The 144,179-nt window shown below is 38.9% G+C and overlaps 1 protein-coding gene across 5 annotated transcripts; it reads left to right on the top strand.

Annotated features, from left to right (window-relative positions):
* Positions 1–35,524: 35,524 nt before the first annotated feature.
* On the top strand, positions 35,525–127,847 carry UBE2E3 (ubiquitin conjugating enzyme E2 E3). 5 transcript variants are annotated; one of them, XM_059875251.1, is made up of 7 exons: positions 36,096–36,140; positions 36,580–36,638; positions 37,180–37,398; positions 39,171–39,221; positions 120,860–120,992; positions 125,072–125,219; positions 127,062–127,700. In XM_059875251.1, exons 3-7 carry the CDS (start codon positions 37,205–37,207, stop codon positions 127,157–127,159), a joined length of 624 nt encoding a protein of 207 aa, XP_059731234.1. In that variant the 5' UTR covers positions 36,096–36,140; positions 36,580–36,638; positions 37,180–37,204; the 3' UTR covers positions 127,160–127,700.
* The last annotated feature ends 16,332 nt before the right edge of the window (positions 127,848–144,179 follow it).

Here is a 144,179-nt window from a genome sequence, read left to right as displayed (position 1 = left end):
TTTGGAGCCCCCCAAAAATAAAGTCTGACACTGTTTCCACTGTTTCCCCATCTATTTCCCATGAAGTGGTGGGACCGGATGCCATGATCTTCATTTTCTGAATGTTGAGCTTTAAGCCAACTTTTTCACTCTCCACTTTCACTTTTATCAAGAGGCTTTTGAGTTCCTCTTCACTTTCTGCCCTAAGGGTGGTGTCATCTGCATATCTGAGGTTATTGATATTTCTCCCGGTAATTTTAATCAGCTTTATTAAGTTATAATTTGACAAGTAGAAATTGTATGTATTTAAAGTGTACAATTTGACATTTTTATATACTAGTAAATTTTATATACTAATAAATGAAATCATCACCTCAATCAACCTCAGTTAACATATTCATCATATCATACACTTACTTCTTTCTTTCTTCCTCCCACCTTCCCTCCCTTCTTTCATTCTTTCTTTTGTCATGAGGATGCTTTAAGATCTACCCTTCTAGGAGATTTCAAGTACACAATACAATAATGTTAACATAGTCACCTTACTGTATATTAGATCTTCAGAACTTATTCATGTTATATAACTGATACTTTGCATACTTTAAGCAAGATCTCACCATATCCCCCATCTTCCAGCCCATGGTAACCACCATTCTATTCTCTCCTTGTATTAGTCTATTTTGGCTTTCATATATAACTGATACCATTCAATATTTGTCTTTCTGTGATTGATTTATTTCACTTAGCACAATGTCCCTCAAGTTCATCCATGTTGTCACAAATGGCAAGATTTTCTTCTTTTTAAGGTTGGATAATATTTCTAAGAAATCTGTATGCAGGTCAGAAAGCAACAGTTAGAACTGGACATGGAACAACAGACTGGTTCCAAATCAGGAAAGGAGTACATCAAGGCTATATATTGTCACCCTGCCTATTTAACTTATATGCAGAGTACATCATGAGAAACACTGGGCTGGATAAAGCATAAGCTGGAATCAAGGCTGCTGGGAGAAATATCAATAACCTCAGATATGCAGATGATATCACCTTTATGGCAGAAAGTGAAAAGAACTAAAAAGCCTCTTGATGAAAGTGAAAGAGGAGAGTGAAAAAGTTACTCAACATTCAGACAACAGAGATCATGGCATCCGGGATGGGGAGGCAATGGAAACAGTGAGAGACTTTATTTTGGGGGGCTCCAAAATCACTGTAGATGGTCACTGTAGCCATGAAATTAAAAGATGCTTGCTCCTTGAAGAAAAGTTATGACCAAGCTAGACAGCATATTAAAAACCAGAGACATTACTTTGCCAACAAAGGTCTGTTAGTCAAAGCTATGATTTTTTCCAATAGTCATGTATGGATGTGAGAGTTGGATTATAAAGAAGCTGAGTACCGAAGAATTGATGCTTTTGAACTGTGATGTTGGAGAAGACTCTTGAGTATCCCTTGGACTTCAAGGAGATGCAACCAGTCCATCCTAAGGGAAATCAGTCCTGAATATTCATTGGAAGGACTGATGCTGAAGCTGAAACTCTAATACTTTGGCCACCTGATGCGAAGAACTGACTCATTTGAAAAGACCCTGATGCTGGGAAAGGTTGAAGGTGAGAGAAGAAGGGGACGACAGAGGATGAGATGGTTGGATGGCACCACCGACTCAATGGACATGAGTTTGAGTAAACTCTGGGAGTTGGTGATGGACGGGGAGGCCTGGTGTGCTGCAGTACGTGGGGTCGCAAAGAGCTGGATGCGACTGAGCAAATGAACTGAATATTCCAGTGTATTCATGTGTGTGTGTTTGTGTGTGATTGACTTTTTTCACATTCTCTTTATTCATTCATCCATCAGTGGACATCCTGCAGTGAACACAGAAGTGCATAGATTTCAAGACCCAGGTTTCATTTTCTTTGGCTCTATTTCCAGAAGTAGGATTGCTGGATCATATAGTGACTTTATTTTTAATTTTTTTTAGTAATCTCCATATTAGTTTCCATAATGGCTGTACCAATTTACATTCCTACAGGCAATGTACGAGAATTTCCTTTTGTTCACAATCTCACCAACACTTTTATCTCTTTGATAATAGTTATCCTAACAAATGTTAGGTGATATCTCATTGTGATCTTGATTTCCATTTCCCTGATGATTAATGATGTTGAGCACCTTTTCATTTACCTTTGGTCATTTGTATTTCTTCTTTTAAGATGTATCTGCTCAGATCCTTGCCTGTTATTTTCACATATATTTTATAATTCATACATTGACATCCTGACCCCTAGTGTGATGGTATTAGAAGATAGGTTCTTTGGGAGGTAATTAGGTCATGAGGGTAGAGCCCCTGTGAATAGGATCAGTGCCCTTACATGAGAAACTCCAAGAGAGCACCCTTGTTCTTCACCATATGAGGACACAGCAAGAAGACAGCCATGTACGAACCAGGATGCTGGCTCTCACCAGACACTAAGCCTCCTGGTGCCTTGATCTTGGGTTTCCCAGCCTCCAGAACTATAAGAAATAGATTTCTGTTGTTTATAAGCCACAGGGTCTATATTATTTTTGTTATAGCAGCCAGAACAGGCTGAGACAGTGTTTCTTTAGCATCACATTTTACTTTTTAAAAAGTAGTTGAATTATTTTTAAACAGAACAGCTTACACAAAATCCCAGCAAGTAAAACAGAGAAAAGTGATAAGCCTAAAGTGGATAACCTGGAGCTGAGTCTGTTCTGTCTGCTCTGGGTACCCTGACAATCCTCTTGAAGGTTCCTGGGAAATCCTATAATACCAAAAATTGAATCTGAAACCATTGATTGAGAGCGTCTCTCCTTTTCCTGGCATAAAAGAAGATGCCTGTTTTATTTATTAGAAAGTGATACAGAGACAAATCCTCCCTATATCCAAGTTCTTTGGTGGTTAATTGAATGCTGGGGGGTGGGAGCCCCTCAGATACTGTTTACTGAACCTCAGCAGCAAGGCCCAGAAAAAGACAGCTGGTGTTATGTCCAGGCTTGTGTTTGCCAGCTTGTTTTGTTATTTATTTCTTTTTTTTTGACAGTACAACTGATCCTCCATTTGTCTAATAGCAATTGCTAGAAGGGGAGAAGAGGCCATCAGAGCTCTTTTAATTTACATTTTTATATGCCTTAGCACCAGCTGATTTTAGGAATGTGCTGCTAAAAAGTCAGGGTGGGGAGGGAGGTGCGGGTTGGGTGCTGAGCATCTGTTAAAAGACGCTCAGTGGGCTATCTACACCAGCAACCTGAATGTCGTTTGTGCACCAGGAGTTTCAGAGGATGCTCCAAAATTAATGTGGAGTCAAAATTCTCCAAGCCAGGCTTCAGCAATATGTGAACCATGAACTTCCTGATGTTCAAGCTGGTTTTAGAAAAGGCAGAGGAACCAGAGATCAAATTGCCAACATCCACTGGATCATAGAAAAAGCAAGAGAGTTCCTGAAAAACATCTATTTCTGCTTTCTTGACTATGCCAAAGCCTTTGACTGTGTGGATCACAATAAACTGTGGAAAATCCTGAAAGAGATGGGAATACCAGACCACCTGACCTGCCTCTTGAGAAACCTATATGCAGGTCAGGAAGCAACAGTTAGAACTGGACATGGAACAACAGACTGGTTCCAAATAGGAAAAGGAGTTTGTCAAGGCTGTATATTATCACCCTGTTTATTTAACTTATATGCAGAGTACATCATGAGAAACGCTGGGGTGGAAGAAGCATAAGCTGGAATCAAGATTGCTGGGAGAAATATCAATAACCTCAGATATGCAGATGACACCACCCTTATGGCAGAAAGTGAAGAGGAACTCAAAAGCCTCTTGATAAAAGTGAAAGTGGAGAGTGAAAAAGTTGGCTTAAAGCTCAACATTCAGAAAACGAAGATCATGGCATCCGGTCCCACCACTTCATGGGAAATAGATGGGGAAAAAGTGGAAACAGTGTCAGACTTTATTTTTCTGGGCTCCAAAATCACTGCAGATGGTGACTGCAGCCATGAAATTAAAAGATGCTTACTCCTTGGAAGGAAAGTTATGACCAACCTAGATAGCATATTCAAAAGCAGAGACATTACTTTGCCAACAAAGGTTCGTCTAGTGAAGGCTATGGTTTTTCCTGTGGTCATGTATGGATGTGAGAGTTGGACTGTGAAGAAGGCTGAGCGCCGAAGAATTGATGCTTTTGAACTGTGGTGTTGGAGAAGACTCTTGAGAGTCCCTTGGACTGCAAGAAGATCCAACCAGTCCATTCTGAAGGAGATCAGCCCTGGGATTTCTCTGGAAGGAATGATGCTAAAGCTGAAACTCCAGTACTCTGGCCACCTCATGAGAAGAGTTCATTCATTGGAAAAGACTCTGATGCTGGGAGGGATTAGGGGCAGGAGGAGAAGGGGATGACAGAGGATGAGATGGCTGGATGGCATCACTGACTTCATGGACGTGAGTCTGAGTGAACTCCGGGAGTTGGTGATGGACAGGTAGGCCTGGCATGCTGCGATTCATGGGGTCGCAAAGAGGGACGACTGAGCGACTGACCTGATCTGATCTGATTCAGTTTATACTTTTCTACCAAGGAGAGGGCTTTCTGTAGAAATAGGTTATATTCATCAGAATTGTTTAATTGTATTATGACCAGCTTTTCTTTGGCAATCATATAGGAATGGCTTTCTAGGACCTAGACGTCTTAGAATATGTCACAACTTCAATGGGTAACTTAATAAATTCTTACAATTATAAATTCTTACAATTTTCCTATTAAATTAAAATAAGCATAACAGCTATGCCATATGTACATAAGCTAAGCATATGTGGTGGGCTGAATGATGGCCCCCAAATATATCCAAGTTCTAATCCCTGGATCTGTGAATGTTACTTATGAGAATTTGAAAATGCGATTAAGGATCTTGAGAATGGAGGATTATCTGGGTGGGTCTAAATGTAATCACAAATGTCCTTATAAGAGGGAGGCAGAGGGAGACTTGACAGAGAAGAGAGAAAGCCATGTGACCTCAACAGAGAGAAAGATTTGGAAATGCAATAGGGCTGGCACTGAACAAGAAAGTAAGGTCTACAATATGAGGAGTGCAGCTCTAGAAACTGTAAGGAGAGGAAATAGGTTCCTCCCTGGCCTGGAGCCTCTGGAGGAAGCAAAGCTCTACCAACACCTTAAATTCAGCTCAGTGAAACTGACTTCATTCAGACTTCTGATCTCCAGAATCATAAGAGAATAAATGTTTGTTGTTTTAAGACACCAAGTTTATGGTAATTGGCCATAGCAGCCATAGGAAACTAACATAACATATTCTGGATATATGACAAGAAAAGATGGGGAGGGCAGTGGGGGGAAAAAAAAAATCACAGCAAAAAGTAATCAAGATGTCCTGACTCCAAAACTCTGAGAATTCTGAACGAAGAATTTGTAATCTAAGGATTTTTGTTGTTATGCCAGTCTCTTTCTTTTTAAGGGACTTTAAAATCTGTACACTAAAATCAACAAAAGAGCAGCTCATACAGAGGTTCCCAAATGATGGATCATAGAATAGCATTGGAATGGGATAATTTTACTGGTCTTTGGATGAAGTAAGGAAAATAAGGACCATGTAAGAAGTTTTTCCCCCCAATTAAATTTAAATATTTGCTCTTATATGTTACATTAATACTATTCCTTTGTAAAACTATGCTATAATATGCTATTGTTATAATTTTTAAAAGTTTAGAATAAGGTAGCAAAATTAAAAGCTGTCAGTTGGCCCTGACATTTTTTGGAACTTTAAGTGCCTATTAAATTCACCAGTCTAGTAATTATTCACTATATATTCACCATTTAATGCAAGCAATCAATCATAAACATTTTTTTCTGCTTGATCTGGATTACTTACTCCTGATGTAACAAATTACTGTAAACAGCGTCTTATAGCAACAAAATGTATTACATTGCTGTTCTTTAGGTTAGAAATTGGACCTGGGTCAAGGTGTCAGGTGGGCTACATTCTCCCCCAGAGGCTCTAGGGAAGAAAGTATCTCTTTGCCTTCTTCTTTGCTTTGCTCCCAGAGGCCTCCAGCACGCCTTGGCTTGTAGCTCTTTCCTCCATCTTCAAAGTTACCAACAGAAGAATAACTCCATTTTACACTGCTTATTAGTCCAACCTCCTGCCTCATTGCATCTCTTTCTCTTGCCTCGCTCTTTCACTTTCAATGATCCATGTCATTACACTGGGCCCACCTGGATAATCCAGGCTGATATCCCTATTTTAAGATTAGCTGATTAGCTACCTTAATTTATCTGCAACCTTAATTTCCCTTTGTCCTGTAACCTTACATACTCACAGGTTCCAGGGACAAAGAGATGCATATATCTTTTTTTTTTTTTTGGTGGGTGGGTGGGGAGATTATTCTGCCTACTACATCAATAAACTTAACCCAAACAGCAACTGAGATAGAGGCATTAATGTGGTTTAATTTTGGTTATTTCCTTAGGATGAGTTATGAGCCTTACAATCAGTGGATATATGCACACTGTAAAGGTTTTTTTAAATATACTGTCAAATTGCTTTACAAAAACCATGGCAAACTATTACACAAACTATTACATTAAAATAAAGATTAGATTCTACGATGTATTATCATTTCATGTACCATTAGGGAAGAAAAATGACGGCAAATTAAACTATGATGCTATTTTTATCACTTTGACTTCTTATTTTATAGTTCTATAAAGAATTTTCTTAAACTTACTTGGCCTTGGGTTTTTATCATGCATCACAACAATATGAAGAGCTATGGCCAAGTTCATACAGTCGCAGGCAGGGCAGCTACATCAGAAGTGCTGCCTGGCTGAGACTGATTTAAGACCTCATCGATTGGATGGTACAGTTTGATTTCAGAGATGTTAAAATGTGCATGTTAGAATCAATGAAATGTAATATATAGCAAGTCCCAGAATATGATGATTTAACATTCTTGATTCCCACTCTTTACTAGTACCTAAGATGGTCCCTGATGGGAGGTGATTTCAACTTTGCTGAGACACATATTGCTTGTTTCCCTTCGGGTCACAGAACAGGGTACCTCACTTGTGAATGAGTGTGGGGGTCTCTGCACTTGACCCACATGGGAATGCACCTATGCAGCAACTCACACTCGCCTTGCAACTCCATGCCTAAATTTAAGACTATGCAAAAATTTCTGTAACTCTCATGAATGCTGAGTCTGTGGAAGGCAGTTATTAAAACAGCACATATTACCTAGGAGGAAAAAGATGTTTTAAAAATGTGCTAGAACAATTTTAAAAAGAACTAAAGAACTACCATTTATTTAGAGTTTACTATGTGTCGGTCACTATACTAAGGGCTCTGTCAACATTTCTTAATCTCCCACAATTAACAACCTTGTACAGAAGACGTAAATATGCCCCTTTTGCAGACGAAAAAAAGTGAGTCTTGGTCTAGATAAATTATATATTCCAGGAAACATGGCTGGGAGGGGCAGAGCTAGGTTTTGAACCCTGGCTTGTTTGAGTCTAATCACTGTAAATACTTTCTATATTAATTATATCTAAGCAAATAAATCACTGCTTTCAATTTTATGGAAATTACATTAAAGTTAGGGGGAATTTTTCTGCCTCTACTGTAATTCATCTTTCTTAAACCTTTCTTTCTTAGCATCTGGATAATGCTAATAAGATACCTCAGGAAAGCATACTTTATGAAAATGAATAAATGGCAAGGGGTAACAGCACAAAATATGTATTTGTCATTTTCTCCCTCAACTGAGAATGGCTAAAATCTACTTCACTCCCAAGGACTTCTTTGCCACCTCCAAATACCATTTGAAAATTATTTATTCTGCCTAGTTTTTTATTAATATATTTTTGCTAAATATTCAAAGACATTTCTTTGAAAAAGAACTCCACAAATTAAAAATTATTATATATTGAAATAAGGGGCAACATATATCACTGGTGTGTTTCAATCTTAATAAATAGGTATAAATATTTGTATAATCTGGAAATTTACCCTCTCATATAACAGATGGATATAAAGTTATAATTTTCAGAAAAAAGATAGCCTAATAATCTTTCTACATTATCATCGGTCTACAGCAATGTGAACAATCCCTGACATTCAATTTTTAATTTAGTATATAGAAGTTCTTTTCTTATTGTTTCTCCATCTCACTGATTCTCAGCATCTCTACCACTATGTAGCTTTCCACCTTGACCATACATTGGCATCACCTGGTGGGGGGAGGGGTTAAAAAAGTATTGATACTAATGTCTGGATCTCACTCCCAGAGCTTAGGATTTAATTAGTTTGATTTAATTAGTTTGGAGTATGGCCTGTGTATGAGGAATTTTAGCAGCTCCCCAATCATTACCAGATGATTCTAATATGAAGCCCAAGTTGAAAACCATGAATACAAAGGGTTAGGTAATAGAAAACACATCTGTGAGTTTGAGAAAGAAAGCTGATTCTAACGGCTTAATAATGATACTTTTGAATTAGCTGCAGATTTCCATGTATATATCTGTTCCTAACTCCACAGAAAACGCAGACTTAGTTGTGTGGCTAAATACTCTAGGCATTTCATGGACCAAGAAATATAACCAGATCATTATCTCATTTGTTAACTCTGCTCCTAAAATTCTTATTTGAATCTGGAATTCTGTAACAAATTTGTGTTTGGATCATAGTACCAGAAAATTCAGTAGTACTACTGTCTTGGGGGAAGGAAGTGGGAGTGTGTAGCAATAAGGTTTAAAATTTATAACTTACCATCTTGGATAGTAATCCTGGCCAAGTTTCTTAAAAGACAATTTGACACACTAATAAAACCTCTGCCAAAATAATCTTTTGCAGAGCCAAAGTACCTTTGCTGCTGCTAAGTCACTTCAGTCATGTCTGACTCTGTGCGACCCCATAGATGGCAGCCCACCAGGCTCCTCCATCCCTGGGATTCTCAAGACAAGAACACTGGAGTGGGTTGCCATTTCCTTCTCCAATGCATGAAAGTGAAAAGTGAAAGTAAAGTCGCTCAGTCGTGTCCGACTCTTAGCGACCCCATGGACTGTAGCCTACCAGGCTCCTTCATCCATGGGATTTTCCTGGCAAGAGTACTGGACTGGGGTGCCATTGCCTTCTCTGAAAGTACCTTTAGGTAAGATAAACTGACCCCAATGCATGAATTTATGAAACAAAACAATTGTAACAGGTTATCTGTACTTCTGATGTTGCTGTTTTCTGTAAAACTACACATAGAAAAAAGCAAGATTTTGTATAGCAAGTAGTAGAGATGCTGCCAGGCCCAAAATAATAATAATTTCTATTTATGCAGAATTTTATATTTTTTTTAAAGAATTTTATAATTCTTTTAGCTTCTTCACAATGAAGTTCTTTATTTGATTTCTATGACAATTTAAAGTCACCTCACTTCTTGGGTAATGTTCTTTCTTAAATAAATGTTTTTACAGCTCAAGCAGTGTACTAATAAGATAACTTAAAAGAAAATTCATGACTGGTTGATGAGAAGTTATCATGATGCTGTCAAGAAGGATAAGGCAAGTCACTATGATGTCTATACGAGCATTATTCCTTTTTCTAATTAGCATATTTACCTCTGGTTCAGACTACATCATTATACTTCAATACGTCACGTTATGTAGCTCCTTAGTGTTATATCTTCTAAATAGACATTTGGCAACCACAGTAGCAAACATCCAGTAAGAGAAAACTATGACATGTTAAGAGGAAAGTGTCATCTACCAGGACTTCATGTCAGTGAATGAATATTCATTCGAATAAACATCTGTTACTTCTACAAGCTACTGCAGTAAATCAGTTTTAAGAAGCTATACAGAAATGAATATCATATCACCTTTGCTCACCCCAAATCAATCTCTTTAAAATGTTTTGTTAGAATTTCACATTCCACACCCCACACTCAACCAGACTGTAGCCACTTAGCTTAGGCAATGTAGAACCTACGTCTATGCTCCTGATGCCAGCCTCTGACACTAGTTCTATTCCCTATTTGCAGCACCTGAATCACGTGGTTTCTCCAGTTATGTGGTTGTGAATGCTGCTGCAATGTTGATTCTTATTTTTACTGTTAAACAAGTGCTTGTTCTTGCAGCCAATGGTCTGTGCAGACTCATTCACACATAGATTCATATATGTATGCATATTTGCACTCTTGTACTAATTAGACTACATTTACTCAGATTAAGTCACTAATCCATATTTTGTACCAGGCTCAGCACAAACTGCTGAAAGTTTTTTCTACTTATGCTGAAAGTTTTCTCTAGACAACTCTTGTCAGAGAAGGCAATGGCACCCCACTCCAGTACTCTTGTCTGGAAAATCCCATGGATGAAGGAGCCTGATGGACTACAGTCCATGGGGTCGCTAAGAGTCGGACACGACTGAGTGACTTCACTTTCACTTTTCACTTTCATGCATTGGAAAAGAAATGGCAACCCACTCCAGTGTTCTTGTCTTGAGAATCCCAGGGATGGGGGAACCTGGTGGGCTGCCATCTATGGGGTCACACAGAGTCGGACATGACTGAAGTGACTTAGCAGCAGCAGCAGACAACTCTTGTAAATGATTCACTATTATTTTTATACATTCACATAACTAAATGGACAAATACAATTTTAGTCTTTTAGTGTTCTTTCCAGGAAGTTCAGCATTCTATAAACTATCCCTTAGCTGACATTAGATATGGATGAACTCTTGATCCTATCATGAAGGAGTCAAATCAATGTTAAAATGTTCTTTAATCTAAACTTGGAGATACTTTTAAAATTTGAAAGAAATGTGAAATTTCAGTAAGCAGTGCTTTGTATTTAAGAGTGGCCTTCTCTTCTAATATTGAAGTGGTGGATTACCAAGGTATATTTTCATAATCTCTCACCATTTAACAATTAGTCCACTTTGGAAGACCTTTTTTTTTTTCTATTAAGAATCACTGACCTGCATGTACAACACTAATAAGGAATAATTTTGAAATAAATTGTTTTTTAATAGAAGTGCAGATGAAAGTGGGATGATATATTGTTATTGTTCAGTTGCTAAGTCTAGTCTGACTCCTTGTGACCCCATGGACTAAAGTACACCAGGCTTCCCTGTCCTTCACTATCTCCCAGAGTTTGCTCAAATTCATGCCCTTTGAGTCAGTGATGCTATCTAACCATCTTATCCTCTGCTGCCCACTTCTTTTGCCTTCCATCTTTCTCAGTGTCAGTGTCTTTTTCAATGAGTCAGCTCTTCGAATCAGGTGGCCAAAGTATTAGAACTTCAGCATCAGTTCTTCCAATGAAAATTCAGGGTTGATATCCTTTAGGAGTGAGCAGTGGAATGACATATATATTTGATTTAATAAATATAATAATTTAAAATTTAGGTCAATATTACAACAGGCTAAAAGGAATGGTAAAGGGACAAAGAAAGAGAATGGCACAAAAAAGAATGAACTAGATCCAACTTATTTTGAAAAAATTAAAAAAGAATGAACTTGCGAGAGATTAGCAGAAGAAAAATTGCCCAAACATATCACAAATCATTTCTGGTTTTTATAAGAGCTTTCTTGCAAATGTCTTTCTCATTGGACAGTTTCTGTCAACCCCAGTATTCAAAGACTGTCCAAAAGCAACCTCTTTGGGATACCTAAAACTTGCCTATTCTTCACCAGCCTATCCCAAAGAGCTCAATCCTTTGAGCTCCCATTGACTATAGGGTCAGTGATGATGGTTCCTTCTCCTCCCTCCCATTCCCTCACTCGAAATGTCCCTAATTATTAATATTTAGAAGTGGCATAGCATAGCAGTCATTTACTTGTCTGTGCTTCAGATTCCTCATCTGTGACATTAATGTATAATAACAGTACTTGCCTCGTGAGGGCTATTGAGAGAATTAAATGAGTCAGTATATATAAAATACAGCATAAAAAACAGTAAGTGTTATAGAATTGTTTGCTCTCATTCCACAAATATTTCTTGAGCTCCAATAATATGCTAAGCATGGATGGGATACAGTTGTGATTGCAGGAAAAGAGCCCAATATCTGAAATATCCTAGCTGGATGGTTAAACTCTGAACTCTGTTTTCCTTAAAAAAAAAAAAAAAAAAAACTTGTTATGATGCGAAAAATAATAATAATTCAACTGCTGCTTTTTAAATCATATAATTATCCATCTACTCTACTAGTGCCTACTTCTTCAGAGCCTGCTCTGTGTGTGCGTGTGCTTAGAAAACATGCCATCTGTATTCAAAAACAGTTTTCTCAGTTGTTCAGTAGGTACTCAATGTTAGTTGAATAAGAATATAAATCCCTCTTTTACACCCTCTGGTTTCTCCTCTAATGTATTTGAAGGTTGTAAAAGTGCAATTCTAAGACACTTTTGGTTAATTCTGCTTATTACAAGGGCTTCCCAGAAGGCTCAGCGGTAAAGAATCTCTCTGTTAATGCAGGAGCCGAGGGTTCAATTCCTGAGTCAGGAAGAGCCCCTGGAGAAGGCAATGGCAACCCACTCCAGTACTCTTGCCTGGAAAATCCCATGGACGGAGGAGCCTGGTGCACTGCAGTCCATGGGGGTCGCGAAGAGCCGGACAGGACTGAGCGACTTCACTTTCACTTTTCACTTGGGAAGGTTCCATGCAGTCCAGTGATTAAGATTCTGCACTTCTAACGCTTCCACTGCAGGGGGCGCAGGTTCAATCCCTGGTCAAGAAACTAAGATACCACGAGGGGCAGAGTGAAGTCAAAAATAGCAAATAAAATAAAGATACTGATAGAACCATTTAAAAAAACATGATTAGACAGTCAAACATTAAATTAAAAGAAATGGAATTAATCTGACCAAGAAGTGGAAATTTCACCTGATGTAAACAACCTTATTATTAATAGAAATTACACTGTTTTCTTCATAAAATTTCAAACAAGAACTACTGGTATATATATATATTTTCCACTTAAGTTGATAGCTGATTTGCAGGCATGTAGATTCATACATCCAAAATAACTGGGGTAGAGGTGGAGTGGAGACAAAGTGGGATAGCTGATACTCTTGCCTGGAAAATCCCATGGACGGAGGAGCCTGGTAGGCTGAAGTCCATGGGGTCACGAAGAGTCGGACACGACTGAGAGACTTCACTTTCACTTTTCACCTTCATGTGTTGGAGAAGGAAATGGCAACCCACTCCAGTGGTCTTGCCTGGAGAATCCCAGGGACAGGGGAGCCTGGTGGGCTGCCGTCTATGGGGTCGCATAGAGTCGGACACGACTGAAGTGACTTAGCAGCAGCAAAGCCAAATTGAATTTTAATGGTTAATCAACTTGCGTGATTATCAGATCAGATCAGATCAGATCAGTCGCTCAGTTCTGTCCGACTCTTTTCGACCCTATGAATCGAAGCAGGCCAGGCCTCCCTGTCCATCACCAACTCCCTGAGTTCACTGAGACTCACGTCCATCGAGTCAGTGATGCCATCCAGCCATCTCATCCTCTGTCGTCCCGTTCTCCTCCTGCCCCCAAACCCCCCCAGCATCAGAGTCTTTTCCAATGAGTCAACTCTTCGCATGAGGGGGCCAAAGTACTGGAGTTTCAGCTTTAGCATCATTCCTTCCAAAGAAATCCCAGGGCTGATCTACTTCAGAATGGACTGGTTGGACCTCCTTGCAGTCCATGGGACTCTCAAGAGTCTTCTCCAACACCACAGTTCAAAAGCATCAATTTTTCAGCACTCAGCCTTCTTCACAGTCCAACTCTCATATCCATACATGACCACAGGAAAAACCATAGCCTTGACTAGACGAACCTTTGTTGGCAAAGTAATGTCTCTGCTTTTCAATATGCTATCTAGGTTGGTCATAACTTTCCTTCCAAGAAGTAAGCGTCTTTTAATTTCATGGCTGCAGTCACCATCTGCAGTGATCTTGGAGCCCAGAAAAATAAAGTCTGACACTGTTTCCCCATCCATTTCCCATGAAGTGGTGGGACCAGATGCCATGAACTTCGTTTTCTGAATGCTGAGCTTTAAGCTCACTTTTTCACTCTCCACTTTCACTTTTATCAAGAGGCTTTTGAATTCCTCTTCACTTTCTGCCATAAGGGTGGTGTCATCTGCATATCTGAGGTAATTAATATTTCTCCCAGCAATCTTGATTCCAGCTTGTGTTTCTTCCAGTCCAGGGTTTCTCATGATGTACTCTACATGTAAGTTAAATAAACAGGGTGATAATATACAGCCTTGACGAACTCCTTTTCTTATTTGGAACCAGTCTGTTGTTCCATGTCCAGTTCTAACTGTTGCTTCCTGACCTGCATACAAATTTCTCAAGAGGCAGGTCAGGTGGTCTGGTATTCCCATCTCTTTCAGAATTTTCCACAGTTTATTGTGATCCACACAGTCAAAGGCTTTGGCAGTCAAGAAAGCAGAAATAGATGTTTTTCTGGAACTCTCTTGCTTTTTATATGATCCAGTGGATGTTGGCAATTTGATCTCTGGTTCCTCTGCCTTTTCTAAAACCAGCTTGAACATCAGGAAGTTCATGGTTCACATATTGCTGAAGCCTGGCTTGGAGAATATTGAGCATTACTTTACTAGCGTGTGAGATGAGTGCAACTGTGCGGTAGTTTGAGCATTCTTTGGCATTGCCTTTCTTTGGGACTGGAATGAAAACTGACCTTTTCCAATCCTGTGGCCACTGCTGAGTTTTCCAAATTTGCTGGCATATTGAGTGCAGCACTTTCACAGCATCATCTTTCAGGATTTGAAATAGCTCAACTGGAATTCCATCACCTCCACTAGCTTTGTTCATAGTGATGCTTTCTAAGGCCCACTTAACTTCACATTCCAGGATGTCTGGCTATAGGTCAGTGATCACACCATTGTGATTAACTGGGTCATGAAGATCTTTTTTGTACAGTTCTTCTGTGTATTCTTGCCATCTCTTCTTAATATCTTCCACTTCTGTTAGGTCCATACCATTTCTGTGTGGTTATATATGGCCTTAAATCATTGCTGGCATAATCTTGCCATTAAGCAATGCTAGAGTTGAAAAAATCACTACCAGCCATACTAGTTAGTTTGGTATGTTCAACAGCACTTCCTTATACACTAGCATAAACCATAGATTCCAGAATTGGGAAGAACCTTCAGACTCATTTTGCTGATGAAGAAACTGGCATCTAGAAGGCTGACACAATGAAATGGGAACCATAACCCAAGATGCCATGTTTCAGGGTCATTGACTACAAAGCTTTTGATTAAGAGCTAAAGAAAGGTGGACCAAATATATCACAGTTTTAGTTTTCCATGCATCCTTTTAAATACCCTGCCAATGAGTCTGAGATTGATTGAAGTTGATTGATTTTAGTCTTAGTTGCTAGCACTTAGCTTTACAGAACACATAATTTTGCCTCTTCTATGTAGAAATTGTATAAAGCAGATTAGAAACAGTTTTGCTGCCCTGTTGTATTTTTAGAAAAGAACATAAGCCAATATTCATTTTTGCAGCATAATTCTATAAGAAGTTTAGTAAGAAAATTTGGTCATTGTTCTCCTGACGTGTATTTCATAGATTAGGGTCACATATCAAACACCTTTAATTTATTTGAATGTATGAACCTATTGTCCTTTAATTTCTCTAAAAAATTTTAGACATCTAAATGTTTGGTCTATGCTACTTTTCATGAAAATTCAGTTCAGTTCAGTTCAGTTCAGTTCAGTCGCTCAGTTGTGTCCGACTCTTTGTTACCCCATGGACTGCAGCACGCCAGTCTTCCCTGTTGATCACCAATTCCCAGAGTTTATTCAAAGTCATGTCCATCGAGTTGGTGATGCCATCCAACAATTGCATCCTCTGTCATCCCCTTCTCCTCCCACCTTCAACCTTTCCCAGCATCAGGGGCTTTTCAAATGAGTCAGTTCTTTGCATCAGGTGGCCAAAATATTGGAGTTTCAGCTTCAGCATCAGTCCTTCCAAAGAATATTCAGGACTGATTTCCTTTAGGATGGATTGGTTGCATCTCCTTGCAGTCCAAGGGACTCTCAAGAGTCTTCTCAAACACCACAGTTCAAAAGCATCAGTTCTTCAGTGCATAGCTTTCTTTATGGCCAAACTCTCACATCTATACATGACTAATGGAAAAACCATAGCTTTAACTAGACAGACCTTTTATGGCAAAGTAATGTCTCTGTTTTTTAATATGCTGTCCAGGTTGTTCATAACTTTTCTTCCAAAGAGCAAGCATCTTTTAATTTCATGGCTGCAGTCACCATCTGCAGTGATTTTGGAGCCCCCCAAAATAAAGTCTCTCACTATTTCATTGTTTCCCCATCTATTTGTCATGAAGTGATGGGACCCGTCAGGAAGCAACAGTTAGAACTGGACATGGAACAACAGACTGGTTCCAAATAGGAAAAGCAGTACATCAAGGGTGTATATTGTCACCCTGCTTATTTAACTTATATGCAGAGTACATCATGAGAAACACTGGGCTGGAAGAAGCACAAGCTGGAATCAAGATTTCCAGAAGAAATATCAATAACCTCAGATATGCAGATGACACCACCCTTATGGCAGAAAGTGAAGAGGAACTCAAAAGCCTCTTGATGAAAGTGAAAGAGGAGAGTAAAAAAGTTGGCCTAAAGCTCAACATTCAGAAAACGAAGATCATGGCATCTGGTCCCATCACTTCATGGGAAATAGATGGGGAAACAGTGGAAACAGTGGCAGACTATTTTTCTGGGCTCCAAAATCACTGCAGATGGTGATTGCAGCCATGAAATTAAAAGATGCTTCCTTTTTGCAAGGAAAGTTATGACCAACCTAGATAGCATATTGAAAAGCAGAGACACTCCTTTGCCAACAAAGGTCCGTCTAGTCAAGGCTATGATTTTTCCAGTAGTCATGTGTGGATGTGAGAGTTGGACTGTGAAGAAAGCTGAGCGCTGAAGAATTGCTGCTTTTGACCTGTGGTGTTGGAGAAGACTCTTGAGAGTCCCATAGACTGCAAGGAGATTCAACCAGTCCATTCTGAAGGAGATCAGTCCTGGTGTTCTTTGGAAGGAATGATGCTAAAACTGAAAGTCCAATAGTTTGGCCACCTCATGCGAAGAGTTGACTCACTGGAAAAGACTCTGATGCTGGGAGGGATTGGGGGCAGGAGGAGAAGGGGATGACAGAGGATGAGATAGTTGGATGGCATCACCGACTCAATGGACGTGAGTTTGAGCGCACTCCAGGAGTTGGTGATGACAGGGAGGCCTGGCGTGCGGCAATTCATGGGGTCATAAAGAGTTGGACACGACTGAGTGAGTGAACCGAACTGAACTGAACTGATGGGACTGAATGCCATGATCTTTGTTTTCTAAATGTTGGGTTTTAAGCCAACTTTTTCACTCTCCTCTTAGGTCCATAAATATATCAGACAGTAGAGAAAGGTGGTTTCTTCCTGTTATTCTATAACAGTTTCTTCAGTTGACTTTGAGTGTGATGGTATTTGGGTATCCACTCGTTCATTCAGGAATTATTTACCAAATATTACATGCCAGGCACTTTGTTAGGCACAAAATGCCAGTGTGGTCAATGCCCTTATTCTTTTAAGAAGATAAATGTATTAAAGAAATAAGCTTACAATTAGATATTTGCTTACAAACAGTGGTAAGTATTATATAATACATATAGGGTATTATGAGAGATTATTGTAAGATTAAAAAATTTATAACAGCTTATCAGATGTTTTTCTCATGCTTATGAATAAGGGTGAGAAAAGAGTTTCAAACATAAGAATTTTCTGATGATGTCCTTCTGACATTACTGCAGGAGCCACTGCTGCTGCTGCTGCTAAGTCGCTTCAGTTGTGTCCGTCTCTGTGCGACCCCATAGATGGCAGCCCACCAGGCTCCCCTGTCCCTGGGATTCTCCAGGCAAGAACACTGGAGTGGGTTGCCATTTCCTTCTCCAATGCATGAAAGTGAAAAGTGAAAGTGAAGTCACTCAGTCATGGCCGACTCTTCATGACCCCATGGACTGCAGCCTACCAGGCTCCTCCATCCATGGGATTTTCCAGGCAAGAGTACTGGAGTGGGGTGCCATTGCCTTCTCTGACTGCAGGAGCTAGTAATTTAGAAATATGGGCTGTATGCTCTAGTATATATGACAGTATAGTGAAATGGGGGCAGAATGCAGACTTTTAGAAAGTAATTTAAGTGTCTCTGAGACAGTTTCCTTGATTAAAATTCAGTTTTTCAATATCCTTTTCTTGGAATTTAAGAATTGGTAATAAACAGTCATTTCTTAGAACGAAGCCAAGTTTCTACTTATGGCCACCATACATTGAATACATAGTCTTACTGAGAAGTATTTATCACTTTTTTTTAACCCACTCACATCACTCTGTGATGTTTAGTTTATCTGAACTCTTTTGGGACATTATAATCCAGAGAAGTTGAAATCAAATGCATTCTGACATTTTATTAGGCACACCTTTGAGATCTTTTATAAATGATGACAAATCTCTAGAATTTGGACCTGTAGAAAACTGAAGTATAACTCTTAACATATTTAATTAGTACCCCATTTAAAAATATTATTTTGCTTCTTTGGTATAAAGACATTTAACTAAAATGTAAACTTATTTATCATTGTTAAGCTACTTTCTTTGCAGTCCTAAATTAAAACACGTTGTTTCTTATTGAATCTCTTCCAATTAGATAACCATTTGTGCATATGGAAAAGATGGCCAGAATCACAACTAAACTGGCCCTTAACCCAAAATGATTGTTGGCATATGTCTTCCAAATCTCTTGTATACACTTTGCAAGCAATCATATTGTGCATAGAAGTTTGTTTCCTGAAGCAGAAAGTATGCACTTAACCTGATTTTACACATGACATAATGTAAAACATCTTAGAAAATTTAAGTGACATAATGTTAAATAAAAACAACAGTTAAAAAGATGACACATGACATCGTTGTTAGTTTTATTAACTAAGAAGGACATGAGCTGATCTCACAGAAAGGGATTTACCATGAGAAAGAATTGATCGTGAAAATGATAGTTATAATACTCACTATTTTGTATTCATGTACATTCCATTGAGTGAATGGAGCATAATTTACTAAAGCATAGCCTTTATGTGGGACAGTTTGAGTGGTTTCCATTTTTATATAGTATAAATTACATTGGGATAAACATTGTCAAGCATATGGCATTTTTTAATATTTTGGATTATTTCCTTAGGATAGATTCCCAGAAGTAGAATTACTAGGTTAAAGGGTATGAACATTTTTATGATTCTTGAAACACATTGCCAAATTGCTTTCCCAAAAAAGGTTATATCAATTTACAATGCTACCAGCAATATAGGAAAGTGCCCGTCTCATAATATTCCCACAAGTATTTGGCATCATGCAGCTTTTAGATTGCAAATTTTGTGGAATATATACATATATATATACACACACATATGTGTCAGTGCTTCGTTGTTCAGTCATGTTTGACGCTTTGTGATCCTGTGGCATGGACTATAGCCCGCTAGGTTCCCATGTCCGTGGGATTCTCCAGGAAAGAATACTAAAGTGTATTTTCTTCTACTGGAGTGCATATTCTTCTCCAGGGAATATTCCTGACCCAGGGATTGAACCCAGGTCTCCTGCATTGCAGGCAGATTTTTTATGATCTGAGCCTCCAGGGAAGCCATATATATGTATGTATATATGCATATATATCATATGTGTGTGTTTTATATATATATATATACACACATATACCTGTATATATATGTCTGTGTGTATATATATATATATATATATATATATATATACACATCAGTTCAGTTCAGTCGCTCAGTCATGTCCGACTCTTTGCGACCCCATGAATCGCAGCATGCCAGGCCTTCCTGTCCATTACCAATTCCTGGAGTTCACTCAAACTCATGTCCATCAAATCGGTGATGCCATCCAGCCATCTCATCCTCTGTCATCCCCTTCTTCTCTGGCCCCCAATCCCTCCCAGCATCAAAATGTTTTCCAAAGAGTCAACTCTTTGCATGAGGTGGTCAAAGTACTGGAGTTTCAGCTTTAGCTTCAGTCCTTCCAAAGAAATCCCAGTCCTTCAGAATGGACTGGTTGGATCTCATTGCAGTCTATGGGACTCTCAAGAGTCTTCTCCAACACCACAGTTCAAAAGCATCAATTCTTCGGTGCTCAGCTTTCTTCACACCCAACTCTTACATCCATACATGACTACTGGAAAAACCATAGCCTTGACTAGATGAACCTTTGTTAGCAAAGTAATGTCTCTGCTTTTCAATATTCTATCTAGGTTGGTCATAACTTTTCTTCCAAGGAGTAAACATCTTTTAATTTCATGGCTGCAGTCACCATCTGCAGTGATTTTGGAGCCCCCAAAAATGAAGTCTGACACTGTTTCCGCTGTTTCCCCATCTATTTCCCATGAAGTGATGGGACGAGATGCCATGATCTTCATTTTCTGAATGTTGAGCTTTAAGCCCACTTTTTCACTCTCCACTTTCACTTTCATCAAGAGGCTTTTGAGTTCCTCTTCACTTTCTGCCAGAAGGGTGGTGTCATCTGCATATCTGGGTAATTGATATTTCTCCCAGCAATCTTGATTCCAGCTTATGCTTCTTCCACCCCAGCGTTTCTCATGATGTGCCCTGCATATAAGTTAAATAAGCAGGGTGACAATATACAGCCTTGACGTACTGCTTTTCCTATTTGGAACCAGTCTGTTGTCCCATGTCGAGTTCTAACTGTTGCTTCCTGACCTTCATATAGGTTTCTCAAGAGGCAGGTCAGGTGGTCTGGTATTCCCATCTCTTTCAGAATTTTCCACAGTTTATTGTGATCCACACAGTCAAAGGCTTTGTCATAGTCAATAAAACAGAAATAGATGTTTTTCTGGAACTCTCTTGCTATTTTGATGATCCAGTGGATGTTTGCAATTTGATCTCTGGTTCCTCTGCCTTTTCTAAAACCAGCTTGAACATCTGGAAGTTCGTGGTTCACATATTGCTGAAGCCTGGCTTGGAGAACTTTGAGCATTACTTTGCTAGCGTGTGAGATGAATGCAATTGTATGGTAGTTTGAGCATTCTTTGGCACTGAGTTTCTTTGGGATTGGAATGAAAACTGACCTTTTCCAGTCCTGTGGCCACTGCCGAGTTTTCCAAATTTTCTGGCATATTGAGTGCAGCACTTTCACAGCATCATCTTTCAGGATTTGAAATAGCTCAACTGGAATTCCATCACCTCCATTAGCTTTGTTCGTAGTGTTGCTTTCTAAGGCCCACTTGACTTCACATTCCGGGATGTCTGGCTCTAGGTGAGTGGATCACACCATCATGATTATCTTGGTCATGAAGATCTTTTTTTTTTTTTTTTTCGTACAGTTCTTCTGTGTATTCCTGCCACCTCTTCTTAATATCTTCTGCTTCTGTTAGGTCCATACCATTTCTGTCCTTTATCGAGCCCATTTTGGCATGAGATGTTCCCTTGGTATCTCTAATGTTCTTGACGAGATCTCTAGTCTTTCCCATTCTGTTGTTTTCCTCTATTTCTTTGCATTGATGGCTGAGGAAGGCTTTCTTATCTCTTCTTGCTATTCTTTGGAACTCTGCATTCAGATGCTTATATCCTTCTTTTTCTCCTTTGCTTTTTGCTTCTCTTCTTTTAACAGCTATTTGTAAGGCCTCCTCAGACAGCCATTTTGCTTTTTTGCATTTCTTTTCCATGGGGATGGTCTTAATCCCTGTCTCCTGTACAATGTCATATTCCTCCATCCATAGTTCTTCAGGCATTCTGTCTATCAGATCTAGTCCCTTAAATCTATTTCTCACTTCCACTGTATAATTATAAGGGGTTTGATTTAGGTCATACCTGAATGGTCTAGTGGTTTTCCCTACTTTCTTCAATTTAAGTCTGAATTCGGCAATAAGGAGTTCATGATCTGAGCCACAGTCAGCTCCTGGTCTTGTTTATGCTGACTGTATAGAGCTTCTCCATCTTTGGCTGCAAAGAATATAATCAATCTGATTTCGGTGTTGACCATCTGGTGATGTCCATGTGTAGAGTCTTCTCTTGTGTTGTTGGAAGAGGGTGTTTGTTATGACCAGTGCATTTTTTTGGCAAAACTCTATTAGTCTTGGCCCTGCTTCATTCCGTATTCCAAGGCCAAATTTGCCTGTTACTCCAGGTGTCTCTTGACTTCCTACTTTTGCATTCCAGTCCCCTATAATGAAAAGGACATCTTTTTTGGGTGTTAGTTCTAAAAGGTCTTATAGGTCTTCATAGAACCATTCAACTTCAGCTTCTTCAGTGTTACTGGTTGGGGCGTAGACTTGGATTACTGTGATATTGAGTGGTTTGCCTTGGAAACGAAGAGATCATTCTGTCATTTTTGAGATTGCATCCAAGTGCCGCATTTCAGACTCTTTTGTTGATCATGACGGCTGTGCCATTTCTTTTAAGGAATTTTTGCCCGCAGTAGTAGATATAATGGTCATCTGAGTCAATTTCACCCATTCCAGTCCATCTTAGTTCGTTGATTCCTAGAATGTCAACGTTCACTCTTGCCATCTCCTGTTTGACCACTTCCAATTTGCCTTGATTCATGGACCTGACATTCCAGGTTCCTATGCAATGTTGCTCTTTACAGCATCGGACCTTGCTTCTGTCACCAGTCACATCCACAACTGGGTATTGTTTTTGCTTTGGCTCCATTCCTTCATTCTTTCTGGAGTTATTTCTCCACTGATCTCCAGTAGCATATTGGGCACCTACTGACCTGGGGAGTTCCTCTTTCAGTGTCCTATCATTTTGCCTTTTCATACTGTTCATGGGGTTCTCAAGGCAAGAACACTGAAGTGGTTTGCCATTCCCTTCTCCAGTGGACCACCCGTTTTGGGTGGCCCCACGGGCATGGCTTAGTTTCATTGAGTTAGACAAGGCTGTGGTCCTAGTGTGATTAGATTGACTAGTTTTCTGTGATTATGGTTTCAGTGTGTCTGCCCTCTGATGCCCTCTTGCAACACCTACCATCTTACTTGGGTTTCTCTTACCTTGGATATGAGGTATCTCTTCACGCTGCTCCAGCAAAGCGCAGCCGCTGCTCCTTACCTTGGACGAGGGGTATCTCCTCACTGCCGCCCCTCCTGACCTTGAACGTGGAATAGCTCCTGTAGGCCCTCCTGCGCCCGCACAGCCACCGCTCGTTGGACGTGGGGTTGCTCCTCCCGGCTGCCACCCCTGACCTTGGATGTAGGATAGCTCCTCTCCGCTGCACTATGTGCGTGGTCGCAGCTGCCCATGCTTGTGCACCGTCGCAGCCGCCCACGCTATGTGCATTGTTGCAGCCGCCCGTGCTATACTCTTGTACATATGTATATATATTATATACATAAGCCCATATATTCACACACCCCTGTATATATGTGTGTGTATGTATATACAGCTCTGTATATATGTGTATATATATTATATATGAGCCTATATACATATATACCCTTGTATATACTGTGTATATCTATGTATACCCCTGTGTGTGTATCAGTTCAGTTGCTCAGTTGTGTCTGACTCTTTGTGACCCCATGGATGGCAGCACACCAGGATTCCCTTGTCCATGACCAACTTCCAGAGCTGACTCAAACTAATGTCCATCGAGTTGGTCATGGCATCCAACAATCTCATCCTCTGTCATCCCCTTCTCCTCCCACCTTCAATCTTTCCCAGATCAGGGTCTTTTCAAATGAGTAAATTCTTTGCATCAAGTGGCCAATGTATTGGAGTTTCAGCTTCAGCATCAGTCCTTCCAATGAACACCCAGGACTGATCTCCTTTGGAATGTACTGGTTGCATCTCCTTGCAATCCAAGGGACTCTCAAGAATCCTCTCCCATACCACAGTTCAAAAGTATCAGTTGCTCGGTGCTCAGCTTTCTTTATAGTCCAATTCTCACATCCATACATGACTACTAGAAAAACCATAGCCTTGACTAGACGGACCTTTGTTGGCAAAATAATGTCACTGCTTTTTAATATGCTGTCCAGGTTGGTCATAACTTTTCTTCCATGGAGCAAGTATCTTTTAATTTCATGGGTGCAGTCACCATCTTCAGTGACTTTAGAGCCCCCAAATATAAAGTTTCTCATTGTTTCCATTGTTTCCCCATCTATTTGCCATGAAGTGATGGGACCGGATGCCATAATCTTCGTTTTCTGAATGTTGAGCTTTAAGCCAACTTTTTCACTCTCCTCTTTCACTTTCATCAAGAGGCTCTTTAGTTCTTCTTTGTTTTCTGCCATAAGGATGGTGTCTTCTGCATATCTGAGGTTATTGATATTTCTCCCAGTAATCTTGATTCCACCTTGTGCTTCATCCAGCCCAGCATTTTGCATGATGTACTCTGCCATTTAAGTTAGACAAGCAGGGTGACAATATACAGCTTGACATACTCCTTTTCCTATTTGGAACCAGTCTGTTGTTCCATGTCCTGTTCTAACTGTTGCTTCCTGACCTGCATACAGATTTCTTAGGAGGCAGGTAAGGTGGTCTGGTATTCCCATCCCTTTCAGAATTTTCCACAGTTTATTGTGATCCACACAAGTCAAAGGCTTTGGTATAGTCAATAAAGCAGAAGTAGATGTTTTTCTGGAACTTTCTTGCTTTTTCTATGATCCAACAGATGTTGGCAATTTGATCTCTGGTTCCTCTGCCTTTTCTAAATCCAGCTTGAATATATGGAAGTTCATGGTTCACGTATTGTTGAAGCCTGGCTTGGAAAATTTTGAACATCACTTTGCTAATGTGTGAGATGAGTGCAATTGTGCTGTAGTTTGAGCATTCTTTGGTATAGCCTTTCTTTGGGATTGGAATGAAAAACAGACATTTTCCAGACTTGTGGCCACTGCTGAGTTTTCCAAATTTGCTGACATATTGAGTGCATCAGTTTAATAGCATCATCTTTTAGGATTTGAATTAGCTCAACTGGAATTCAATCACTTCTGCTAACCCCACTCCAGTACTCATGCCTGGAAAATCCCATGGACGGAGGAGCCTGGTGGGCTGCAGTCCATGGGGTCACTAAGAGTTGGACACGACTAAACGACTTCACTTTAACTTCTCACTTTCATGCATTGGAGAAGGAAATGGCAAACCACTCCAGTGTTCTTGCCTGGAGAATCCCAGGGACGGGGGAGCTTAGTGGGCTACCGTCTATGGGGTCACACAGAGTCGGACACGACTGAAGTGACTTAGCAGCAGCAGCTTTGTTCATAGTGATGCTTCCTAAGGCCCACTTGACTTCATATTTCAGGATGTCTGGCTCTAGGTGAGTGATCACACCATCATTGTTATCTGGATCATGAAGATCTTTTTTGTATAGTTCTTCTGTGTTTTCTTGCCACCTCTTCTTAAAATCTTCTGCTTCTGTTAGGTCCATACTATTTCTGTTGTTTCTTGTGCCCATCTCTGCGTGAGATGTTCTCTTGGTATCTCTAATTTTCTTGAAGAGATCTCTAGTCTTTCCCATTTTATTGTGTTCCTCTATTTTGTTGCACTATATGTGTGTGTGTGTGTATATATATATAAGTATACACATGCATGTATATATATTTCTTAGAGCAACATATAGTTTAATAATCTCCATTTTTTAACATGTCCTTTAACTGTCTATGATAATTGGATATTTTTGTAAAACTATATAAAATTATATTTGATATATATTAATCAGTTTTCATAGTACAAACTGCTTTGTCTATTTTCCTGTTTCAGCCTGGTGATAGCATGTGTATATGTGTTGGTAAGCATATTGAGTATTCAATTTTTGTGCCTCATGAAATATATTTTTCTTCTGTGATTTTTTTGTTAGATTTTAGCATAGTATATCATAACTCATCTCTATCTATATTAAGTAATCAAATTATTCTCATTTTTCCAAGGAGTGACTTTATAAAACTTAACTCTTGAGTCAATCTGTAATTCATGTTGAGATATAAGGTATGATTCTAAGTGATCTTTTCCATATTGGGAACTAGCTACTTCAATATCATTAACAAAATATTATTAATTAAATAATCCTTCATTTTTCTATGTTTTTGATGAAGTCTCATTTGCTATATATTAAATCACCTAATTCTCGTTATTTCTGTTTCAGTGATCTATCTGTCCTTGAGCAAGGGTTTATTGTTTTATTTATGAAGAGCCCCTTCACACACTGCTTAATGGATCATAGCCTTGTTGTGGCAAAGGGGTTTGCTTAACTCAATGAAACTATGAGCCATGCTATGCAAGACCCATCCAAGACAGACAGGTCAAAAAGAAGAGTTCTAACAAAACATGGTCCACTGAAGGAGGAAACAGCAACCCACTCTGGTGTTCTTGTCTGGAGAACCCCATGGAGAGTATGAAAAGGCAAAAAGATATGACACTGGATAATGAGCCCCACAGGTTGGAAGGTATCCAATACGCCACTTGGGCATTGCAGAAGTCATGTCAATAGCTCAAGAAAGAAAGAAGTGGATGGGCCAAAGCAGAAACAACTTTCAGTTGTGGATGTGTCTGGTGGAGCAAGTCAAGTCCAAAGCTTTAAGAAGAGTACTGCATAGGAACCTGGAATGTTAGGTCCATCAATCAAGGTAAATTGGATGCTGTCAAGCAGGAGATGGCAAGATGGAACACTGACACTTTATGAATCAGTGAACTAAAATGGATGGGAATGGGCAAATTTAACTCATATAACCATTATATCTACTACTATGGGCAAGAATAAGTTAGAAGAAATGGAGTAGTCCTCATAGTCAATCAGTTCAGTTCAGTCACTCAGTTGTGTCTGACTCTTTGCGACCCCATGAATTGCAGCACGCCGGGCCTCCCTGTCATAGTCAACAAATGAGTCCAAAATGCAGTGTGTGTGTGTATGTTAGTTGCTTAGTTATGTCAGACTCTTTGTGACCCCTTGGACTCTAGCTCTCCAGGTTCCTGTATCCCTGGGATTCTCCAGGCAAGAATACTAGAGTGGGTTGCCAGTTCCTTCTCCAGGGGATTTCCTGACCCTGGGATCAAACTTGGGTCTCCCATGTTGTGGGCAGATTCTTTACCATCTGAACCAACAGGGAAGCTACTGAAATGCAGTAATTGGGTGCAATCTCAAAAACAACAGAATGATCTAGGTTTGTTTCCAAGGCAAACCATTCAACATCACAAGTAATCCAAGTCTATGCACCAACCACTAATGCCAAAGAAACTGCAATTGACCAGTTCTATGAAGACTTACAACACCTTCTAGAACTAATACCAAATAAAAAAGAGAGAGAGAGAGACGGATGTCCTTTTCATCATATGGGATTGGAATGCAAAAGTAGGAAGTCAAGTGATACCTGGAGTAACAGGCAAGTTTGGACTTAAGAGTACAAAATGAGGCAGGGCAAAGATGATAATAGAGTTCTGTCAAGAGAACTCACTGGTCATAGAAAACACCCTTTTCCAACACCCCAAGGGATGATTCTACACACGAACATCACTAGATGGTCAATACTGAAATCAGATTGATTATGTTCTTGCAGCCAATGATGGAAAAGTTCTATACAGTCAGCAAAATCAGACTTGGGGCTGACTGTGGTTCAGATCATGAGCTCCTTATTTCAAAATTCACACTTAAATTGAAGAATGTAGGGGAAACCACCAGGCCATTCACATATAACCTAAATGAAATCCCTATGATTATATAGTGGAAGTGACAAATAGATTCAAGGGATAGATCTGGTAGACAGAGTGCCTGAAGAACTATGGACAGAAGTTCATAACATGGTACAGGAGGCAGTGACCAAAACCATCCCAAAGAAAAAGAAATGCAAAACAGCAAAGTGGTTGTCCGAAGAGGCTTTATAAATAGCTGAGGAAAGAAAACTGAAAGGCAAGGGAGAAAGGAAAAGATATACCTGAATGCAGAGTTCCAAAGAATAGCATGAAGAGATAAGAAGGCCCTCTAAGGTGAACAATGCAAAGAAATAGAGGAAAACAATAGAATAGGGAATACTAGAGATCTATTCAAGAAAATTGGAAATGCCAAGGGAACATTTCATGCAAAGATGCTCATGATAAAGGACAGAAATGGCAAGGACCTAACAGAAGCAGAAGAGATTAAGACGAGGTGGCAAGAATACACAGAAGAACTATACAAGATATGTCTCAAAGACCTGGATAACCACAGTGGTGTGGTCACTCACCTAGGGCTGGACATCCTGGAACGTAAAGTCAAGTGGGCCTTAGGAAGCATTACTATGAACAAAGCTAGTGGAGGTGATGGAATTCCAGCTGAACTATTTAAAATCATAAAAGATGATGGATGCTGTTAAGTGATGCACTCAATATGCCAGCAAATTTGGAAAACTCAGCAGTGGCCACAGGACTGGAAAAGTTCAGTTTTCATTCCAATTCCAAAGAAGGGGAATGCCAAACATTGTTCTCTTTGAGCCTGTTTCACATGCTAGTAAGGTTATGCTCAAAATCCTTCAAGCTAGTCTTCAAGCAGTATGTGAACCAAGAATTTCCAGATGTACAAGCTTGATTTTGAAGAGGCAGAGGAACTAGAGATCAAATTGCCAACATTTGCTGGATCATGGGGAAAGCAGGGGGCTTCCAGAAAAACATCTACTTCTACTTCATTGACTATACTAAAAGCCTTTGACTGTGTAGATCACAACAAACTGTGGAAAATTCTTAAAGAGATGGCAATATCAGACCACCTTACCTGTCTCCTGAGAAATCTGTATGTGATCAAGAAGCAACACTTAGAACTAGACATGGAACAACTGACTAATTCAAAATTGGGAAAGGAGTACATCAACTCTGTATATTGTCACCGTGCTTATTTAACTTATATGCAGAGTACATCATGCAAAATGCCAGGCTGGATGAATTACCAGCTGGAATCAAGATTGCCAGGAGAAATATCAACAACCTCAAATATGCAGAGGCTACTACTCTACTGGGCTTCCCTGGTAGCTCAGCGGTTAAAGCATCTGCCTTCAATGCAGGAGACCCGGGTTCGATCCCTGGGTTGGGAAGATTCCCCTGGAGAAGGAAATGGCAACCCATTCCAGTATTCTTGCCTGGAGAATACCATGGACAGAGGAGCCTGGTGGGCTACAGTCCACAGGGTTGCAAAGAGTCGGACACAACTGAGCAACTTCACTTCACTTCACTTCACTACTCTAATGGCAGAAAGTTAAGGGGAACTAAAGAACCTTGTGATGAAAATGAAAGAGGAGAGTGAAAAAGCTAGCTTAAAACTCAATATTCAAAAAACTAAGATCATGGCATCTGGTCCCATCACTTCATGTCAAATAGATGAGGAAACAATGAAACAGTGAGAGACTTTATTTATTTGGTCTCCAAAATCACTGCAGATGGTGACTGCAGCCGTGAAATTAAGACACTTGTTCTTTGGAAGGAAAGCTACGACGAACCAAGACAGCATATTAAAAAGCAGAGACATCACTTTACCAACAAAGGTCTGTCTAGTCAAAGCAATGGTTTTTTCAGTAGTCATGTAAGGATGTGAGAGTTCAACCATAAAGAAGGCTGAGTGCCAAAGAATTGTTGCTTTCAAATTGTGGTGCTGGAGAAGATTCTTGAGAGTCCCTTGGACTGCAAGGAAATAAATCAAGATCAGACGCAACTTAGTGATTGAACAACAACCCCTCTCACAGCCTTTTAACAGTTTTAAAAATGGTCTTTCCTATTTTTTCTATCAACCTAAAAACTTTTGACAATCTGAAAGTCCACTTGAATTTTCATTTTTTTAATTTATAAAAATAACAAATTAGAAAACTGTTAAAACAGTATCAATCTTCACCAAATGTTTCCCTCTGTATTTATTCATATCATTTTTTCTCATTATAAAAGTTCAGTTCACTTGCTCAGTGGTGTCCGATTCTTTGCGACCCCATGAACCGGAGTACACCAGGCCTCCCTGTCCATCACCAACTCCCGGAGTCCACCCAAACCCATGTCCATTGAGTCGGTGATGCCATCCAACCATCTCATTCTCTGTCATCCCCTTCTCCTCCTGCCCCCAATCCCTCCCAGCATCAGGGTCTTTTCAAATGAGTCAGCTCTTTGCATCAGGTGGCCAAAGTTTTGGAGTTTCAGCTTCAACATCAGTCCTTCCAATGAACACCCAGGACTGATCTCCTTTAGGAGGGACTGGTTGGATCTCCTTGCAGTCCAAGGGACTCTCAAGAGTCTTCTCCAACACCACAGTTCAAAACCATCAATTCTTCGGCGCTCAGCTTTCTTCACAGTCCGACTCTCACATCTATACATGACCACAGGAAAAACCATAGCCTTCACTAGACAGACCTTTGTTGGCAAAGTAATGTCTCTGCTTTTTAATATGTTGTCTAGGTTGGTCATAACTTTCCTTCCAAGGAGTAAGCGTCTTTTAATTTCATGGCTGCAGTCACCATCTGTAGTGATTTTGGAGTCCCAAAAAATAAAGTCTGACATTGTTTCACTGTTTCCCCATCTATTTCCCATGAAGTGATGGGACCGGATGCCATGATCTTTGTTTTCTGAATGTTGAGCTTTAAGCCAAGTTTTTCACTCTCCTCTCTCACTTTCATCAAGAGGCTCTTTAGTTCTTCTTTGTTTTCTGCCATAAGGGAGGTGTCATCCGCATATCTGAGGTTATTGACATTTCTCCTGGAAATCTTGATTCCAGCTTGTGCTTCCTCCAGCCCAGCATTTCTCATAATGTACTCTGCATAGAAGTTAAATAAGCAGGGTGACAATATATAGCCTTGATGTGCTCCTTTTCCTATTTGGAACCAGTCTGTTGTTCCATGTCCAGTTCTAACTGTTGCTTCCTGACCTGCATACAGGTTTGTAATAAAAGTAGTACCTGCTTATTTAAAAGAAGAAAATTAATAAAAAAAGAGTTAAAAGATTTTTCATAGTTGCTCTAAAATATAAGCATAGTTAACCTTTTAGAGTACATTCCTTTCATATATTTTGGTCTTGCTAGTTGTAAAGATATGTACAAATTCATTTTTGTGCCATATTTTGCACAGATATTTACTGAGCACTTATTTTGCCAGTTTTCTTCCTAGGCATTAAGTCAAGCTCTGGTTTCACAAAATAAACAAATCCTGCCTTCATTTATTATAATAATAATAAATTATGTTATCATAATCTGTTTTTGTAGTTTTGCATAATCTTCATATGAATTACTGTAATAACTGCAAATTTCATTGGGTGAATCAGTTTCTATAGTCATTTTCCTATAGTTGTGTGTTAGTTGCTCAGTTGTGTCTGACTCTTTGATCCCATGGACTGTAGCCTGCCAGACTCCTCTGTCCATGGAATTCTTCAGGTAAGAATACTGGAGTGGGTTGCATTCCCATCTCCAAGGGATCTTCCTGATCCAGGGATTGAACCCAGGTCTCTTGCACTGCAGGCAGATTCTTTACCAACTGAATCACCAGAGAACTCCCAATTTTTCAATGTTACTTTTTCTGTAGTTAGAGTACCTTTTAAGATACATTTCTTGAAATGGAGTAATTTGGTTAAAGGACATGGACATATTTAAGACTTGACACAAACTTTGAAGTTGTTTTTGAAACAGCTAGTACCAACTCTCATGCTACTGAAAATAGACAATGGGAATTTTTTTTTTAATGAATCTGCCAGCAATAATTGTAAACACTGAAAATTGTTTTCATTATTTTGGTAGGTATTTCATTTTAATTTTCCCTTTTTTTGCTGCCTAGCAAGGTTGAGTCCATGGGATCGCAGAGTCAGACACAATCGAGCAACTGAACTGAACTGAGCGAGATTGAGTTGTATATGTGTGTTTTATTGGAGGACAATTACTTTACAATGTTGTGGTGGTGTGTGTGTGTGTTTTTTAAATAAGGTTAAATAAATGTATTTCTTTTTAAAATTTATATGTTCAGGAAATTCCCTAGTGGTCCAGTTGTCAGGACTCTACGCTTCCATTGCAGAGGGCCCAGGTTGGATGCCTGGTCTGGAGACTAGAATCCCACAAGCCCCACGGTGTGGCTAAAGGAAAAAAAAACAATTATCTGTTCATGCCTTTTGCCTTATTAAGGTGCTTATGCTTTCATTTCATGTGGACAAGCTCTTTATGGAATAAAGACATAGCCCTTTTTGGTATATATACTCTTCCTCAGACTTATGTCAAAGGAGGAAAGGAGAAAATGATCACTGAGCTTTCGTGCCCTGAAGTCAAATAGAGGTTTAAGCCGTCTTCCCATTTCCAGGTTCCAGTCCAGCCTATGGCACACGGCAGGTTTTGTACGCACGACACAATGGGGGCGCATTAGATGCCAATCGGCACATTGGACTCTGGAGGCCCAGAGACACTGAGAGTAACAATGACAACCTTGGCTTCTTAAACTAAGCCCAGGCCAAGAAATGACTTCCTAATAAACCAAAATCTGTTTTTTTTTTTTTTAATGGATAGAGAAAGATAATTTTATAGCCAGAGGACAAATGCATGCACATAACTGGATAACATCTGAAACAGCCTAAAAAAAAAGAAGGGTAAAAGGAAAGGATGTTGAGAAAGGTTGTTGTGCGGAAGGAAATAAATGAAAGCAGCAAAGCAAAGTAACAAGTATTCTACATCCATTGTGTATAAGGTATGTTGTTGGCCGTGGTGAGTGATTTTAAAAGATCTGTGGCCCCTCTATAGTTTATATAATTACTCATTTCAGAAACTTAAGCAAATCAAATGTGTATTCCTATAGAATTCTTGGTTATACACACACATACTTATGTACATGTATAACACTGAGACCTACTGAAAAGCATGGGAAAAAGCAATTCCCAAATCAGGGAAGTCTAAAGGATTCTGGAACCTGCCTTGTCTCTCCTCGTAATGACCAGTTACTTTAGGTCATGGCATTTGTGAGAGGAAGGGAAGAAGAGGTCTTCATGGCAATATTGAATTTTGTATCTTTCCTCTTACTTCTGACTTTCTCAGAGCTGTGAGCTAGAAGCTGGCAGGACCCCATACCAAGAACAGAAAAAGAGGAAACCAAGAAGGAACCATCTTCTTGCAGTAGCTGAAGTCTACTTTGTCGTACTATTTTGAGGGGTCATACAGGAAAATTTTTATTGCATACTTTATAGAATAATTTGCATTAGGCAAACTCTGTATGCCGACATGATGCATATAAGACATGGTTCCTATTTTCAAGGGTAAAAGCAGCTGCTTACCTACTATTGTAGGGGCATGCGCCTAATGTCCCTAACCTCGACAGAACCATTCATTTTCTTTCTGGTGACTTTAACAATTTTGTGCATTCATGCATGTTCAGTTGCTTCAGTCCTGCCCAACTCTTTGCGACCCTATGGACTGTAGCCTGCCAGGCTCCTCTGTCCATGGGATTCTCCAAGCAAGAATACTGGAGTGGGTTGCCATTTCCTGAGTACTATTTATTGAACACTTATTATGTCCTAGATAATTTGCCCAGAGCACTGGTTATATTATCACTTAATGATCATTTCAGGCCCAGTTCGTTGTTACTTTTTTTGACCCATACATAACCTCAAGTTTAATTAATAATTTATTCCATGACTAATTTTTAATTAATAATTATTAATACATCACTCATTCTGTTCACTCCTTTAATGTAGCTCTTCTCATTCTGTAGTCTACATTTCTGGCTGTCCCCCTATACAATGAGCTCAGTAAGGGAAGCACCTCGATTTCACTCCAATTTCTTAGCATTCGGTAGTTCCTAAGTATTCTGTTGTGTGAGTATTGTGTGGAACTCCATGACTTCAAACACATTGAAGAATCATGAAATTTTTGAGCCATGAGAGGAGAAAGATTTAATTGGAAAATGTAACTTGCCTGAGGTCACATGAATCCAGTAAAATGAGATTAGAATCTAGTTGCCTTGCTTTTCAGTTCACTATTGTTTCTTCTATCATGGAAAATGCTACCAAAACATAACTAAATATCTTTTATCTCCCAGCTCCACCCAAACCTCATCAGTCCATGGCCTTTGGGCCTTCAGTCTACTTCTGTGATATTAGATTTCCTAAAACAATCCTTTTTTTTTTTTTTTAATATATAGCTTTCCTTTCACAACTTCACATTCCAAACAGAGAAAAATCCAAACTCCAAATTGGTTGGCTTTTGCTAGCACAGTGTAAAAGTTGGGAGAACCTTCTGCCGGTATTTTCACTAACAAGCTCTTTCCACAAGTACAATTTAATCCAGCCCAATCAAACTGCTTGTCAACACACACACTATGCTCTGTCTTCAACATCTGAGACTTCATATTCGTTCTGACTAGTGTCCTTCCTTCTAGCCAACCTGGTGCACTTTAATTACCTGTTCCCCTTCTGGATCCGTTGCTTCTAACACAGAGTAGAGAGATGTGGCTTTAGTCACACAGTAGTTGAATGAGTAAATTTTGCGCCCAGCACCTGGGGCATAGACCTCCAAAATGTTCACTGAATGATTGTGTCTTAGGAAAAATCACAGAAATGTAACTTACTCATTAGAATTGTTAAGCAATCCTTTACCAAAACTTTTCTATTTGGAGGAAAAATAAGCATATTGGCTCACTCAGCCTTTTTTTCTTTTTTCCTTTAATTCTATTTCATCTGTTATGACTCTGCCATTCTCTGTGAACTCCACATTCTCCCAGCACCCCTGCCCCTGACACTTGTGGGAGAGGAATCCACAAATTCCTTTGGGGCTCCATCACTGGAGCAAGTTCTCAGGAGCTGGAGAAGGTCTGGGCTGCAAACAGGAAGTTTCTGTACTTCTGGCCACTTTGTTCCCCGAGGCAAAAGCTGCAGAGTCCACCTGGAGACTGAGAATGGCAGAACAAAACTAACCTTCACTATCCCCCGTCTGCAGCTTTTCTGTGTGGACATTCTGACTCAGTACCACTTAGGGATTTCGCTCTCCAGAACTGGTATCTAGTATGCACATTAGAAGAGAATCTAGCAAAGCATCAGGTATGAACCCTCCTTACGTTCCTCTTCACTTTGATCGTTTTGAATTTTTAAGTTTTGAAAGCATCCATAGGACCTTTCTCTTTGGAAGGCCGAGGGCCAAAGAGAAACAGAGGCTGACCACCTGGTCTCGAAATCCTTTTTTCTTCCCTCAGTGTCCAAGACCTCATCTTGCCCCGTGAGCTCTCAGGAGGGGCAGGTGGCAGCTTTCCTCTGCTTCCGTACCTGGCCTAGTCAACGACACCCATTAGTCTCCAATCTTCCAGAGCAGTGGGGGACTACCGGCCACGCGACCCAGGCCCTTGCCCAGGCATGGGGTCTCCGTGGACTACGCTGGCCAGTGCGCTGGAAGAGGGGAGTGGGCCAGCCCGGGCATGACCCCAGCTCCAGCCTGTGGGGGCGGGTAGTCCAATGGGCAGCCTCGCTCCGGAGGCGGGCTCAGGCCGGAAGCCACCCCGCGGCACAGCGGCCCCGCGAGACGGCGCCCGCGCCCCCGCCTTCTCCGGCAAGGGCTCCGCGGCCAAGGGCGGCAGGGGCCAGTCCGCCGGGTCCCCGCCGCGCTCTTTGTCCGGGCCGCGCGCGGGCGGACGCGTGCGCCCCCCGGGTGAAGGGAGGCGCGGAGAGACCGCGCGGGAGCGCGCGGGAACAGCTCGCGCCCGCCGGCCGCCGGCGGCGCGCGCCCCTCCGCCAGGCAAGCAGCGAGCGAGAGCGCGCGCCGTCGCCGCGCCCGCCCCTCCCCCCGCGCTCGCCTCGGAACTTGCTGACTGCGCGGCCGGGAGGAGCCGAGCCGGGCGGCGGCGGCGGGAGGCCACAGCGCGCGGGGGTCTCCCGCGTCCCCTCAGCCTCGCCGGGAGCTCGCGCCCTCGCCCAGCCGGGCTCCCACCCCCCCTTTTTTTCGAAGGCGCTGGGCGGCGCCACCCTCCGGCCGGAGCCCGGCACTGCACAACCCCCTCCGACTTTCAATGTTCCACACTCCCCGGCCAGAGCCTCCTCGGCTTCTTTTTTTCCCTCCCCCCCCTTTCCCCCCCCCAGCTGCCTCCATTTCCTTAAGGAAGGGTTTTTTTCTCTCTCCCTCCCCCACACCGTAGCGGCGCGCGAGCGGGCCGGGCGGGCGGCCGAGGTAAGGCGGCGGGGCCGGGGGGCCGCGTGGGGGGCGGCCGGGGCGGCGGCGGTGGGGGAGGGGGCGGGGGCGGGCAGCTTTGTTCGCGCCGGGCGCCCGCGCCGCCGGTGTCCGCGAGCCGCCGCGGGGCCGGCCGGGCTGCTCGCATCACTTGGCGCCCGGCGCGGCGAGCGCTGCCCGCGGCCCCCGCGCGGCCCTCCCCACAAAGGGCCGCCGAGCTGCGTGGCCGCCGCCGGCCGCGGCTCGCCTCGGCGGGCGCGGAAATTTGTTGCACTTCTTGAGGCTTTGTTTGTTTGTTTTTCCTCTGAAAAAAAAAAATTTTTTTTTTTTTTTGGTTATTTTGGACAAAATGTCGGTCCGTGATGTAAAAATTGAGCGAGGAACCTTGATGGCATGGGGAGCTTTGCAGAAGGTGCAGTTTGAATTCTGCTTTTCCCAGGGTGGCAGCTTGGTCTTGGCCGGATGAATCTTCGCTGCTAGCCGTGGCCAGAACAGCTTGTTAGTTGATTTTTTAAATTCCTAAGTGTTGTATTTAAAGGCTTACGTGCACAGAGGAGGAATCACCACCTTAAATAAGCATATGGGCGATTAACAGGGTATGTTTTCCTCTCGGAAAAGGAATTTGGTAGCTTTGACCAATGTCAGTGTATAAATATTTAGACGTTATTAGTGACTTTTTAACATTTTTCAGCGAGATCTGTTATTTACAGTGTGTCATATGTTATTAATGCTCGTTCCCTAAGTTCCCTGGCAAATCTGTTTCATGCCTTCTGAGAAAGTAGACAATTGATAGATTGTCCAAGGGATGGAAAAAAATGTGAGTGGGTTTTCTAACTTGAGTTCGGTAAATCCCTGAACGCTGCCGTTGTGAGACACATCACCTCCCCTGTAACCTTGCTGTACGATGAGATAAGTGTGAACACTTTTGAAGCGTTTTCATTAAAACACGATTTTAGGTGAAGATTAAGAGAAGAAAATGCTATTGGTTTATTCCTTAGACTTACATTTCCTTTCTTTCCCCGTTTTTTTCTTTAAAAAGTTTTCCAAGAAATAACTTCACCAAGATGTCCAGTGATCGGCAGAGATCCGATGATGAGAGTCCCAGCACCAGCAGCGGTAGCTCAGATGCAGACCAGCGAGACCCAGCCGCTCCAGAGCCTGAAGAACAAGAAGAAAGAAAACCTTCTGCCACCCAGCAGAAGAAAAACACCAAACTCTCTAGCAAAACCACTGCTAAATTATCCACTAGTGCTAAAAGGTAACCTCTAAAAAAAGGACTAAGCACGTTGTCCGTTTGTCTTCCAAATGGACGCTTTTGTTGATTTAACATCAGTAGCAGTAGTTCAAAAATATTTCCTTTGCTATCGGTGTTGTTTGGACTTGAATGAGTTGTCATTCTTTTTAGGTGGTATATAAGCCACCTCCCTAGAATTAGACTTTTAAGCAAACTTGTTCTGTGCTTTGGTAACTTCAGAGAGAGTGTCCTTGAGTAGAGATTGGAGTAACATCTGACAGATTAAGGAGTTGGCAAGGAAAATTTGGTGATCCCAGATTAGCTGGTACATTTGAGGATGTTGTCTTTTTATGAGTTATATTCATCTTCATTGAAGGTGACACTTCGAGAGATCAGTGCCTCTCTTCATGAAACTTAATGATCAGAAATGGTCATGTTTGCTAGAAAATTTTTCAACTCAGGGCCTTGGCTGTGTTTGAAGGCAGATTTTAAAATTGTACTTCAGGTCTGTTTTCAGTTTTTAGAAGCGTGACTTTAAGTCATTCATCTCAGGTTTTACTTTTTCTAATTAAGCTATGGTCATACCTCTGTGTCCTCGTCAGAGTAGGTAAAACTGAAAAGTAGCCCTTTACATGTTAGGTGGCGCTTGGTGATTGAGAAGTTTGCCATTATGCCTCTTCACTCTAAAATTTGTGGATATGCTTGACATGTTAATACTCAACAGCAGGAGAAGCATATTTTGTTGGGTATAAGTGAAAGATCATTTCTTTTCTGTTGATTTATATTTCTGTGATAGTGAAAATAAGATGCTGTCAATGGGACTCCAATCAATGGTAGTAGTAAGTGGAATACCTGTGAATTTTAGTAATTACACATCAGGTGTGCCTATAGCATTAGTCGATATCGACATTTTATTGATTTTTGTTGATCTCAACCAAAAGAAAAAGAAAATATAAAAGCTGATCAAATGTTGGCGTTGTGTTAGTGAGTCTGTGGATTTTCACCTCTATTGTATCAATAATCAAGTGTTAATAACTAGAATATTTTATGAAATAACAGCAGTCCATGAGATAATTTAAAATCCTCCTCAGTTTCTTACAATCTTGTTGATGAACATATTAAACATATCTTAAGTTTTGAAAGCATTATAAATTTGAATAAAATAAGAACTGCTCTTTTTCCTCTTACCTCAAGGCTGTCTATCTTTTCTCCCAAATTTATTAAATTTAAGTGCTGTACTTAAGGTCAGGGGAGAAACAGATTTACTTCAATACAGATATCAGAATTCTTTGAAAGTTTTTCACTGGTAAAAATATTTGTAAATTTCAAACTTTTTTCTGACAGGTAAAATATTGTCAAAATTATTAACGTGCACTTGCAGTAGCTTGTTAATTTTTACCTTGGTAAAGTGTCTTGGAGTCATTGTCAAATATTCTAGTGCTTTCCCTCCTCCCTTCTTGTCTCATTTGCATATAAGCTTGAAAAGAGAATTTCTCTGGTAAAAAGTGCTTTAAAATACATTTTACCTCCTTTTCTGAGTACAAGTGGAGGGCTAGTTCTCAAATCAGGTGTGAATGTCTTAATTACTTACAGTAGCAAGTGAGAAAAAAAGCTGCGAAGTTTCTGTTAAGGGATTTGGGTTATGCCTCTGAGAACAAAGAGGGAGCAGCCATGTTAGCATTACTGAGGGCGCAGCCAGCCTTGCATTTAACTGCATGGTGGTAGAGGGCAGTGTGATTCCCCGGTTATTCTGTAGACTCTCAAATCCTTTTTGTCTGTTCTCATTTCACTAACAGAATTCAGAAGGAGCTAGCTGAAATAACCCTTGATCCTCCTCCTAACTGCAGGTAAGAAACAAATTGTGTTGTTTTAATTTTCAAATTGTGGAAAAATATCCAGAGATTCATGTATCGTTGTTGGATATTTGTGCTGCAGAAGAGACTACACTTGCTTCTTTTCAGCTTTGCAAGTGGATTGAACAAAAATTGTCTTGGGTGAATCAAATAAATTTGGGAGGGAAAAAAAACCTTTTTAGAGTGTATCATACGTTTTGAACTTATGAATATATTGATTTTTGCTTCTTGCTGGGATTAGTATGAATGGTGCTGATTTTTACTCTCTTGTAATAGTTCTGTAGTATGTTTATTCAGAAGTATATTGCAGAAACTTCTAAAATTTTGCTAAGCTGTAAAGTTACTGCTTGTGTGCAATCTGAACTGACCTTCCAAATTTAGAAATTGCTGAATGTGGTGTTACAAAAATGTAAATGCAGTAAACAGGAGTATAGTTGTTTCTGTTTGATTTATTCAGTAACTTGCCTTTAGGACAGAGTTTATGTGTTAAGCTAATGGTTTTAGCTGCTGTTTTCTAGAAAATGCATTGTTGGAATTATTTACATTTTAATCAGATGGTTTAATTACTTGGGAAAATCCTTAGTATTTTTGGTCCTAGAAATATGTGTATAAAAGATAGTGAATGAGTTGGAATTTGTGGGAAGAAGTCATTTCAGTGAAACTCACATAGAATGCTTTAAGATTGTTGGTTGGTATAAGGTGCATTAAAAGTAATTGGTTTGAATTGTTTCCCTGAAATATTATTTAAATTCCTCTTAGCGCTCAGTTTTTCATCTGTGACTGTATGACTTCCAAAATTCATCAAACTTAGAAAAACTGTCTTGTAGATAATTTGCATGCAGATAGGTACTCAGAAACCAGAATGGCTACTAGAAATAAAGCAGTGTTACAGTTTGATATGAAAGTGTTTTCTTGTCCTACCTATATTTTTCTACAAGTTGTGTTCACTAGTGGTGATCAGACCTATTTCTGAAATCTACTTGAGATATAATAGGATATAATCCAACCGCTTCTTATTGTGTATGTTAACTAGGTCCTCTGATAAGGTGATCTGATGTTTATTTGCTTATATTAATATTTGTTATCAGACATTTCAGTTCAAAACGGAAACATGAATGTGAGCTAATTTTAAACAGATAGTAGTATGTCAGATATCAAAGTAGTACTCAGGAGCTAGCTGCACTCTCCAGTAATGCAGCCACTAACCACTTGTGGCTGTTGACCACTTCGGTTGTAGTCCAAAATGAGATGTTCTGTAAGTGTAAAATACACATCAGATTTTGAAAACAATATGAAGAAAGGAATGCACAATATTTTACTGATTTTCAAAAAATATTTATTACATGTTGAAATACTAATATTTTGATATGTTGGGTTTTGGTTATTTCGGTATGTAAAATGTTTTAAAATTAATTTATTGTTTTCCTGTTTTAATACGGTTACTAGACAATTTAAAATTACATATGTGGCACATGTATTTCTGTTGAACAGCACTGCTTTAGAGAATAAATAAATCAGTATTTCCTTTCAGGCTTCTAAATGGTGTGTCAAATCTGTAGCCATTTAGGGAGGTCAGGTTAAATTTGCTCTCTGGAAGAATTATTTAACATGGAGAGTGTATTCTGGTATTTCTCATTATAGAAGATGTAAAGATCTATGGGTTCAAAAGTCTTTATTGTTTTAAAATTACATATAAGGTCAAACATTTTTTAAAGGTTTTTGTTGATTTTCTGCAAATGGCACAAACTATTAAATGGTGTTTGTGTGTGAATCTGGTCAGCCCAGTAGACACGTGCTGGATGCCCTGCGAGCAGTAGTGCTGCAGTGGCTGAAATGTGCTCTGCCCATTAACCCAGGAATGTTTCCACAAGGTCACTGACGATTATTGGAGAGGAAGTATAGTCTGTCTTAGAGACAGAAAGTTTAGTTTAATTTGCTTTTATTTTTCTCTTTATATACCATATTTCCTTTCAGTCCATGAAATAATGCTTCACATTTAGTGATTAGACTGGTGAAATGGTCATCCTTTGGGCTTGCTCGTTGAGCAGTAACTTGGCACACATATATAATCTGTGCTTTCCCTCCTCACAACCTGCGATCACTGTTAACTACTGCAAATGACACCTTTCAGTTCTCTGCTGCTTTTAATGTATGAGTTCTTTTGTGACTGTGTGAGTGATTAATAGAGGGGGAAAAAAAAAAGAGAAAATATCAGTCTTAGTAGGAGACCGGAGAAGTTGTTTTTGTTTTTATTAGTTTGGGGACAGTCTTCTTTCATATGCTGGACAAGTGAAATATTCACATATTTTTATGTGTTTTTCTGTAAGTCTTCAGATTCTTTTGGGTGGAAGAACATCTAGGTCTTGTTCTTGAGCAGGAGTTTGGAATAGTAAGGTTTAGTGGAGACATTTTTAGGATTTTTGACAGCTAATTTATTTTTACCTTTGTGTCAAATACGTATTCGTGGTGTTCTTGTAATTCACAGGTGAGAATTTTAGCTTTATGGTGATTGTACAGTTTAAATTTGTTAATTTATGTTATAATTACTAGTGGGACTCTATTAATAAATTCTAGAAAATATGTGAATTCGTATTGTCCGAAATCTATGAAACCTAATTATTTTGACTTTCATGTGTAGTTAACTAATCAGAATTCCATTATGGTTTTGAATATGATTTTTACAAGCTTGTCAAAGTATGTGATACATTTTAATTTTTCAGAGAAGAATGTAAAGTACGTCTGTGTACATTGAGAAAAAAACTTGAATGAAATACAAGAAAACTCAACAAAATCAAAATTACTCAGACAAGATTTTTTCTTAAATCTTTTCCTGTGTTTAGTTAATAAAATATTTTTTAGGTATTTATATAGCTGTGTCAAATATGTATACACCCAGGGTGATCATAGGATAGACTTAATTACTGAATTAAGTGTGTGGCTTTAACCTGTCTAAATATATTTGGGTAGTTTTGATATTTCTTTTCCTGATAGTATAAACATGTGATAAAATGTTATTTCCAATGATTTGATGGCATTTCAGTTTTTAGGTATTGGTATGCTTTAGGCCAAAGCATTTACAGATATAACACTTAGTGGCTTCAATTTATATTCTTTATTCTAGATTACAGTGTGAAGAGTTGATGCACCAGTGAGAATGAAGGGAGATTGTATTATGTGCATTTCCTTATCTGTTTTTCGAGAAAGTTATTAAGTAGAATTGAGCGATGTGCTATAAGACATTTATGTTCCATCTGTTCCCCAGAGGGTGTCCTTTCAGGACTTGACAGGTGGTGGAAGTTTAGAAAGGTGCTGGATTTTTAACTCATCTCTTTAATTCTTTTCCTGAGATAGTACAAAAATATGCTCTAAAAATATGCTTTAATATGTTCAGATTGAACCCATATTAAAGTAGACATTCAGGGACATTGTAAATAGTTTTTGGATGTTAGAAAGGCCTTATTGAGAGGGAGGCGTTACAGTACCAAGTTATTGTATTAACATACGGAACCTGAAAGTGGGTGCTATGATGCTTGCAAATTTTGCTCATTTCCTTCTTTCTAAAAAATGAACAAAAGCAATTAAGTTCTAAACCAGTAGTTGGGAAGCCCTGATTTACTCATAAGCCAACTGTCTGTGGATGAGCTCTGCCTCCTTTTGCGGATTACTACCACCTTGCACCATTTCTAGGGAAGATAGAACTTTGCTGCTCAGGGGTGGTCTTCAGACCAGTAGCATCTGCGTCACAGGTGAGATTTTAGAACTGTAGAATCTTGCGTACCCGCCCTGCAAAAGTACTGAATCAGGATCTGAATTTCAACTAGATTTCCAGATGGATTGTGTGTATTTTAAGGTTGGAAAAGCACTGATGCTTGAGCTGGACTGAGTACAAGTCCCTGCTCTGGCACTTAATAGCTGTGTTACCTTATATAAGTTATGGAATATTTCTGTCTCTCTGTGTCTTATCTCTATAATAAGAGGTTAAAATTATACCCCCTTTATAAATTTGTTGTGAAGATTAGATGAGTTTATATGTTTAGAAATTCCTTAATGTGAATTGGGTCGATAAAGTGGTTGAGGCGTGGTTAAAGAGCTAGCTTAGCAGTATGTCTTCACTTTTGCTGGCATTTTCTCTAGTGCATCAGCATCCAACTATTGGAATAATTTTATCTTAATCAGCTCTGCACCTATTGGGAGTGTCAGGAGCTAGTTAAAAGCATTTCCTTGGAACTTGAGTAAAAAAGAAAATAAACCTAAGAACACTGGGCAAGGTTGAACAAATAGTGTATCCTCTTTAAAGAAATATGCTAATGGTTAATGAAACCTAATTCAGCAGGGAATGTTCTGTCCAGTGGATTATAATAAACTACTTTTAAATAGTGGTGATACGTTTTCTTTTTTAGTATTCCATTATAGGAATTCATAGTTTTACTGAGAATGAGATTATATCAATAATTTTGTAAAATTGATTCTGAATTGATATAATTTGCTAGTTATCTGAACATAACATTCTTTCCTTCTCTGTGATCTAAGAGATTTTGGAAGCTTTCTCTAGTTGACATATGAAGGCAGGTCATGATGAAAGTGACATGTGAATCTACATAGATTGGTTGCTTATATAATACTTGGTTTTAAATCCTCCCACACATATGGATAGATTGCTTTTTCTTTTTTATGTTTACATTGGTTGTTATTGTGTATGTTAGCCAAAATGTGCTATGTGAAGGTACTCTATTTCATAAAACAAAATTGTTTCATTAATCATCTAGCCCTTTTGTTTTCAACTCTTGAAAAAAATCCTGTAATGGCCTTTTTATAAAAATTAAATCTTTGTTGGATGCTCACTTTGTAAAATAGATAAGTACAGAACTACCCTGACTGAAGGGGTTTTACAACTGGTCTGTCAAATTGACAGGGATAGAAATTCTAGACAAAATAATGACTTTGGATTGGAGATCTATGAAATATCCCATATATTCTTTACTTTTTCATAATTGTGTGTGTTTTAATTTTTGGCTTCACACTAAAGCATGTGAGATCTTAGTTTCTCAACCAAAGATTGAACTTGCACACTCTGCATTGGAAGGCAGAGTCTTAACCACTGAACCACTGGGGAAATCCCCATATTTTTAATATGATTGTTCAGAGGTATTTGGCTGCCATTTGTATTATTAAAAAGAAATTGGTTTGCAGTAAAGCTCGTTATTTCCCTCATACATGCCGGTGTAGCAGAAAGATTCAGTACTTTGTGACTGAAAAGTTTTTCCAAAGGAATGGTATAATTGAAAATAATATTCTTCGCCCTCAACAGGTCACATTTTTATTAGGGATCTGTTAAGTTCAGTGCAGATAATGTAATCAGAAGGTGGGTGAAAACTGTGCGTTTAAAAAGTTTCGTGGTTACTTTGCAGCTACGTGCAAGACTCAAATTGTTTTGTTCCTTTCTATAGATAACCAGCTGGTATATATTCCCTCCTTGAATGAGTAGCTGTAACAACAGATGGATATGTTTAGTTATAAGAAGATCAACAAGTCATTGTTCCTTAGAGTACAGGGGTGCTCCAGTGGATCTTGATCTGCCATTCTCGGCTTTCTTATAAAATTAAGATTAAAAACAGAATAAAACCACCTGTAGATCTAGAGAACTAGAAAGATTTTTCCTTCCCCTTTCTATACGGCTTTAACAGGGTAGCTTATTTGGCATTTTAGAATCAAGAAGAAGAAACATCTTTAAACCTTTAATATTTCTCTTTCCCCAGTTCTCAACTGGGGGCGATTTTTGACTTCTTCTTCTCACACTGCACTCCAGTTGTCCTATGGAACAATCGGCAATGCCTAGAGACTTTTCACAACTGGGGGAAGAGGAGCTGCTATTAATGATTTAGTGAATAGAGGTCAGGGATGCTCTTAAATACCCTGTAATACCTAGGTCACCCCCTCCAACAAAGATTTTATCTGGCCTAAAATGTCAGTAGAGGTTGAAAAATCCTGCTGTAGATGTTAATTCCAATACCTTGCCTCTTTAAGTTTTACATAGTTCATTTATTATTATTTTCCTGTCTCAGTAGTGATGCCTAGTGCATATACATTCTCCTGTACTTTCCTGAGAGTTGGTAGCCCCATCTTCCACTGCTCTTGTGCTGTAGTTTATGGCTACACTGAATACCTTTTAAAGTATGGTCTACTGAGGCCAGAAATACTTATAGCAATATTTTTAATTAATTAACTAGTTTCCTACTTGTTCATTATACCCTCTTCATGATTTAGGTTTAGACTGGTTATATCTGTGTGCTACTAGAAATACTGAAGTATCATCGAGTGTAAATAACCATTGGGAAATCATCAAAATTCAGTTTGATACCGTACATTGAACTGCAAACAGTTTAGAAAGCCATGCTCTTCATCTGATTTTGATTTTTATCATTAAGACAATACAGAGATTATCCTATTATTGTTACAAGTCCTCAGTCCTTTATTTCTAACCTGTGGGGCCAGTAGTGTTTCAGAATGTGAAAGTTTTCAGATTTTAGAAAGGGAATGTGATGTGGTTTATATAACACTGCCAGTGGGATCTGGGGCAGCACTCCATAATCAAACACATTCATATTTCTACACCCAGACTGTATGAATGTTCTCACTAAGTGGGATAAATCGGCACTACAGATAGTTTCAGGTTAGTTCCTGTTTGGTGTTGCTGCCAAATTATTTTTCAGTCTTTGATTTTGAGAGCTTTTGGGATATTGCAGGATTTGGGTGAGCAGTTGTGGCCCTGTACTGCTACTGTGACAGTGACAAGTGACGCCAGCTGTTTTACTACACGGTGCAAGGGTGTTTAAAGGCTTGTTCTGCTTTTCTTTCTTTTACCTGTTTCCTCATAGCTGTTTTTAGTCTCTCAGCTTTTATTTTTGGATCATTGCTTTTTTTTTTTTAATTGTCTAACCTGTATGATTAACCAGAAAAGAGTTTAGATTCTTGATTTTAGAGTTTTTTTCTCCTTTTGAGGTGAAACTATAAGTATCGGTTTCTAAGTTATTCTGTGTATGTTGGATTATTTTTCTACTTTGCTATCAGTATTCTCTCTTAACTATTCTGTTCATTCTGGACATACCAAATTACACAGAAAGGAAGATATCCTTTAATACCTAAGCATGCATGCATACTAAGTTGCTTCAGTCGTGTCCGACTCTTTTGAGACTCCATGGACTATAGTCTGCTAGGCTCCTCTGTCCATGGAATTTCCCAGGGAGGAATATTGGAGTGGGCTACCATTTCCTTCTCCAGGGGATTTTCCCCACCCAGGGATCAAACCTATGCCTCCTGGGGCTCCTGCATTGCAGGCAGATTCTTTACCACTTAACCGCTGGGGAAGCCCATGATACCTAAGCATAGGACTCGCCATCATTATGTATGCATATGAAGGCAATGGCACCCCACTCCAGTACTCTTGCCTGGAAAATCCCATGGACGGAGGAGCCTGTTAGGCTGCAGTCCATGGGGTCGCTAACAGTCGGACAGGACTGAGCGACTTAACTTTCACTTTTCACTTGCATGCATTGGAGAAGGAAATGGCAACCCACTCCGGTGTTCTTGCCTGGAGAATCCCAGGGACGGGAGAGCCTGGTGAGCTGCCGTCTCTGGGGTCGCACAGAGCCGGACACGACTGAAGTGTCTTAGCAGTAGCAGCAGGCTATAAAAGGAGATATTAAATTTTGCTAAGCTGTTTTGTGTTGCATTAACTTCAACATATGTTGGGCTCCTGGGTAGCTCTTCCATGTGTTGGCTGGTATCTATGCAGCCTACAACTTGTAGCTCTGCCATTTTCAACATGTCCAGGCAGGATAACTGGAGGGTCATGTGCTGGCTGTAAGTGCTTTGGTCTGAAAGTTAAGATATGGATTTAATCATGTGACCTCAAGGTGGTTGGAAAATGTTGGGGAGCATATGGATATTTAGAGAGAAATTTCTCTGCCTATATTTTGTACAAATTGTATGTTGTTCATGAACAGGCAACTTTCATTCTCACTTCAGAAAAAGAAAGAGGAAATAATTAAGCACCCAGCCTGACACTGTACTGGATTTGCATACTATAGTGCCTATTAATATGCTATTTTATTTAATTCCCAAAACAATCCTATGAAGTATCATTCTTGTTAAGGTTTCAAAAGGTAATCTGAGAGTTGTCACACATGTAGTGCATATATATACTTAACAGCTCCAGGGCAAAAATCTAGGCTTAGTTTTGACGTAAATGTAAGCACTTTTTGCTTCTGTACACTGCTGCTTGAGAAATCTGGTAAAAGCATTCAGAGTTGTTTCATGGTCTGTAGGTGCATTCCTAGTGTGAGTGTATCCCGTCTTTTTGCTTATAGTCTCTTGAAGGATCCAGCATACTCCATGGTTTTAGAACCTGGCAAATGAGGTTCAGTTGGTGAATTGGAGAAAGAAGAGTTTTCTTCTTTGCCTTGGGGGTGCTAGGCTTGCATTAGTGTATTTTTTTTTTTTAATCATTCAGACAGAATCATTTTCTTTTTTAGGGAGCATTCCCCAAGTTGCCAGCTCAGCTCTCTTCTCTCTTTCCTTGTAAGGAAGAAGGTCAGGGAATGAATATGATCATAACAGAGAAGGCACATCTTTGTTCTCTGACTCGTAGTTCCTTGTGTAAGGCTTTTCTTTGAGCAAAGGAATGACTTTAAATCTACCTCTCTTTTTTTCTCTCTGCCTATTTTGGAGGGATTTGGACCAGTTCTGCCAGTCTGAAGTTTCTTTCCTGCTTCACTGTCCCAGAGTAAATATACTTTGTCATTCTGTTTAACTTCTAGCTTGTCTGGGGAAAAATAAAGACATCTCTAGTCTGAAATTGCTTTTGGGAGTATAGCTCCACATGTTTTGGTCTGAGTGAAGGGCCTAGGGAAACATGAATTTTGTTACCTTTTTATTTTATTTTCCTTTACTTATAAATCATCATGATGATTCTCCCTTTACATCCACGGGACTTGCTTTTTATAAACACCATTCATTCCCTTTCTAAGGGTGGTTATTTGTAGTTTGTTTGCCATTTACAATCTTATGGGTCCTTTACAAATGGATCATTTTTTTACATTAAATTTTAGTAGGTCAAGAATCCATTTATTTAGGGTCCCCAAGAGAATCCGTCTCAGAAGATTGTGGCTACATGTTTTTTATGGCTTCATGCTGCTTTCTGTAGTCTTCTCAATTTAAACAGTAGTAACAACAAAATTTAGAGGGCATCTTAAGGCCTTGGCTTTATGTTTTTCTTTTTGTTTCACACTTGTTTCTAAGGAGATTGGTGATATTTGTTGGATTTGTAATATGTATACTTGAAGTAAATTTACCTTCAATCACAAAGAGGGGAAAATGTGGCATTTGAATGGTTTGAACACAACTTTAGATGCATGTGACCATGTGGAATTCAATGACAGTTTTAACTAGTGTACCTTTAGAGTTTCTTTATTTTATTTACACCAGTGTCTGTTTAAAATTTTTAAAGACCTTTCTGTTATATCCTCCCAGATGCTTTATATCCCCATATCCATTAGAGGACTATGCTAAGTATTCATTTTCTTTTATAAGCCCTAAATAAACATGTTGCAAATGATCACTTTTCCCTCCTGCTGAGGTTTCTTAATTTTTTTTAATTAACTTTTATTATGGAGAACTTGGAACATCTACAGAAGTAAACAGGTTAGTGTGATAAATAGCAATGTAGCCTTCACCTAGTTTCAATTGTTAACAACTCTTGGCCAATCTTATGTCATCTATAACCCCAATCATTTCACCCTTCTATATCATGTTTAAGCAAATCTCAGACATCATTTAATCTGAATTTTTAAAGAACAGATATTTCAGGTGCATTTCCAAAGGATAAAGACTTTTAACTTAACCCAGTGCCACTAACACATCTAAAAATGTCATCAAAATTCTTAAATCAGTCATGTTCAAATTTACAAATGTCTTAAGGATTGTCTACCTTCCTTCTTCAAAGGTAATTTGAATCAGTATCCAGATAGACACATTGTAATTGGTTGATGTGTTTTATATATCATCCAATCTTTAAATTCTTTCTGTTTTTGTTTTTGTGTTTCCCCTTTTCATTTTTGCAGATTATTTAAATGAAACAGGGCTGAGTTTTTAAGTCTGGATTTTGCTTGTTGCACTCTGACGGCAAAGTTTAGTATCTTTTTGTTCAGCGTTTCCTGTAAATTTGGGAGTTAGGTACTGGATATTCAGGATTGATTACCACCCCCCCCTTTTTTTTTCTTTTGACAAAACTGCTTCATAGGTGGTAGTGAACTATTTCATCAGGAAACACCTGAAAATCTGGTTGTGTTTTTGTGATGCTGGTAGCCACTGGAATACTTGTCTAAAGAGAAACTTGCCCACATCTTCTATTTGGTTACCAGTCTGGTAAGTTCTATAGTGAAGGCAGAATAAGTGCTTAATTTTTCCTCTTGTTTATCAGATTTATTTTTTTGCTCCTTTTCAAAATAGTGAGTTGGTTACCTATCCTTTTCTGATTCATGAACTTGTATTTGTTCTCTTTCATTCAATTGCGGTCCTTCAGTATATGGCCGCTGTTAGGAAACTTTGCATGCATAGAAGTTGCATGGACATATTTGGTGGTAACAATGCAAAGGTGTTATTCAACTCAACCATTGCCCTAGGTATTATTTTGAAAACTGAATACTTCTTGAAGCTGTCGCTTTAAACATAAGATATTCTCCTGGCTCTATCTTAATTTGTGAAGGGATAATCAATGTCTTAGTAACTGAAATTCCTATATTAGAACTATATGTCTGTTTTTAAATTTTCAATTAAAATAGATTAAGGTGGAATGCAGAGACCTTTATCAGAATCAAATTAATCACAAGAATTAAATTTAAAAATGAACTTTATTTTATCTAAATATACAAGAAAAGCAGTGTTCTCTGTCCGTCTACAGTGTTTCTTATCAGTGTCCCCTTCGGCATTTTGGACTGTGTTGTGCTTTGCCTTGGACTTCCCAAGTGGCACTAGTGGTAAAGAACACGCCTGCTAATGCAGATGTAAGAGATGCGCAGAAGATCCCTGGGTCAGGAAGATCCCCTGTAGAAGGAAATGGCAACCCACTCAAGTATTCTTGCCTGGAAACTCCTGTAGACAGAGGATCTTGGTGGGCTGCAGTCTGTGGGGTTGGAGAGAGTCAGACACGACTGGAGCAACTTGGTGCGCAGCAGCACGTGCTTTGCTTTAGAAGACACTGAGTATCTTTGAGCTTCATGCTGGCAGGGCCTCTCCCAGTTACTGTGGCCACCAGGACGCAGCTCCTGCTCCCTTCTCCAAATGTCCAGGGGGTGACCGCAACCATGAAGTTAAAAGACGTCTGCTCTTTGGAAGGAAAACTATGACACACCTAGGCAGCGTATTAAAAAGCAGAGACATCACTTGGCTGACAAAGGTCTGTGTAGTCAAAGCTATGGTTTTTCCAGTAGTCGTGTAAAGATGTGAGAGTTGGACCATAAAGGAGGCTGATAGCCAAATAATTCATGCTTTTGGAATATGCTGCTGGAGAAGACTCTTGAGAGTCCCTTGGACTGCAAGGAGATCAAACCAGTCAGTCCTAAAGGAAATCACCCCTGAATATTCATTGGAAGGACTGATGCTCCGATACTTTGGGAAGTATCCGATACCTGATGGGAAGAAGTCAACTCACTGGAAAAGACCCTGATGCTGGGAAGGATTGCGGGCAGGAGGAGAAGGGGGCAACAGAGGATGAGATGGTTGGTTGGCATCACCAACTCAGTGGACATGAATTTGAGCAAACTCTGGGAGATAGTGAAGGACAGGGAAGCCTGTCATGCTGCAGTTCATGGGGTCACAAAGAGTCGGAGACAACTTAGAGACTGAACAACAGCAGTGGGAAAGGATTAACGCTTCCAGTTGCAAATTCCTGGTCTAGATTCGACACTGTAATGATATCCAATCATAATATTTTAATAAAAATATTTTTGTGTAGCATTGCTTCCAGTAATATATAATTTGTAATAGACTTCTTATGTAAAATCTATTATGACCAAATATGTATGATTTTACTACATATGAAATTGTCTTTTATACAAAAATTATTTTTTTCCTGTAGCGTTTTACTTTTTTATACTTCCCCCTAAACTCTGAAATGTTATACTGAATTTAAGCTTTTTGTATGATCTTAACATGTGCATATACACACTCTCCGGCAAATACGTTTCTTTACATATTCTTTTGATCTTTTCATTATTAGTGAGTTTAGTTTTATTTACAGGAAAATCTGAAAATAAAAATGGGATTTTTCTGCTAGCCCACTGCCTCAAACTGGGCCTTTTCATTTATCTTGTATCTCTAATTATTAACCTCATGCTGTTTCTGAGAGGTGTTTTTTTTTTTTTTAAAGCCCATTGAATTCTGTCATCTTTTCTTATCCACTATCTGTCTGCCCATTTATGTTTAGTTTACTGAACCATATCTCCCACTTTTCTGTCTTTTTTTTGTATTTCTTTCATCTGTTTGTAATCTGTCTTTTTCTCTTCTGTTTTATTTTCTAAGGCTATTTGATAATCTAGCTGTTAATGTTTTCTTCATGTGACTTATTTTTAATTTATTTTTTAAGTGCCTTCCTTCTTATATTTCTTTACGTTCAGCTTCTTGCTGACATTCCTGAAGTGTTTCTTCTTTCTCCTAATGACTCTTCTTTCCATTTAGTGTTTCCTTTTAAAAATGTCTGGTGTGACTGTGTTGGTGGAGTGCGTGTTCTTTTTTCACCCTTGTGTCTTTTTCCCTTCTCATCTCCCCTGGGCACTCTTGGCTTTCTCTAGTTGCGGTGACTGGGGGCTGCTCTCCAGGCGCAGCGTGCAGGCCTCTCACTGTGGTAACTTCTCTTGTTGCAGCCCGGGCTCTAGGGCGTGCAGACTTCAGTAGTTGCAACTGGCTGGCTCCAGAGCTCCAGCTCAGTAGTTGTAGCCCACAGACTTAGTTGCCCTGCTACATGTGAAATCTTCCCAGACCAGGGATCGAACCCCTGTCCCCTGCATTGGCAGGCAGGTTTTTAACCACTGGACCATCAGAGAAATCCCACGGCTGCTTTTTGATCATGGAATTTCCTCAGGAATTTTAGTGGGTGTCCATCAAAATGTTCTTCCTTTGGTTCCTAACTTATCTTTATCTTCTGTTAATGTATAAAAGCTGTGCTCTAGCAGAAGTGGTCTGCTTCCCATCCCCTGGCCATAACATGGGCTTCTAGGCGCTGCATCTTTGTTTACCTTCTCTCAAGGTCTCGAGTGATTTTCATCCACCAATCAATAGTGCTCCTTTGAGACCCATTTTAAATCCTACATCTTGAAAAGCTTTTGGTGCACATCTGTCTTTTGAGAGACTTGTATTTATTCCCTGGTACTTCGAGCGTCTTGTCACATCCCCTTTCTTCCCAGCTGAACGGGGCACCAGGACTGGGTGTGGATCTTAGGTTTCTTTATATTTTCAACTCTTAGTGTAATACTCTTGTACTACATTTTAGGATAATGTTAGTGAACTCCTAAGTTGAAAGTAGTACTGAAACTAGCCAAGTTTTCAAAGGTGCGGCATAACACAGGAACCTATTTTGACCATACATCCTGGTTTTTATCTTTTGTCTTAGTGTCATTGTTAATGGCATTTCCTTTCACTTTCAGAAATACCCCAGTTAGTATGATAAATTGTAGGGTTACCTTAACCCTGATAGTATATATGTGGGAAGTGTTCTGGTTAGACTTGGTGAATCAGGAGATTTTTTTTGTAATCAACCATTATCCAAAGCAGAGATTCTAATTCTTGGTCCAAGGGTGTTCTGAGCATGTGCATTTTGAGAAGCATGTCCTAGTATTAGGTGCTAGCTGCACTCTAATCAGTTTTTTTGAGAAGTGGTGCTCTGAGGCTTGGGGTCATTGTTGGAATGAGGAGAATTGGGAAGGGGCAGAGGAGATAATGAAATACCATTTAATCTCTATGAGGCTAGAGAAGAACAGTTAAGATCGTGGTCTTGATTTTTAGTGACTAGCTATTTCTTAATGTAAGCACCCTCTGTACTTTTGATTGCTGTGTCATAGTGCAAAATATTAGTAAAGCCTGTGGGAGATGTGTGCAAAATCAGGGCCATGTGTGTATGTATGTGTGTGTAGCTAGTGACTTAATGAGGGCATGACATTTTAATGCAAACAGCTGAAAATAGAAGTAAATCAGAACTTAGTAAGTTACAACTTCGGAGGAAGATGGCATGAGCTATAAGTACCAGAGACATCCCTAAATCTTACTAGGTGTTTTTATTTTAAAAAAGGAAAAAACTTCAACAGCAACCTCTTAAACTAATTGACAAAGGATGATTCATTTGAAAACATGGATTAGCTTATTTGTTAAAAAAAAAAAAAAACTTTAAAAAATTTAAAATTAAAAAATACTTTATACTTTTAATAAATTTCTCTGTAGATTTATATGTAAGATGTTTTAAACTTCCAAATGGTAGCTGTTTACCATGGTTAGAGCATAGGAAAAGAAGATAAACTACCTTAAATGTGTTTGGAGGCAAATATATCTAAATGATACCAGTACTGTCAAAATGACAATGCTCTAATTTCATTGATGAAGGGAGTATTAAAATTATAAAAACAAATAGAATTCACTTATTAGAAAAGAATACCCTGGAGAAGGGAAAGGCTCCCCACTCCAGTATTCTGGCCTGGAGAATACCATGGACTGTGTAGTCCATGGGGTTGCAAAGAGTCAGACACGGCTGAGCGACTTTCACTTTCACTTTCAGTACCCTTCAAACAAAGGAAGTTTGTTGCAAGACTGTGAAGAATGTTCCCAGCCCTCTGACATCACAACAGTAGGCTAAAGAAGAAAAGTTATTGAGCATTTCAAGAAATGCATAGTATGATATAACCGAAAAAAAGGAAAAGAAACAGACTGGTAATAGAGAACAAATAAATGGTTACGGAGCAGGGGCAGCAAGAGTAGGGGATTGAGAGGTATGAGCTATTATGTGTAAAGTGAGCTGTAAGGATATATTGTACACACAGGGAATGTAGCCAGCATTTTAAAAGTGTACATGGAGTATATAACCTTTAAAAATTGTCAGTTACTGTATTGTACACCTTTAACTTATATAATACCGTGTATCAACTGCAGTTCAGTTTTTTAAAAGAGAAACACACAATATGAAATAAAAGCATTTGGTACATTTTCCCCACTCATCAGTTATGGACGTTTTGGTGGTTTGAACATTTCGCCTGTTGTGAATAGTGTTGCTGGCCTTGTGTGTCCAGGCATTTGTTTAAATATCTGTTTTGAGTTCTTTAGGGTATTCCTAGGAGTGAAACTGCGATGTCTTACACTTGCCAAACTCCTTTTACAGAGTCTTTGCCACTTTACTGTCTTACCAATAACGTATGAGGGCTCAACTTTCTCTACATCCTTGCCGTTCTTACTTTCTGTCTGTTTGTTTATGAGAGCCATTCCAGTGGGTGTGAAGTGGCATCTCCTGGTAGCTTGGATTTGCCTTCATTTGTGATGTTGAGCACCATCTGGTGTATTTTAACTGATTCTCAAACAGTGAGGTAGAAGAGAGTTCTTCCTTAAAAAAATAAAATATACTCCCCGTTAACAGAAAGCCAGTTATCCTATTTGTTGAAAATACTTGTGAACCGTTATTTTAAAATTAGGGGTGGGGGGAACCAAGGTACCTGAATTGTAATTAGGTACTAACTGTGACTATAATACAAAGTTCATACTGGAAAAGCAGAGCTGGATCACCACCGCCCCAGCCCCTTGCCCCCAGCACAGAGGAGGCAAGCTCAAACTGTCCTTGTATATAGCCAGGAAGTCCAGCTGACCCAGATCAAGGGCTTTGCAGTTAGGCAAATATGAGTTCAAGTCCCAGCTCCACAAATTAACTGTGAGGTTTTGAGCAAGTTATTTAACTCCTTTCTCAGAATGCGGATAATGCAGTTTCATCTTTTTTTTTTTTTTTTAGTGAGCTAGATATTATATAACTTGTATATGTTACATGTGATGGTAAGTAGTAGTTATATGGAAAAATAAACAGGCGTGTTTATGGAAGGACATTCTGATAAAATGAAGTATTAGAACCAATTAATGTAACAAAAAATAGTGCTAGTCCACAAATAGCAACGATGAGTAGGACAGAGTAAGAAAATATACAGCATGGTCATTGATTTATTTCTCTGGTAAGACTAAGATTTTTTTGTTCAGCAATCATCTTCTGCAATCTTCATTATCAGCATTTAGCCCAGTTTCTAGCACAAGGAAGATATATATGTATTTTTTAAAGTTTTGTTGAATAGAAGCTCAGATTGACAGTGAGTTTAACAGATACCTTAAAAAAATCTGTTAAATTTTCCAAAACATGAAATCACAATTACTTACTAAGTGAAGTTTGGATAAATGAATAGTGATTTTTTAAATTGTCAGTCACAACTTTATAAGCTCCAGATGGGTGAAAATCTTAAATATATCATGAAAAGTCAAACTGGTTTTACTTTGTAAAATGGGCATCTGTATTGTTGGTTGAACCAGAACATCCACATTGTACCACTCCAGGGATACCATTCACACTGTACTACTCTGTATTCAGGATAAATGGAAAGCTCTGGGGTTGTATAGTGCAGTGGCTGTGATTAGACCTGAAAATTAACTTCCTTTTTTTTTTTTTTATTTATTGAAGTATAGTTGATTTGTAAGGATTAATTTTGAATCCATTAGCAAAAGTGCAAAGGAGATCATTGAAATTACAGTATGTTAAGTAAAAACTCTTGTGCTGTGAAAAGGAATGAAACTTTAAACACACAGGGAAAATGTTTACCTGGGCATTACAGGCTATGTGTTTATTCATAAAGAGATCATATCAGTAATAAAAATATCAAAAATAAAAATCATACTGATGTAAACCAAGGTTTATAATGGTTAGGTGAAAGATATGAACTTAAGTTCTTAAAGAAGCAAAAACTAGAAACATTGTTAGAGGGCTTGGCACTCCTTGTGCATGCATGTCATGACCCCATGGACTAGCCTGCCAGGCTCCTCTGTCCATGGGGTTTCCCAAGCAAGAATACTGAAGTGGGTTGCCATATACTCCTCCAGGGGATCTTCCTGACCCATGGATCAAACACATGTCTCCTGTGTCTCCCGTGTTGGCAGGCAGATCCTTTACCACGGAGTCACCTGGGAAGCCCTTTTGGGCTGCTTCAAAGACGTGCTGAAAGCCTGCAGAAAAATACTTAATGCGTAACATTTCAGGAGGAACATTTCAGGAAGTTTGAGGACCACAAAGTTCTTTCCAAACTTTAGAGTTTTAGAAATGAATTATTACATTTAATGTAAATTAGTATGAGGAAACATATGTTACTTATTCAGGAAAGATAGTTGGATGAGAAATAACTTTATACCCTTTTGAAAGTTGAGAGCTTGCATGTTGAAAGTTGAATTTAAAGAGCTTCTTAAATAGCTGGGGAAAAGAAAAATAAAATCGTGTTTTGTCTTTAGTCGTGTAAATCTCTTTCCCCATTATGAATGTGTGGGGAAACAGGAAGTAGGAATACAATAAAAGAGAAGATTTGGAGAAGGGATGGGTTAATGGAGCACGAGATAAAAGTAGGTTTGTTCCAGCACAATGTAGTGAAGTAGGCAGAAAAGTAGAGAAGAAAATAGAGATTAGCCTGGTGAGACTCAAAATTGAAGGTAAGGATCCTGACCTGCAATGGTAGTAGGAAATCTCTGCAGAGTGTTGGTGTTTAGAGGTGTAGCAGATAAGCCTGTAATGTGAATTGTAGTGGTTAAAGAGACTTGGAACTGATCGACAAATGGATGGTTCTAGGGGGAAATGATCTGGATGCAGTTCATCCTTCAAATCTATTCATATATTACTTTCAAATATGAATGAGATTTTATAATTTTACCTTTTTAACCCTCCTGTAGGACAGTGCTTATCTCACTTTTGTATATTCAGTGACTAGAAAAAGTGATATTTGTCTATGTTTTTGTGTTTTAATAATGGAAGTTTACAAGGAAGCTGTAATTTTCTGGCTGTTGCACTTTGGGGATTCAAAGGGTTTGAATATCACAAGCAACAGGCATTAATTACAGTATCATAGAAGCCCAGTTGTCGTTAGCTGGAACCACATGTGGCCTTCCATACCTAGCTGGCGAATAAAATTCTAGGAATTAGGTTGACTTTATGATTGGCTTATTAACCACTTCTTGAAATGAATTTGTATTAATGGATTTCTGTTTTAACGACATGCATTACAAAGCACTAATGTATTAGCAACAGCATAATGTTCAAGTGTAATCTATATTATATATTAATACGTTTATTCTGATTTGTATTGTTCACTGGTATTAACAAGTCCTAAGAGATTGTATGAGAAGTATGGAGGTGTGACAGAAAATGTAGGTCATGTAAATTGGCAGATGCTTATCTCTTTTAGAAATGGTTTCAAATGAAGAAAATACTCTAAACTCAGATTTAAAAGCTATGACTTAGAACAGTGCTGTCCAATAAAAATGTAATGCAGGCTACAAATGTAATTTTCAATTTTCTAGTAGCAATACTACTAATTAAAAAGCAATGTGAAATTAATTTTAAAGTTTATATTAATGCAGATATATAAAATTATTCTTTCAACATGTAAACAATATATACTGTATCTTTGACATTTGGTCTGTGTTTTACACTTCCAGCATAGTTCAGACTAGCCACTTTATCAGTCCTTAATAGCCACATATAACTAATGGCTGCTGTATTGGGCAGCATGGATTTAGAATGTTTGCCGTGTCTTTCTGTCATGGGTTAACTTGTCTTTTACTCCCTCTCACCACTGTTTATTATGCATAGATTTCAAGAACTGGGGCACACCCCACTTTGTAAAAGGAAGATTAAAAACCCTTCTTGGCTGGAGGTAATCAGATGTGAAAGGTCCTAAAGAAAGCTCAGTACCCAGTGTAGAAATGCAGGCTGTTTTCCAAGGGATTCTGCCTTGAAATATATCTCTCTGCCCGTGATTCTTCACTATTGCTGTCTTATGGTAGTATGTGCTTACTTTTTGTTTGAGAAGGGATCTTTTTGAGAATGGGGAGTTTATCTTGAATATCACTTTTGTAACAGGAAGTGTATTTGGTTTAATTAGGATTCCTAGGTGGAGGAGTTTATTTAGTAAGGAGGTTACAGAGGACTTAAAATGTATTTTTATTGCCCTTCTAAGTTGAAATGTCATTTGTTATAAGTTTAATTTTTTACATTAACACCTTTAAAGCAAGGGTGAGTGTATGTATTAGGCTGGCCAAAAAGTTTGTTCGGGTCCCCCTTATCTATGTATCTTATACAGTGATAACCAAGGCTGCTGTTGCTTCTTGGCCTTTTGTTACATGTAGTTTTGAAGGCTAGTAGTGGTATACTAAATGTTAAGATATACTGTATCTTACAATGAAAATATTTTGTAAAGAACATAAATAAAACCACAGGGTTGGCATCCGCATATGCTTGTACACTGGCAGCCCCTAAGCCAAACGCAGCACCGTGTGTTTGTCTGAACTGTTTTAGAAAACGGACTTTGAATGCCTGTGTTAGGACTCACTTGGTTGCAATAGTAGAAAATTTTAAAAATTAATGCTTGAGAAAAGCATTTATTTGTTGGCATTAACTGAATAATGGCACAACTAAATAAGTTGTCTCAAAAAACTGAGAAGTTCAAGGTAGAGTTGGCCACCTCTCCGTCTGCCAGCTCTGCTTCCTTTTAGCTAACTCCAGCATTGGACACACTTTCTCGTTGTGGTTATAGAATGACTATAACCACCTCCCTGTTGCATCCTGTAGGTTCAGGTGCAGTAGGAAGTAGAGTGAGATTCCTGGCTTGAGTTGTTCTGTCAGAGGTTCAGCTGTATCTCTTTAATCATTTGAGATCATCATTGAATCGATCACAGTGGGGTGAGTGGAGTAAGTGTGAAATGTTGTGCACTTACGGTTCATGCCTATCCCTGGTATATCAGGTCGGTGTATAGGTTATGAGAAAAGTTGCAAATGTTAAGTGGCTTACCACAAGTCAGGTGAGTGGGGTTGAGTTGCAAAACCAGTGTGTATCAGTTTTGGGGTGATAGATATTTATTTCACCATAACACTGTTTCCAACGTTGGTGGCTCATTAAGTAATTTACATTACCTACTTGGTACTTGAGAGTATTTGGTTTTAATTCCTCTGGTTTATAGCTTCCCATTATCAGAAATTATTGAAGAATATATTAATATTTATGTAAATGTGTATTTTTCCCCTGTTCCTTAAAATCCAGTTTTAACTGGAATTCAGTTTAACAGGTCTATTTTTATAGTTTTAATCTTTGAGATATCTGTGACTAAAAGTTTTTGAATAGGAAAGTACATTTGAGTTTGATTTATGGAATGGCAAAGATGTTTCCAAATGTTAAATTTTTAAAATGACTACCAGAACCAATTTTTAAACCTCAACTGGATAATCTTAACTGTGTATAGCAGTTGTTTTAGAGACCGTATAGCCAAGGTCTTGGCTTATGTAATAGAACTAAACCAGGCACTACTCATCTAAACAGTGGATGGCCTGCCACAGTTGGAAGGAAGAGGTTCAAAGTTTAGTTCTTGTGTAGGAACAGAATCAGAGGCATTTCTAGAGTCCCTCACTCAGAGCAAGCCAGAACCCAGCAGGGTGGAGAGGCTCAAGTCTGTGGCACTGTTCGGGATTTGTGTCAACAGGTTAAAATTAACAGGTTGGGATCTAGAATTGAGTACAATTAATGCAGAAGAAAGTTCCTCTGACAGGATTCTCTTGCGCTCTCAGAGCCTTAAGGTTTGCCCTCAGGCACGCCCCTACATGTTTTACAGGCACCTCTCCACCCATTGTCTATATTTACCCTCTCCATATTGATGTGGTTTCAGATTTTGAGGACTTCCACTCTTTGCCTTTCCAGATGCCATTAAGGCTAATCCTTTGGTGTCTAGGGTGACCAGATAAAATGCAGGGCACCTAATTAAATCTGAATTTAAGATAAACAACAAATAACTTGTTAGTGTAAGTATGTCCCACATATACCTGGGCTATACTAAATATTTCTTGTTTATGTGAAAGTCAATTTTAACTGGGTATCCTGGGTTTTTCTTCACATAAACTTTTTATTTTGAGATAATTGTAGATTGATATGCAGTTGTGAAAAATAATTCTGAGAGACCATTCTGCATTTTTACTTGCTAAATCTGACAACTCTCTCTGGGTCTCTTTTCATCATAAAGCAACCTGACCTCAAAATAGTTGTGTTTTGCTAATAATAAATACTAGTTAAAAATCTTTTGGGGGCCCTCTAATACTTCAGAGAAGATTGATTTTTGAAGGAATAATGTTTGATGTATGATACTAGTACTAAAAGTACTTCAACATTTTCAAAACTGCAGAATAAAATGACTTTAAAAGTTATGCAGGATACTGCTTTGGAAATGTTAGGAAACAGTGAAACTAATTTAGCCTGAGGCATCTCTGAACAGGTAACATTTTGAGCCAGGTATTCTCAGGTTTCTTTCATAGCTCAGTCCTTTAAAGTTGTTACAACTCCCTTGACCCAGATTTGGCAAGAGAGATTATAGTTCTATCTTTTCTAATAGTTTGTCATGATTTCATAACTGTGGAATTATGATTTGCCTGCCACACCTTTGAATGAAATGAGAAAGAGAAAGGAAGGGACCCTTGAGGATTTCAGAGTTCTTGGGTCAGATCGGAGCAGCTAGGTTCCCTGCCTTTTTCCTCATCTTGGCAGGATAGCATGGGGAGAACCATGGCCAGCTTGCTTGCCACATAGCTACTTAGTAAATCCCAGCTGTTACTTGCCATTGGTAAACAAACTTCCTAGTACCTTTATTTTAGAGTAGACTGAACTGAGGGAAAGGAGAGGAAGTGGAATGTGAAGTAAAACTGTGTACTAAGTAAAGCTGTTAACTTAGTAAAAATTGATCATCTCCTCTTTGCTTTATGCTTGAAACTACTTGGGCTAATAGCTGTAGAACATTATTCTCTGATGAGGAGATGGAAATTGGAACTGGAATTAATTAGTCTGCTGGACCTTGCATTGGGTCAGCTCTAGTCTCCAGCTCTTCCTCTCCTAGAGGTGCACTGGGTTAACATGTTTGTGCCATACTGATGAGTGGAGCGTCACAAAATGGTGAGCTGAGGCCTTCGGAGCGGTGCTGCTGCTGCAGGGCCCTGGCTGTACCGGCGTTCTCCGAAAGACCTTCCTACCATGGTTGGAGTACTTAATCTGCCACATATGGAGACTGTTTCAAAGACGGCTTGTAAGAGAGGTGGACTGAATTTGTACTTTAATTCTACTTTATTTTTTAATTGAAGTATAGTTGATTTACAGTGTTTCCAGTGTACAGCAAAGTGATTCTTTTACACACACATACACTCTTTTTCAGATTCTTTTCTTTTATAGAGTACTGCTAAGTCCCTTCAGTCGATTCCGAGACTCTTTGTGACGCCATAGACGGCAGCCCAACAGGCTCCCCTGTCCCTGGGATTCTCCAGGCAAGAACACTGGAGTGGGTTGCCATTTCTTCTCCAGTATGAAAGTGAAAGGTGAAAGTGAAGTCGCTCAGTCGTGTCCCACTCTTAGCGACCCTATGGACTGCAGCCTACCAGGCTCCTCCGCCCAGGGGATTTTCCAGGCAAGAGTGCTGGAGTGGGGAGCCATTGCCTTCTCCATTATAGAGTACTAAAAGATATTAAATATAGTTCCCTGTGCTATACAATGAGACCTTGTTTATTGTTTTTGTATGAAGTAATGTGTATCTGTTAAACCTGAATTCTTAATTTACCCCTCCTTCAGTTCAGTTCAGTTGCTCAGTTGTGCCCGACTCTTTGTGACCCCATGAATTGCAGCATGCCAGGCCTCCCTGTCCATCACCAGCTCCTGGAGTCCACCCAGACTCATGTCCATCGAGTTGATGATGCCATCCAACCATCTCATTTTCTGTCGTCCCCTTCTCCTCCTGCCCCCAATCCCTCCCAGCATCAGTCTTTTCCGATGAGTCAACTCTTCGCATGAGGTGGCCAAAGTACTGGAGTTTCAGCTTCAACATCAGTCCTTCCAGTGAACACCCAGGACTGATCTCCTTTAGAATGGACTGCTTGGATCTCCTTGCAGTCCAAGGGACTCGCATGAGTCTTTTCCAACACCACAGTTCAAAACCATCAATTCTTCGGCACTCAGCTTTCTTCACAGTCCAACTCTCATATCCATACATGACCACAGGAAAAACCATAGCCTTGACTAGATGAACCTTTGTTGGCAAAGTAATGTCTCTGCTTTTTAATATGCTATCCAGGTTGGTCATAACTTTCCTTACAAGGAGTAAGCGTCTTTTAATTTCATGGCTGCAATCAACATCTGCAGTGATTTTTGGAGCCCCCAAAAATAAAGTCTGACACTGTTTCCACTGTTTCCCCATCTATTTCCCATGAAGTGATAGGACCAGATGCCATGATCTTTGTTTTCTGAATGTTGAGCTTTAAGCCAACTTTTTCACTCTCCTCTTTCACTTTCATCAAGAGGCTTTGTAGTTCCTCTTTACTTTCTGCCATAAGGGTGGTGTCATCTGCGTATCTGAGGTTATTGATATTTCTCCTGGCAATCTTGATTCCAGCTTGTGCTTTTTCCAGCCCAGCGTTTCTCATGATATACTTTGCATATAAGTTAAATAAGCAGGGTGACGATATACAGCCTTGATGAACTCCTTTTCCTATTTGGAACCAGTCTGTTGTTCCGTGTCCAGTTCTAACTGTTGCTTCCTGACCTGCATATAGGTTTCTCAAGAGGCAGGTCAGGTGGTCTGGTATTCCCATCTCTTTCAGAATTTTCCACGGTTTATTATGATCCATGCAGTGAAAGGCTTTGGCATAGTCATATCCCTCCTTAGTTTTGCTTATTTTTATTTTAGTAACCGCATGTTGCCAGTGGCTACCATAGTGAATGGAGTCTTCAATCTTTAAGTTTCTTCAGGAATAGACATGTCAGTTTGTGTTTGTTCGCCAAGCATATCCTGAAAATAAAGTACAGTGTGTGTTTAGTCTCTAGTCTGGCTTTTTAAAGTAGGGGTTGACAGGTCAAGATATAATCAATTTAAACTTTGGCCTTAGTGATAAAATCAGCAGTTGTGACATCATGGGTCTCTACAGTATAGATAAATATGATTGCTGTACCAGTCAAGTAGTTGTTTTGTTATCAGGGTTTTGTTTTTCAGCATGGGATTTGGCTGGGTTTCTTGAACAATTAACTATTGCTGTGCGTTATTCCAAGTCTCGCAAAAGTCTTATGGATGTTATTATCACTAAGAAAACTGAGGCAGAGAGAGAAAATAATTGTCTAGGATCACACAGTTGATAAAAGATGATAAAACCAAGATTTGAACTCGGGCATGCTCGCTCCAGAGCTCATGCTCTTTAAGTGCTGTGCGGCACTGCTCTTGTAATTTGTTAAAGTGGCTGTAGACGTTTTGTTTGTGTGTGGAAACTGAGTACTGTTGGAACACGCGCACTTAGTTCCAGCTGAGGTTCAGGTGTGTGTCCTGCAAAGCTGACTGTGTAAGGAGAGGTATCCCAGTGCTCAGCCATTGAGGGGAATGAATGCTGGGGCAGCTCTGGGTTCTGACCAGGTGGTAGCTTGGGCCTGGCTCGTGTGGTGAGGAGGGCAGTGGAGTGGGAAGGGAATTCCTCGAGGCTTTAAGTTGGGGAAAGTGTACTTAAAGCGGGTCAGAGGGCACCGAGCATTTTTAAGGCAAGTCGGCTTCTTACAGGAGACATTAAATAGTTACTGAGAGGTGGCAGCTTAACCTCTTGAAAGCTAAACTTAAAATAACAATTTGATGGATTATGACCATCTTTGACAAGTCATTCAGTCTTACGTTACTTGTTCCTCCTCAGACTAGGCCATAATTTGATTTATTTTCCAATGGAAATGTAAAACTAGTTGAATAGAACAACACTGGGTCTTGATGCATTAAATACTACGGCAATGCAAAAAAATACCATAGCAGTGTTAAAGGTGGTTGTTCTACAACAGTATATTTTATACTATTTGTATAAAATGAAGGAAGAAGTTATTTCTCTTAGCTAACCTTTTTTTTTTGGCCATACCTCGTGGGTTCTGCACAGCTTGTGAGATCTTAGTTCTTCTAGCAGGGATGAAACCCATGCCCTCAGCAGTGAAAATGCAGAGTCCTAATCTTTGGACCACCAGGGAATTCCCTTTTTTATCCAACTCTTGACTTTTTTGTCACCTGTCTGCTCCTTTTGAAAGAATGCTTTATCTAATTCCTGATTTTCCTCAGTAATTAATACCAATGTGATATTTTTCCTAGGCATGTAATATTTTTAATGTTGAGTGATTGAGCACATTATAAAATAAGTGAATGAAAAATGAATTATATTTTCCTCCATTTATCTTCAAAGCCACTCTAAATTACTATCATATTGCCTTAGTCTACTGTAGTATATACCTGCCTGAATTCATGAACAAATATAAATTACTTCCTTTCAGCGTTTCTCTTTTCAAGTGTTGATTGTGAACGTTCCTTCTGACTCTGGTACTGTAAAGTATGTGCTAATACTCATTTATTTAGGAAATGTAAGAAACAGCATTTTAAGGATTTGCAAGGTGGTATTAATAAAGGAAATTGGCAGTTAACTATTTTATAAATGCTTTTTTATCATAAAAATACAATTTATGATTTTTTAATTAACTTTCCAGTTTCTTTGATATATTTTTGTTCATCAGTTGTCCTCTCAACGTATTTGCATTTTCATGTTGTAAATACTATTTTTGTTCTCTTCTAGACAGACACATGGTTGTAATGGGGTTACAGTCACATTCATTTTTTTTAGTTCTATGCCTTTTGAATCTTGATGATGTTTCACCAACTAGGAACAGTAGGGTGAGAGTCTGCTGAAGTATTAATCCTGGCATGGTGCTGGTACAATAATTAGAGGATATGTATTTGTGGTAGACAATATTCTTGTGTATTATTACGTACGTTTCTCTATATAGTTCTTCTTTTCATTCAGAGACCAGTAGAAGAGTCAGTGCCCTAGAGCTGTTAATGGCTTAGTTGCTAAGTTGTGTGCAACTCTTCCGACACCGTGGACTGTAGCCATCCAGGCTCCTCTGTCCGTGAGATTTCCCAGGCAAGAATACTGGAGTGGGTTGCCATGTCCTTCTCCAGGGGATCTTCACGACCCAGGGATCAAACCACTCCCGCATTACAGGTGGATTCTTCACCACCAAGTCACCAGGAAAGCCCCTAGAGCTGTTTACTAACATATTATTATACTACTATTTTTTGTTTTGTCCTATCCTTTGTAATATTGAAGGATTATTTTTTGAGGTGGTTGCTTTTAGATGCTTTCTTTTTAAAATAAAGAGATGAGAGGAGTGGTTGATACTCTTGGCTGTTGAAGAAGTCAGAGGGGTGGTCACATATTTCCAGGTGTGCCTGCCTGCCTGCTCTGAATCCTTCCGTGTGCTCCTCGGTAATAGCACTGCTGTTACTGCTAAAAGGGAGATCCTCTGCAGGAGCTATGCAGGTTTTTAATATTTCTATCAGAGTGAACATCTTCCTCACTGTGGTGTAAAAATGCTATTAGGATTGGCATTGTTTTAGCTTTGATCATTGTTTTGTGGCTCCCAAGAATGGTTTCAGAAGTTACATGTGAACTTGATTTTCACAGTTAGACATAAAAGGAAAACAGTAGCTACTAGACTTTTTCTCAATATCATGTTCTATTTTTCCTTTTTCTCTGTTTGGATAAATAGTATTTCCTAGTGGGATTTAAGAATAAAACGGCCTTTGACTGTTTTAGGGGGAAAACGGCCCTTTCTGATGAAAAGTGTGATGTTAAGAGGATTGACTATATGTACCTCCTGTGTGTAGTTTTTGTTGTATTCTCTTCTTTTTGCATCTTACATGGATGCACTTATTGGCAATATTCATATCTGTCTCAGACTGCTGTGTGTCTTGGGTACCTCTGCAGAAGTGAGCCTACTGATTTCTTTATTAGTGAGTGCCCTGAGTTAGGACTTAATACTGAAGACTTACTACTTCAACTGCACATCATAAAAGACAGGGCCTTTGTGGACTTAGCAACTATTAGCCCCCAATGTTGTTAGTGAATAAAATCAAGGAGTGATTTAGTGACTTGGCATGAGGTCTCATTTTTTGATCAGAGCCAAAACAAAAGCTCCAGACCAGTGTTCTTTCTAGTGTTCCTCAAGCAAAATTTTCTTTCAGCAAGATAACCCAGTAGCTGCAAAGAAAGCATGATACAGAAACATCATTTCTCCCTGTATTAGTTGTCAGGTAATGCTCTTCCATTCTTTAGCTTTCATCTGAATGCCGGTTTGTATGAGCTATAACAGTTTAATCACTGAGATCCTCTGGCAAGTAGTGTTATAAAAATTGTATCATACCATTATTTATTGTTTTATTTGTTTGAAGTGAATGAGCCATGTATCTTACTTTTAACTGCTTTTAGGAAGAACAAATAATAAAGATTGGCTATAACATTTTTTCCAACTATTTAATTTCACAATATGGACAGTGATTTCTGTTTATTTGTTCTTAAATTCCCTGAGAGAGTTTTATTAGGAAAAGTGGACTCCATAGAATGCATCATGTTTTCCTGTTCCTTTAGTATTTTCAGAATTAAACTTTGATTTTATGTGTAAGGGCAGCTCTATTTTGTTCCACTGTGAGGTAAAGGACTCAGTTATTAGGTTGGAGGGGAGAAATTAATTATTGTCTTCTTTTGAGAGAAAGGAGTGTGATTACCAGCTACAGATTTGTTTTGTCCTTTGTCAAGAATGACAGTTTTTAATAGTATATGTATTCCTTTTTTGTGAGGCAATCCTGATTAGATTAACAACATCAATTAGATTGGGTTTTTAACATATATGTTATATATAATAGTGTATGCTAGGAATTTTCAGACATAAGTCAGGCACATATTTTGTCTTATTGAGTAGAGAGCCAAGATGTTTGTCCCTTATAGTTGTCATTTGAATCAGTATTGTCTGCTGATGAACATTATTTCCTAAGTAGTTTTCTGTATATTTAGGTACTTCACTAGCCTTTAAACAAATAATCATGGTTATGGTAGGGGGAGGGGTGGGTGTGTTTGTATACACAAACATACAGGTGTGTGTGCACGCTCATAGATTCATGTTTATGTGTCTATAATTGATTTTAAGTCATTTGTCTTACAACTACACATTGTCAGATAAGCGCACAGAGGTTTTAACGTTTAACAGCGCAAAAATATCTCTTTGTTATGCCTGAAGACAGTTTGGAAGATCTGACCAGTTTAAAAAAAAAATGCAGTATATTCTATGTATACTAATAGTTTGATAAACACACATACATACCCCATATCAGTATGTATGTGTTATATACATATGTATGTAATTAATATCTCTGTTTTGAATTAAGGTCTTAAGTCATTTGGTGATGTCACACTTTAGCATAAAGTTTTATTATTATCTAATAACAGATTTGTAGTTATGAATTTAGAGATATTAACATTGACATTTCTCATATTGAATATTTCTGGAGTCCCTACTATGGTATTAGACATCACTTGGTGTTGAGAATATAGTAGTGAACAAGTCAGGCTTTGTCTCCGTCTGTATGCTTCTTCCTGTTTAGTCAGGAAGACATATATATTAGTTTTTCATTGCAAATGTGTTAAGCGCAATAAGGGAAAAATATGATAGATGCCATAGGTGTTTTGTTAGTTATGTATTGCTGCTTAATAAATTACCCCACAACTCAGTGGTTAAAATAGCAAACATGATTATCTCATTCTTTCTAGTCAAGAATTTGGAGAGGATTAGCTGAGTGATTCTGGCTGGTTAAAAATCTTCCATGAAGTTGCAGTATCAGCAGGCTGTAGTTATTTGCAGGCTTGATTAGATCGGAGGACCCATTTTCGAGATAGCTCACTCATATAGCTGTTGGCAGGAGGCCTTAGTTCTTCACCACATAGGCCTCTCTATAGGCTGCTTAGATTCCTTATAACTTAGCAGCTCACTGCCTGCAGGAAAAGCGATGGGGGGAGGGAGTTGGAGTGTGGCTTCTCCATGTGGCCTGGGTTTCCTTAAAACATAATGGCTGAGTTTCAAGAGCAAGCATTCTGAGAGAGAGGCAGAGAGAGAGAACTCTAGATGGAAGCTACATTGCCTTTTCTGACCTAGAAGTCATACAGCATTGTTTCTGCTGCATTCTGCTCATCAAGGTAGTTTCAAAATCCTACCCAAATTCGAGAAAAGAGAAACAGACCATACCTCTTAATGGGGAATGGGAGGGTTCTGGAAAAAGTATTTGGACTACAGCACCGATGGAGTCATTTTTGAAAAATACAGTCTGCTGCAGAAGGGAGAGGAGGAGAGGACACTGAGAGATTGGTGACATCACTTCCAGGAGGGAGATAATAGTAGTGGCAGTGTGGGTGGGAAGAAGTGAGTACGTGTAAGAGATATGCCCAGAGGATGGACAGAACCTAATGGTTGAAAAGCTATGGATGGTAAAGACGGGCTATTAAAGAGACTCCTGTGTTCAGACGTAAACAGTCAAGTGGATGTGGTGCTGTATTCTGGGATAGGAAATCTTGTATGAAGACCAAAGTGAGGGGTTGGAAATTTTGTTTTCAGGGGTTGTGGCTGTGATGGACTGAGTTGGGAAGATTCTAAGTTCATTTCTAAGCGTTTTGAGTTTGAGTGATAAGATGAGGGACATTCATCAGGAATGGAATGCTGCTAGTCTAGCTCAGAGAAGCAGTTTGGGCTGGAAATAAATATTTGAGAATTTCAGGTATATAGATTGCAAAAGGTATGGGTTAAGTTCACTTGGGTAAATGTAAACTGAGAAGATAAAAAGGCGGGGGAAAGGTTCTAAGGAATGTCATCTTTAAATGACCGATTAGAGACAGCATCAGCAAATAGACTGAAAGGACTTGCCTGAGAGATAGGAAGAAAACAAGAAGCATATGAGTATGTTAAGGAAGTCTAAGGAAGATAGTATTTCAAGAGTGCATAAAGGTCAAGTAACTTGAGGGTTTAATATGTTTTGTGGAATTGGCTGTTTGGAGGTGACATTAGCAGAATTCCTTTTGGAGAGGAGTGGAAGTGAAGAGACATTGTAAGTGGTGTGAGAAGTGAATGGGAAGGGCAGAGTGGAGATGTCTGACGAGGCAGCTCTTTTAAGAAGGATGGTTAGGAGGAGGGGAGAGGGGCTGGGGCCAGTAGCTGTAGAGGAAAATGAAGGAAAGTTTTTTTGTATTTTTTTTTATTAAAAATTTTCATTTTTAAATGGAAAAGATTTGACACTTTAAATGTTTATTTAGTAATCTAGAAAGATGTATAAAAGATAAGATGAACCAAGGGCCCAGAGAGAAAGAATTCTCTTTGTGTTAGAGGCCTGAGTCTGGAAATACCAGGACAGTTTAGAGAAGAGGTGGGTTTGGGACTAGCAACTTGGATCCCATCTTAGGACTTTATCATAAACAAGAAGATGAGGGAGAGAGTGAGGAACACCTGGGTCTGATTCAAAAGAGAGCTTAGGGTGGAAGACCGAATTAAACCAGGGATCAGTTCAGTTCATTCGCTCAGTTGTGTGCGACTCTTTGCGACCCCATGAATCACAGCACGCCTGGCCTCCCTGTGCATCACCAACTCCCAGAGTTCACTCAAACTCACGTCCATGGAGTCAGTGATGCCATCCAGCCATCTCATCCTCTGTTGTCCCCTTCCCCTCCTGCCTCCAGTCCCTCCCAGCATCAGGGTCTTTTCCAGTGAGTCAATTCTTCGCATGAGGTGGCCAAAGTATTGGAGTTTCAGCTTCAGCATCAGTCCTTCCAGTGAACACCCAGGACTGATCTCCTCTAGAATGGGCTGGTTGGATCTCCTTGCAGTCCAAGGGACTCTCAAGAGTCTTCTCCAACACCACAGTTCAAAAGCCCTGATAATAGGAAAGCCTGGAACTGAGGGTGGAACTCTCCCTGGGACAGGGAGAAAGCATAGAGCCTAAAGGAGGGCCAAAGGAATTGGGAAATCTGGAAGAAGCGTAGCACTGGGAGCTCAGATTAGAGCAGGGCAGTGGCCAGGACTCTCAGGAGATTGAGGAAGTGTTCAGGTGAAGTCTGAGGCCCAAGGGGGTCCCATGGGATGAGTAAGGGTAGGACCAGTGAGGAGAGCTCAGAAATGAAAGTTTAGAGGTGGGTGCATCTCAGGTTGGGACAAGTCGGGGGTTAGGATGGGAAACCAAGTATGAGTCTCTCTTGTATGAGGCCAACGGTTTTCCGCTAAGACTGGACCATGGATTCTGCAGTTTGGGCAGTTTTCTCCAAGGGGAGATAGTTGGCATGTTGTTCAGTTGCTAAGTTATGTATGACTCTTTAAGACCCCATGGACTGCAGGACACCAGGCTTCCCTGTCCTTCACTGTCTCCCAGAGCTTGCTCAGACTCATGCCCATTGAGTCGGTGATGCCATCCAAACATCCCATCCTCTGTCTCCCTCTTCTCCTCCTGCCTTCAGTCTTAAACAGCATCAGAGTCTTTTCCAGTGAGTCAGCTCAGGTGGTCAGAGTATTGGAGCCTCATTTTCAGCATCAGTTCTTCCAGTGACTATCCAGGGTTGATTTCCTTTGAGGTTGATTGGTTTGATCTCCTTGTTGTCCTCAACAAGGGGATTGTTGAGGGAAGGGACTCTTAAGAGTCTTCTCCCACACGACAGTACAAAAGCGTCAATTCTTCAACATGAATACAGTCCAGAATTATCACTTGTATATGTAATAGCATATACACTGCCCTTTCGGTAATGGTGACTGATTCTAGATTTGAGTCATCTGTCCCTTTCAGGGCTGGGTTCTTTCTTGGTCTGTTTTGTGTAGAAGTACTTATGCTTTTGTTTCATATGTTACTTATTTAAAAAGTGGTAAATTAAAAAAATTTTTTTTTAATATCGTGTTTAAATTATACTTATATATAGGGTACTCCTTCAACTTGCCTCATCTTTCAGCTCCCAACTAGAAATGGTGCTTTAATAGCTAGAGGATATGGGACCTGGGCTGCCTTGCTAAAAAGCAGTTGACCCGTCAGACTGAGCCCTCCTGACTGCTGCCTTACTGCTGATTTTCATGAAGGAATCCCATCTTTCATGTTGTCAACTATAGTCTTCCAACTTGCAAGCTGGGTTTACTTTTTTCTCCATTTCCTTTCAACAGTATCTGTGCTTTCTAGTTTCTCTTTGTACCTGGAAGATCACCCTAGTTGATTTTGTTGTTCATAATGAGACTTCCACAGTGGCTTTGCTTTGGTTTCATTCATGCCTGTTGGACTTTCATTTGCTTTGCTCTTGGTACTGGTTGGTTATCTCCTCTAAAATGAATATTCTTAAATAACTAATAAAAAAAGGTTATATTATACTAGTACTTTATGTCAGTAAAATCTAAAGAACACTGTTTATATTTAAAGATTCTGTCCCTCAAAGGGCTGTGATATACATGCACATGTGATGTACATGCATATATAAACACACAAGCACCCATGTTTACACATGTGGTTAACATTTTCATCTATACACATACATATTTGACCTATAGGAAGACATAGTGTCTATACTGTGTATCTTTAGGGGTTGGATGTGGGTATGTGTGTACACCCACATACACATGCACATACTTCAGTGTGGATGATCCATTCATTATTAACTTCTGTGCTGAAGGACCCAGGGGAGTGTAGACAGTTAAAACGGTGGGCCTGTCTTACATGCTGACAGCTCTGTATTTTGTTTCAGTTTTTTTTTTAAGTTTGTTCTTTTATTAGATCTTTTAATAAGAACGTTCTGAACTGCTTGAAGGAAGTCTTTTTAATTGCAGGAGTTAGGGCTTTTTCATTCTGATATTCCCTTTTATTAGGATTCTTCATCTTTGATTTGATAACAATGGTAATCAATTAATGGACATAGTGTGGTAATACAACATATATAATTTTTTCCCCTAGTATCTGGAGGATATAGAAAAGCTCATGCCTCTTGCATAGGGGAGAATCATTTTCCAGATAGATGATTATCTGGGCTAGAAGCAGGAGAGATCTGGGTTCTCTGGTCTCAGATTTTTTCATTGTAAAATGAGGAGGTTGGGAATATTAAAACTCTGAAGTTTCTTTGTAGCTCTGAAATGTATGAGTATATGGGTTTGTGTGAAATTCTTAGTTGACAGACATTAAATCATTGGAACATGTTCAGCTGTTGCTCAAAATTTACTCCCCGTAAATGTCACTCAGAAACATTAACTTTTCATTAATCTCTTTTTCCTGTCTACAGTGTATACTTTCAAACTTTGAAAATGCACTGTGCACTGAGCAGTGGCCTTTTTAACTTTTTGTTTCAAGTTGTTACTTTAGAAAGCACAGCATGGGTTTTATTTTCATTTTGCATTTTGAAAGAATCATAGTAACTACAGAACTTTTAGGAGTAGGGAGCTTCATTTATAATTATATAAAAATTTATTTTCATCTGAGGGTGCAGTGTACCAGTTTTTTTTTTTTTTTAAGTCTATTTACTGTTTATTTTTTTTTTAAGGTTGATATACTAGTTTCTTTGGGCTGCTGTAACAGAAATATCACAAACTGGGTGACTTTACACACAGATTTATTGTCTAACAGAGACAATAGAGACTAGAAGTTCTTGAAAACAAGAAGTAGGCAAGACCATGCTCCCTCTGAAATCTGTAGGCAAGATTCTTTCCTTGCCTAGCCTAGTCTCTGCTGTTTGTAGGCAATCCTTGGCATTCCTTGTCTTCCTTGTTTTTGCAGATGCATTGTTTCAATTTCTGCCTCCATTATCACACGGCCACCTTTTCCTTGAGTGTCTCTGTATCTCTTCTCTTCTCGAAACGCTAGAAGCCATATGGAATTAGGGTCCATTATTCTCCAGTATGACTTTGTCTTAACTAATTACTTCTGCAGTGACTATTTCTTTTTTTTTTTAGTACCATTTTTCTAGATTCCATGTATATGCATTAGAATACAATATTTATCTTTCTCTTTCTGACTTCACTCTGCATAATAGATTCTAGGTTCATCTAGCTCATTAGAACTGACTCAGAGGGTTCCTTTTTATGGCTGAGTAATATTCCATTGTACATACCACAGCTTCTCTGTCCATTCATCTGTCAGTGGACATCTAGGTTGCTTCAGTGCTCTAGCTATTGTAAATAGCGCTGCAGTGAACAGTGGGGTACATATGTCTTTTTCAATTTTGGTTTCCTCAGGGTATATGCCTAGGAGTGGGATTCCTGGGCATATGGTGGTTTTATTCCTAGTTTTTTAAAGACTCTCCATACCGTCTTCCATAGTGGCTGTATCAATTTACATTCCCACCAACAGTGCAAGAGCGTTCCCTTTTCTCCACACCCTCTCCAGCATTCATTGTTTGTAGACTTTCTACAACCAATATTGTTTGTTGCCTATTCTGACTGGTGTGAGGTGATATCTTATTGTAGTTTTGATTTGCGTTTCTCTAATAATGAGCAATGTTGAGCATCTTTTCATCTGTATGTCTTCTTTGGAGAAATGTCTGTTTAGGTCTTTTCCCCACTTTTTGAATGGACTGTTTGCTTTTCTGGTATTGAGTTGTATGAGCTGCTTGTATATTTTGGAGATTATTCCTTTGTCAGTTGTTTCATTCGCTACTATTTTCTCCCACTCTGAGGGCTGTTTCTGATTATTCTGTGGTACTGTAGGTTAGGACTTCAACATATAGGGATGGGGGCAAAGTTCAACGCATAATAGTTGATAAGATTATGAAATGTACTAAAACCAGATTATTGTTGTCTTGCTCCTTATTTCATAAATCTTTCAACATTGCCACTACCACCTTTCCATCTGCTGAGCAAATGTTAATGAATTCCCTTTGGTTCTGGTATCTAAGAACAAATAAAAGGCTTAACTGTAGATTCAGAGAAATGCTAAAACTAGTTTTCATATAAAGTTAACAGAAGGTGAATAGTTAGAAGTAAATAATGCACAAGAAAACAATATTAGGTAGTCATAGGAAGTAGAAAGCTTTAAATTCATCTTAACGTATACAGGAATTCTTAACATATCCAGGTATCCTTAACATATCGGGAATCCTTTGATGTGAGTATAAAATCTAGTGATACGGTTGTAGCTGACAGGGTAGATTACAATCCTAATTAAAATTTTAGATTCAGAGAATGATAAAATGTGGAAAAGAAAAAGGGGATTTTGTCCTTCCTGTTTCATAGTATCATATTTGGGGATGTTTCAGTATTTTAACGTATGAGCATTTGAAACTAATGGAAGGGTTGTTGTATACTCTGTCAGTAATGTTATAGACTTCTGTGCGTAAGAAACAGTAATTATTTCAGGAAAGGTGGTTTAATGGGTACAGCAATATGGAGTAGTTAATTGCTACAGCAGTATACCACTCTGTGGACTTACACATATAATAACATAGTCGGAATTTAAAAAACCTGAGATTGGTTAAGATTGTGGTGTTTACTGGCAACAGGATATTAATCCCAGTGGAGTGGTGTTCTCCCTCTTGAAATTATTTATTCATTTAAAGTACATTTTTCTATCCTTACTCAAGTTCTTAAAGTTAATTATTCACATAATTGCAAACCCCAATCACCCCCTAGTTACAATTTTTCTTCTTAGATGTGCTGTTTCTATTGTATCTGTGGTCATGGAACCAAATAAAGGAATTCAGTAATGTTTTGTTGTAAATTCAGTAGTGTTTGAGGCTATGGGTTTCTTCTTGTAGATTAATTATCTGCTTCTGTTAGTTTATACTTTATGTTTTTTTTCAAAGTTCATATGTAGGTTGGGAATTGTTTTTGGATTTTGTTTTTTTAACCTAAATGATTTCTAAGTGTATCTGCAGGTTCAGAGTAACAGTCCCGAGAATCCATGACCTTGGTCTTCCTTATGTGTGAAATCACTAGTTTTTCTCTTTTGATCAGTTCTTTTGTTAAGTGTAAAAGCTACCCTGTCTCACTCACCACTTTTGTAAAAAATAAAATAATAGTGTGTGTGTCATTTTGGAAATTGTATAACACAGTAAGATGTTATTAATGATATTAGAACTTAAGTGAGAATGTCCTGTGTGATGTCCTGTGATTAACGTTTGTTATGGTGTAAATATACTGTAAATCTAGGAATTACGGACTGCTTTTTAAAACAATGAATATTTAATAGTTACATGATGGTTGTGAAATTTTAACCTTTTCATTAAGATTGTCTTTAAAATAAGACTAAGTTTACTAGTTGCATCCATTTCAGGAAGATTTATCAGATGGTTTGAAAAAGAAATTTGGTCAGTTTCCAGCATTTGCAGTGGTTATATTCTTTAGCATTGCCACAAACACTGAATTAGTGAATAGTGAACCACTGTTCCTAAAGGAAATACAATGAAAGGTTCCTGCGGGAACCTCTGGTTACATTTTCATCAACAGATGAATGCATGACTTTGTATTTTTATTTAAAGATAACCTTATCTATAGTGTTAATCCATTAACCTTGAACCCATGGCCAGTAGCCCTGCAACTCATGCCTGAAGCAAGTGTATTTTACACATATATTTTCTTAGGGCATTTCAGAGCCGTCTTGTATTTAGGGATAGACACTAGGTAGAGTTTGGTACTGTGTATGGGGGCCATTTCAAACAGCAAGGGACCCCCCCGGAAAGCGCAAAAAATAGGAAAATTAGGTGCTAAATAGACCATGAAAACAGCACTTGTTTACAGCATGAGAGCTGAAGCAGGAAGGCAGGGTGTTGTCTTGTTTTGTCTTAGCTGAAACAATTTGCTACTGCACACGCCTTGACTGACTGCAGAAACACAGCTAGTGTTGATTTTGGGTAGTCGGTGAATTCACATACAGAATCCATGAATAAGTGACCATCTGTCTTAATTGCTAAAGTTAAGAAATGAAAATCATTTGTCTTAATTTCTAAAATTTATGTTTATGATAAATATTACATCCTCTATCTTTGTCTCCTGATTTCTCAAACAATATAGCCACAGAATATCCATTACCAATGGTGTTTGTAACAAATAATATAATGTTTTACCTTTTCATCTGATGCTAAATCTGCTACTCAGAATCACGAGATGCTGTGTGCCATCAGAAAGATGACAGAGGGCTTTGGCCCCGTGAATAGTGCAGGCAGCCTTTATACTTGACTTCCAATATTCATTGGAAGGACTGATTGTTTAGCAGTAGCTAAACAACTCCACTCTGATAACCTCTGGGTAATTGTGGGCATAAAATCAGAGACATTCATTGTAGCAAGGGGATTAAGAGCATGGACTCTCTCTCGGTAAGATCAATTACTAGACGTGTGACTTTAGTTCTGTTAAGTTTTTGTGTCTCAGTTTCTTTTTTAAAATGAAATTAATAATACAATCATGATTTAGGTGTGAGAATTAAACAAACCAGTACATATTATTGTTGTTTAGTCTCTAAGTTGTTTGACTTTTCTGCGACCCCATGGACTGTAGCCCGCCAGGCTCCTTCGTCCGTGGGATTTCCCAGGCAAGAATAGTGGAGTGGCTTGCCATTTGCTTCTCTGGGGGATCTTTCTGACCCAAGGATCAAACCTGCATCTCCTGCACTGGCAGGCGGATTCTTTACTGCCACCAGGGAAGCCCCGAACTAACACATAGAACATACTTAAAAATAGTGCCTGTCACTTAAGTTGCTGCTCAGTAAATGTTAGCTGTCATCATTTATGATTACTATTATCATCCTTAATTTAAGGACACCCTTTTTATTCCTTGCTGCCCCTCACTGTCATGAGTGATATAGAGCAATTGAAAATCCTGTCCTTTGTAGATAATTTGTCATACTTGTAACCTCTCCCAGCACTCCTGTGTATCATCCATCTGATTAGTCACTCCCTACCCTTTTACCCTCTTTCTGTAAGAGGTTAGAAAGGGGAAGAGAGAAAGATGTATGTTCAGTCCTCCATTATGAGCCAGAAGTTGACATGGGGACTTTAGCAATGAGTCACCAAAGGATTATTTAAAAATATTATATTTATTAATATGTTCATCTTTCTTCTCCTGAGAGTAGTCTTTTGACTGACTTGTTCTTAGAAAATGGTTGACAGTGTGTAAAAGATTGACTCTTTATGTTAAGAGTTGATCAGGGAGGAGTGAGAGACTGCATCCTTCTGTCCTACCATCCTACAGTCATTCAGCATGTATGAAAAGTAATGCAGAGAAGTTTTCAATAGGAAGAAACATTTAATGAAATATTTTAGAAACTATTCCATTCTAAATGGAATATTTAGAAACAGTCATGAAATGAACAGGCAATAACGAGATTAGGTAAAGCTCCAATAAAATAGAGTTATAGAACTGTAAATTATACTTTTTTTCCCCTCAGTTTATTTTCAGACTTCACATCATATATACACACAATATTATTGTGTATAAAATATTATAAAGTTGTAATTGTGATATGCTACTGTGTAGATAGGAGTCAGTGTTATGTCTAGTTTTTCTCAGCATTTTGTTATGAAAATGTTTAAGTGTACAGCAAAGCTAAAAATTCTGTAGTAACTTCTTGTATGCCCACCACTTAAAGGTGTCTATTTATTTTTACTTAGGATTCAGTTCAGTTCAGTTGCTTAGTCGTGTCTGACTCTTCGCTACCCCATGAATCGCAGCACGCCAGGTCTCCCTGTCCATCACCAACTCCCGGAGCTCACTCAAACTCATGTCCATCGAGTCGGTGATGCCATCCAGCCATCTCATCCTCTGTCGTCCTCTTCTCCTCCTGCCCCCAATCCCTCCCAGCATCAGGGTCTTTTCCAATGAGTCAACTCTTCGCATGAAGTGGCCAAAGTACTGGAGTTTCAGCTTCAACATCAGTCCTTTAAATGAACACCCAGGACTGATCTCCTTTAGGATAGACTGATTGGCTCTCCTTGAAGTCCAAGGGACTCTCAAGAGTCTTCTCCAACACCACAGTTCAAAAGCATCAATTCTTTGGCGCTCAGCTTTCTTCACAGTCCAACTCTCACATCCATACATAAGCACTGGAAAAACCATAGCTTTGACTAGATGGACCTTTGTTGGCAAAGTAATATCTCTGCTTTTTAATATGCAATCTAGTTTACTTAGGGTAATTTGCTTTAATTGTACTAATTCAGATGGACTAATTTCAAAAATAGGTCTTTCTGATGTGTGTTATTATATTATTTTATATCAGCTCCACTAGTAAAAGCAGAAAAATAGCAAAATAATTCTCATGATTCCATGAGATAGGATAGCCAATTTTTTAAAATTGCTAATAAAAATTTTTATTAGAGTCCAGCATAATCATTTTTTGTGGCTTTAGTAACAGGTGAATGGGTTCTGGGATCAAAGTTGGAAGTATTCAGAAGTAAGAAACATCAAGTAATTTTTAGAATCAACAGTATTTTGAGGTGCAGTTTTGGCTTTAGGGTGGGTCTAGGCAGTAGTCTATAGAGATCAGACCACTTTGCTCAATATGCTAAACACTCTCCGAAGTAAATGTGAGAGTTAGACCATAAAGAAGGCTGAGGAACGAAGAATTGATGCTTTCGAACTGTGGTGTTGAAGAAGACTCTTGAGAGTCCCTTGGACTGCAAGGAGATCAAATCAGTCCATCCTAAAGGAGATCAGTCCTGAATATTCATGGGAAGGACTGATGCTGAAGCTCAAGCTCCAGTACTTTGGCCACCTAATGCAAAGAGCCGACTCATTTGAAAAGACCCTGATGCTGGGAAAGACTGAAGGCAGGAGAAAGAGATGACAGAGGATGAGATGGTTGGATGGCACTGACTCAATGGCCATGAGTTTCAGCAGGCTGTGGGAGACGGTGAAGGACAGGAAGGCCTGGTGTGCCGTAGTCCACTGGGTCTCAAAGAGTCGAACATGATTGAGCAACTAAATAACAACTCCTAAGGAGACCAGAAACCTTACTCTTAATAGTATATAAAACAGTGTAGTAAGTTTACTTTTTGAAAATGTTTTCATTTTTGTTAGTATTTTATTTACAAATAAGTACAGTTTGCATGGTATCATCGTGTTGATCTTCATCACCGAGGATGTTCCCAATTTTTGCCCCTGATAGTTGATGTTCAGTTGTGTTCAGCCTTGTTGGGCAAGATAACTTCAATAGTTTCCTTCAGTATTTATTGTGAAAACAGATATAATTGCCTGGAATGTATGCATTTAAAGATTATTAAACAGTTATCTAAGAGGTACCTTTAATCATAGTTGTTAAATGCTACTAGTCACTTTTTTCTGGTTTTAAGTGACAGACATGCTATGTTACTGAACTTGTCTCAGAAATGATAGAAATATAGGGTCATCATATTAAATTAATTCTGGATTTGAATCGTATTATTATCTGTTATAATCTTCCAGAGTCACATCTACATAAGTTACCAGTAAAGAATTACTTTAGTGACAATCTGTTAGACTTAATAATAAAGAGAAAAAAAAGGAAAAATCAAGTTTACAATTTATCTTCTATAAATAACTCTAAAGTCAATGTACAGCTCTTCTTTATTTTTAAAACTCTAAGATATTTCAAGAGAGCAGGAAATGGATTAAGGAAAGTTGTACTTAAAGTTGTAGTCAAATTTTATGTAAAATGTATAAAAATTATTTTTAATATTCAAAACTGTTAAAATTTGAATAATACCAGAAAGTAATTTTATTTTATGTAGAGGCTCAACAGAGCAGTTAATAAAATGATACAACCGAAGAGACTTTTGCTATAGGATCAAGTGTGTTGGTGTAATGAATAGCTTTAATTAAAACGGCAGAAAAACTGAAATAGCAAACTCAAATTCTTTGTGAGATTTAGTCAAAAATTGTGAGTAATAATTTGAGGCTAATACTTGAGATGTTTTCACAGAAACAGAAAGACAAGTTTTTAAGGATAGCAAATGTAGATTATATACTCTATAGATTGTTTTGGCAATCTCTTGTAAACTGATTTTATTTAAGACGACATAGAATAAACCTAAGTAACTTCTTCAGTTAAATTCTGTGAAAAGACACCTGTGGGCTCTATAAGGAATTTTTGTTTCTGGTACTTTTTCTGTCTTGTTTGTCTGAAGATAAGAAAGAGGCACCTCTGTGGGTATGTATTTTCTGTGAGGCAGATATTGGGTCTTTCAACCATTGTTTGATAATCCTGGGGAAATGCCCTCCGAACGTTGAGAAAAGAGAAAGAGATGGGGGTAAAGTTGCATATCAAAGGGGTTAAGTGGGATGGATTTGTGTTTAATAAGCCATTAATTTAAATGTTTGTGTATGACATTTGTTTCATCACTTCAGGCAGATCACCTTACCTTGATTGGACTGCCTCTCTCCTTTTGTGTTGATCAGTCTGGTTATGTTTAATTGAACCTGTGGCAGTACTAGGATTGGACCTGCTGTGTCTATCAATAAACTGTCACTGAACTTGTATTTGATATTGATTGAAATTCCTGTCCAACATGTAACATTTTGTATAATTTCTGTGGTATTATAAACATAATATCGATAACTAGTTACCTAGGAAATTGTGTTTTAAATGTTTTCATTTGGATTTTACTAACCAGTCAGAAGGACTTGCCAGGTGGAGACCCGCCTGCCAATGCAGGAGACCCAGGAGTCTCGGTTTCCATCCCTGGGCTGGTAAGATACCCTGGAATAGGGCATGGCAACCTACTCCAGTATTCTTTCCCAGAGAAGCCCATGGATAGAGGAACCTAGCGGGCTACAGTCCGTAGAGTCACAAAGAGTTGGACACGACTGAAGCAACTTAGCACACACGCATGGAACCAGTCAGAAATCTCTCATTTATGAAATCTTTCATTGTTTTTATTAAAACTTTATTCAGAACTCCTTAGGTAATCTGTACTCCTTGAAATGTTAACTGCAACCTTTGAAATTAAAGATCATATATTTTTATAAGTCACATTAATTTCAAATTTATAGCAAATATACACATGTGTTTATTTATGTATGTGCATATGTATGCAAATTAAATCTTAGTATATAAGGTGGACTTCAACAAAAAGTGTAGGCTAGTTTTATAGTAACAGTATCTTGCTTTTTGCTTCTCTGGTTAAGATGTTCATATATGCCTCATGGCTAGCCAGACCTCTTATTTGAAATGATAGTCATGGTTAACCATGATTTAAAATACTAAATAAATTTGAAAATAGACCCATCTGACCCATTAAATGAAAAGATTACCAGGAATTCTAGATGTAAAACCATTTAATTCTGAGATTTGACTTAAAAAAAAAACAGTTTTTTATGGGTAGCCTTAAAAAGGTTTGTCAGTGGAACATTATGTAGGCCACACTTTTTTTAAGGTCTGGGAGGGGGAAGTGTTATATAATTACGAGATGAAAGACAAGTTTTAGCATATTGTATGTTTTAAAGGCTTTTAGAATGACTTAAAAGCCCAAGTTCTCTCCTAGTATCACTTTTTAAATAAATTATTACAGCTGAATGTAGTTCAGCTAGGTTTTGTTTATGGTTTCCTACTCAAACATTGCTGTAACTCTGCTTTCCTAGTCATCTGTTTCTGCAGAAAAAGTATACTCTGCTATTTTGCTTGTTTAAGTATACTGTTAATTGAGTATTCATACACATAATGCATGGAAAAAGGTTTCCCCTTACTCTGAGATTTTAAAAAATTATTTCCTTACTACCTTAAAAATACAGGTTCTCTGTATATTTCTAAAAACAGTATGAGTGCTCGGTCGCTTCAGTCGTGTCCAACTCTTTGCGACCCTGTGTACTGTAGCCTGTCAGGCTCCTCTGTCCATGGGATTCTCCAGGCAAGAATACAGCCATTCCCTTCTCCAGGGAGTCTTCCCCACCCAGGGATCAAACCCAGGTCTCCTGCATTGCAGGCAGGTTCTCTACCTCTGAGCCATATCTTTTGCTTATTCTAGAGCGTTATATTTTGTTACTGTTGAGTCACTAAGTCGTATCTCACTCTTTGTGACCCATGGATTGCAGCACACCAAGCTCCCTTGTCCTTCACTGTCTCCCAGAGTTTGCTCAAATTCATATCCATTGAGCCCATGATAAGATCCAACCATCTTAATCTCTGTTGCCCTCATTTTGGTTATATACTTGGTACCATAATATAATTCAGTTCAGTTCAGTCACTCAGTTGTGTCTGACTCTTTGTGACCCCATGGACTGAAGCACTCCAGGCCTCCCTGTGCATCACCAACTCCTGGAGTTTACCCAGACTCATGTCCATTGAGTCGGTGATGCCATCCAACTATCTCATTGTCTGTCATCCCCTTCTCCTCCCACCTTCAGTCTTTCCCAGCATCAGGGGCTTTTCAAATGAGTCAGCTCTTCACATCAGGTGGCCAAAGGATTTGAGTTTCAGCTTCAACATCAGTCCTTTCAATGAACACTCAAGGACTGATCTCCTTTAGGATGGACTGGTTGGATCTCCTTGCAAGAGTCCAGGGACTCTCAAGAGTCTTCTCCAACACCACAATTCAAAAGCATCAATTCTTTGGCGCTCAGCTTTCTTCACAGTCCAACTCTCACATCCATACATGACTACTGGAAACCATAGCCTTGACTAGACGGACCTTTGTTGGCAAAGTAATGTCTCTGCTTTTTAATATGCTCTCTAGGTTGGTCATAACATTCCTTCCAAGGAGTAAGTGTCTTTTAATTTCATGGCTGCAGTCACCATCTGCAGTGAATTTAGAGCCCCCCAAAATAAAGTCAGCCACTGTTTCCCTTGTTTCCCCATCTGTTTGCCATAAAATGATGGGACCAGATGCCATGATCTTCATTTTCTGAATGCTGAGTTTTAAGACAACTTTTTCACTCTCCTCTCTCACTTTCATCAAAAGGCTCTTTAGTCCTTCTTCACTTTCTGCCATAGGGTGGTGTCATCTGCATATCTGAGGTTATTGATATTTCTCCCAGCAATCTTGATTCCAGCTTGTGTTTCATCCAGCCCTGAATTTCTGATGATGTACTCTGCATATAAGTTAAATAAGCAGGGTGACAATATACAGCCTTGATGTACTCCTTTTCCTATTTGGAACCAGTCTGTTGTTCCATGTCCAGTTCTAACTGTTGCTCCCTGATCATGAGGCAGGTCAGGTGGTCTGGTATTCCCATCTCTTTAAGAATTTTTCACAGTTATTGTGATCCACACAGTCAAAGGCTTTGGCATAGTCAATAAAGCAGAAGGATATATTTTTCTGGAATTCTCTTGCTTTTTCAATGATCCAGCAGATGTTGGCTATTTGATTTCTGGTTCCTCTGCCTTTTCTAAAACCAGCTTGAATATCTGGAAGTTCACGGTTCACATATTGTTGAAGCCTGGCTTGGAGAATTTTAAGCATTACTTTACTAGCGTGTGAGATGAGTGCAATTGTGTGGTAGTTTGAGCATTCTTTGGCCTTGCCTTTCTTTGGGGTTGGAATGAAAACTGACCTTTTCCAGTCCTGTGGCCACTGCTGAGTTTTCCAAATTTGCTGGCTTATTGAGTGCAGCACTTTCACAGCATCATCTTTCAGAATTTGGAATAGCTCAACTGAAATTACATCAGGTCCACTGGCTTTGTTCATAGTGATGCTTTCTAAGGCCCACTTGACTTCCCATTCCAGGATGTCTGGCTCTAGGTGAGTGATCACACCATTGTGATTATCTGGGTCGTGAAGATCTTTTTTGTACAGTTCTTCAGTGTATTCTTGCCACCTCTTCTTAATATCTTCTGCTTCTGTTAGGTCCATACCATTTCTGTCCTTTATTGTGCCCATCTTTGCATGAAAAGTTCCCTTGGTATCTGATTTTCTTGAAGAGATCTCTAGTCTTTCCCATTCTATTGTTTTCTTTTATTTCTTTGCACTGAATACTGTGTACTGAGGAATGCTTTCTTATCTCTTGCTATTCTTTGGAACTCTCCATTCAAATGGATATATCTTTTCTTTACTCCTTTGCTTTTTGCTTCTCTTCTTTTCATGGCTATAAGGCCTCCTCAGACAGCCATTTTGCTTTTTTGTATTTCTTTTTCTTAGGGATGGTCTTGATCCCTGTCTCCTGTACAATGTCATGAGCTTTGTCCATAGTTCATCAGGAACTCTATCAGTTCTAGTCCCTTAAATTTATTTCTCATTTCCACTGTAAGTCCTAAGGGATTTGATTAAAGTCTTACCTGAATGTTGTAGTAGTTTTTCCTACTTTCTTCGATTTAAGCCTGATTAGACTTCTACCATCTTCTGTTTCTGTTTTGTTGATATTTTGAAAAAAAATTTTAGTGTGATATAATTGAGGGTTAACATATTAGCTTTGGGTGTATAACAGTGATTTGATTTATGTATATCTATATTATGAAAGATCACTACAATAAGTCTAGTTAACATCTGTAACTACACATACTTAAAATTTTTTCCTCCTGATGATAACTTTTAAGATTTACTGTCTCAGCAACTTTTAAATATAAAATACAGTATGACTGTAGTCAACATGCTATACATTAAATATAACTGAAAGTTTGAATTTATTGACCACTTTCAGCCATTTAGCCCACTCTGCATCCCTTCTGCCTCCAGCAACCACCAATCTAGTCTCTGTATCATTTTTTTTTTTATTTCACCTGTGAGATCATTCAGTGTTTGTCATTCTGTGTCTGACTTATTTCACTTGACTTAACACCTTCAAGTTCCGTCCATTGCAAGATTTCAGTCTTGTCTGTGGCTGAGTAATAACAGTCCATTATATTTATAAACCATGTTTTCTTTATATACTTACCCGTCGGTGGACATTTAGGGTGCTTCCATGTCTTGGTTACTGTAAATGATGCTGTGCTGTACATTCTGGTGCATATGTCTTTCTGAGTCAGTATTTTCATTTCCTTCAGATAAATATTCGGAGGTGGAAATGCCGGGTCACATGGTAGTTCTGTTTCTGAATTTCTGAGGGGCTGCTGTACTGTTTTCTACCGTTGCTGCACCAATTTGCTCTGCCATCAGAGGTGCAGAAGTCTTCCTCTTTCTTTACGTCCATGCCAACAACTGTTATCCCTTGTCTTACTGACGGTAGACGTTCTAGCAGGTGTGTGGTGATAGCTTATGGTAGTTTTGAGTCGCATTTCTCTCATGATTGGTGACAATGTGCACTTTTCTTGTATCTGTTTGCCACGTATATGACTTCTTTGGGAAGATGTTTACTTAGAGCCTTTGACATACTTAAATCATATTTTTTTTGGCTATTGAATCATATGTGTTTTAAAATATATTTTGGATAGGAACCTTTTGTCAGATGTGTGATTGGCAAATATTTTATCCCATTCTGCAGGTTGTCTTTTCGTTTTGTTGATGGTTTCTTTGTGCAGAACTCCTGTCAGTTTGATATAGTCCTGCTTTTTTCCTTTTGCTTTTGATGTAAGTCCACTTGTTTGTTTTTGCTTTTGGTGATCCACGTGGAGGAGCTTCCTGCCTGTGTTTTCTTCTGGGCTTTTTATGGTTCAAGGTCTTCTGTTAAGTCTTTAATCCATTTTGAGTTGGTTTTTGTATTCAGTGTAAGACAGTGGGCCAGTTGCATTCTTTTGCATGGGACTGTCCAGTTTTCCCATCACCATTTTGAACAGTGTCCTTTCCCTGTGGCTCCTGTGTTGCATATTAAATGACCATATGCGTATGGGTTTATTTCTGGCTCCCTATTCTGATCCATTTATTTTATGTGTCTGTCTTTATGACATTGCCATACTGGTTTAATTACTGTAGTTTAGTAATAAAGTTTGACATCAGGAAGTGTGATAACTCCAGCTTTCTTTTTCTTTCTCAAGAGTATTTTGGCTATTCAGGGTCTTTTGTGGTTACGTAACAAATCTTAGGATTGTTCTGTTTCTGTGAAAAATGTCATTGGAATTTTGAAAGGAATTGTGTGGAGTCTTTACATTGCTTTGGACTATATGAACTTTTAAACTATTAATTTTCCAATCTCTGAGCACAGAATACCTTCCTGTTTGTTTCTTCAGTTGGTTTCATTAGTGTTATAGATCTCATTGTACAGTTCTTCACCTCCTTAGTTAATTCTTAGGTATTTTATGCTTTTTGATGCAATTTTAAATTAAATGTTTAAAAACGTCCTCTTCCTGATAATATATAGAAATGAAACATTTCTGTTAGCCATTATTTCTTCAAAAAAGTTTTCTCTCCGTTTGTCTCTCTCTCCCCCTTCTGGACCCCTGTGATATTTATAGTAATCCTCTTGAGTATCTCCTGTAAGTCCCATAAGCTACTCTCACTCTTTTATATTATCACTCTTCTGTATTCCTTTTTTTTTTCTTTTTGCTGCTCTGACTAGATGGATTTCAGTGCTTCCTTTTGAGTTTAATCATCCTCCTCCTTTAGTCTGTTGTTGAAACCCATCTATTGCATTTTTCAGTTCAGTTGTATTCTTCAGCTCTGTGATTTCTGGTAACAAAGCTCAAAATCTTCCAAGGTAGGCTTCAACAGTACCTGAACCAAGAACTTCTGGATGTACAAGCTGGATTTAGAAAAGACAGAGGAACCAGAGATCAAATTGTGAACATCTATTGGATCATTGAAAAAGCAAGAGAATTCCATAAAAACATCTGTTTCTGTTTCATTGACTATGCTAAAGCCTTTTACTGTGTGGATCAAAATAAACTGTGGGAAACTCTTAAAAGAAATGGGAATACCAGACCACCTGATCTGCCTTCTGCGAAATCTGTGTGCAGGGCAAGAAGCACCAGTTAGAATGGGATATGAAACAACAGACTGATTTCAAATTGGCAAAGGAGTACATCAGGGCTGTATATTCTCACGCTGCTTATTTAACTTATATGCAGAGTACATCATGAGAAACGCTGGGCTGGTTGAAGCACAAGCTGGAATCAAGATTGCTGGGAGAAATATCAATAACCTCAGATATGCAGATGACACCACCCGTATGGCAGAAAGAGAAGAGGAACTGAAGAGCCTCTTGATGAAGGTGAAATAGGAAAGTGAAAAAGCACGCTTGAAATTCAGCATTCAAAAAACGAAGATCATGGCACCCAGTCCCACCACTTCATGGCAATAGATGGGGGAACAATGGAAACAGTAAGAGACTTTATTTTCTTGGACTCCAAAATCACTGCAGATGGTGACTGCAGCCATGAAATTAAAAGACGCTTATTCCTTGGAAGGAAAGCTGTGACAAACTTGGTGTATTAAAGAGCAGAAACATTACTTTGCCTACAAAGGTTCATATAGTCAAAACTATGGCTTTTCCAGTAGTTCTGTATGGATGTGAGAGTTGAACCATAAAAAAGGCTGAATACCAAAGAATTGATGCCTTGAACCGTGGTGCTGGAGAAGACTTGTGAGAATCCCTGGACAGCAAGGAGATCAAGGAAATCAAACCAGTCAATCCTAAAGGAACTCTACTCTGAATATTCACTGGAAGTACTGATACTGAAGGTGAAGCTTCAGTACTTTGGCCACCTGCTTGGAAGAGCTGACTCATTGGAAAAGACCCTGATGCTGGAAAAGATTGAGGACAAGAGGAGAAGGGGATGACAGATGATGAGATGATTGGATGGCATCACTGACTCGATAGACAAGAGTTTGAGCAAGCTCCGGGAGCTGGTGATAGACAGGGAAGCCTGGCGTGCTGCAGTCCATGGAGTCACAAAGAGTCAGATAACGACTGAGTGGCTGAACTACAAATTGATTTCTGCATAGTATTTTCTTATATTTTCTATCTCTGTTGAAATTCCTGCTTTGTTTATAAGTTGTTTTGACCTCCATGAGCATCTTTATGCCAGCTATTTTGAACTCTTTATCAGGTAAATCAGTTACCTCTGTTTCATTAAGGTCTTTTTCTGACATTTTATCTTATTCTTCTGTTTGGAATATATTCCTTTGTTTCTTCATTTCCTTGACTTTGTGTTGGTTTCTATGCTTTAGATTATTCAGCCGTCTCTTAAAGGAGTAGTGACCTAGTGTAGTAGAATAACTTTATTGTTTATTGTTAAACTCTCCCATACCTCTTAGTTGTCTTTTAAACCTTGAGATAGTACAAGGCAGCCTTTGTTCTTAGTTGCTCCAAGTAATTCAGGGTGTGTCAGTATCTCAGAAGGAAGGCTCTTAATCAGCACCTCAGTCAGTTCAGTTGCTCAGTCCTGTCTGACTCTTTGTGACCCCATGAACTGCAGCACGCCAGGCCTCCCTGTCCATCACCAACTCCCAGAGCTTGCTCAGACTCGTGTCCATCGAGTCGGTGATGCCATCCAACCATCTCATCCTCTGTCATCCCCTTCTCCCACCCTCAATCTTTCCCAGCCTCAGGGTCTTTGCCAGTGAGTCAGTTCTTCCCATCAGGTGGCCAGAATATTGGAGTTTCAGCTTCAGCATTAGTCCTTTTAATGAGTATTCAGGACTGATTTCTGTTAGGATTGACTGGTTGGATCTCCTTGCAGTCCAAGGGACTCTCAAGAGTCTTCTCCAACACTGCAGTTCTAGAATATCAGTTCTTTGGCACTCAACTTTCTTTATAGTCCAGCTCTCACATTCATATATGACTACTGGAAAAAACATAGCTTTGACTAAATGGACTTTTGTTGGCAAAGTAATGTCTCTGCTTTTTAATATGCTGTCTAGGTTTGTCATAGTTTTTCTTCCAAGGAGCAAGCGTCTTTTAATTTCATAGCTGCAGTCACCATTTGCAGTGAGTTTGGAGCCCCCAAAATAGTCTCGCACTACTTCTGTTGTTTCCGCATCTGTTTGCCATGAAGTGATGGGACTGGATGCCGTGATCTTAGTTTTTTGAATGTTGAGTTTTAAGCCAGTGTTTTCACTCTCCTCTTCCACCTTCATCAGGAGGCTCTTTAGTTCCTCTTCTCTTTCTGCCATAGGGTGATGTCATCTGCATATCTGAGGTTATTAATATTCTCCCGGCAATCTTGATTCCAGCTTGTGCTTTATCCAGCCTGGCATTTCTCATGATGTGCTCTGCATATAAGTTAAATAAGCAGGTTGAATCAGCCCCTAGGTTCAGGCAAATTGGAAGCTAAATTCTCAGGTAGTATATCTTTTAAAGTATTCAGAGGAAGACTGAGTGTTGCTGTGTGCTTTCTCTGAACTGAACCCTGGGATGAAATCCAGTTAAGAAACCCTTACCATCTGTTGAACCCAAGCCCTGCTGGCCATCAGAACCAGGGCATGAGAGGGACACCAGATTTGTGCACAAGTTCCTTGTAGACTGGCGATGCCAACAACTTGGAGTCCAGTAGAAAGAGAGTGAAGATGATGGCCTGTTGGCTTCCTGTTTGGAGAGAACTTATGTAGGCCCTTAGATGTGCCTTAAATTAGAGGCTTGCCCTCAGGTAGAAGCTTTCAAGATAAGCAGATGACCTCTTCTATGGAAAGGCAGGTTATTTCAGTCAGCTGCTCTGTGCTGGGCCCTGTGGAATAGCCTTGGTGAGTCTGTTTAAACCCTGATTTTCATTTCAGTATAGCCTTGTGGGTCTCACGGCCATATGCCCCACTGTCTTACAAAGCTGATGTTTAGTGGGCCTGTCTCTTAGGTACAGTCCTTAAATGTTACCATCTCAAAGTGAAACCCGTTTGTCTCTTAAATCACATGTCAAGATTTATTTGAGTCATGGCATGTAGCTATAGTTCATTACATTTTAGTCTTACGTACTTTTCATTATGTGAAAATACCTTGATGGGCTTCCCAGGTGGTGCTAATGGTTAAGAACCTGTCTGCCAAGTCAGGAGACACAAGAGACATTGGTTTGATCCCTGGGTGGGAAGATCCCCAGAGGAGCGCATGGTGACCTCACTCCAGTATTCTTGCCTGGAGAAGCCTGGTGGGCTACAGTCTATAGGGTCTCAGAGAGTCAGACACTACTGAAGTGACCTAGCGCGCACACGTGCACCTTGATAGTCTGCTAGTAGTAGGGAGTGTTGGGTGTTCAGTTTTGTTTTGTCATGAACACTTTGAATTCAGTGCTTGTTTAACGTGTGTTCTGGTATGTGTGAGTAGTTTATGTATGTGTATAGGAGCAGAATTAGGATGACAGGGTGTGTGTACATTCGTCTGTACAAGATAATGCTAAGTTGGTCATGCACCATTATATACTGGTCCCATCAGCAGAGTGCTGTAATTCTCTTTGCTATATATGCTTATCAGTACTGACGCTTTGCAGTTTTCTTTTTTTTTTTTCCTAGTTCATTTGTATCATTCTCTTGTATAGTTAGAACTTTTATATCATGGTTAAGAACTCTCTACCTTGTATAATATCATAAATATACTATCAGTATTTTATTTTTAAAGGCTTCTCTTTCGTATTTATTTTAAATCTGTTTGGAGTTGGTTCTTTGGATAGTATAAGTTCTTGGTCCAGTTGCATTTTTTCCGCCATGTGGGTAACTGTTCTAGTTCCATTTATTGAATAACCTCTCCATTGACTGGAGTGCCACCTCTGTCATTTCATGATTCTCTGCATGGTTCCAGAGAACCATGGGCTTTTCTCTTTTGTCAATGAGATTTTCTGTCTCTACACAGATACTGCATGAGACTGTTTTAACTGTACTGTGCTGTGCTAAGTCACTTCAGTCATGTCTGACTCTTGGCAAACCTGTGGACTGTAGCCTGCAGGGCAAGAGTACGTAGGTTGCCGTGCCCTCCTCCAGGGGATCTTCCCGACCCAGGATTCGAACCCACGTCTCTTGTGTCTCCTGCATGGGCAGGCGGGTTCTTTACCAGTAGTGTTACCTGGGAATCCCCACTGTTTTAACTACTAAAGTTCTAATGAATCTTTATCTGGTATGGCAAGAATCTATACCTTCTTCATCAGGAGCTGTTGACTGATCCATATAATTTGAGAATCTGCTTATCAGATTCTTGAAAATTTCTCTTTGTGGTCTTGATTGAAATTTTGTTGAATCTGTCAAATCAGAAGTGAATTCTTAAAAGTGTTGACTCTCTTTGTCCATTAATATATACACTATCCCATTAATTTAGAACTTATTTGATCTGCTGTTTCATAATTTGGTCCATGTAAGTATTGTACATCTTTTGATAGGTTTATTGCTAAGAGTTTAGTATTTTTGATATTATAAATTATAGCATCTAAACATTTCAATTTGTTCTTGTTCTTCCATTTAGAAATTAAGTTGATTGTTTTTTCTGTTCTTGTGTTTAGTAACCTTACCTAAACTCTTTTTATCAAATCTAATAATTTGCTTCTATGTTTTTTAAGCTTTATATTTATTCATTTTTATTATCCCTAAAGGATGATTTTCTTTCTTTTTTTAAAAAAATTCCCTTTCCTTTTAGTTCTTTATCTCACTGTAATATCCACTAGGTCATATGTGGGTTTCCTGTCTTAATTGAGACATTGAAGTGTTGCAAATTTTAATCTTAAAAATGGCATTTAGCTATATATATAAATATGTAATTATGGCTGATTCACATTGTAGCACAGTACCAACACAACATTGTATGGCAATTTTCCTCCAATTAAAAAATTAAAGAATGATGTTTGATGTGTATGTTTGAAAGATTACTGTTGATCATATCACTTAATGAAATCCTTTTTTCTAATTTTCTAAGATGATATTTTTGTTTGTGGTGTTCTTATGTAAACTCTTCATTGGGTATTAAAATTTTCATCAAATGCTTATCTGCTTTTATGCTTCAAAAAAAGTTGTGTTTTTTCTCTAATCTGTTAATATGAGAAATTACATTTGTATATTTTTCTAATGTCATACTAGCTTTGCATTCCCAACTTGGTCATGATATAAACACTTTTGGAGATGGTTTGTTATGAGGAGTTTTGCATCTATGTTCATTGGTGAGATTAGCTTTTAACTTTAAAAAAAAAATTCTACTTTATTAGCCTATTTTTAATATCAAGTTTATATTGGCCTCAGAAGAAAGTTTTTGGTTCTTTAAAAAGTTTTAAAGTTGGAATAATATTGTGCTCAAAATTTAATAAAACTCTTCCGTAAAGCAATATTTGGACCTGGTAGTTTTATATTTGGAGTGGCTTGGCATAACAGAAAGGTGGAGATTACCTCTTATATTCTCATAGTTTGCTTCTTTCAATAATTTATGTTTTTCTAGGAGTAGGACCATTTGTCTAAGTTTTTCTTTTTTTTCCACGTTTATTGTTTGTGCCCCTTTTTTTCAGTCTCATCAGAGGTGTTTATGTTTTGCTAGTCTTGTCCAAAACTTTTTTTTTCAAATTATTTATTTGTCTGCATCGAGTGTTAGTTGTGGCATGCCAGGGAATTCCCTGAGGCATTTATCCTTACAGCTTTTGGGTTTTGTCTTTTAAAAATACCTTATTTCTCTGTATGGTGGGGGAGAGAGAGAGAGAAATCAGTTTGACGATCTCTGAAAAGTAATTATTTATATTGATTGGAATTGGGGTTTGTTTCTACCGTTTACTTAGGACTTCCCATTTTTCTGTCCTTTGCTGTCCCTGTCTCACTATTACCTCTTGTACTTCTTTCTCCCTTTTTAAATTTATTGAAGGTTTTTTTTACAGGCTTATTAGTTTCTTTTTTTCTTTATCAGTTCAGTTCAGTTGCTCAGTTATGTCCGACTCTGCAACCCCATTGACTGCAGCTCCCCCTCAGGGAACCTTCAGTCTTTCCCAACATCAGGGTCTTTTCCAGTGAGTCAGTTTTCCTCATATTTTGCCTCTTTATCTAGTTTTGGAAGATACACACATTATTTTCTTATAGTTCCCTTGAAACGTTAAACCATGTCTACTTGAAAAAGTAGACACCCTCTCATACAGCACGAGGATTGTGGAACACTTTAACTCCTATCAGCTCCTTTTCAGATTTGAAATGGTTCCAGACTTAAAAGATTTTTAAAACTCCATTGTTTCTAACTCAGAGTTTGCCAGGCTCACAAATGCAGCTTTGCAAATGCCATGTAACCTGTGCTTACCATCCAAGAGTTATTTTCTGCAGTGGGAAACCTGCACCAGGGAAGGGAGTCCATTAGCAAAATCTGGAAACCCAACATTGCTGATAATCAGTCTTCTGAGGTTTTTCGCCTCTGAAGCAGCAGAAGCTTCCAGTGCTGCTTCGAGCATGTACCTTATCCAGTTTTCCTTGGGAGACATCTCTGACAAAATGAATTCTCCTATTGAAGTAATATCTTACAAAAGCTAAAGCAAACCTCATTTCAAAGGAAAAGAAAAATAGAACATGACCCTACTCATTCATCTAGTAGCAATTGTATGAAATAACATATTAAACATTAATTTTTAATTGGTGACATTTATTTCTCTTCAGAGTCGGCTTCTGCTATCTAATAAAGATTATATTATTCTTTCATATGTAGAGACTACAGAAAAAACCATTTAACTAGCTTATTCAAATGACCCCTAACAAAGGAAACCTCTGTAACATAGATAATATAAATAGGATAATGATGTTCCAAAAAATATTGGAGGGGGAATCATTTGCTGTTTTTCAGTATGTTCTCTGCATCTTAGAATTTTCTCATTTGTGTGCATTTCTTTATTAACTCTCAATCTTCTTTACCTGGTATTTCTTTTTCAGTCTCTGAAAATGTGAAAGAAAAAATTTCAAGTGTATCACCATAATTTGGACATGCAAAGGAAATGAGATTGAAACAATATAATTTTTAAGTGTGCTTCCTTATTCTCAACTATGATTCAGAAACACTGTAATTTATAGGCAGATGTTTCACATAATTTTAGGTAAGACTACCTGAAATCTCTTGGAGGTAGCATGTCTCAATATTATTTTATGCCCTTCTCAAATTTTAGTATGTATTAGAACTGTCTTTCATTTTTATTCATGTTGAAGTTTCAAAGGAGATACTGAGAGGAACAAAATGTGGCTTCTAACTGGTGAAATGATTTTAGTAATAGAAATACAGCTTTATCATTGTCATGGAAAGTTTTACTAAACTTAGATGTATAATAATACCTGGTTTGAGATTTGTCATTTATGAAAAGTAGAGAAAGGGGTTAGGAAAACACTAGTATTTTATATAATTCCAGGTAAATAAATTTTATTTAGATAAATGACAAAATCACGACTTAGTATTCCGAACTTTTAATTTGTGTTTATTGTAGCAAAAGAGCTATTTCATTTCAGTATTTGTGTGTATATTATTTCAGGGACAAAACTATTTTCAGGAGTTAAAAGTGAAGCCTGCAAGTGAAAAATTTCTAAGATACCTGCTATTCTGTGATTTGTATGATGTAAGGAGATATGTATTTATATATATGGAGATAGACATAGATTGTTGTTCAGTTGCTCAGTCATGTACAACTCTCTGTGACCCTGTGGTTTGCAGCAAGCCAGGCTTCCTTGTCCTTCACCATCTCCAGAGGTTGCTGAAATTCATGTCCGTTGAGTCAGTGACACCACCCAATTATTTCATCCTCTGTTGTCCCCTTCTCCTCCTGCCTTCAATCTTTCCCAGCATCAGGGTCTTTTCTAATGAGTTGGTTCTTTACAACAGGTGGCCAAAATACTGGAGATTCAGCTTCATCATCAGTCTGTTCAATGAATATTCAGGATTGGTTTCCTTTAGGATTGACTGGTTTGATCTCCTTGCAGTCCAAGGACTCTCAAGAGTCTTCTCCAACATCACAGTTCAAAAGCATAAATTATTCGGTGCTCAGCTTTCTTTATGGTCCAACTCTCACATACATACATGACTACTGGAAAAACCATAGCTTTGACTAGATGAACCTTGGTTGGAAAAGTAACATCTCTGCTGTTTAATATGCTGTCTAGGTTTGTCATTGCTTTTCTTCCAAGGAGAAGCGTCTTTTAATTTCATTGCTGCAGTCACCATCTGCAGTGATTTTGGAGTCCAGAAAAATAAAGTCTGTCACTGTTTCCTGTCGTTTCCCTGTTTATTTGCCGTGAAATGATTGGACTGGATGCCATGATCTTAGTTTTTTTAATGTTGAGTTTTAAGCCAGAGTGAAACTCTCCTCTTGCACCTTCATCAACGAGCTCTTTAGTTCTTCTCTGCTTTCTGCCATATGGATAGTGTCATCTGCATATCTGAGGTTGTTGATATTTCTCCCGGCAATCTTGATTCCAGCTTGTTCTTCATCCAGCCTGGCATTTTGCATGATGTGCTCTGCATAGAAGTTAAGTAAGCAGGGTGATAGTATACGGTCTTGACATACTCCTTTCCCTATTTTGTACCAGTCTGTTGTTCCATGTCTGGTTCTAACTGTTGCTTCTTGACCTGCATACAGGTTTCACAGGAAGCAGATCAGGTGGTCTGGTACTCCTGTCTCTTGAAGGAATTTTTCCACAGTTTGTTGTGATCCACAGAGTCAAAGGCTTTAGTGTAGTCAATGAAGCAGAAGAAGATGTTATTCTAGAATTATCTTGCTTTTTATATGATCATCAGTTTGATGTTCACAATTTGATCTCTGGGTTCCTCTGCCTTTTCTAAATCTAGCTTGAACATCTGAAAGTTCTCAGTTCACGTACTGTTGTCGGAGCCTAGCTTGGAGAACTTTGAGCATTACTTTGCTCCATGTGAAATGAGTGCAGTTGTGCAGTAGTTTGAACATTTTTGGCACTGGGATGAAAACTGACCATTTCCAGTCCTGTGGTCACTTGTGAGTTTTCCGAATTTGCTGGCATATTGAGTGCAGCACTTTAACAGCATTATCTTTTAGGATTTGAAATAGCTCAGCTAGAATTCCATCACCTCCCCTACCTTTAGCGTTATTCATAGTGATGCTTTCTGAGGCCCACTTTGCACTCCAAGATGTCTGGCTCTAGGTGAGTGATTACACCATTGTGTTTATCTGAGTCCTTAACTATTTTTAAGTGATTATATCTTTTTTTTTTTTTTGTATAGTTTTTCTGTGTATTCTTACCACCTTTTCTTAATATCTTCTGCTGGTTAGGTCCATAGTGTTTCTGTTCCTTTATTGTGCCCCTTTTGCATGAAATCTTGATATCTCTAATTTTCTTAAAGAGATCTCTAGTCTTCCCACTTGAGTAATAGTTTAGCAATTGGTTGTTATAAACATACACTTACCGTATGACTCTTTGTTGGGGTTTGAATTGTGCCTACTCCCACCCCTCCCCATCCAAAAGTATGGCTCAGTGCTCAATCTTAGTACATCAGAATCTGACCTTATTTAGAAGTAGTCATTGCAGCTTAATACAAGGCCTCACTTGAGTCAGTTCAGTTCAGTTCAGTCGCTCAGTCATGTCCGACTCTTTGCGACCCCATGGACTGCAGCACACCAGGCCTCCCTGTCCATTACCAACTCTCGGAGTTCACCCAAACTCATGTCCGTCGAGTCGGTGATGCCATCCAACCATCTCATCCTCTGTCGTCCCCTTCTCCTCCCGCCTTCAATCTTTCCCAGCATCAGGATCTTTTCAGATGAGTCAGTTCTTTGCATCACTTAGCCAACGAATTGGAATTTCAGCTTCAACATCAGTCCTTCCAGTGAATATTCAGGACTGATCTCCTTTAGGATGGACTGGTTGCATCTCCTTGCAGTCCAAGGGACTCTCAAGAATCTTCTCCAACACCACAGTTCAAAAGCATCAATTCTTCGGCGCTCAGGTTTCTTTATAGACCAACTCTCACATCCATACATGGCCATTGGAAAAATGATAGCCTTGACTAGATGGACCTTTGTTGGCAAAGTAATGTCTCTGTTTTTTAATATGCTGTCTAGTTTGGTCCTAACTTTTCTTCCAAGTAGCAAGCGTCTTTTAATTTCATGGCTGCAGTCACCATCTGCAGTGATTTTTGAAGCCCCAAAAAATAAAGTCCGTCACTGCTTCCAGTGTTTCCCCATCACTTCCCATGAAGTGATGGGACCAGATGCCATGATCTTAGTTTTCTCAATGCTGAGTTTTAAGTCAACTTTTTCACTCTCCTCTTTGACTTTCATCAAGAGGCTCTTTAGGTCTTTACTTTCTGCCATAGGGTGATGTCATCTGCATTATCTGAGGTTATTGATATTTCTCCCGGCAATCTTGATTCCAGCTTGTGCTTCATCTAGTCCAGCATTTCTCATGATGTACTCTGCATAGAAGTTAAATAAGCAGGGTGACAATATACTGCCTTGGTGTACTCCTTTTCTGATTGTAACCAGTCTGTTGTTCCATGTCCAGTTTTAACTGTTGCTTCTTGACCTGCATACAGGTTTCTCAGGAGGCAGGTAAGGTAGTGTGGTATTCCCATCTCTTGAAGATGTTTCCAGTTTGTTGTGATCCACACAGTCAAAGGCTTTGGCATAGTCAATAAAGCAGAAGTAGCTGTTTTTCTGGAACTCTCTTGCTTTTTCGATGATCCAGCAGATGTTGGAAATTTGATCTCTGGTTCCTTTGCCTTTTCTAAATCCAGCTTGAACATCTGGAAGTTCACAGTCCACGTACTGTTGAAGCCTGGCTTGGAAAATTTTGAACGTTACTTGAGTATGGAGTTCTTAATCCAATATGACTTAGTCTAGTATGAATCCAGCACTTCTCCGAAGAAGAGGAGAGACACAGGGAGCGTACGGAGGCAAGAGGGGGTACTTCTGACGATTACAGACACATCAGCTAAGTAAAAGACATGGGCATGTTCTAGCTGCTAGGTTTTACTAGCAGCTTCAAGAGAGCATTGCCTGACCAACACCTTGATTTTACACTTCCAGCCTCCGGAGCTGGAAGAGAATACATTTCAGTTGTTTTAAGCTACTCAGTTTATGATACTTTGTTATGGCAATTCTAGGAAACGAGTACACCCACCAGTATCACTTATTGGGATTTACTTAAGAGAAATGAAAACGTTTTTACAGAGATGTACTTTGAATATTTATAGTGGTTTTAGTCCTAATAACCAAAAGCTGAAAACAACCCATTGTCTACAAACTGGATGAGTAAATAAAAATTGTGATATATCTGTATAATAGAAGGAACTATTGATTCACACCAAAACATGAATGAGTCTGAAGAGATTGTGCTGAATGTGTAAACACAGTCACAAAGTTCTGTGTACTCTCTATTTCTACTGATACAACATTCTGGAAAAGGAAAAACTGTGACAACAGAAAGCAAAACAGTTGTTCTTAGGGGATAGGGGTGAGGAGAGGAGATTAACTGCAAGGAGTATGAGGAAACCTTTTTAGGTGGTGGAAATGTTCCCTATGGTGATTGTGGTGATATTACAAGGTGATTGTGGTTGATGTTGCAACCTAACCAGTTGTCCACTTCAAAATGTGACATTGTGTTATAAATTATAACTCAGCAGACAAGCAAGAAGATCAAACCAGCCAGTCCTAAAGGAAATCAACCGTGAATATTCATTGGAAGGTCTAGTGCTGAAGCTGCAGTTCCAATACTTTGGCCACCTGATGTGAAGAGCCAACTCATTGGAGCAGACTCTGATGCTGGGAGAGATTGAGGGCAAGAGGAGAAGGGGGTAACAGAGGACGAGATGGTTGGATGGCATCACTGACTCAATGGACATGAGTTTGCAAACTCTGGGAGATAGTGAAAGACAGGGAAGCCTGGTGTGCTGCAGTTCATGAAGTCCCAGAGTTGGACACGACTTAGTGACGCAAGAAAGCTGATTAATACATTTAAGAAGGAATATAATAAATGGTTCCATTGAGTATATAGTGAATATGCCTTTTTAAGTTGAATGAAAAAAAACATTTAAAGTCATACAGATGGTACTTTTGGCCAGCATAAATTTTTGAGAGCAGTGTCAGTTGTACAATCAAGAAGAGCTGTATCTCAATAACTTAAAAGTGAGTTCATGTATTCTAGAGATGATTCTGGTGATGATGAAGACCCTGGCGTCAAAGAGTTGAATAAAATTTTAACTGAATATGAGAGTGAAGAAAAGCATTATTTGCAAGTTAATTTCTTATTAGGTGATTTAAATATCTGTAAGCTAGTAATTATTTTAAATGATCATTTAACAGTTTCCTTGACTTTCCTAAAAATTGATGTGTTTAGATTGGAAGCAAAAAGCTTTTTATCTCTTTGTACTGGGAAGATGGTGGATTGCCTTATATTCAGGCATGCATAGCGTCTTCTGTTCTACACAGTTAAGCAGAGTTGATGCATCCTCCTCCATCCTTCCATGGGACATTGAACCTTCCGTGAGACATAGTTTTGCACATTATGCTATTTGGCATATAACCATTCTGTAAATCTAGATGTATGATGTTTTATTTCTCTTTATTTTTGTCTCTACCACGGTCTACAGTGCCTGACTTTTGATGTTCGTAAAAAAAAACTATTGGTGGATGGAACAAAAATATTTTTGTAAAGAATCAGTCTTTTGCCATGATGCCTTTTATCATGCTTGACATTTACTCAGCAAGCATTTATTAAGTGTTACGTGGAAAGCATTGTACTAGCTGCTTTGGGACGTATAAAAACGCTGTAACATCTGAACTTTCATGGTTAGAAGAAATTGTAGCCTCTCTTCAGTGTGAAGTGTGGTGTAAAGGGTGAGGGTGGGCAGTCACCAGTGCTTCCGTGTGTGCACATGTGCTCAGTCGCGTAGTCTGTAGGGTAAAATACTGGGAAAATACTTAGCTTGACGATAAAGGAAGTCACTTTTCAGCAGCTGTAATATTTAGAGTAATCATAGCTTAAATGTTTAACAAAACAGTTCTGAGATTTTTATAAAACTATTCTCCTTATTGTCACGTTGTTAGGTTAATCAAAAGAGTTGGACTGTGCAGTAAGTGAAATAGTCTTTACCTTGGAAGAACACAGAGACTTGAATTTTCATACGTAGACTCTTAGAGGCTCCTTCTGATGCTTCTCCTTTATAAAGAAGTACAGTGAAAAGTAATGCTTCAGAGATTCACTGGCATTTTTTTTTCTCCTTTTTAAAGTAGATTGTACAGTGCTTAATGGCACTTGAGACAAAGGTCTTCACCTCTCCTCATAGGAGCACTGAGCGGTAATGGAAGCTTAGTATGAAATGTCTTTTATATCAGTGATTGGTATAGCTCAATACTAGTTGTTAAAATAGATGTACGGTTTTCTGTGAGTGCCGTGAAACACAAAGATTCTTAATAGTGCAAATTGTGATGGGTTTTGTCTGTCTATATACTAGATTTATTATATATTCTTTCCATGGCTGGTGCTTTCACTCGGTGGATTGAATGACAACCAAGACTTGAACATGAGGCAGTGTCGTTTAGGAGAGCATTGGAATGTGAGGCAGAAGACCTCATCTCTCATCTGGGCAGACCTTAGCGCTGACTTAGTACTATTGATATTAGGTGCCTATCCCTTAGGCAAGAAAAAGCCATCAGAAATGAAAAATATTTGTGAAGGCTTCTGTAATATCTGTCAAAGCTAAAAAGATTAATAATAACTGAACTGTAGGCTTTATTCAAATTTTTTTCCACTAATACTCTTTTTTTTTTCTTTTTGGTGCCAGGATCCAGTCCAGGATACCACAGTGCATTTAGTTGTCATATGTCTTTGTTCTAACATACCAGTTTTCAAGAATAATTTAATTTTTTCAGATGTTTGAAAATTAATGTTCGTTCGCCTGGTTTAGGAAGCAGAGAATATGTACTGAACATCACTCAGTCTTGTCAGCTCAAGGCTGTTATTGTGTGGCATGTTACCATTTGGTGCCTTCAGGAGTTGTTTAATGTTTTTATCTGCCTTGACCTCAAGCTTCTCTGTTCTCCTCCAGTTGATCCCCCATCTGTGTTAACCTAACCAAAAAACCGAACAGCAGTGAGTATTAGATGACTTCAACGGGGAGAAGTCTCTATAGCATTAGGGAGGCCTTTCTGTTAATTATTTCTAATAAAGTATATTGAAAGAGGCAGGGATTATCATGGAGGTAGGAGAAATGGCATGATCAAAGTCGTTAGGAATGTTTCCAAGGATTCCAGAGGATTTCTGAGCCTTCCCAGTACAATTAGTTGGCTCCTTCCATTCTTGTGTTATCAGAACAGTTGCTTAAAAGGGTTCATTGAATGATTGGATACGTGGCCTGGAGAAGAAGGAAGCTTAAAACTCAAGTCTGTGTAACTGAAACGATAAGTGAAAGTGCTGTATTTTAAAATAACATTATTTTCTGATTATCACAGTATAATTATTACAGAATATTTGATAAGACACAAAAGCAAAAATACGCATAATAAAAATCAACTATGATTCCATTGTAGACATAGCCACTTTTAATGTTTTCATCTAACTTATTTAAAATATGATATATACACCTATTTTTTATACATTTTGATTACCACTAATACAGTTTTGTGACGCTTCTCTACATTAATCTGTTACGGGCATTTCTCCATGTCAGTAAATAATCTTCAGAATCATGATTTTTAGTGACGATTTTAGAGTTCATTGAAAACCTCTTCATTTAACTGTTAACCATTTTGTTGGACATTTGCGTTTCATTGTTAATTTGCTTTGCGCCTCCTTATACAAAAATCTTTGTCCACATCTCTGTTTATTCTCTTAGGACAGCTTCTTAGAAGTGGGATTACTTGACCAAATGGCTCTTGACACTGTGGCTAAAGACCTTTTAAAAAGTTCACTTCTCTCTCCACCCATCAGTAATGTGTGAGCATGACTGTTCCTCCCACACTTTTGCTATCAAGTACTATAATTTTTGGTCTTTACAAGGGCCAGGTTGTGTTTTGAAGATTATTTTGACCTTGTTGAGTTTGAGATGACAGTTGGACAGATAATTATGACGTTCAGTAAATGCAAAATATACAGTACTACAGTTCTAGACTTAGAAACAATCTATATGTAGTTTCTGTGAAATGTTATCTCAAAGCTATATATATATATAGAGAGAGAATGTATGTGTAATAATATCTGTGGTATATATGTATATCAAGAAGTAGGGTATGTATGACTGAACTTTAGGGTATATACAGATAATAAGAGATGGAAGTGGGATAAAAAGGATCTTTCAAGGTGACAGAAGGCCAGTGTTCGTCAGTAGAAGATTGTGGTTTCTATACCGTCTTATCTTAAGGAGTATTTGATTTTAGCTTACTGTGCAGCAGCTACTTTTGTAGTTTCACATTTCTAACCTGGTGTCAGTGTGCAGTGTTATGCTAGTAGAACTGTTCTGTGTCACATAGATTAATGTATTCTTGATTGTTTAGTGAATCTTTTACTGTGTATATTCTTTTAGATGATGTTACTTAAGTCCCTGAATGATAGTTGCAGGTCTGTTTTAAAAGTGTTTTATAAAGCTTGATGGTCATAATAATATCTAGTGATGTTACTGGTTAGTGTTCTAGATTTAATAATCATTATAATAATGTGTTTTCCCAAATTATGTGGAATTTTCTAGATGTTACAGGGTGAACTTAGAGAAATTACTAAATATAAATAGGATTTAGAATACTATTTTACCCATCTATGATTGCTCTGCCTGATACTTATAAGTCAGCCTCTGCTTTGTAGTCAGAGAAGGAGAAGGAAATGTTAAGAAAGCAGAGAACAGGACGAGCAGGTATCTTAAACTATCGTAAAACATTTTACTTTTTAGAGACAAATGTATAGGCAAAATTACTTGTGTGTTGTGTGAGTAAGAATGTTTTTGACACAGTTTCTCATTTGACCACACTTTTAAAAATTGTTGTATTCTGTTGGTTGGGCTTCCCTGGTAACTCAGATGGTAAAGAATCCTTGCAGGAATGCAGGAGACCTAGGTTTGATCCTTGGGTCGGGAGGATCCCCTGGAGAAGGGAATGGCAACCCACTCCAGTATTCTTGCCTGGAGAATTCCATGGACAGAGGAGTCTGGCAGGCTGCAGTCCATGAGATCGCGAAGAGTCAGACAAGACTGAGCAACTAACATTGCTTGCCTGGAAAAGGACAGAGGAACCTGGTGGGCTGCAGTCCATGGGGTTGCAGAATTGAACACGACTGAGCAACGAGCACACATTTTGCTGGTTATATTGTAGCTTTTGGAGATGGTGATGGAGGAGTTGTCCAGGGAGGCTATCATGCCCCTGGCTGAGCCCAACAGAACAGCATCACCTTCATAAATTCACTATGATCCAAGATGATAATGAGTTTTGGCAAGAAGTTACTGTAGCCTATTAACATCTGTCTGCACAATAGGAGTACAGAGCCTAGGTAATTATGTCATAGCTGAGTATTTCCCCATTCTTCCTGCGTATCAGAATGTTTTTGGCTACACTTTATATCACCTGATGACCCTTTAAATCTCTCTTAAGCTCAGGCCACACCCCATACTTCACACTGATTAAGTCAAAATCTCTCGGGGCTACAGCCTAAGGATCAGTAATTTTTAAAGGTCCACTGTTGATTCCACTTGGCAGCCAAGGTTGCAACCCATGGCTTCAGATATAGTAATCAGTTCAGTTCAGTTCAGTCGCTCAGTCATGTCCGACTTGCAGCCCCCATGAATCGCAGCACGCCAGGCCTCCCTGTCCATCACCAACTCCCGGAGTTCACTCAAACTCACGTCCATTGAGTCGGTGATGCCATCCAGCCATCTCATCCTCTGTCGTCCCCTTCTCTTCCTGCCCCCAATCCCTCCCAGCATCAGAGTCTTTTCCAATGAGTCAACTCTTCCCATGAGGTGGCCAAAGTACTGGAATTTCAGCTTTAGCATTGTTACTTCCAAAGAACACCCTGGACTGATCTCCTTTAGAATGGACTGGTTGGATCTCCTTGCAGCCACAGTTCAAAAGCATCAATTCTTCGGTGCTCAACTTTCTTCACAGTCCAACTCTCACATCCGTACATGACCACTGGAAAAACCATATAGCCTTGACTAGACGGACCTTTGTTGGCAAAGTAATGTCTCTGCTTTTCAATATGCTATCTAGATTGGTCATAACTTTCCTTCCAAGGAGTAAGCGTCTTTTAATTTCATGGCTGCAGTCACCATTTGCAGTGATTTTGGAGCCCAGAAAAATAAAGTCTGACACTGTTTCCACTGTTTCCCCATCTATTTCCCATGAAGTGATGGGACTGGATGCCATGATCTTCATTTTCTGAATGTTGAGCTTTAAGCCAACTTTTTTACTCTCCTCTTTCACTTTCATCAAGAGGCTTTTGAATTCCTCTTCACTTTCTGCCATAAGGGTGGTGTCATCTGCATATCTGAGGTTATTGATATTTCTCCTGGCAATCTTGATTCCAGCTTGTGCTTCTTCCAGCCCAGCATTTCTCATGATGTACCCTGAATATAAGTTAAAGAAGCAGAGTGACAATATACAGCCTTGACATACTCCTTTTCCTGTTTGGAACCAGTCTGTTGTTCCATGTCCAGTTCTAACTGTGGCTTCTTGACCTGCATATAGGTTTCTCAAGAGGCAGGTCAGGTGGTCTGGTATTCCCATCTCTTTCAGAATTTTCCACAGTTGATTGTGATCCACACAGTCAAAGGCTTTGGCATAGTCAATAAAGCAGAAATAGATATTTTTCTGGAACTCTCTTGTTTTTTTGATGATCCAGCGGATGTTAGCTATTTGATCTCTGGTTCCTCTGCCTTTTCTAAAACCAGCTTGAACGTCTGGAAGTCACAGTTCACGTATTGCTGAAGCCTGGCTTGGAGAATTTTGAGCATTACTTTACTAGCATGTGAGATGAGTGCAGTAGTGTGAGCATTCTTTGGCCTTGCCTTTCTTTGGGATTGGAATAAAAACTGACCTTTTCCAGTCCTGTGGCCACTGCTGAGTTTTCCAAGTTTGCTGGCATATTGAGTGCAGCACTTTCACAGTATCATCTTTCAGGATTTGAAATAGCTCAACTGAAATTCCATCACCTCCACTAGCTTTGTTTGTAGCGATGCTTTCTAAGGCCCACTTGACTTCACATTCCCGGATGTCTGGCTCTAGGTGAGTGATCACACCATCGTGATTATGTTGGTTGTGGAGATCTTTTTTGTACAGTTCTTTTGTGTATTCTTGCCACATCTTAATATCTTCTGCTTCTGTTCTTAAGAATGTTGCTTATTAAAATCACCTGGGAGATTTAGTCCACAATGTTCCTCCCCTCCCTCTCCCTTTATTACTTGAGTGAACCAGTGTTAACTGAAAGGAATATAGTCCATTCCGTAGATGTGTTAGGACAAAACATAAAACAAAGGACTAGTTCGTTAAGTACTCTTTTTGGGAGAAAACCTGCTTGTGTAAATGACTTTGCATTTAACCAGCATTATTTCATGTTTCATATTTCAAGACTTCCCTGGTAGCTCAGACGGTAAAGCATCTGCCTACGATGCAGGAGACCTGGGTTCAATCCCTGAGTCGGGAAGATCTCCTGGAGAAGGAAATGGCAACTCGCTCCAGTATTCTTGTCTGGAAAATCCCATGGACGGAGGAGCCTGGTAGGCTATAGTCCATGGGGTCGCAAAGAGTTGGATACGACTGAGCAACATCACTTTCTCTTTTCATTTCATGTTCATAATTTTGTGATATTTGTGCAGTATTTGTACAGCCTCTGTGAGGGCAAAGATCATGTCTTTTCTGTTCATCACTATTTTCAGTACCTAACAGTGCCCAGCATATAGTGGCTGCTCAGTAAATGTTACAAAAATGGGCCATTAGCGCTGAATTTGAAAGTACCTTGCTTACTGTTTTATATCTATATGTACTACCTATGTTATGAAGCTTTATAATTATGTTATCCACTAAGGAAAAAGATTTTCATAAAATAGAACATAAGCAGGAAATAGATTTATTTAATTTTGAAAGATTTTTGCAGGTCAGGGATTCAGTGTGGGCTTCATAAAATTTTGAAGGAAAATGGAGCGTACAGCACCAACAGTTCATACTTGGTGCTCAAATTTTAAAACAAAACATACAGAAAAACTAAAAGAAGAGATGTGTGCTTAATTTAACCTTCATGATAAACTAGACTAGAGCTTGGTCCATTTATCATCTCTTAGTTGTGTTTCACCCAGTCATAGTCTGTCCTAAAGTATTCAGTAGAGGATGGTAAATTAAAATGAGACGATCTGTTAAATATGATTGACACATGATACAGATTTACAGTATAATGGCAAAGCTTAAACTTTGGACAAATTAATGTAAAATAATTTTGGACGTTAATCTCTCTTTTGCTTTGCTCCAAACTTTAAAATGTACAAGGAATGGGGGCAAGGATGCTACTTAAGAAAGGGTAAGTCATTCTACTCAAGACATCTAAAAGCTCTTATTGAATCTTTGTTATTCCAGAATTAGGGTGTCTCAGGTGCCCAAGTGCTAGGATTGAGGAAAACAAACATATCATACAAATTCACTCTGCCTGCTTAAAATCCTGCGTGGTTTAGATTTTCTTCTGTGGTCTGGTACTTTAGTCACATAAAACTTACTGGGTTGTTCTTTTCCCCCTTATTTTTTTTTAATTAAGTAAAAAAAAAAAAAAAAAAAGGCAAAACTTTTTTTTTTGGTACATAGGAAACAATTTAGAATAGAAAGAGTATACAGTGAAAAGTAGGTTTCCTTTCTACTACAGAGCACCAGATTCTTCTTAGAGGAAAACATATTAGCATTTTCTTGTATATCTTTCCAGAAAGAATCTGTTTATATTGCCAACATGCACATGCAGATAGCCGTTGTAGTTTACACCTGTAATAGAAGTATTTGTATCCATTGCTCTGTACTTTCCGTTTTCTTTTTTGTTCCCCCACCCACCCTATTTAACATGTCTTGCAGATCTTTCCAAATTACGTTTTTATTTTCCTCACTGTGAGTTGGTGTGGTCTCCATATTCTTAGCAGATGAAGTCTTCTCTTTCAAAGCCACATTTCCCCCCATAGCTCTTCATGTATTAATTAATCTCTTTTGCTTTGCTCCCATTTACTCTTTTTGACACTCTATTACATACCTGTCATGGTCTGCTGTATATTATCATGATTTATATGTGGTTTTCTCTTTCTAAGTGTCATCTCCTCATCCCTGTATTTTTCCATATTCTGGTTTATCCTCATCTTCAGGACCTTAGTTAGCACCTGTGCACTCAGGTCTGACATTTGTATCTACTCTGAGTTGTAGATATTTCACACAGACAAGGCTTTGACATTGTGATACATCTATTTCTTGTGTATTTCTTGTGCATCTCCAAAAGCATCTTAATCCTAGCATGTCCAAAGCCATCTTCTTTTCCATTGTCTCTATCCTAGTATCTGTATGCATCTCAGTTGCACATCCAGAAAACTGAACTGTTCTTGATACCTCCTTCTCCCTTACCTCCTATATTCCAAAAAACACAAGTTTGGTTGATTTTTCCTTCCTGAATCTCTCTCGAATCCATTGTCTTCTCTTTATCTCTAATACTGCCTTAGTCCAGTCTGCCTTCATCTTCACCTGAATTATCACAGTAGTCCACTGACAGGCTTTCTGGTTCTCTTCTAGACCATTTTCCATATAGAAATATGAGGAATGTTTTCAAAATGTAAATAGTAGTATGACAGCCCTGCCCCTGCTTAAAATATTTTGATGTCAGGATCTATAATATAGCTCAAAGGGTCCTGCTCCCTCTTCGTTCCCCTCTCACTGCACTCTGCCCTGTTCTCTTTGCCTCTACCACACTAGGCTTGTTTCCAGGCCCTGCCTTTCACCTTGCTCCTTACACCTCTGGGCATTTACATATGCTGTTTAGTGTTCCCCAGCTCTTTCCTTTAACCTTTTCTAGTTAACCCCCACTGAGCGTTTCAAATATCATCTCAAACGTCGGTTACTCTGCAGATCTTCCCTGTGCTTCCTAACTAGGCCACATCCTCCTGTCACTCAGCAAATACACTTGTCCTTTGTAGCACATTCTCTGTTCCTTTGTGTGTGTGTGTGCGCGCATGCACACAGGTGGGCGTTTGTTTGGTTACTCACTATATTCCCAGATAGGCAGTAATTTCCCTGAAGGCAGTGGCCTTTATATCTTTAGTTTTCTGCATAAGTGCTCAGCACAGAATAGAAGACCCTCAAATCTTTAATGAGTAAATGAATGACTTTGTTTCCATTTTCTCCATTGAGTTAACTGTGGTGAAGTGTGCAAACTTTTGCAAAAGCTCAAGCACATACTTCAGGTTCAAAGTGAATTCATATACTGAGCAAGACACAGTATGGCTTAATAATGCTGCAGACTTCCCAAGGCTTTACATTTACCAGAAAGAGGCAAACTTTCTGGGGATGGGGAATGGGAAGATAGTTGTGAACTGCTGACAGACTGCTAGGTCTATATTTTAGTTTTCTAAGCCATTTCCCCTCTCCCATTGTCTTATATCATTTCTCCCTAATAGTAAACTCATAGTTACTTTCCATCTAGAGAAATATGACTTCCCAGAGCAGTCAGGAGTAGCACCTGTTCACTTATAAAACAAATGTTTGAAGTTTGAAAAGAAATATAAAGGTATGGTTAAGATTGAATTCTGTCTGCCTCCATACTAGCCATGGAGAATTTGGGCAGAGCTGCTTACCTGCTGTGAGCCTTGGTTTTCTCATTTGGGGAGCTGGGGTCTTATCTCACAGGACTGTTGCAAGGCTTAAATGAGATACACAGCATTTAATGCAGTGACCCTTGGCTGTATCAGCGGCATCCAAATTCTCAGTCAGTGCGCGTGGTTACTGTTGTTGTTGTAGCAGCTCTTCCTTTGGGGACATACTTTCCCAATACAAAGGTTGCTAGGTCTACTTCACACATGTCCATTTAGCATTTGATGTACTTAATGTAATTAAATTTTTTCTACATGCCAGGAATATCCCAAAGCCCTGATCGCCATAGATAGCCTTGTTAAAGTGAGTTACTCATTGATCACTGAAATTACCTTCTCCCCCACACTCCACTTCAGTGTCACAGGGAAGGTAGAACTCTATAGTCCTCAGCCAACAGAGTGGAAGGGACTAGGAGGAGAAAGGGTGGTGAGTGTTTGCCTTAACAACTTGGAGGGAATAATAGATATTCATGATGTCTTCATTAGTAAAAGTCTGGGATCTTCACACATATAGTACTTCATTTAAAGTTATGGGGAAATTGTTTAAACTGACTTATGAGCCAGCATTGAAACTACTAGTTGTATTAATATGGTTAAAATGTGACCCAAGTTCCAAATTAACTGATTTTAAAACAGATTTGAAGAGTATGCATCCCTTTTTAAGTTTGAAACTTTTCATAAACCAACAGTTAAAGAAATGGTTACTAAGTTGCTTTAATATGGAAATGTTTACTTGTTCTTAACTTTATTTGTATTTTTTTTAATCAATAAACTTTATTTTTAGAGCAGTTTTAGGTTCACAACAAAATTGAGTAGAAAGTATGGAGAGTTCCTATAACACCTGCTGTCCCCACATACACAGCTTCCTCACCACCATCTCGTAACACACTGATACGTTTGTTACTGATGAACCTCCATTTGACACCTGGTCATCACTCAGTGTCTTTAGTTTGCATTAGGGTTCACTCTTGGGTTCACTGTGGGTTTGGATGAAGGTACAATGACATGGGTTCACCATGTATTGGAGGCGGTAGTGTTATAGAACCCACCTGCCCATGCAGGAAACACAGGAGACTCGGGTTCAATTCCTGGGTTGGGAAGATCGCTAGAGAAGGAAATGGCAATCTGTTCCAGTGTTCTTGCCTGGGAAATCCCATGGACAGAGAAGCCTGGCGGGGGTCCTTGGGGTCCATGGGGTCACAAAGTGTCGGACATGACTGAGTGCACACCCAGTCAGTACAGAATAAAGGTCCTCTGTGTTCTGCCTGTTCATCCCATCCTTCCCATTAAACCCTACCCACCACTGATCTTCTTACAAACTCCATAGTTTTGATTTTTTCCAGAATGTCATATATTTGGAATCATACAACATGTATGAGTGGAAGATTGGCTTCTTCCACTGAGAATATGCGTTTAAGTTTCCTCTGTGTTTTTTCATGACTTGATAGCTTACTTCTTTTGAACACTGAATAATGTTTTACCATCTGAATATATTAATACTGATTTATTTATCCCTTCACTGACTAAAGGCGATCTTGGTTGCCTCAAAGTTTTGGCCATTATGAATAAAGCTGCTCTAAACATCCGTGTGCAGGTTTTTGTATAGATACAAGTTTTCAGCTCATTAAGTACCAAGGTGCACAGTTGCTGGATTGTGTGGTAAGAGTATATGCTTAGTTTTGTAAGAAATTGGTCAAACTGCCTTCTGAAGAGGCTGTACCATTTTGCATCCCACCAGCAGTTAATAAGAGTTCCTGTCGCGCCACATCTTCGCCAGTATTTGTTGTTGTCAGTGTTTGGGATTTTGGCCACTCATATCGAGGTGTAGTGGTATCTTGTTTTAATTTAGAATTCCCTAATGATGTCTTTACATTTTATATTAGATCTGTGATCCATTTTGAGTTTATGTTTGTGAAGGGTGTAAGGTTTGTGTCCAAATTTTATTTTTTTTACCATATGGATGAGTTGTCCGTAGCATCATTTTTTGAAAAAACTATCTCTGTTGCATTGTATTACCTTCATTCCTTTGTCAAAGGTCACTCGACTTTATGTGGGTGTGTTTTCTGGCTTCTGTTTTTGTCCAGTTGATCCATTTGTCTATTCTTTTGCCAGTTCCCCAGTGTCTGGATTACCGTTGCTGTATAGTAAGTCTTGAAGTTGGATAGTGTCAGTCCTCTGACTTCATTCTCCTTTGATACTGTGTTGGCTTTCCTGGGTCTTTGTGTCTCATGTAAACTTTATGATCAGTTTGTTGATATCTACAGAGTAATGTGCTGGGATTTTTTGATGGTTTGCACTGAATCTGTAGATGGAAAGAACTGACATCTTGACAGTATTGAGTTTTCTTACCCATGAACATAGAGTATTTTCCATTTATTTAGTTCTTCTTTGGTTTTATTTGTATTTATAATAGATGTATCAATGTAGTGTTTTAAAATTTAGTCATGGTAGATAAGGTCTATTCAAATAGGTCTATTCAGGTTATATGAACATGTTTTCTTAGTTCACTCTTCCCTGGTGGCTCAGATGGTAAAGCATCTGCCTGCAATGCGGGAGACCTGGGTTTGATCCCTGGATTGGAAAGATCCCCTGGAGAAGGAAATGGCACCCCACTCCAGTACTCTTGCCTGGAAAATCCTATGGACGGAGGAGCCTGGTAGGCTGCAGTCCATGGGGTCGCGAAGAGTAGGACACGACTGAGCGACCTCACTTTCACTTTGTCTTAGTTCAAGTTCTTTCATTCTTGTAGACATAAAATTAAACCCATGCTTAAGTAAGAACTTTGTATTAGTAATTTTAAAATTTTAAATGTGTACTACATGCAGGTATATTTATCAGTTTAATGGTTTAGAATGGGACGCTCACCATTATACTAGTTTTCATAGTTATGTCCGTCTTATGTCATTGTTGATAGTCTTATCTCCTTGAATTTAATTCAGCTTATTTTTAGATGGCCATAGGGATAGAAACCATATAGATTTTAGTGCAGATCTTTGCATTTGGCTTAGTATGGAATTAAAAAGCCATGTGGATAAAAGAATTGTATTTTTTTAAAAAGGGATATGTATAACATTGGATCTATTGTTAAGCATTTGAAATTTCTTATGGGGCACTCCAGTTCTGTGAAAGGCTAGTGTTTATGGCCCTTGAGTAACAGTAATTGCTAAATTAATACTCAAGCGATGAGAAAATGGATTTTGCTAAGATCAGTTTTCCTGCTGCTAATGTTTAAAATAATGTCAGTCGTTAACAATAAGAACAGCTGGTAACAGAAAATTCCCAGGTGCGAGTTTGTCACGCTTAACTTTTCCACTTGCTTTTTACTTTTGTTTGTTTTGTGTAGAAGATGTAATAACTTATGGGAAACATGGTATTTAAAGGGAGGAAAGGAGAAAAACAATAAAATAAAAGTACTTCTCATTTTCTTAATAGTATTTAAACAAATTTAAGTCCTTAATTATGGAATTTAACAATTCATCTTTCTTTTTGGTGTTAGCAAATAGTGAGATTTCAGTAAACAAAGTTCCTGTTAATTTTGTCTATGATTTTGCATAATTCGACTCAGAACTGAAATGGATTTTACTTTCGCTGTATCAGTAAATTACTAAGTAAATGAACCTTTTCTTCCGAAATTAATTCAGGTTTACCCCACTATCTGAAAGTGGAGTGCTCCTAGGAAACCTTTGGTAAGCCTAAATGACGTCAAGTGAAGAAGCAGTTACCTTAGGACATGTCTTGCTCACAATGCACAAAATAAATCAAAATAAAGCACAGATGCCCCACAGACTCACAGATCAGAGCTACGGAAGCTTGATGCTGAGACTCAAGAGTGTAGTTCCTGGGGGAGGCAGCTGTTGGTGCTGCCCTCACTGCTCAGGACGCACCGCCTCCGTGTTAAATGCAAGTGAAGGACTGTTCGCTATTTTCACCTCTCACCTTTTTTTGCAAAAGCAAAGATCCTCTTAAGGTCTCTTTTGGTTGATGAAAACAGGCAGGTCTTTCGTAAGAGCAGGCATAAAGTGGCATAAGAATTGCATAAAGTGAATCTTTAAAAAGTAGGGGATACCTGTATAAAGAAAAAGTTCCTTTTTCACTTTCTTCTTTCCCTTTCTCCTGCCATTAAACATGCTCCAAGATCTCCCTTTCATCTCCGCTTGGGCAGATCGCATAACACTGTAGTCACTTTGAATGATTAAAATACATCTGCTTTTCAGGGCATAAAAAGCCCAGCCCACTGAAAGTTAAAGAGCCTGGTTCACATCTTGCAGCCTCATGGAGCTTATATTCTAGTGGGAGACAGACCAATAAATAGTAAGTGAGAGGAATAGATAAATACATGTTAGAGACTGATGCTATGGAGAAAAATAGAAGGATGAAACGTGTGGAGATTGTGTGTGACATTTTAGATGAGAGCGGCCAAGAAAAGCCTCACTGAGGGGTGGTTTTTGAGTCAACAAGACCTTAAGAAGGTGGTGGAGCACAAACCATGTGCATATTTGAGGAAGAGTGTTCCAGGCAGAGAGACACTGCTGCAGAGGCCCCAAGGTGGATATGTACATTATATGTTGAAGAAAGAGTTGTATAGCCAGCTGAACAAGGAAAAGAGGAGCAGATAAAAAGGATAGCAGCAAATGATACAGTGCCTTTAGGTCATAGAACTTTAACACAGAACAAGAAGGGAAGCCTTATCAGGGAGGGTTTTGACTACAGTTACGTGAGCTGATTGACTACCGTGGTGGGGTTAGGGTCCCACAGGGAAACAAGGAGGCTACTGGAGTTACCCTGCCAATGGATGCTGGTGTTTTCAGTCAGGGTTGAGGTGATCGGGAGAAGTAGTAGAATTTGAGGTATGTTTTGAAGATAGCATCAATGGAATTTACAGATGTGGGACAGAGATGAGTGCTGTCAAGGGTGAGGTCTAGGCGTTTGCCCTGAGCATCGGCCAAAGTAGGGAAACTTGTAAGAGGAATCGGGATCAGGGATTCAATTTGGGGCATGTTAAACTTTTCAAAATTATTGGATTCAAAACATTAGATTTCAAAATAAAGACTGTTTAGTAGGCATTTTGATTTATAGCCCTGAAAATCAGTATAGAAATGTAGGATAGGGATACAAATTGGTGGGTTCAGAGCTTACTGTTGCTATTGGAAACCATAAAGTAGCAGATCAACAAAAGAGTATATGTAGGTAGAAAGGAGAAGAAGTTTAAGGACTGAGCTCTGGACTGGCAATATTTAGAAGTTAGGGAGATAAGGAATGGCAATAGTGATTGCCATAGTGATAATGGCATTTAGTGATTGAGAAGGAGGGGCCAAGAAAGTTAGGAGGAAAACCAGGAAGGACAATGAAGCAGAGAAAGCACATCAAGGAGGAAGAAGTGACTAACTGTGTCTATAAGATGAAGATTGAGAAATGAGCAATTAGAGCCATGATGAGGTCACTGGTGACCTTGGGTGAGAGCTGTTGCAGTGGGGTGGTGGTGGTGGTGGTCGTGGTGGGGTAAGAGCCTGTTAGAGGTAACTGAAATGAGAGCTGGAAGCAGTAGAGGAATCAAGGTTAGCTCAAAGATTGAGGAAATGGCATCTTAGTATTCTTGTGGGCATGATTCACCAGAGAGGGAAAAACTGATGATCCAGGATGGAGTATAGAATTGTTGGAGTGTTGTTCTTTTTGGAAAAGAGAGACTAAGAACTAGTGGAAAGGTGTCGTTAGGACCTGTCTTGAGATTGCCAGCATTTAGCACCCCTTTTCTACTCAGTTATGACGCCTCAGTGGCAAGTCAGCTACTAGCCTGTAAAATGTTGTGGTTGAATTAGACTGAAGTCAGTCGTATATCCAGCATGCCCCTGCCACCTACCCTCGACTCCATCTACCTCCCTGCTAACCTACATCTTGGTTAGCAGGTGGCACCTTTGTGAGAAAGGAAGAGGGAAAGGAGGCCCTTATTCCAGATAGGGCAGCCAACAAGGGCTGAGTTTTAGCCCTAACTTACCTTGTGCTGTGCTAAGTTGCTTCAGTCATATCTGACTCTTTGTGACCTCATGGACTGTAGCCCACCAGGCTCCTTTGTCCATGAGGTTCTCAGGGCAATACTGGAGTAGGTTGCCATTTCCTTCTTCAGGGGATCTTCGAAACCCAGGGATCGAACCCACATCTCCTTTAAGTCCTGTGCCTTAGGCTAGGTGTTCTTAGAACACAGCCATGCAAGACAGTGGCTGCTGCTGCTAAGTCCCTTCAGTCGTGTCCGACTCTGTGCGACCCCATAGATGGCAGCCCACCAGGCTCCTCTGTGCATGTGATTCTCTAGCCAAGAACACTGGAGTGGGTTGCTGTTTTCTTCTCCACCAATACAGTGGGGAAAACCACATTTCATATCCTGCTGTCATAACCAGAGCCTTAGTGTCTTGTAGCAGAAATAGCCTAACTGAGAAGAAAGCAAACTTAAGAACCAGGAATTTGCTGTGGGAGTCCCAGCTCTTCTACCACCTGGAAGAGAGGATTTGAGATGGAAGACTTACTTTCTGTGAATTGGTTTCTTCAAGTGTAAATGGAGGGGTTGAGCTTCAACCAGATCCTTTTCATGCTGAAATTCTGTGAATCACTAAAGTATAGTAATCCCCAGCCATCTCAAGCATAACATAATTCTGCCAAAAACCAAAGAGTATCACTCAGGATATTCATTCAGTTTCTTTGGAGAATAGCTCTCCTTGTATTGCTCCCCAAATATTTGGGAAATTTGACTGAAGATTAAATTACACATAGTAGCACAGAAATTATAAGAAGAAATATATGTATAGCAAAACCATTGAAGTCAATAGAGATTTATTCAGATTTCATCTAAATTCTATCAGAATGTTTTATAGCTATGGGATATATGGAAAGTTATTTAACTCTCTGAACTTTAGTTTCCTCATCTAAAAAATAGTGATATAATAATTGTATGTTTTATAGATTCGTAAGGAGAATTCAGTGAGATGTGTACTAGGTGCTTTGAAAAATGCTTGGCTTCTTGTGAAGTAAACCTTAGCTGCTGCTTTTATCACTGTCATTGTTGTCGTCAGTGTGTGGAGAACTTGTATGGTTTAGAAGCAGCTTAGTAAAGCAGCTACACTGTAAAAGTCTCACACTATAGTTTTATAATGATTACTTTGAGTCATCAAGGGAAAAATTAACTTAGAAAAGGAAATGTCATTGAATCAGGTTAAAATGTCTTCTTTTTATAAACAAAACTGGTACTTCAGATCAGATCAGATCCCATCAGTCGCTCAGTCGTGTCCGACTCTTTGCAACCCCATGAACCGCAGCACGCCAGGCCTCCCTGTCCATCACCAACTCCCAGAGTTCACTCAGACTCACGTCCATCGAGTCAGTGATGCCATCCAACCATCTCATCCTCTGTCGTCCCGTTCTCCTCCTGCCCCCAATCCCTCCCAGCATCAGAGTCCCCTCCAAAGAGTCAACTTTTCTCATGAGGTGGCCAAAGTACTGGAGTTTCAGCCCCAGCATCATTCCTTCCAAAGAAATCCCAGGGCTGATCTCCTTCAGAATGGACTGGTTGGATCTCCTTGTAGTCCAAGGGACTCTCAAGAGTCTTCTCCAACACCACAGTTCAAAACCATCAATTCTTCGGCGCTCAGCCTTCTTCACAGTCCAACTCTCACATCCATACATGACCACAGGAAAAACCATAGCCTTGACTAGACAGACCTTTGTTGGCAAAGTAATGTCTCTGCCTTTGAATATGCTATCTAGGTTGGTCATAACTTTCCTTCCAAGGAGTAAGCGTCTTTTAATTTCATGGCTGCAGTCACCATCTGTAGTGATATTGGAGCCCAAAAAAATAAAGTCTGACACTGTTTCCCCATCTATTTCCCATGAAGTGATGGGACCAGATACCATGATCTTCGTTTTCTGAATGTTGAGCTTTAAGCCAACTTTCTCACTCTCCTCTTTCACTTTCATCAAGAGGTTTTTAGTTCCTCTTCACTTTCTGCCATAAGTGTGGTGTCATCTGCATATCTGAGGTTATTGATATTTCTCCCAGCAATCTTGATTCCAGCTTGTACTTCTTCCAGCCCAGCGTTTCTCATGATGTACTCTGCATATAAGTTAAATAAGCAGGGTGACAATATACAGCCTTAACATACTCTTTTTCTTATTTGGAACCAGTCTGTTGTTCCATGTCCAGTTGTAACTGTTACTTCCTGACCTGCATATAGGTTTCTCAAGAGGCACGTCAGGTGGTCTGATATTCCCATTTCTTTCAGAATTTTCCTCAGTTTATTGTGATCCATGCAGTGAAGGCGTTGGCATAGTCAGTAAAACAGAAATAGATGTTTGTCTGGAACTCTCTTGCTATTTCGATGATCCAGCGGATGTTGGCAATTTGATCTCTGGTTCCTCTGCCTTTTCTAAAACCAGCTTGAACATCTGGAAGTCACAGTTCACGTATTGCTGAAGCCTGGCTTGGAGAATTTTGAGCATTACTTTACTAGCATGTGAGATGAGTGCAGTAGTTTGAGCATTCTTTGGCCTTGCCTTTCTTTGGGATTGAAATGAAAACTGACCTTTTCCAGTCCTGTGGCCACTGCTGAGTTTTCCAAATTTGCTGGCATACTGAGTGCAGCACTTTCACAGTATCATCTTCCAGGATTTGAAATAGCTCAACTGAAATTCCATCACCTCCACTAGCTTTGTTCGTAGTGATGCTTTCTAAGGCCCACTTGACTTCCCATTCCAGGATGTCTGGCTCTAGGTGAGTGATCACACCATCATGATTATCTTGGTCGTGAAGATCTTTTTTGTACAGTTCTTCAGTGTATTCTTGCCACCTCTTCTTAATATCTTCTCCTTCTGTTAGGTCCATACCATTTCTGTCCTTTATCGAGCCCATCTTTGCATGAAATGTTTCCTTGGTATCTCTGATTTTCTTGAGGAGATCTGTAGTCTTTCCCATTCTATTGTTTTCCTCTATTTCTTTGCATTGATCACTGAGGAAGGGTTACTTTTCTCTCCCTGCTATTCTTTGGAACTCTTCATTCAGATGCTTATATCTTTCCTTTTCTCCTTTGATTTTCACTTCTCTTCTTTTCACAGCTATTTGTAAGGCCTCCCCAGACAGCCATTTTGCGTTTTTGCATTTCTTTTCCATGGGGATGGTCTTGATCCCTGTCTCCTGTACAGTGTCACGAATCTCCATCCATAGTTCATCAGGCACTCTATCTATCATTTCTAGTCCCTTAAATCTATTTCTCACTTCCACTGTATAATCATAAGGGATTTGATTTAGGTCATACCTGAATGGTCTAGTGGTTTTCCCTACTTTCTTCAATTGAAGTCTGAATTTGGCAATAAGGAGCTCATGATCTGAGCCACAGTCAGCTCCTGGTCTTGTTTTTGCTGACTGTATAGAGCTTCTCCATCTTTGGCTGCAAAGAATATAATCAGTCTGATTTCGGTGTTGACCATTTGGTGATGTCCATGTTTAGAATCTTCTCTTGTGTTGTTGGAAGAGGGTGTTTGCTATGACCAGTGCATTTCCTGGGCAAAACTCTATTAGTCTTTGCCCTGCTTCATTCTATATTCCAAGGCCAAAGTTGCTTGTTACCCCAGGTGTTTCTTGACTTCGTACTTTTGCATTCCAGTCCCTATAGTGAAAAGGACATCTTTTTTGGCCATAAAATAGGCCATAATAGTAAGATTTTATAGTTAATGTATATCTACCTTAAAAATAGGTTTTTGAAACATACTATAAACATTTTGATTGTACCATCACATTTTCTCCACTCTTTCTGTATGAACTGTTTTCAGTGATTATTGATAGCATTGCTTGCTTAATGTTTACAGTCTATAGTGTATGTTTTTCTGAATTAAGATATGGTCAGATCATTTAATGTATGTTTAAAAGTCCTAATGTCATTGCTTTATCATTGTTGGTTTGCACTTATTTTAAATCAAACATGCGGATTATTTCTAAACTGACAATCGCTAAAAGAAGAAAAACATTATATCTACTTTAGGGCAGAAAGTTAAGTTAGTCTATAAGGTTAGAGCAAAACAGAAGTCTGTAAGGTAAATTTGAAAAGTACTGTGAGTTTAGATTTTATTTATCTGTCATTGTAGTTTATAAATGAAATGATGGTGTTGAACACAGTGTAATGTACTTGGGATTTAGCACCACCTAGCACTCAGACCTTGAGATACATTCGCACTAAAGGGAACCAGGGCTCCTTGAAGAAGTAGCAGATTCCAAGGATGGGAGCCTGGAACATACTGTAATGCTAAAAAGTAAGAAAATGCTTCCCCCAAAATGATGGTGGCCTATGATAAGGATACAAGGGTCATTTTGAAGATGTTCCCATTGGCCAATTCTGGGATAATTTGAGCATCAAAATAATTAAATGCAGTAAGAATTGTAAATCGTTAGGAAAACAGATAAGAATCCATGCTGCTGCTGCTGCTAAGTCGCTTCAGTCATGTCCGACTCTGTGCAGCCCCATAGCCTGCAGCCCACTAGGCTCCCCCGTCCCTGGGATTCTCCAGGCAAGAACACTGGAGTGGGTTGCCATTTCCTTCTCCAATGCATGAAAGTGAAAAGTGAAAGTGAAGTCGCTCAGTCGTGTCCAACTCTTCGTGACCCCATGGAACCTACCAGGCTCCTCCGTCCATGGGATTTTCGAGGCAAGAGTACTGGAGTGGGGTGCCATTGCCTTCTCCAAGAATCCATGAGACCTCACCAAAATAATACACATGTTCATACAGATAGGAGAAGAGAGGGTTCAAGCACAGATGTGAAGGAAATGCTGACCTTGGAAAATTATGATTTTATCACTATCATAGTAAAGTTCACTTTAGCCAGGAATCACAAGTTGATGTTAAATCTAGGATAGAAGTGCTGATGAAGAGTGGTATATTTGCACAGTCTTAAGCTTCCCTTCTGTTGTTTCAAGCGGTAAAGAATCCACCTGCAATGCAGGAGACACAGGAGACTCGAGTTCGATCCCTGGGTCAGAAAGATTGCCTAGAGGAGAGCATGGCAATCCACTCCAGTATTCTTGCTGGGAAAAATCCCATGAACAGAGGAGCCTTGCAGGCTGTGGTCCATGGGGTCACAGAGTCGGACATGCCTGAAGCAACTGAGCACACAGGCTGAGTTTCCAAAGACTGCCTCTTGGTTGCAGTCTCGTAGTACTTGATCTGGATAATGAACATTACCATCACCAGTGTGCCTCTGGATATGACACCCTGGGAAGAACTCGGCATCAGTTACGTTCTCTTCTAGCCAGGAATGTACTGCCTGCATATAATCGTAAGGAAACACCAGACAAGTTCATAGTGATGAGCATTCTATTAAAATAAGAACTGTGTTCTTCAAAAATGCTCAATATTGTCGTAGGCAAAGGAAGGCTGAAAGGCTCTATGTTAAAGGAGACTAAAGACACTGGACATAGATGGTCGATCTCAAGACTGGGATCCTGTATCTGGATGAGAATTGAGGGTTTTTGTAAGGCATAATTGGGTCAGTTGACATTATTTTGCAGATTGTAGGTATTGTACAGATGTTACTTTTATTGAAGTTGTAGCTATATTGCAGTTGTATTACATTGTTTTAGGAAATGATACTGAAATATTTATTTGAGAATAAATATTCTGAAAGGACTGATACATTGACCTTCTCTCAGATGGCTTAGAAAAAAAAGCCCTTGTGTGTGTGTGCATGTGTGTGCGTGTAATTTAGAAGGGGGTGGAGAAAGAGAAAAGGAGTTGACTAAAGCAAATGAGCAAAGTGGAATTCTGGATAAAGTTTCTTCGTTCTTGTGATTTTTCTGTAAGTTAGAACTATTTGCAAATGTGTTTATTCACACATCCCTGCACAAGTTGGTTGAGGCTTATTTCTTTTACATTTATCTCGTACTGTTCTAGGTTGCTAATTTACCTTTGATACTTAACTGGTTTAAGATGCTAATATTCATAGATCACAGATACACACATTGATTTTTAATTTCTTTTGAATAGTGCTGGGCCTAAAGGAGATAACATTTATGAATGGAGATCGACTATACTTGGTCCACCAGGTTCTGTATATGAAGGTGGTGTGTTTTTTCTGGATATCACATTTTCATCCGATTATCCATTTAAGCCACCAAAGGTAAGAACCTAGAATTGCATTCTTTAATACTTACTCTTTTCCAGAATCAGTTATCATAAGAGTTAATGTGTGGATGAAGTTACTGTTTTTCATGGATTATGTGGAAACTCTTCTAACCAATGATTTTTAAAATGTGGTGGTAATTGACTTCTGTTTTACAAATAGCTTTGTATACAATCAGTGGAGAGTGTGTTAAATGTAAATAAAGGTATGCCACTTTGCATATCAATAAGCAAATAAATTATGGTATGAGAGAAAATATCATATGAACCTTACTTAAGAAACCTGTTGGGATAAAAGGTAAATTTGACAGCTTTGGGAAATAAGAGTTAGGTATCTTGAATTTTTTGCTGAATACCCTATCTTTATAGATAAGCAAAAACTAGAAACCTATAACAAAGAAGAGGGAACTAATACTATTTAATATATTTATTTTGTGCCCACTGTAAGTATGATGCATTAATGAGAAAGAGAGAGGCTGAGTGAGAATTATGAGAGAATGAGAGAGGCTAAGTATGAATTATGTGGATAACAGCGAAAAGGGTTCAGTTGTGTCTTGTAATGACTGACAATTATTTTTAAAGTCTTAAACATAGCAGTTACTTGACTAGTTTCTTCTTCTGACTTCTCCCTGTAAAATGGTCAAGCCAGCATTTTTTAGCATCAGTATTAAGTGTGAGTCTAATGATGCTGTAGTTAGACTTATAAGTGGAGAAGGCAGTAAGATGTTGTAGAGAAATGTTAAGCCAGCTTTCATGAAATGTTTTTCTTTTCAATGTAGTTCCTTACATTGCTTCCATTATTTAAAATATGTGTAACGATTTAGAGCCTGTGCTCACATGCCTGCCTGTTATGTGTGTGTGTAAAAATAATTTTTTTTATTCCCTCACTGAATAAGGTAACAACAGTTCCATCTAGTGGTATTTACCTCAAATTGCAGATACCAGGGTTCCTTATCACCTACAGGTATTTGCTCACAACTATAGCTGTCAGTTTTTGAGAGCTTTCCTAAGTGGTCCCATCAGCATCTAAGATTTTTAACTAATTGTTTTATTTAATGTTCTCCAGTATGTCTAGTATCTCTTGGTAATCAGTCAAAGACAGTGACAAAACCCTCATGTTAATAAAACTGAAGATTGTATTCATACTCAGAATGACACATATTAAATTCCAGCATATCATTAAGTATTTAGTTTGCCTTAAGTCCTTAAGTTTCCTGTATGATACAGGAAAGCAAAACTTTAGCAAAATAGCTCATGACTGTATCTGTAGTAATGCTTATTTCTATTTGCCTCATTTTTCATATTGGAAATTGGTTTTAACATGGTAGAAAAACTAGCAGAAAAAAATTTACAATATTTAGTTTTTATGAAATTGTTTTTATACATGAGGGATAATTTGTTAAAGGAAAACACATTTTTCTTAGCATCTATTAATGAAAATAGAAATGGACTATCATGCTGCTGCTAAGTCGCTTCAGTCGTGTCCGACTCTGTGCGACCCCATAGACGGCAGCCCACCAGGCTCCCCCGTCCCTGGGATTCTCCAGGCAAGAACACTGGAGTGGGTTGCCATTTCCATCTCCAATGCATGAAAGTGAAAAGTGAAAGTGAAGTTGCTCAGTGTGTCCGACTCTTCACGTCCCCAGGGTCTGCAGAGGACAGGCTCCTCCATCCATGGGATTTTCCAGGCAAAAATACTGGAGTGGGGTGCCATTGCCTTCTCCATGGACTATCATAGTTACATATATATGATTTGTCATCATTGTTTTGGTTAATTCAGTGTTTATTAACTTAGCACGTTAATTTTTTTTGTTAAAGTCTCAATATTTTTATTTTTTAGCCCTTTAATGTTGATTCCTTCCTCTTCCCTAAGATATCTTATATAGTGTTTTGAAGCATTCTTCAGATCTATAGTTGGACAAGTGAAAAAGAATAAAACTTCTGCTGTTATCTTGGTTTAGGTATAATTGCTTCTCTACAGTTCTGCTTATTTTTGAAGTTCAGATAAGGTGTTGTTCTTCTTGAAGAATAATAGAAATTTAATTCTTTTCTGTTCATTGTTTAAAAGCTGAAAGTATTCAAAATATTAATCATGTTTTGTAAGCTCTCTATTGAGTAGTCAGCTGTCAATGATATGAACATACGTTATTCCCATATTCTAGAGCAGAGCCGGTAGAAATATAATGCAGGCTACATGTGTCATTTTTGATAGAAATAGTGGAATTGACTTTAATAACATTTTACTTAATCCAGCATGTCCAAAAATACTGTCATTTCAATATGTAATCAGTAGAATTATCATGAACGCCCTATTTTGCATTCTCTGTCTGGTATTGAGTCTTTGAAATCTAGTGTGTATTTTATACTTTTAGCCCATCTTATTTCTTACCAGCCACATTTTAGGAGTTCTGCGTAACTAGTATGTACTGTGTTAGAACAGTTCTAGAATTATATACAGTAGTTTTTCTTATCCTCAGAAGCAGAATTCCAAGACCCTCAATGGATGCCTGAAATCACAGATAATACCAGACTCTATACAATGCTGTTTTTTTCCCATGCATAAATACCTATAGCAATGTACTATAATAAATGTTACAAGATTGTGGTCCCTCTCAAAATATCTTGTACACATTGAATGCCTTTCCCATTGTAACTAAGCACTTGTGGCTGTAGCTTTTGAGGCTTGAGGTACAACAGCAAAACTAGCACCAGTTCCCCCCGCTCCTCCCCTGCCTTTTTTTTTTTTTGGAATTTCATGGATAAAAGTCTCATTCTTACCATAGATCTTAGCAACCTCAGAGTAGAATTTGTTTTCCTGCCCTTGTTACATTGAAAACTTTCATCTTTTCACTCAACACAAGAACTTCATGGCTTCTCTTTCCAGATCTGAATTGCCAGCATCACTGCTCTTGAGCTTTGGGGCAATTATGAAGTAAAGTAAGGGTGACTTGAACGCAAGCACTGCAGTACTGCAGCAGTTGAGCTGATAACCAGGATGCTACTTAGTAGCCTGTGACTGGCAGGATTGTGCTGAACACCCAGGCAGGGCAGGACAGTACAAGACTTCATCATGCTACTCAGAACAGCACAGTTTAAAACTTCTAAATTGTTCATTTCTGAACTTTTGCATTTAATGTCTCTGGATCCCAGTTGATCTGAGGGGTCTAAAACTGGAACTGTGGAGGGTAAAAGTGTAGATAAAATGGGTACTACTGTAGTCTTTTCCTCCTCCTTCCCCACTACGCCAGTGGTTGCTTTCTTGTTTTTAATTATGCATCCTTATCAGAAATACACATTTGAGGGCTGTACCCATTTTCTTCCCAGACTCCACTTGGGAGATTACCAGTTCCAAGGGTTCGGGAACTCTCTTTTCTATTTTGCAGTTCTAAATTAAGAATTAACCACTGAATTTGTGATTGTTTTGAAATTTGCCACTATTGTTTCTATGAGTTATTCTCTTCTTTTCCACACGTTTCAAGGATATAATGGTTTTCCTTTATTCAGTAGTTTAAGACCTTACTTGTTTTGTTTGACTGTCTTATTCTAACAAGACAGTGAGCCATTTGGGGAAATTAAAGTCTGAGAAATAGAAACACTGGTGATTTCACCAACCTTCTGCAGTACTTTTTGACACATGGCAAAAGATTAGTGATGAGTTGATGGCCTTTTTTTTACTAATGTAACTTTAGTTTTATGTTTAAAAAATTCGTCACTACTTTCTCTCACTTTTGGCACCAAAACGTTTCTTTTCTCCCTCATTTCCTATTTTTAAACAGGGGTGTGTGTGTACATGCCTGCACATACATATATTGAATTACTGTATCATTTATTTAAACAGTTCTGCACCTCGCTTTGTTTTAAAAGCAATGTAGTTCCTGCTATACTGGATAAAAACAAAACTTCCTGCAACTGAATTAAAGAAAATAATTTAATTTTGCTATTACAAAAACTAGTGTTTGATTAGCTCTTCAGTTATATGCTATTTGCTATGATCTGTAACATGTTCCACTTCATTTTTGCTAGTGAGAGTTTTGGTTGGTAATAAAGCTTATCTGTTTTTAATGTCGCTGCCCTTAGGTTACTTTCCGCACCAGAATCTATCACTGCAACATCAATAGTCAGGGAGTCATCTGCCTGGACATCCTTAAAGACAACTGGAGTCCTGCTTTGACTATTTCAAAGGTTTTGCTGTCAATTTGTTCTCTTTTGACAGACTGCAACCCTGGTAAGTAGATTTTTATTAACACATTCAGTGAGGTTCCAAAAATCAGTGCATTTTTCTCAGTTAGCTTAAGGCCTAAGGTGAATTTAAGAAGTAAATGCTATTGGTAGAAAGATCAGCAAAAAACACTTTTTGAGAAGCTTATCAATGCCATTTCAAATAGAATAGACCAAAAGTTTCACAATAACTTCTTTAGTTTGTTAATGGTGTAAGTAAGTGTTAGTCACTCAGTCGTGCCCGACTCTTTGTGACCCCATGGACCGCAGCCCACCAGGTTCCCCTGTCCATGAGACTTTCCAGGCAAGGATACTGGAGTGGGTCGCCATTTCCTTCTCCAGGGGATCTTCCCAACCCAGGGATCGAACCCAGGTCTCCTGCACTGCAGGCAGATTCTTTACCTACTGAGCTACAAGGGAAGCCGTTGTTAATGGCTTACTACCCTGTAATTATTTTCTCCCTGTCATTGATGAACTCCCTATTTTCTGAATTATGGAGTTGTGCAGACCCCTTCTGATGTGAGTGTTTCTGACAGCATCTCCTCTTGCTCCTTCCCTGCTGTCATGTGCTTGCATGCAGTCAGCTGCTCAGCAATGAAGGGCTCCTTGTTCTCCCTTTCATCCTTTTTGGATTATGGTTAGCTTTATTAGATGTGGTAATAGTGGATATTAAAATGATAAGTGATGAGAGAGTTAGACTAGATTATGATTATTAAAATTCAGGGATAAAGTCATTAGTGTGTAACTTTTAAGAAATGCTTAACTGCCACACACGATCTTTCATGTGGGTAGCTGACTTGAAAAAGTAATGTATAAGTGTGGGATTTCGCATGTGATATCTTGTAAACAAATAGACTTATTTTTTCCTAAATATTTAATCAACCACCAAAGGCTATTACTGTTATTTTAGACCCAGCAGTTGCATATGTACCATAGAGAGAGAGAGAGATAGTATAGGGATATGTAGAAGGATATTCATTGTGGCATCATTTATTAAAGCAAAAGATTGTAAACAACCTTCATGGCCATTAGCAGAGGATGTAGCTTAAAGAGGTAGCTCTGTGTGAATTAATGGAGAAAACTCTCGAAGATACATTAAGCTAAAAAAGCACAGCACTGAAAAATAGGCAAAATGATAATATTCTAAATGCTTATAAATACATATAATGTCTCTGGGTAGAGATGCTATAAATCATTTGCCAGGAAGAGAAACTTCTAAATAGTTGGAGGCAGGAAGGAAGAGAGCTTTTTTACATTTTACTGGCTGTTGATTGATATGCTTCAAATTTTGTACCACATCTACATAGTGGACCTTCTTGAAAAACAAGCTCAAAATAAAATTTACGTCTCAGATTCAGTTTCCCGCTCAGAATATTATTTAAAACAAAATGGCAAGTAAGTTTTCAAATGGAGGTAAGGATGATGATTTAAATCATATTATTGTACAGAATAAAAGAAGTATTTCATTCTGAAAAGCCTTGCATCATAGGATCTGCATTTGGAAAAATTAATTTTTAAGTATCCATAGGAAGACAAATACTGGCACACTTACTTTTCAGTAAAATGCTAAGGGTGAAAAATAGTTTTTATATATTAAAGATGCACACATTTTTTAAAAAAATCACACATTTTAAAAGCTTTATTATTAACTTTATTTTTAAAGAGGCTTTTCTAATTTGAATATTAAAATATAAAGATGATTATGTTACTTTAAGCATTTTTCTTTTTGAGAAATTAGCCATTATATATCAAGATGCTGCTGAAAAATCAACATTTCAGTTCCAAACTGCTAGAACTGAATCGTTAAGACACTGTATAATATCTTCTAATGTTCTTTCCACTTTTCCAGCGGATCCTCTGGTTGGAAGCATAGCCACTCAGTATTTGACCAACAGAGCAGAACATGACAGGATAGCCAGACAGTGGACCAAGCGATACGCAACATAATTCACATAATTTGTATGCAGTGTGAAGGAGCAGAAGGCATCTTCCCACTGTGCTGCAGATCTTTATAGCCTTTACAATACGGACTTCTGTGTATATGTTATACTGATTCTACTCTCTGCTTTTATCCTTTGGAGACTGGGAGACTCCCCAAAAAGGTAAATGCTATCAAGAGTAGAACTTTGTAGCTGTAGATTAGTTCTGTTTAAAACGCCTACTTGCAAGTCTTGCTTCTTTGGGATATCAAAATGTATTTTGTGATGTACTAAGGATACTGGTCCTGAAGTCTACCAAATATTATAGTGCATTTTAGCCTAATTCATTATCTGTATGAAGTTATAAAAGTAGCCGTAGATGATTAGGAATTATGTCATTTGTATTAAACCCAGATCTATTTCTGAGTATGTGGTTCATGCTGTTGTGAAAAATGTTTTACCTTTTACCTTTGTCAGTTTGTAACGAGAGGATTTCCTTTTACCCTTTGTAGCTCAGAGAGCACCTGATGTATCATCTCAAACACAATAAACATGCTCCTGAAGGCATAGTTTCCTGTCGTAATATTTTAAGTCAGTTTTGTTAGAAGGCGTGTCTGAGATGATTGTTGTTGAAATAAAAATGTGAATATGAAGATTGACTACGAAGGACTAGTACAAATAAATCATTTATTAAATGGAAAACATTTCAAATCTTATAAATGTGTAGAGTTTTTGTCCTCTAAGTCCTAATGAGAGAATACATGAGCTTAAATATACAGAAATACATTTTTAACCATTGGTCTCAAAAACACATAAAGCTCTACTTTGATGATGTGACATCAAAATAACATAAAATCCTGGCTTAAAAGATTTGATATCCAAAATGGTGATTTCTGTCCACCATTGGGCAATATTGTCAAATAACTTTAATCCGGTATCCCTTCTGTGTCTTTCATGCATTTTTTTTTTTTTTTAACTTATCCTGTTCCTGAGTTTTCATGGTGTTTTTTGGTGTATATTATCATACTTATTATGGCACTTGCCAAGCAGAGATAGCTGGTTGAACACAAACTTTCGTCTATCCTGAAGGTAGAATAGTATTCCAGATTAGTGTGCAGATGTAGCATTAATTCTCAGTTGAAAAAATAGAGAATTTTAAGGGTTTACAGGTTATATGGATTTCTTCTTTCTAGTTATAATTATTAAATACTAGATTTCTTACAGGAGTTAATTTACTTTTCAATATTTAGATTGGTCAGCAGAGTATAAATGTTTTCCTCTGGCTGGGATAGTTATTAAGGTAATTCCCTGGTCATGCTGCAGGTTTGTGGAATATGGGGATATGTCTTATCCAGTCCAAAAGTTGGAAATAGAGTACCATCTTAAAATGTGTAGAATGAAACTCTTAGCATAGAAGTACGTTGCTCCAAGATAATAAAGCAAAGCATTTCGAATTGTACATAGCCTTACAAAGAATGATGGACTCCTGCTAGAATACTTGTCAGTAGAAGTCTTAAACCAGCGTAAAATAAAATCACGCTTTCACTTAACACCCCTACTCTCCAAATAACTCCTCGTTACAAAAGTACACCAAACAGGCTTAGGCCCGTGAAAACCTCTGAGCCTTGAATATTAAAAGCAGTAACTAATAATATGAACTGGAGTCAAGTCAGTGTGATGAGAATGGGGATTTTTTATGTAAGCTCTTGAGGATTTCTATGTAGGTGAAGGGTAGAAAGTAGTTTTTACCCACTTCCACCATTGTACGTTCTGTACCCTAGATTAATAAACTCTCGATGCCAGAAAAGTGTTCATCATACTGAATATCAGGATATTTGGGGGATGCGATTCTTGAACTTCCTTCATTTGCTATGAGCCTGTTTACTACCATCAACCTGCTTACTTGCAGGTTTTGTCCAGTACTCACCTGGGACAGAGTGGAAAGAATTGGTGACATAAAAATATTTGTGGCTCTTCCACGAACTACCTTTGTGGCCTTTCAATTTTTTTTTGTAAAATACAAGTTAATTTAATTATTTCCCTGTTCTCTCTTAGTCTTTAAACTCAGTCATTCTAATCTTATAAAATTTTGTTACGCGTGTTCTGCTTTCTTTTGCAGGGAACAGGCCACAGTTTCAAGTGGACTGAAAAATAAGTCATCACTTGGATTCCTTAAAATTCTAAATTTGTAAAAATCTTTTCTATTTCTGATCCACTTCCCAGTTACATAGGTGTCCATCCATGTATACTACAAATAGGGGATTTTTTTTTTTCCTCATAAAACTTTGCTCTGGAGGTGAAACTAGGTTTTTTCCCTCATTCATTAAGAGCAAGTTTTACAAGTTCCAGGTTCAAATGTAGTAGTATGCAAGAGCAGCCCTGGCACCATATACCCTGCTGAGCCTGGAGTGTCCTCATCTTCACTCTGTGCCCTCAGGGCCTGCCTGTGCAGCACATGCCGGGCTCCGTTTAGTCACTGAGGTGCCTCATCTCGTTCAGTATCACCCCAAAAAGCTTTCAGAGAGAGGTGCTTTGATGATCCTCAGTTGACAGAATAAAACCAATAGATGAACAGGTTAAATACTTGCTGCAGATTAAACAGCCAGCATGATGTGAATGGAGGTACAATCCCCATTCTTCACCAGTAGGCTTAAGTGTTTTTGTTCATAGTGTTACAGTTAATATTGAATATATATGTTTATATGTAAAAGCAGGTATACATAGATTAATTGACAACTTCTGAAAGGTAATCTGTGAGTACAGTTTTGCATTTTAGTCAATCCTTATTTTAATCTTCTATTTTAGTCTCAAATGGAACCTTACAAAATAGCGCTTTATTAATTGATTCCAGTGAATATGAGGTACGTTTATTTATCTTCTTAGATATTTGTCATAAGAATACTTTCAATATCACTGGTTTCCGTTTTTTAATTTGGAAAATGAGATAAGTGATGATATTTTAAATTTATTTACCTATGCCATCACATCGCCACATGAAAAAATTTGTATTGATAAATTTTATCATTTAATGATGAGCCTTTTCAAAATAATAAGATGTATTAGTTGTCTAGACACTGTCTCTCTTTTTTTAATTTAATCAGGTATCATGGGGATAAAATTTAGAGGTTTGACTTGGCCTTGTGTGTACATTACTCTTTCTAACAAGAACCATGAGGTGTTGTGTACTTGGAGTCAGTCCACTACTTGCCCAAGTATATTCTTGTAACAATACAAAAATGATTATATAGTAAAGTTCGAGCCAGTTTCAGTCCTGCGTGTGGCTTCACCTGTTAACCAAGATTGTAGTCAAGTTAATCCCGTACACATTTTCATTGACTTTTACGTTATGGTCTTTGATAGAATTATGGCATGATTTGAAGCATTATTTTCATAAAACTATTGCAAGTTATTTGAAGAGGCTGAGATAATGATTCTACAATAATTATCCTCTTGTGTTTCAGTATTTCTTTAGATAAATAGAATATATGAATAAACCCATTGCTTCCTATCTAAATTACCAAGTTTTTCAAGTAATGCCCAAATAATAGAAAATAATTCATAATTTTAATAGGCAGGTGTTTTTTGAAACATCAGTTTTTGGTAACTAGTTTGTTAACTTCTGGGGGGTCAAGTTATTCTCTGATTTAAATGTACTGCTCCAGTGTGTAATGGGGTGTTTCTACACAGTGGAATGATAGTCCTTTCAAAGTGGTTATGAAATGAATTTGGGGGACTGGTTTATAAACTGTGTTGCCAACAGTGATTAAGTGGCGTTAAAACCTTGTCAGACAGAATGAACCTAGATTCTACTGATGAGTACATTTAGAGAAATATAAATTCAGTTTACATCTATAGGTTATCTTGCTGAAGTCCAATGAGGCTAAAGCCAGTTAATTATTCAGGTCTTTTTAACACAGAACATAAAAAACAAGTTTTCCCCCAAATCCAGTTCCCTGAAGTTTTTCTCAAGTTCAGCTCTTCTGATGAAACCTTTGCAGAAGTTTTTCTGAAGTTCAGCTCTTCTGATGAAACCTTTCCATTTTACTGTTGTGTAACTTTAGTCCGTCAGTCTGTTTCTCATTTTCTTTCTTTTCCTTTGGATGGGGTGGGTGGGCGGGGGGTGGTTATGCTATATACCAACTGGCCTCCATTGCAAGTTTATTCTGCAAATTAAGTTTGCTTATTGAAGGTCCTTTCAGGCACTGTAATACATGCAGAGATGAATACATCCTTAAATAGTTTATCCTTTTTCTGTCCAAATAGATTTTCCCTCTTAGCAGAGGAGAACATATCTTTGTTAACGTGTATTCATTTTCTACTGAACAAGAAATTAAAACAAATGTCTCAGCTGATTTAGCTATGAACATATTAGTGTAATAATTTGGTAAGTTTTATCTAATCTATATGATGTTAAACGTTCTTAATACTATTTGATGCTTTGAAAATAATTACTCTTTTTCAAACTACTCTGAATACCCAATATCTCTAGTATGCGTTTTGTTGTTATATTCAGTTTAACACCTTGTATATTTCTCGATAGTGAGCTTTTGGAGGATAATATCTGTAGTCCCTGTCTCTGTGTCTCAGCCCAGTATCTGTTGTACCATGATAGATGTTTACTGAATGAATGCATATGATATCATGGGTGTAATCTCTGTAAGGTTGTTCAGGGACCATCCATGTGAAGCATGTCAGTCCTGTTGCCTTTAATTCCCTGTCATGCTGATTCAGTGCTTTATACTTGGTAGATACTGGATATTCCTGTTAACTTGAAGTGTGAGAAGTAGCAATGGGTTATTTTCATAACTTACTTAGTATCTACTTGTTTAAAGTGGAGAATGAATTAATCTTGTAATTTTCAAAGTCCTTAATTATACCAAAATGCTCTCTGCCCTACAAAGTGTTCATCGTTTCCCATTATCATTACTATCTTATTTGGTATATTTCTCCCGCTCCTTTTTACTGGTAAGAAGGCAAAGGACACAGTGGAATATATGTATCTGCTTACAGTAATTCTGTTACGGAAATCTAGTAAGAAAAATGAAAATGGTAACTTTTGAAAAAATTTCTCTTAAGAGAAATAATTTAGGGAAAAGGAACAAGTGTACCCTTATAGTAGTATGGAGAGGGGCAGTCCTAGAGTGTTGAAAGTCAGTCATTGAAATATTATCCAAATCTTTTCGTTTTGTTTTTCTTTCCCATTTCTATCTTTGTGAGAAAAGAGGAATAGAATAGGATAAAGAATCAAATGAGTCACTTTTTTTCTTGATTGCCCTACGTTTATTGCCCTGTGTGTGGACTGGGTAAAAGATCCCTTGATTCCAGAAGTTAATTCCAGTTTCTTACAACGTGAGTATTTCGTAAGTCGGCTGAGCAAATTCAGGTATGTTGTCTGCTTACCACTCCAGGCCCATCTCACACCCAGAGTGGAGAATGAACCCAGGGAGAAACAGGTTACTGAGCACTGTTGATCACCGAGGGAAGTCCTGATACTGAAGGGGCAAGTGTGTGAGGAATGTTAGAGATTCTCTAAGACTGAGACAGGCATGCTTATAGCAAGTCAGTGTACGAGCATTTCACGCTATGTAGTGATGAAGAAGAGTAATTATGAGGGATACGGGGAGTTGCAGGGGTATTAGTGGCACCCCTTGCTTGATTCTTACATTATTTTTTAGGAGCGTGTTAGCCCACTGCTAAACTCTTTTCCCTGGCTACACAACCCCCAAATGGTAAAGGTCATTTTGAGTCATGTGGGACAGCTTTTTTTCTTCTGTAATTTTTTTTAATGACACACATTTTATTTGTTTGTTAGTTACCTTTTACTTGATCATGAGCCCCTACAAATCAGGGATCAGGTTCATTTCACTCAGTAAGTTAGTGGTCGTGTATTCTGGCCAACATTGGTTTCAGTGCTTAGGATTAGCATTGAACAAAGCACATGAAAATCCCTATTGTAGGTTGTTTACTTTCCAGTTCAAGGTGACAAACAGGTTTTTTTGCGTGGGAGTGTTGTATGTATATAATATGTGCTAAGTCAATTAAGTCGTGTTCAACTCTTAGGGACCCTGTGGGCTGACAGGCTCCTCTGTCCATGGGATTCTCTAAGCAAGAATACTGTAGTGAGTTGCTATTTCCTTCTTCAGGGGATCTTCCCAACCCAGGGATGGAATCCACATCTCATGTCTCCTGCATTAACAAGCAGGTTCTTTACCACTAGTGCCACCTGCGAAGCCCTTGTATTACATAATATATTTATGATGGTAAGTGCTATGTCAAAAAGTAAAGCAGGCAATGTGTGCCATGAGGGAGAAAGGGGAGGGTGTAGGCCAGTTGTAAAAGGGTTATCAGAGAAGGCTTAGCCAAAAATGTCAGCCAAGAGCTGAAGATGGTAAAGGATAAGGGGGAGGAGGAGTGTGGAAATTCCAGGCAAAGGAAATAGCAGATGAAAAGACCCAGGAGCCAGGAGCATGCTCAATGCTTGCAGAAAACGGCAAGACCCCGGAGAAGCTGGGGTAGAGTGAGCAACTAGAAGAGTAAGAGGCAAAGTCAAGACTGACTGCTGACAAGTCACATAGGGCCATTTAGTGTGTTAATAGTGCCTTGGAAGGAGTCTGGGTATTCCAGATGAGATGAAAGCCACTGGAGTGTTGTAGTCAAACAGTGATGAGATTACGACATGTTTTAGAATTTCTGATTACTGTTAGGGAAAAGACTTGGTGGGTTAGAGCTGGCTTAGAGATTGACATCTACCTGGGTAGCATTAGTGTAGGTAGTAGGAAATCATCAGATTCTGGTTGAAGGTAGCTAATAAGTTTTGCTGATAGACTTAACTGTGGTGTGAAAAGTCAAAGTTTAGCACCTGAGAAAACCAGAAGGCTGGAATTGTAGTTAATTAAGATGAGGTGGAGCAGGAGTGTAGAAAGATGAAGAGCTTCATGTTAACAGGTTAAATTCAAAGTGCCTATGAAATGTCCATAGAGAGACGTCAGAGTAGCGGATATCCAGATCTGAGATTTGGGAGTTAGTTCTGGGTCATTCACATACATTTGGGATTCATGAGTGGATAGTTGATGTTTACAGTTATGGGATTGGATGAGATCATCAAGGAAATGAGTGCTGCTAGAGAAGAAAGAAGTCTGGGCACTCCAGTTTCAGAAGCCAAGGACACATGGAATCAGCAGAAGAACCCAGGAAGTAGAAGGACATCCCCAGGAGAGCATGGGGACCCAAAAAGAAAGTGAAGAGTTTCCTGGAGATGGGAATGATCTGTAGCTTCAGATGGGACTGAGGATCCAGCTAAGATGCTGCTGCTGCTGCTAAGTCACTTCAGCCGTGTCCAATTCTGTGTGACCCCATAGACGGCAGCCCACCAGGCTCCCCTGTCCCTGGGATTCTCCAGGCAAGAACACTGGAGTAGGTTGCCATTTCCTTCTCCAATGCATGAAAGAGAAAAGTGAAAGTGAAGTTGCCCAGTCCTGTCCGACTCTTAGCGACCCCATGGACTGCAGCCCACCAGGCTCCTCCATCCATGGGATTTTCCAGGCAAGAGTACTGGAGTGGGGTGCCATTGCCTTCTCCGAACTAAGATGCAGATGTGGCTATTTTATTTCCCACCTGATGAGCAGTGGTCATCAGTGACTAATAAAAGTGGCAAGATCAAAAGCTCTGTTGGAGTAGGTGCCGAAGGTAACAAACTGTAGACTTCTGACAGTTTTGCAATAGAGAAATGGAGGGTAGTTTCCTTTATTTAAGATGGGGGGAATTATACTGTATGTTGATGAGGAAGATGAACAGGGAGAAATGGGTGAGCAGGGCAGAGAAGCAGTGTCCTAGAGAAGATTGTCTGCACTGTTTTCGGGGTGTTTCCAAAGCTCTCTGCACTCCCCTTGGATCTCTCTCTCTTCCTGACAACACTAGGAGCTCTTGAGGGGCGTATCCCCACTTAAAGCAGCATTGGCCTTCACTGAACTCGAGCTGTCCTACTTAGGCAGAAGGAGATGGGATCTAGCATAGACGTGAAGTGGCTGTTCTTTGCTGGGAACGTGACATCTCATACCACCCATAGTAGTAGAACAAGCAGAAGGCAAGGGGATAGGTCCAGGCTGGAGGTAGATGTGATAGTGGGAAGTTCCCTGTGACTTCCACACCTCTATTAATTAGGAAGTGGCTGTTGGCCGAAAGGGAGGATGGGGTGACCAAAGCGCATGTGTCTGTGTGAGTCCTCCATGCCCAGGAGAGGGGTCATTTATTTTTGAGAGAATAAACGAATGGTTAACTGAGTTGTCTGTCTAGATGAGCCTGTGATTTTATAGTTACATGTTAATTGTGAATAAGTAATATAGTGAACAAGTAATCAAAATTTCCTTAGTGTCTGGAATGACTCTTCTTTTTCCTCAAGTATGGCTAGCAACTGTTAGCTGAGTTGAATCTTAAGCACCTTGGTATTTTCTTCCCTTCAGGTGATTTTCCTTGTCATTGAAGAATCTTACCTTGACACCAAATTTAACTACATTTAAAAATTCAGATCAACAGATTTAAGTATTTATAACTGCTGCTGCTGCTGCTAAGTTGCTTCAGTCGTGTCCGACTCTGTGCGACTCCATAGACGGCAGCCCACCAGGCTCTGCCGTCCCTGGGATTCTCCAGGCAAGAATACTGGAGTGGGTTACCATTTCCTTCTCCAATTCATGAAAGAGAAAAGTGAAAGTGAAGTCGCTCAGTTGTGTCTGACTCTTAGCGACCCCATGGACTGCAGCCCACCAGGCTCCTCCATCCATGGGATTTTCCAGGCAAGAGTACTGGAGTGGGGTGCCATTGCCTTCTCCGAAGTATTTATAACTAGTGATGCTTAAATGCTGGAAGTAGAGGAAAATAAATTTCCTAAAGAGCTCATCAAAGCCTAGTCAGGAAAAGAGATGTCCTAGGTAAGCACAGAGAGCTTTCAGGAAGATGGCTTGTCAAAAATCCTTTCTTGCCCATTCAGGTGATTCTAGGAAATAGAGCAAGTCTACTTTGTAGACATAGTGGTGAGAGAAGGACATAGAGATGCCAACTCCTGTTACTCACTTCTCGCCCTGGTTCCATGGAAGGACACTCCCGGTTCCAGGCCTTCTGTTTTTACCTTACTCTTGGTAGTAGGGAATTTGAAAGGCAAATTTCATTTCCAGAGAACCCATGGGGCAATGAGCTAAGGACCGGGTCTCATGCCCTGTTTGCCTTGCGCTGCTCCTGTCCTGACTTCCTGCTTCCCAAGATTCATACAGAAGAAATGGAGCATATTTAGCTTATTTTTTCTGAAAACCTAGTCAGTGACAGACCCAGTTGGCTCACCACTCAATTTTGCCTAAAGAGTCAGGAAGTAAGAGATACTTTGTCAACTTTTCTCTTTATTGAGTCTTGCTGAACAGTGCTTTTGCTGTGTGATTATTGCACATTTAAATCCAACTCTACTAATTACCTGAACCTAACCTCATGCAAAGAGTTGACTCATTGGAAAAGACTCTGATGCTGGGAAGGATTGGGGGCAGGAGGACAAGGGGATGACAGAAGATGAGATGGCTGGATGGCATCGCTGACTCAATGGACGTGAGTCTGAGTGAACTCCGGGAGTTGGTGATGGACAGGGAGGCCTGGCGTGCTGCGATTCATGGGATCGCAAAGAGTCGGACACGACTGAGCAACTGAACTGAACTGAAGTAGGGTGTGACTTTTTAACCTAAATTAATCATATAATATTCTTTAGACTATCTTACACTTTTACAAGCTGATCTTTGCTGTCTTTTTTCCTTGTTTCTGACAGATGTCATGTTTGGGTTCTATTTTCTCCTTTCCAGTCCTAGGTCTAATTCGGGCCCATTATCTTCAGGAGCCTTTTAAGTTATCCTCTCATCCATCCGAAGGACTCCTACTCATTCTTCATGCTGCTGTTGGCATTAATCTTCTTAAGAGTAAGCACATCCCTTGCTCTTAGACTTGAATGGTTGCCCACTGTTTTCAGAATCAAGTCCAGACTCCTTTGAAGCCTAGCTTTCTGTCATGACATCAGTATGCTCCCATGATGAAGCAGTATTTATTTCAGTAGTAGGTTCAGATACACTTGTTTTTAGTGAAATACCAGAATCATTCTTGCCAATGGCAGCCGTTCTATAACTTAAAAATATTTTGTCAGAGAAATAGCAATAGTGACTCATTGAGAAAACTTCCTTAATCTTCTGACTCTTCTTCAAGACTTTCTGCTTATGGGGCTATAACTCTGATGGTCTGACATTTTTATAATTTCTTTCACTACAAGCAGTTCAAAGTATTGATGCATATAACCTTGTTGCTGGCTGTGTGGTAAGTCTTAAGCATCAGAAAATGGATGGATAGCTTAAGATACTTTGCTAGGCACACCAGTATTTTAAATCCGAATTGATATACTTGGTGCTTCAAGACAGATGGTTCATTGCTTGTGAGGCTAAGAGCATTTGGCAGTACTGAAATTGAGCCTTCTGTTCAATCCAGAATAATTCAGTGATGAGTGGGCAACTTTGTACTTTTTTTTTTTTTTTTTTTTGCTGGATTTGAATAGTTGGAAGTGTTTTAGCTTACATATTAACTATATGTGAGCGCCTTCATAAAGTGACATTCTAAGCATAGGCAAGTACATTATCAGTGGATAAGCACTATATCAGTTTGGCATATGGCAACACTTGTTTTTATTTTCATTATAGGGATGTTCCTAGGAAGATTAACAAGTATTCAGCCACGTTTAAACATGGGCACAAAACTTTCCGGGTTTAAAGTTAACTGTTAGTTAGGCTCATGTTAGTTAACATCCAAGGGGAGGATTTTTGAATGTGACTGAAGTGAGTCTGAAGAAAGAGGCTTTTAGGTCTTGTGTGGGTCATCTCTCCCCAGTTTCACGTGATTGCCCCAGGTAACACCTCTCCTCAGGTACCTTGCTAAGACAGCGTTTCCTTATTTAAGGCCTGGCTAGAGGATTGCAAAGAACAGCATCTTTAGAGCCCTGTGTTTTGTTACTTAAATTAGAAATCATTTTGTATTCTTTTTGATTTGCAGCTTGTTAGAGCTTTCTCAGTAATTAGCTGGAAATGTCTTTTCTCCATGTATTTTCAAAGGAGGACTTACATAATTCTGTGGTCATTAGGGGACGACTGGGTGTTGGGGAGCCAGCAGCCCCAGTCGCCCGCAACACGGGAACGCCCCGCGGGGCCGTCTACAGGCCGACAGCAGTGGCACCGTCGTTCCGCAGTCAGCCTTGGGTTTGGGGTTTTGATGGATGGAGGATGTTGATGGTTAATTTAGCAGAGGGTGCTATGATGTGGAGAAAATACCCACCTCATTTAAGCTTTGGGAAAAGGTTTACCCGTTTGAGCCGGAGTTAAAAGTAGTGTTTTGCCTGCTCTCTCAATGCTGAAAGGATAAAGAGATCAATAAAAAGTTTCCTCAGATTCTGTAAGTCAAACTTGTCTCTCTTTTTTCTACATTTCCAGGGAAACCAAGATCACAAATAAAGGGGCATTCTGTATTTTTATTGATTCTCTAATGTAAATTCTTTTCTGACAATAAATGTATCGTGAAGGGTACTCTGACCACTTTTCTAGATTCATTTCATATAACACATCCATGGACTGATCTCTAGGAGTCACTTCTTTACCGTCTGAACTTTGAACACACCTGGGAGCTTAGTTCCTGTCTATTGCGTAGTGGCGTACATGGGACAGTGGAACTAGAAGAGTGCCTTAGGAGGACATGTACACACCCAAGTGACTCGTTGCATGCCTAAAAATCACTGCCATCTGCTTATTTAACACAGGGACAGTAACCTGAGCTCTGAGGTCAGGTCCCCTCTAGACTAGGAATCTTTAAAATCATCATTTCTAATAAAATGTTGTCATCAAATAACATTTTATCATTGAATAAAATATAAACTAATTACCAAGAGTTGCCACCTTGACACATTTCAACACTTTTGAAAGAATAGAAAGATCACAACTTCTAAATTTTCAGTGTATTATCATTTAGAGTAATTAAAGGTCATTGATATATTACGATAGTTTCTTTGTGAGTAAAACATTCCAATAGTAATTACTTCAGTTCTCCTGGATCTTCAGTTTCTGAACTCGAGCCAAAATAACTACCAGCCTATCAGCCTGTGATGGAGTAACTAAACTCACATTTTCTGTGTACTGTTTTATTCTATAAGTAGAACTTTTTTTTTTTTTTACTTCGCTGGGCCTGAATTTTCTCAATTATCTAAAAGAACAAAAAACAGTGAACAACACTGCAGAAATGTAGTGATGAGGAAAATGTGTTTAGTAGCAAAACACTGGGCAGTGTAAAGTATCTGGAAAGACTTTAAGCAGTAAAACAATACAGTTGCAAATTGTATGGATAATTACATGTTTGAATACAGCATGAAGCTTCACTATTAGAACATTGTTTTTGCTTGTGCTAATAGGTTGTGTCGCATCTTTTTTTGTTGTTTTTTGTTTGTTTTTGTCTCTGGGCTCTGAAGATTGAAGTTTACTATTAATTGCCAAGAAGGACATAAGTGAGTATATTTCTTTTTTTATTAATTTAACAGACTGATGATACATATTTATATGAGTGTTCAATTATAATTTAAGTAATGTAGCTGCCATAATATTCTTCTAGATTTTACACTTGAGAGGTGGTCTGGTCTAATCATTTCTAGATGACTCTTCTGATTCTCAGACACAAAGAGAGGAGTTAAAAGAATTTAGAATCATTTTGGGTGTGGTGGGAACAAACTCATGCACATTCTTCTCTAGAGAAAAATCACACATGTCCTAATCCTTGAGGTTTCTTTTAATTCCATTTTTCCTCCAGGCCAACAGTAAGATGTTTTTACTTTTTTTTTTTTTTCCAGAAGAGGTGTGGTGGAAGGGTCTGCCAGAACCAGAGGCTAAGCACACAGCAGTGTAAAACAAATTCTTTATTCCAGCTTCCAGAATGCATCCTCTTCAGCCTTTCCTGTTCATTGGACTAAAGCTGTTAAGCAATGGTGTCAAGAACCGTCATCCACTGGTTGAAGCTCAGTACAAAACCAGGAAGCAGGCGGGTTTAGATCCAGTAGGAACAACTTGACTCAGATCTTCGCACTTTCACTAAGGAGGGTCGGGGGTGAGGAGACAACATTTACATTTGTACTGAAGCTGATCTGATGTGATTGTGACAGTTTTCCAGTCAGTATTTGTTTATCTTAATTTAGTCGCGTGTTAAAAATGTGAGGGTCAAATTTACTTCCTTTCAAGGCCACTTGGCGTACACGTCTTGTAGTCTTTGGAAGGGATGGCAAGGAAACAGCCATGCTTTAATGATGGGATTAGATGTTGATGAAAGCTAGGTGTAATAGTAGAAACATTTTATTGTATATTTTTATTCCAAAGTAAGTGCAGTGTTATTATATTTAGATAAATGTTCAGTGATAAGCCAGAAATCTTACACATACATTGCTGAAGACATTTTCCCTCTGGATTTAATAAAATTCTGGTACACAGAGGTACAAAATGTAATTCATAAATGTAATGAAAACCCTAGAAAACGCTTCCCGCATGCTTTCCTTCCCTCCCCTCCCCTCCTGTCCCTTTCCTCCTCTTCTCCAGCCCACTCTCCAGTCTTGCTTGCCTTCATTGCTGGGGGAAAAAAAAAAAGAGCAGGTGAGCACATAATTAGGTTGTCACTTTTAAACTCTGGATTAGTGGGACATCCTGGAAGACCTCCCTCAACTGCAGTGCTGAACAAACGACTTTTTCCACCCCCATCTGCATGCTCCTACTACTTTTGACTAGATGTCTTGAGAATCTGCCAATATTTTTAATTGATCAAGTGAAAAATACACAGGAAGTATGCCTGTTTTTTAATTTGTTTGTATATTTTCTTGATGCGTTGCATAAAGACCCAAAGGTGCTTTGGCTTCTGTCTGTCCTCACTGGAACTGTGGTTACTGTGGGGTGTGTGGTACTCCGTAGCACACCATAAATCTCCACTAGATGTCAGCGTGTCACCAAATGAAACCAGCACTCTCTCCTGACCTGTTACTGAAACAGCTTTTTAATCAGAATGCTACAGACAAGTTTTAGTATACAGGTTAATAAATTATATTTGTCAATGAATAGTAATAAAAATAAAATCTTTAAAAAATTTAGTACCTTTCATCTGAGGATTTCAAAATGTTTTACTTATATTTTGGTTTTTGCCGTAAGAGCCCCAAAGAGATAGAGTGCAAATATTCATTTTTCATTTTACAGTAAAGTAAAGCAAGGGGACAAAATGATTGGCTCAAGATCACATAGACGATGTCTGAATAAATGCAGGCTGGTATTTCTGCCATCACAGAATCTACTCTACCTGTGTACTTAGATACAGATGCCCTTTATTTATCATTTATATTAACTGCTTTGCCTTAAAAACAAGCTCAAGAAAAATGGAATAATAGTTAACAATTATCGAAGATTATTGATACGATTAGTATGGGGGTGTTTCAGATGTAATTTTAAGTTTTTATAAAGACTGCACAAAGAAAATATGCTGAACAACCTAGATGAAAACTTTAGAAAATCATAGCAATATTTTACCTGTGCTGTTTTACAGATGGTGAACTCAGACCAGTGTGAGCCTTGTCTTAGCTCATGTGCTCAAGTGCAGGAGGAAAAGCAATTATAATTGGGTCTGGAAGGTTGAAGCTCTTGGGTATGATGGGATTAATGGACATAACTGCATATTGTAGGTTTTTCACTGTATAATTTTCTTTAAGAGGAATATACATAAAATCCTGTATATTAAGACTTAAGTGATTTTCTCAAAATTGTATAAATACATAAGTTACAACTGTAAAAGTTATGTTTGTGGATAAAGATTAAAAATACATAAATGGCAAGTTAGGGTGATGTGACTATGGGTAAATTCAATTTTCTCTTTATGTGGTAATATTGTTTCTACAATAAATAAAAAGAGAAAACGGTTTTTATTGTAAAAATTCACCACAGTCCCCACTTTAGATAGGCTTATTTCCTATCAGTAGAGGTGCATTGTATACAGCTGAAATTCAAAAGGTATAGTTGAGTTTATTTCCTTCAAATGTTTTAATCATAGAAACCAGGGTTAAACCGGCAGAAGTACATATTTTCGAACTTTACTGTGTATTTTAGGTGAAATAAATGATTGCCCATTCCAGCAGGCTGTTTGCTGCAGTGTTCAGTGCATTGCCAGTATTCATACTGATGAAAAAGTGTTTAATAAATGTAGCTGTTTTCAATTTGTGTTTTCATTTTAATGGTGCAAGGTTAAAAGAGTTGCCAGTAAAGTTTGAGATTTTCAAAATTAAAAATTACAGTAGCTATTGATTTTGCATGCTTAGACCTATGTTTTGGTTGAGAACCTGTATCAAACCATGCATAGATCAAACTGAGGCATTAAATAATATTTCACATATGTGAAAGAAAACGTGATTTTATCACGTTTATCACATGTCTCAGTAATCACAGCATAGCCACCATTGAATTATGTATAAAAACTTAACGTGCAATAGTAAAACTTAGACAACTCATCTCTGATTATCCATTGGCAAAGTCAGGCATGTGTATCAGAATTGCCTAGAAAACTTTGTAAAAACTTCATTTCCCAGCTACCACCCCCATCCTGTAGTCACAGATTTCCAGATTTGGTGGTGGAATGGGTAGGTGGAGGCAAGCGTGTACAATACCAGGACTTTTCAGGGTGCTGCAAAGTACTAGTGCCTGCAGGGCCTTCAAAGTCACTCCCAACCCAGGAATGCCCTCTGAGTTCATTGTTTGGGTTCCTGGAGCCACCAAAATGTAGCCTAAAACACCTTGAATACTTTACTCATGGTTGGCCAGAGTTATTAAATGGTTGTAACAAACCTAGGTGAATGGAGATGATTAGATTGCCATTTGGAGGTGAACTCTTTGTTCAATCAGTTCTTGTTAAATAGAAAGGTAAGGAATCCAGGAGGGAGACCTGACCAGCTCAGCCTCCCTCATACCTGATCTGTTCAGTTCAGTTCAGTTGCTCAGTCGTGTCCACTTCTTTGTGACCCCATGGACTGTAGCACGCCAGGCTTCCCTGTCCAACACCAACTCCCAAAGCTTGCTCAAACTCATGTCCATCAAGTCGGTGAGGCCATCCAACCATCTCATCCTCTGTCGTCCCCTTCTTCTCTCACCTTCAATCTTTCCCAGCATCAGTGTCTTTTCAAATGAGTCAGTTCTTCTAATCAGGTGGCCAGAGTATTGGAGTTTCAGCTTCAGCATCAGTCCTTCCAGTGAATATTTAGGACTGATTTCCTTTAGGATGGACTGGTTGGATCTCCTTGCAGTCCAAGGGACTCTCAAGAGTTCTCCAACACCACAGTTCAAAAGCATCAATTCTTCGGTGCTCAGCTTTCTTCATGGTCCAACTCTCACATCCATACATGACTACTGGAAAAACCATAGCCTTGACTAGATGGACCTTTGTTGGCAAAGTAATGTCTCTGCTTTTTAATATGCTGTCTGCTGCTAAGTCGCTGCAGTCGTGTCTGACTCTGTACAACCCCATGGATGGCAGCCCATGAGGCTCCCCGATCCCTGGGATTCTCCAGGCAAGAACACTGGAGTGGGTTGCCATTTCCTTCTCCAATGCATGAAAGTGAAAGTGAAGTCGCTGAGTCTTGTCTGACTCTTCGCGACCCCATGGACTGCGGCCCACGAGGCTCCTCCATCCTTGGGATTTTCCAGGCAAGAGTGCTGGAGTGGGGTGCCATTGTCTTCTCAGAATATGCTGTCTAGGCTGATCATAACTTTCCTGCCAAGGAGTAAGCATCTCTTAACTTCATGGCTGCAGTCACCATCTGCAGTGATTTTGTAGCCCCCCAAAATAAAGTCTGCCACTGTTTCCATTGTTTCCCCATCTATTTGCCATGAAGTGATGGGACTGGATGCCATGATCTTCATTTTCTAAATGTTGAGTTTTAACTTTTTAACTATCTTTCACTTTCATCAAGAGGCTCTTTAGTTCTTCGC

This window comes from Bos taurus, chromosome 2 (genome assembly GCF_002263795.3).
Source record: "Bos taurus isolate L1 Dominette 01449 registration number 42190680 breed Hereford chromosome 2, ARS-UCD2.0, whole genome shotgun sequence".
NCBI lineage: Eukaryota > Metazoa > Chordata > Mammalia > Artiodactyla > Bovidae > Bos > Bos taurus.
The sequence above is the reverse complement of the archived record's forward strand: the minus strand, read 5'-3'. Positions and strand labels throughout refer to the sequence as shown.

Excerpts from the sequence above, each read along its gene's own strand:
- UBE2E3 (XM_059875259.1), top strand. The coding sequence starts at position 37,205 with ATGTCCAGTGATCGGCAGAGATCCGATGATGAGAGTCCCAGCACCAGC. Across the intron at positions 37,399-39,170 it reads TTATCCACTAGTGCTAAAAG|AATTCAGAAGGAGCTAGCTG; the intron begins GTAACCTCTAAA and ends TTTCACTAACAG. Across the intron at positions 120,993-125,071 it reads ATCCATTTAAGCCACCAAAG|GTTACTTTCCGCACCAGAAT; the intron begins GTAAGAACCTAG and ends CGCTGCCCTTAG.